This window comes from Polyergus mexicanus, unplaced genomic scaffold, assembly GCF_030449975.1.
Source record: "Polyergus mexicanus isolate NDT 795.1 unplaced genomic scaffold, iyPolMexi1.0 SCAF_4, whole genome shotgun sequence".
NCBI classification, from domain to species: domain Eukaryota; kingdom Metazoa; phylum Arthropoda; class Insecta; order Hymenoptera; family Formicidae; genus Polyergus; species Polyergus mexicanus.
The window spans coordinates 3,549,225-3,693,403 of NW_027223324.1; the positions used below are offsets into that span (position 1 = coordinate 3,549,225).

Here is a 144,179-nt window from a genome sequence, read left to right on the forward strand (position 1 = left end):
AAGTACGAGAAGGAAAAAGTATGCTGAAGATGCGCGCTGAATAGAAATAGTTCTTCAATATGATTTGATTAATGTTGTATCTAGGCGTTCGGCGCTTTCACAAAATTTGTAGTTTGACATTCGGCTACGGCTTTCGTACAATTGTTTGATTCCCTTGCATTTCTTCAATAACGTAGTCGCAATACGTGTGTTCCTGTGTATCACATCAATGCGATAATATATTAATTATTTTACAAATATAAATATTAAAACACTTTAGACACTTGACATAATAATCAGAGATAATTACATTGAATAAATTAGAGAGAAACAAGAAATTGTACTTTTCGTAATTACGTGTATTGTAATTACAATTACCGATAATTTTTAATGATATACGTTGTTTTATGGCGTAATGATATGATACGAACGGTATGCATGGTGCTGTTATGCGCTGCGCAAGGAATACGAATAGAAATGTTTGAACACACGTGTTCATTTCAAAGTTAGCGCTCCCATAAGTCAGAGATTGGAGCAAGTGCTATGTGCGTCACGCACTCTTAACTGCATCCTGTCCGTATATATACACCAATGTAATTCCATTACTTTCAAACAATGTCCTCCCGATAAGAGATCAAGATCTATACCGCGACTGTATGTACTTTGAGAGGGGAGAGGAATGGGGGGGTGGGGGGGGGCAATACTCTGAAATATTTTTATCGATAGGGATTAGCGAAAACAAACGGAACGCAATACGAAAATGATTCTTAAGCGAGAAGACAATGCATTCTCTCTCTTTCTTTCTCTTTCATTATGTCAGTGTACTATATAGTTGAAAACTGAGATATACCATGGTAGCTGAAGCGTATATCTGTCATAAGATTACGCGCGCGCACCAACCTTGATACGATAGTAAATAACTCGCATGTGCGTAACGCGCTCCTTGATATCATAGGCCCGGCGCGGCGCGGCGCGGCGATTCGCGCGAGAGCGCGCAGGCATTTCGCGTGGGCGATTAGATCCGCGACACGGGATAAAAATCGGCACAATGGCCCTTTGTGTGTCTTGTCCGTTCGCGAGACGGTTCGGCGATGGCGTCGCGCGACGCTGTGTCGGCATGTCGTCATTGTGAAACGAATTCCAAGCGTTTTTCCGGATCTGCGTAATGCGTAATCCGTCGCGGCTTGCGTAAGCGCCCACCTTCGAAGAAATGAACCGCTTTCCAAGGGTGGCCCGCCCGCGCCGTTGCGTCGCCGATCGGCTCTCTTCGTTCTAACATCGGGATATGCGTGATTGCGTATGTCCAGGATCGATGTACGTTATAATGCACAGTTAAATCTATCTCGCCGACTCGGGAATATTATCGCCTTATAACACCGGGTATTATATTTGTATTATTACCGGGAAAATGTGTTTCGTAACGCACCTTGTTACATGCTTTCCTGAGAAAGATGATGATTATTGTATATATGTGTGTGTGTGTGTGTGTGTGTGTGTGTGTGTGTGTGTGTGTGTGTGTGTGTGTGTGTGTGCGCGCGTATTACTCTTACATTTTTATGCCTTTTATCTCTTGTTATTTCTTATACTTTTTTTATTCTTATTATTTAGCACAAGGAAATGAAACTTATGACAACTATCGTTGGCAAAGAATTCATTTGACAAAAATATATTCGATAAGAAACTTATCGCGTTGTTTATATTAAAATTGTTAATTAGATAAATTAAATTAGATATATAAATTATATACATATTAAATTTTTTTAAGTATTCTTCATACATGAAAATATATGCAAAAATATATATTTTATATTTTTTCAACATTCATAGAAAGATTTTATATATATATATATATATATATATATATATATATATATATATATATGCATATATGTATATAATAAAATATAAAATAATGTAAAATCGGTGAATATCGTGAAAAATGAAAATGTTTCGCTATGGATGTTTATTATACGTATGGTAGATACGCATATTATCAAATTTCTCTCGGTCGACTCTTTTAATTTTGTAAAATTTATATTTAAAAAAAAAGAAAAATCTTTAGTAAATTATATAACAAACAGTTTATATACAAACAGCTCAATTTTTCACGTGTAATAACAATTGCAAAATAATTGCCATTTCCAAATTGTAATTTCGAAGATACTTATAACACAATCTTCTTCCGATCCTGTCCTTCTTCTTACCGTTATAGTCCGTGAAAGTTGCATCACGATATCTCAGAATTCCCATTATGCAATCGATCGCAATCGTCATGCAGGACCTACAAGATCATTCTCGCGCACATGCATCGTAATCTCGTTTCGTTCAATTCGTACTTTATGTGAGTAATACTTGAAATATATATAAAAAATATATATAATATATATGTATATATCCTCGCATATATTTGTACAAAGTATTTGATTTTTTTATCTTAAGCAGTCCGATTACGCGATCAATATTGACCACAAACGTACAGGTGTTCGCTATCGATCTATCTTTCGTCATTACGAAAAAAAATGCATATCCGGTTAAGAATTAGTTAGCTTTACTCCAGACAGTTGTTTCCAAATAGATGTGTTTTTTTAATGTGATTTATACATCATACATATAGGTATACATATATATATATATTAACATCGTCATAAATTTTATAATTTAATTTTATGTAATATTTAATATTATTCCTGTACATAATGTGAAAACGCATATTAATCGCAATATTCGAACGGCGACAATATGAAAGGCGTTTGCGTCATCACTGTGACGGAACTCGAGAGGAGAAAGCGCATTCACCCAAAAGAGTCTCGATTATGTTTTGTACATCCCCGAACATGGTAAAGGGAGAGGTTCTCTCGTGTGGGAAACGCGAAGGGCGGCAAAAACAATAATTCGCAGATCTCGCTAGACATGACGTCCGTTGGACCAACATCGTTCAGTTGAGAGAGAAAGAGAGAGAGAGAGAGAGAGAGAGAGAGAAAGGAAAAGAGAGAGCGAGAAAACGCGAAAAAAAGGAAGCAGGATTTACGTCGTAAAGGAAGAAAACAAGACTGTAAAAGTGCAATGACATTTTTATGCTCCTCCTACGCTAGCCTGTGAGAGCTAATTTGCATTTCCGTCGAGAAATTAATTCCAGAAAGAATTTCTGTAAATCTCTTCAATCAACTTAATTATAAATCATCATTAATTTGTAATAATTAAAACACGTGTAGTGTGTTGGTTGATTCTTTAAAAATGAACATCTTAAGAAATCTATTTATTTTTCTTTTAAGTCGCGAACGCACAAAATAATATTAATCAAAATTAAGATTTCTCTTATTTTTGCAAGAATTATATAAAACAAAAATAATAATAAAAAAGAAACATTGTACACACATAGTCATTAAAAATGTCATATAACAACATAATTACATATCTTTTTTTCGGAAATGGAAAACAATATGATATACTACTATTACTTTCTGATTATTATTTTAGCTTTAAATTAAAAGATCACAAAATTCAAATTTTTATAATTTTTCTGCTTTTAAAATTTAAATGATATAATATTTTCAAAAAATTCTTATATTCTTCGACAAATATATTTGTTCCGCTTCATACATCATAAAGCAATTATTCTATTGAACTTTCCATTCATTTTAATATTTTTATTGCTAAATTAAAATAATTATTTATTATTTTCTCATTACATTATTTCACATATTCTAATTTGAATTGGCGAGTTTATTTAATTTAATGAGCTCTCTTTAATAATCAGCAACAAGTTAATCCTGCGACTTATGCGGGAGAGGAAAATAATAGACCGCCACTAGGTCATTACCAAGGAATTTTCTTCGCGTGTTTCCGTCCGATCGGCAGAAAATCATTATTTTATCGCCGATGAGACATTATCTTCCGACAATCCAGATAATAATTGTCCACCGCGTAGCCGAAGACTCGGTCCCGAAGATATCCCATTGTTCGAAGGATCCTAGCCCGAGATAGCAGATATTTTTCATCGTCCCGCATCTCCGTAACGTTCGCGTATTGCGACCACCCCGTGGTATCTCGCATGAAGTCTCTGGAGCATACATTAGGCTTCATGCACACTGAGAAACGAGAGATCTTGTTTTCCAAACGAAACGCGATCCGTTTTGCGATATCATTTGCTCCAAACTTTTATTATTCCTCAATCCAAGAGTGTTAAGCGTCATCTATATACTCTCTTAAACTTAATCGGTAAAGAATTCACTGATTATAATGTTGGTGACACAAGATTTCACTGAAAAATCACTGATTGTAAAATCATCAATGAGACTATTTACTGCTTTTCAATAATAATATACTATTTAATAGAGTACTTGCGCGCAAATCTCGTAATTGATTAATCAAGTTGTCGTCTCGGTATATCATCAACAAGAAGAAAAATGGAGCTGTCCAACGAGCTATCTATAGTCACACGAGTGATCGCTCGAGATTTTTTTCCAACGTATTTTCTTGCGTTTCGTTATTTTTTCGAGATCATACTGTCGCAATGGGCAAATTTCTGTCGAGGATACGCGTTGCGCGAGTCTGGCGGCACGTAATTATGATATGCCGGTCATTATCTATCGTACGAATAGAGCATACGCTGCAGAGTTCTCGCGCAAAAGGCTACGACACGCCATCGCAACTCGTACATACATCTATATATATATACACACACATATATATGTATATATAATAGATATCGTAACCTTTGCGAGAGGTGCACCCGCGTCGTCATGTCGCAATCTCTCACAATACGCGGCGTTTGCCGCCGCGCGCGCCTGACGCTTTTATCGCACGAATTAATGGTGCGCGGCGTTTTTTAATAATCCAGCTGATTTATGGAACGCGCGCCGCACCGTTCACTGTTTTTTCTTTTCTCTTTCCTTTCTTTCGTTCATCCAATACCCAAGAACCTTCCTTCATACCGGGACGAATAATGAAGACCGCGTCGGGCTATGCGCGAGAGAATCCGCTCGCGAGAAGAAATTTCACGCCTATTCCACGTCGCGTCGCTTTATCACTCGTACTACTCCTCGAAAAAGAACATTACCTATCCGTGATAAAAGAAAAAAACTAAATTCCTTCCGTCCCCCTATCATAAAATATGACGCTAAAGCGGAGAATGCTACAAAACTATTAACTTATAACTTATTCTATTGTTACGTAAAAGTCGCCTGGTTTTAGATATCGCTAAATTATGAATATATGAAGATTTCTCCACTAAAAGATCATCTCTGTAATTTAACATTTATAATATTTTCCGATTTAGAAAGCAGCTTGTTAAATGAAGAAGGATAAAGTATTTGAATGATTTCCGTATATTTCGGTGAAATAATAAAACCGATTTGTCAATCTTTGCAAAATGTAAGAGCGCGAGAAAAAAGAGGAAAGGAATATAAAAATGTTCATATAAATATCTACGGGAGATAAAGATTTTTCTGATCCTCCTAGAAGAGGATTCTCTCCGCACGCGAATCGTTGTGAGCCGATCTTAACGCGATCGGCGCTTATTGAGAAGCAGCCGTGATATGAGATGGAAGAAGAGCGAGGTTTGATGGTGCTTGGTAAAGAAGAGGGTAAAGAGAAAAGGACGGGCCTCCACCTTCTCTTCAGGGTGATCTTACCGTGCGTAAATATAGGGCATACCACGTAGCGAGTGCACCGCGGAGGGTGACCCCGATGACCCAAGTGGTACCCGAAGGCAGCCAGCCTCGATGAAGAGGACGAGCCCGCGAGAGGAGCGTGAAGGGAGCGAGGGGAAAGGAAAGGGAAGACGCGAGGGAGGAACGAATCGTCGAGTCGGTCCAAATGGAGAAAAAAGGCAGATTCGCCAAAGAGAAAGAAGAGGAAGAAGAGAAGAAGGAGGAGAAGGTAGAGGAGAACGAAAAGAGAACGAGTAAAAAACAGAGAAAGAGAGAGAAAGAGAGAGGTGGTACGCTAAAGAGACGTACGTTCCCACACGAACCCCCAAGATGCGTCCTGCCATGCTCGGGCCTCTGGACCCCCGATGCCCAGAAGCTGATAAAAACAACTACAAAACTGCCTACCGGTGTTTTCTGCCTTTTGCTCCTGCATTACTCTTTATTGCCGTCTCTCTTCGACACCTTCTTCCCGCTCAATCGACTCTGTTCTCCGCTCTTCATTTAATCTACACATAGAAAAATGCATACTATATTCAAGTAAATATTTCTTTCAAATATTTTATAAATTTACATATCCGTATTGTATATAAATTTATATATAATATTTACATATTATCAAGAATCTTTTCGTTACAGATAATTATAATTTATACAAAGGAAAGCAAACTGAATAATTATTCTTTCAGCAGTAAAATGATATTTTTCTGTGTATAATAATCTCGAGGGCCAGATCGAAAAGATTTTTAAAATTTGATAATCACAACGCAAGATATCAATTTCTTAATGACAAAAGAGAAGCCTTTATTAATATAATTGTCTGTAACAAATATAGTTTTACATATAATCGATATATAATTATTAATATCTCTTTTTACGTGTTAGATATAATATAATTTTCGTTCGACGAAATAAACCGTAAAGTTTAAAAGAAAATTGGAACCATCACGAATATCGGGATATATTGTATTTGCAGGGGAGCACAGAGGGGTTTGTTGACATACTGGGGCGTGAAGCTTAAGCTCGCCGATGTCTGACGGCAAAATGCACGTATCTTTACGCTCCTCTTGAATCCACGTCCCCCGCTCATATCGGGATCACGGATTGCGACACAGATTTATCGTGGGAATCGCGCAACGATGGATCGCTTACGGTCGGCGCGCAATTCCACGATGGATGGCATCGTGTTGTTGTCTGTGAGTCATACATATGGGGCGCCGTTGCTACACTTTCTATGATTCAGTGTGGAAAGAGAGTCGAGAATACATACCAGAATTGCGAAACTATCGTCGAGATCGGCGGATTATTATTGGGAAGGTATACATACGTGCCGCGATTTTTACGCGCGAGGAAGGGAGAAGGGGGGCGGGGAGAGAGAGAGAGAGAGTGCAATCAGCTTGAAAAATGACGCGTGAAATTGCAATGGCGATAATTTCTACGCGCGTAAAGATACCGACGTACAACGGAAGTGACTAATGCGATTTTTAATTCACCACCGCGTCATATGCCACTCGTGACGTTGATCTCCCCCTTTTGCGCAAGCAACTGAATTTCTAAATCAGATCTATTGCCTTATTATCGATCCTTCAATATAGATAAGCTTCAGATTAAGAAAACGAAACATCGGTCATTAAAATTCAGAATCTAAAGATCTTACATGACGAGACGATATTTCATGTTCGCTGACGATTAACATTATTGCTAATACTAATTGAGAAATAAATATTCGACGAAATAAAAGTAGATTCGACTAAATCAATGCAATTAATTTTTTTTACAGTAATGAAAGAAAGATGAATGGATTAGCGTAAAATCGATAATTACTATTGTACCGTAAAACTGTAAGTTTGATTCTATAGATTTATTCACGCACAAAGTTGCCGTCTAGAGAAACTCATCTGACGTTACATAACATTGTCGTCAATTACACACATATTGATTATGCGCGTTTAAAAAATACGAGATGATCGTTGCTATTTATGAGTAATATGAAACGATCGATCATCTTGGAGAACATCGGCGACACTTAAAAAATTTCAAGATAATTGTATTTTCGCTTTGTTTTCCTTGAAAATGATTTTCGTTATACAATCATTTACAGCATCGAATTATCGCAAATTCGTATCGGGATCAGATCATGGAATCGCGTTCATTTAGAGTTGTGTGATTTAAAGATAAATGTCCGATATTTTGATTGACTTATTATAATTAAATATATCATTTTTTGATCTAATAAACTTTCCATGCATGTGTTTTCCAAAAAAGTTAATCTCCGTATCTTGTAAGTCTAGATTAAAATAAAAATAACTTTTAATTTTAATTCTATTTAATTACTAATTAATTGATTTTATATTTTATTGTAAATTTTGTTCTATGCTGAATGTGAAGAAAAAAGATTAATCTCGTTCTTGACTTAAATCAAATATTTAATTTTTGGTTTAATTTTCCGTTCTATATTAATTTAAAACAATCCGCGAGTCATTAGCGGAAGATGAAAATTACGATCATTAATAAGAATAGCCATTAATCGCTATTACTCGGCGCGCGGAATTTGTGTGTTCGGATACTCCTTTCTTTTCTTTAACTCGGTGAAAGTGCTGGATACGCTCGAGCTCCGTTAATTTATTTAAATTGCCATGGTCTCTCTTCGTGTGATTCCCAACGATTCGATTCGCCATTGTCGGTGAACTGTCGTTATTTATCGGTGCGTAATTTCGTTTCATAGTTAGATTTTTGTAGCATTGACGTCAGAATGAGTAAGAGGGAAAATGTATTAAGGTCGCGCTCTTTTCTCTTCTAATCAGAAATATATAACATTTGAATCGAATATAATTATTAAATTAGCAAACAAATGAACAAACAGATTAAAACACATAATATTTAGAATAAATTGATGTTAAATATACACAGGCAGATATTTACATAGATAGATTAACACAAATCGCGACATTATAAACGCAAGATCTTAAAATCAATAAATAAATTAATAAAGAAATTACCAAAAAATAACCATTAAAACTTTAAAATTAACTAAATTAAAATTGATATTAAAATATTTTTTATTATTCACCAAAAAACTGTCGGAATTAACATGTCTCATCACGTGATACAAATAGCTTGAACCATCAACAAATAAATAAATTAATCTCAAAATCGAAAGAGAGAGAGAGAGAGAGAGAGAGAGAGAGAGAGAGAGGCGAAATCTACAAGAAAACAACCGCAGAAACGAGGCAATTAAAGCCTTTTTTCGACGAACCTCAATTTATAATTCATCAACGTGTATTATATATGAACCATCCGAAAGTCTATTAATGATTTACACGTCCTTGCTTTTTGCACAGGAGGAAACCTCCCAACCTGTTTCTCGCGGTAAAAATAATGCGTAAATGCGCCAATATTAAAAATCATTTATCTCTGTTAATTCGATAGCTGGTACGGCGGGTGTGAGAGATCCGCGTCATTTTCCACTGTTCGATCATTTTACCATTCAAAATACGTCATTGCGAGTAATTAACGTTACAAAATCAAGCTATCGATTAATGTTTTTGCAATAACAGGAGGCGAAAAGCGGAACGAGTAACAGAAGTTGGTCACCACAGCTGCTGGTTGAAATCAACTGAAGACCAACTTCTTCAATTTCAAAATAAAAAATATATATACAAAAATTGTCCTTACCGGTGTTTTGCTGCTGCACAATCAGTTAATTATCACGCTTGGACACGCACTTGATTGATTATTAATCTCTATCTGGGGTTGAACAGCGACGCCACATTATCCTTTTCTTTTAATATACGCCATACGCCAATCTTCACTAATAGTACATGTAGCGACATCTAGTACCAAGGTAGAGTAGATTATAGCTTTAACTGTGCACTGTGCACTGCGGATAAAGGAAGGAAAACGAATGTGAAAATTTAAGGGTTATAAAAACACATTTCTGCCTATACGGAATTAAAAAAAGACCATACGTTTTAGTCACATGTAATATATAAAAAGAATCTTATGCACTTCCTTTTCGTACGTTCGGCCCGAGATATAGAAAAAAAAAACCCTGATAATGTCAGAAAATGAAAATGATATTTCTGATGCTGACTTCACAAATCTTTCATTATAATTATACAATATACAATATACTTTATATTGATATATATATATTTTTTGCATGTGAAAAATTTATTTAAAAAAAACGACGTATATGTTAATAAATTCAACATTGAGATAATTGTATGTCATAGTATCGTTAATATTGTATTTCTTATAACTAATATACATCCATTATAAAAATATTTTATTATGCATTCATTATCAAATGTACCTGTTAGGCAATGGGCGAGAAAAGACAGTGCATTTTTTTTTAATCTCCATACACAATAGTTAATAAATGTAACATTAAAATGATTGTGTATCAAGATATCAATATTTTATTTAATATTTTATCATGTAGGAATCACATCATTTAGCCGTCTGATGACAGTCACATATAAATTGAAGAACACTAAATATATATAAATCGTAATTTTTTTACAAGTTTTATTTAATGCTACAGTTACTACACACTTAGTACCATGTATTGATCGAGCAACACTTGTGTTTGTCTAGGATAGGATTCCTACAATAGTATGATAGTAAATTGCAGCAAAGTATAGGTATTTAGCTCCTATAAACATTCGTATTTAAAAGAAAGAAGTTTATATATAATATAAACCTTGAATTGATGAATTTTCGGACGATACTCCATTTACTTCACTAAGCCCATCTTCTTGGCTTCCACTTCATAAATCAGTAACCTCCACATTTTGACTACAAATACTTCCGCTTCTTCGTCTAATACCTGAAACACACAAGGTATGTATTTCGCACAAAAAATATAAAACGCGGCAGCAAGAAATATTTGATAATTACCATCTGTACATCGTCAAGTATTCCCTGAGGCGAACTACCCGCCATTACTTTGCTACAGATAAAATCCACTAAAGTAGGTTCTGGTTCGCCAATGTATTCGATAATCTTTTTATTGATCCAAGGTCTTATTCTCTTCTCCATCAATGTCTAAACAGGAAAAAACATGTAAAAACGTATAAAAACAGAATACATCGGTAAAAGCTAGTATTGCCGCCAAAAATAACAATATTCGCTACAATATAGACAAAGAAAGCAAATTTAACTGAAGATACAATTGTAATTAAACAATGTTAACATAACAAGAATAATTTGTTCGGAAAAGGACAAAAAATAAGTGACACTTACGTTATCGATGAGTGCCCAATCGAGTTGGTATCCAAATAACGCGTTCTTATCAGTGGGTATTTTGTCTATTAAAGATTTTATATGTTTTCGCTTTTCTTCTTGGCTTTTTGTACTTTCTTCCTTCCCTCCCTTCGCAGCGTCTTCAGTTTTCTTCTTCTTTTCGTCGCCATAATCTGCATAAATATAGACTATAAACATTCTAGTTTTCTTCATTGGACTTAATATCGAAGATGAAGGTGATTTACCTAAAGGTACAAGTTTACGTTTCTTCGCGTTATTAGCGGCATCGTCATCATCGTCGTTATTGAAAACATCTTTAACGTCGATACGGCCTTTTTTCCGCATTTGATTCGGTTGTTGTGAATTTGTATTAACAGCAGCATTAGGGCTGACCGGTGTTTTACCACCTATACCATGATCGCTAGCGCGATTGCCTCCGCTTCCCATAGCAAATGGAACAAAGTTACCTATAGAGGGGAGGGGGGAAAAAAAGGGGGTAAATAGAAGAGACGTTGACACACACAATATCTGTCAATTATTAAATCGCAACGAGGCAAATATTGTATCAAAAAGTGAATCAAACTTACTGCCGCTTGTTTTTTCCGGTTCACTGACAAGAGACATGCGTGAATCCTCATCCAGTGACGGTGGAATGGATTGAGCGGGCGTTGTGGCCGATTGATGTGCGGGTGACGGCCGTGCATCCTTTAGGCTCTCTCGATCCGCTTCCGCAAATCCTTCTTGATTCTCCTCACCATCGCGATGATGATTCTGATGATGTCTATGATGTCGACGATGATGATGGTGATGTCGCGGTGGCGTTCTGGATGGTGTTTCCGGTTGAGAGACTTCGTCAAATTGCACGCCATCATCACTATCGCTCTCTATTGGTTCGGTTTCTATTGGCGGCATTATTTCCTTCTCCTTCTTCGCCGCCTTGTCATCCTCTTCGTCGATTATAGTAATTACTGGTTTAGGCTTATACTGTTCCTCCCTTTCGGCTTTCAACTGATGAAAAAAAAATAAATCATACAAATAAATAAATTGTCAATAAAAATTGAGAAATTTGTTAATGTAATAGATATAATGAAAAATAAAGTTTTCTTGTAAAGTAGATTTATAATTTGTTATAAATAACAAAAATTTCGTTAAACATTTATTACTATCAATCTCAAATTTTTTAAATAAAGAGTTTAAATACAAACATGCAATGCATCTTCTTATGCTTAAAATATGAGGGATATAACTTACCCTTTCAAATTCTGCAGCAGGATCCGGGTTAGAAGCATCTGCGTATAGTTTATCGCGTAAACGCTGAAGCTCTTGGCGTTCCGCGCAACGATCTCGCGAATCCGCCTCAGCCTCCAGCGCTCGTTCTTCGAGCCGGCGAGACAGCTCTTTACCCTTATAATACTTGGCGTCGTCGCGATCGTCATCGTAATCCTCGAGAAATTCCTTCAGACGTTTCGCCTCCCTCTCTCTGGCGTCGCATTTCGCGCGACGCTTTTCAGCTTCCTTCTCGTATTCTTTCTGCTTACGCCGTTCGCGTGTCTCCCATGCCCTTAGACGCTCCTGATACGCCGCCTCTTTCTCCCTGGCTCGCCTCTCGTTCTTTTTCCTCTCCTTTGCCTCTTCCTCCTCCTCCCTTTCACGCATGATCTCCCTCTCGGTCTTCCTCACCTCTTCCCGCTCCCGTTCTCTTTCACGTTCCCGGTCTCTTTCCTTCTCTCTATCTCGCTCGCGTTCTCGTTCGCGTTCCCTCTCGCGATCCCGATCCCGCTCTCGTTCCCGCTCTCGATCTCTTTCACGGTCTCTGTCTCGATCCCGATCTCGGTCATTTCTCGATCGATCTCTGTCACGTTCTTTAGATCTGGAAAATTCAAAATCGTGGAACAGTTGTAAAAATTATACTGAAGCAATATATATAAGCTAAAAGAAAAAAATATTCAAGTCGAGTCACTTGTAAATGTTGAGGGATGGCACTCCATAGCAAGGCTCGCTCAAGTTCCTATACTGTAATCAAGGTGTGTTCATCACACGCATTTCTTACGTGTAAAAATATTTAATGTCGTACATTTTATACGTTATATATACATTGGGGTACACGGAATGCTCACCTAGATCTAGAACGACGTTTGTCCCTTCTACTGCTGCCTGTACTATCACTACGACCTTTATGAGACGTAGGACTACCAAGTTCTCCATCCTGATCCTCTTTGTTACAAATATCGTCGTCGCGTTTATCACGCCGCTCTTTTTCCCGCTTTTCACGCTCCTCCTTTTCGACGGCCTCCTTCTTTCGCTTCACCTGGGCCTTCTCCTCCTCCTGCTTCTATAAAATACAAGAACGCGGACGCGGGTGAGACAAAAAAGTTGAAACAAGAGTATCAGTCTGTGATTTTGATGGAACCAAGAAACTAGCAATCGTATCTTCTTTAAGCGCAAAGCACAAAAGAGATGAGAAAAAAAATTATTCATAAATATACTATATTATTATCAACAAATAGGAATATCATTAACGATCGTTATAAGAACAAGCAAGTTATGAAATAGCTTGCTTCGTAATGCATAGAGTGTTCAATGAAACTTCATCAAATTAAAAAATTCACGAATATCGCAATCTGTTTGAAATAAATTTTGTCAAAATGTTCGCCAATTATTAAAAACCATATGTCTGTTTATTTTCAAAAATTGCTGACTTTTAACATATGAGAGAAAATACATAAAGACAGAAAAAAAGAATTACGGTAGCTATGTTGTGATTCAGAATATATAGAACGATTACTAGTTGTATAAGCCTTAATCATCTGACATAACAAATGTAGAGAAATGTTCATTTCAATATGGTATACTCACTCCACTGGAACATGCTCGATCAGCAGCATCTTACACACGAAATCTCGTTTACATATCAATTACCTAAGTGCAGGTACAAATGTTTGGATACAGGCATAAGAGTTATCTTAGACTTCTAGCTTATATTTAAGTACCTTAATAGCTAAACAGATGCATCGCAGAGGCCACCCAATGTACTTACAACATTGCAAATGTGCCTGTAAAATTTTCGATAGTGTCTAAATCTAGTGATAAAATCTTTAGAGCTTGAAACGGTTCTTATTTTTTTTAGATTAAATTTAGAGACATTCTCTTGATCAATATTCAATAATTATTAGAAAGTATTATACCAATCGAAGGCGCAGTCGTCACGAAGAGAGGGTATCCCGCCAAAACATCTTTTCACATTTGCCAAGTAACTGTCTGATAACATTTGTTTTCTCCTGGATATGGTTACACGCATTATGGCAGCCGATGCAGCAAACTGTTGAATATCAAATGCACAATAGTTTGCCCACCGTTATCTTCCCCGTGTTATTAAACGCAACGTCTTAGAAGTAAATTAGTATGGTTCATCCTTATTCGTTACACTAGTATTCAAAAATGGGTTACTGTTTGGAATATTGATTTTGTTGCTAATTATTGTGCAATCCTTACACAACATTAAAATATGATCTGCGTAAAATGCTATTAATTATACTATTATGCAAATCATTTTTTCTTTTAATACTTCTTCGAATATATAAATATAAATTTATAAATATAAATCAAATACTTTCTTCAAATGTATATATGGAAATTTCATTATAATAGACATTGATAATGCTTGCTGCTACAATCGTAGATTTTTTTAAAAAATTCTCTTTATATTTTTTTTTCTTTTTATCATGTGACATATATCGTTAATCCTGTTTCATACAATTATCTAGTTCAACATCAAATGGAATATAACGGAATATATATATATATATATATATATATATATATATATATAAGCTCTCTCGTCCATACGGTAACCCATGGTTTTAAGCACTAACAAGGGTAAAATAACTCAGTGCATAAAAGTAGATGCACATTGTGAGGAGAGAATAAACTGCTGAAATATGAAACGTGGTCAAAAAGGTATTTTTCTCAGAAATGGGCAGTTCACTAGCAAAAAAAACTACAAGAACCGAATTGCTTGTGTTGGCTCATGGTTGTGGAGTTTACTCACGGTGTGAAGTTGACTTGGTCAGTCAGTGTGGTGGTACCGGAGAATGGAGGAGCGCGCACCTAGGTACTACATGTCTGATCGAGACGCTGACAGAAGCTGTTTACACAAAATAAAGACAACAACTGAACAGTCGCCATTGGTGATGGACAAAATCAGTTTCAATTGTGTGTACCGAGCAAAGTTCTCTCGACCCTATCAAATAGTATAGTCCGTATCGCAAAAAGTGTGCCAGCGCCAAACTGTGTTTTGCTCAAGATTATAATAATAATGTTTCAATCCTAAACTGTGCATAAAAGCAACCTGGACAACCGCTTACTTACGTTCGATATGCAAATACTAAACTGCTAGGTCTCTCTTATTGTAAGCACTCAATATCAATCAGTAACGTTTATCTACAAATAGCTCTTGCCGTTAGATAATTCAATTCGTTTTATTACTGCGTTTTTACATCGCCACCATGACTTATATAAAAAATTATGCAACATTGGATAATATAAATATTGCTTCAATATAAATATGATACATAATAGCGTAACATGATAATAAATCAAAAATAAAATATAAAAATTTCCCTCAGATTTAAAAAGATGTAATAAAAATATTCAGAATAAAGCAAATAATCTTAAAAATTAAACTCAAACATAGTCGACTCATTGTCAGATGTGTGTAATTAACTTTTTCTAATTCTATTAAATATAATATTAAGAAATATCGAAATTATTTCCAAAAATATATATCTCAAGATATATATCTCATGATTAAAAAATAAAAGGAAAAATATCTCTTTTTGCATAATGTTCAAGTCTTCTAAGTGATCTTATTCTGAACATTTTTTAACATCTTTGAATCAAAAGAAAATGTCTAATTCTGTTCTATTTCTAGTGATTTTTTTTGTACAAATAATATCCATTTCTCTATTGTAAAATATCATTGAATGCAATTATATATATTTTTATTTTAAATATACCTATATCTTAGTATCAATAATTCATAGTAATAGTTCTGTCAGATAAATCTTTTTGATTTTAAAAAATATTAATAATTACCACATCTTGATTTTAATAATGTATAACAGATAAGAAATTAAAAAAAAAATAGAACAGATATAAACAATTATTTGAACACATTTAACTATATGTAGAATGTATGATAGAAAAAACTCATTAATTCGACACATATTGAAATCTTTGATATTAATTGCTAGCAGTTTAGCATGACATATACAGAAGTAGATAAAGTTACTTTATTATCAAACAAAAATCGTATTCGTATCTATCTCTAAACGTCAAAAATATAACTGTCGCAATATGATATAGATCTATATTTGCGACGAATCAGTAAAACAGAATATACCAATAGAAACAAACCGATCAACTACATATCACCAACTTGTCGCGAAGAACTATGAGAGTCTCCTTCTTATAGCGCATTTCTTTCTTTTTCTTTTTTTGCTTTTTTTCATGTTTGGTTGTTTGGATTATACTCTTGACTTACCGACGAGCCTGCAGCCGCCTGCGAAAATACGAGGGATGTGCTGTGATTGACTCCCTTCAGAGCCAATGAGTGAGTGAAAGGGTGGTCCCCATACACAGCATTCCTAGGCGTGTGCGTTTGCTGTGTGCGACGCACGCTGCCTGTTATTATAATTATAGCAACGAGTCACGGCTCCAATTGTTCAGAGCTAACATAGCACACACGCACTTTACCACAAAATACTTAAAAGCTACGGCTTTCGAGAAATATATTCATAATCCTCTCTTGTATATCCAAATACTTCTTTTACATTTCAAATATATACAAAGAGAGTCTAATTATCAGTGCCTGCGATAGAATGTATATGCGATTGGACACTCTCACGATTGCAAAAGTTCTTATCAATTTACGACTCTGTATTATTGTTCAAATATTGAAAATGCGTGAATCTGTGTCCAATCGCGATATCTATATAAAGTATAGATATTAGCAGCAATTCATCGATAAACATTAAAAGATGAGTTCTTTTTTTCGTGTATAGCACGAATTCATAGATTTATGTCATTTTTATGCTGCTGTATATCTTTAATTTTATCTATATCAGCAAGACATAATGCAATAATATTTTTCTGTACATTCAATGTTATCAAGTTCCGCGAAAGTTTTACATACACACACTACATGTCCGATCAGTATCATTAACATATTCAAATATTATAAACTTATGAGTGAACCAATATATATGCAAAAGATATAAACATCATAAAAATAACAAATAAAATAATACAAAGTATTACAAACATATACTTGACATTCTGAAATAAAAAATAAAATTGTATTTTTCTTTATAAAATAATAAAGAAAAAGAGATACAAGAAGATAAAATGTAATAATAATATAAATATTCAGAAAGAATATAGATACATATTATTGCCAATATGTATTAATAAATATAATAATTAAGTCACAAATTATTTGATTTTAATTATTTTACCCATTTTGTTGCATCTGAAACGCATTATTTTATCTCGGCAAATTTCCACTAGTTTACAATAGGAAAAATTCTGTTCAATCGCGCGTAAGAAAATATGTTTATAATGCTTTGTAGGCCGAGTGTGTTATGCATAAACAATATTAATCCCGTCATGAATATCAATAAATTAATGAAAATTCTTTCAGCGTACTTGTTAAGAGAGATTAAAAAATTTGATCTTTTATCGTTTACGTAAGATCATAAAAAAACTTTTCATGATCATAAAAAGAAAAGAGAGAGACGTAGGATTTAAAGAAAAAAAAGAGATCTAGAAAAATACTCGTAATAATAATTACCTTCATGACTTCACGGAATTTGCCAATTTCTCGAGTAATCAAGTCTCTTTTACTCTCTTCTATCTCCGCGTCATCCAAATTTAAGGATTTAGCTACCATCTTTGTTTGATGTTCCTCTGTAATGAATTATAAAGTTAAATTTTGACACATCTCCCATACAATCAAGAGAAGAGATTTTGAAACTATGAAAATTACCTGGAGCAACCTGAGCCATTTCTAAATCTACAGCGTGTTCGGCAATGATCTGGCTAATACGAGCGAGCGCATCCGCATCAACCACTCTCATACCTTCATCCATATAATCTTCACCCTCTTCACCGTCGACTCCTTCACCAGATGTCTCGTCTTGTAGAGGTGACTGACCACCCCTGAGCTTCTTTCTTCGCTCAGCTATGAAGTAATGCATCGTATAATTCACATTATTTAAGTCTCTCCCCCCTTTTGTTTTTTATCTTTTAATCAGGAAATTTACCTTTAAATTGATCCAGGACTACCTTGGCTTTAGCGTCCACTTTGACAACAAGCTTCTTCGTGCCTATTTCCATGTCATGGAGTAATCGAACCGCTCTGAGACCCGCATCGGGACCTGCGTATTCGCAGAAGCCGAATGCCTGTACCCTTTTCCAAGAAAGAACGTGTCCACACGCACCCAGAATATGTCGTATCATCACATCGGGCGCTCTGTCCATTATGTTACCGATGAACACCGTAACAGGCGGACCGGATTCCCTCTCTCGTCTTCGATTATTGTCGTGGCGATTCTGATTGCGCGAGTAACGCACGGCCGGCGCGGATGTCTGCATCGCAGATACGGGTGTTGGAATCATCTATGTTTTGTAAATGGCAGGAGTCTTAATTATGCACATGTCTACTCATGCACTCTATTTTTCCCCTCCCTTTCTAATAGCGCGATTAATTTATTCTTATTTTAGCGAAGATCTCATTACTATAGAATATTAAATTATAACACATTCTGCTCTGTATATCATGCATCAAACAAATTTAAAGAAAATAACTGCATTAGATATTTTGCATTCAAAGCTATTTATAAAAATTTATTAAAAAGATGTTTGTTGTCGCAAACTTGGAACAAATTTTATTATACAACTTATATTACATATCACTCTATGTTAATAAAATGATGATGTATATTCTAACTTAATATATGAAAAGTAAAATGCAACACGATATATATATATATATATATATATATTAATGTGTGTGTGTGTGTGTGTGTGTGTGTGTGTGTGTGTGTGTGAATTTATTTTATAGATTATAACTCTAAAAAACTAATTTTCCAACAATAATAAAAGCAAAATTTATTACACATAAATTGAATTATTTAATTCATATATAAGTGAACATATGTATAAGTGAACATGTATTTTATGCAGATAGATATCAAAATTAAATTAAAACAATTATCGTGCAACAATCATTATCATGTGATAAATTTACTTACATGTGCCATAGGCATGACTCCTCCTATAATTGGCGGAGGTGCACCAACCATATATGGCATAGGGGGCATCCCTGGAATACCCATAGGTGGTTGACCAGGATAAGACATGACGATGGCAAATTGAAATTACAACAATGAACACTCTGCAAGAATAAATGACAACAATTAAATAAATCAAATAAAAATTTTGTTTTATTTTATATAAAGACAATTACACATACATAAATTTGTCTTATAAGCACAAAATTACATATGCATCATAATAACGCAACTATAGATAATAGATATTAGTTTTAGTATATAATGTCTAACACAAATTAATTTTTTTATAAATTTTTTTCAAACAAACAATACAAAGTCATATTTTAATATGTATATGTAAACAGTTAATTATGAAAAGAAAAGAATATTATTTGACATACTGTAAAATAACATCGTAATTTCGAAGGTAAGGCCGCTATCAAAATACAAAACTCTTAGTTAACACATTTGTAGAAAGTATGAGAAAGAGAGGCACGATTGACATTTTCTGCAATACACAATAGAAGAGACGATCATACTTGATTCTTATTATGCGATATTTATATCATTCGAATAAGATAACAACAAACTATATTATAGGTCATTATAAATGAGAGCAATCAATCCATGAATAACAGGAGGCGACGAAAAATTTCACGCGTGTAAAGCGCGGGTGATATGTAACAGCTCTTTACAAATGCCTCTCTCTCTCTCTCTCTCTCTCTCTCTCTCTCTCTCTGGTCTCTGTCTCTCTCTTTTTCTTTCTCCCTCTTTTCCTCTCTCCTTTTATAACTTAATCTATCTGTATGGTCCAATATGTGCACTGGTCTCAGTAAAATGAAACTAGTATCTCTCTTCCTCGAGAAAAAGATTGATACAATGGCAATTATTCTCGCGTCATGCATCGGCGTACTATTCGCAAACGCCCGATAAAGAGAAAGAGAAAGAGAAAGAGAAAGAGAGAGAGAGAGAGAGAGAGAGAGAGAGAGAGAGAGAGAGAGAGAGAGAGAGAGAGAGACGTCAATGCGGACGAATTTTAACCACTAAACGGAGAGATTGTCAAGATTATACTCACACGAGGAATCCAGGAATCGGATTTCAACTTATCGTACTAGAGTTCTACACGTCATCTCGATAAAAATTATCGTGCCGGACGTAAATTCTCGCGCTTGAATATCACAATACCACTCCGATCTTTAGCAACGATTTCGGTACAATACAATTGCGATATCATCAAGGTATAATCAAGTATTATAGTACGGCAACTCACCCGAGACCCGAGAGAGTATCCCTGAAACCTTGCGCATGCGCAAACAACCTACAACCAGGTGCAGCACTTATAAGTGATTCGTAAAGCCCGTATCAGACTACGCATTGAAAATTGAAGATTGAAAATTAAAGATTGGAATTTGACTAATCAGAACAAAATGGATTAAAATTTCTTTATTCTGATTGGTGAAATTTCAATCTTGAATCTTGAATCTCAATCTTCAATGCGTAGTCTGATACGAGCTTTAGCCAATCACATTTTCCGCTACGCTTTACCGTTTTTGGACAAGCGGGAGATGATTGGTCGCCGTCTATTTTGTTCCATAATGCATTCTATATTTTCGCGCATGCGCGGTGCGGCAAAATGTCTAATGTATGTGAAAAAATATATGAGCTACTTTTCAAATTTTGTTTGTTCTGTATAAATTATCTGTCTTTTCATGTATTTTCCAAATTTAAATATTAAAATATATTTAAATATATTACGGTTTTTTACTTATAAATATTATATATTATATATATGTAGAATATATATAATATTTATAAGTAACAAAATATAGTATTTAAATTTGTGAAATACATGAAAAGTTTAGGTAATTTTTACACACACTCACACACGCGCACGCACGCACGCACGCACACACATATATTATATATTTTATATATTATACTTCTATATATTATTTATTTTTTAAATAAATATATTTAGTTATCCGAATTTCTCTTCTCTCACCAAAGAATTTACTCGAATTTTCGTGCCTGTAAAATTTTCTCCAATAAACTAGATTAAAACGCTAGTGGTAACATTAATGACGCATGTATGATACGCATGCGTGACAAAATCTTTAAATTCCTATATTTGTTATTATTCATATTTGACAATTGCGTTGATTGTAATTTTGTTGTTCATTTAACCGATCAGCGAATTTCGATTGAAAAAAATGATTTATAGTGAAGAACATAAGATAGTCTTGCAAAATATTATGCATGAAGGTGCTTTACATGAAAATCGTGGAAAGAAATTAATTTCAAAGTTATTTGGTATGTAAGATCGATCATGAATAATATAAAATATACACAATATTTTACGTACAATTATGCGAAGTATTGTGCCAAAAATGAAATTAAACTTTATTGACTATCGACAAATTTTAGGCCACGAGAATACAACGCAAGTATTAAACGAAATAAATGCGAAACTACAACCATTATACATGATCATAAAGTGTATAAATTGCGAAGTTACCGGTCAGTCGTATTGGGTTTGGGCAAGTACAGTGCAAGATAAAACCGCGAGGTAATAACTATTTAAATATCTTAATCAAGGTGTGTTTCATAGTATTGTAGACTTTGCATACTCAATGTGTTTACTGTTTTACAGATTTCATCCTGAATTTTCACAAGCTGAATTAGCTCTATTGCGTAACGTATATTCTGAAATTGTTACTTCAAGCAATGGTCATGTATCAAGTACATGGTGCCTTAATTTATGTTCGACATTAAATGTAAAATTAACTAAAGCTAATGCCGAGGAATTTTTATACGAGATGGTTAATAAAAAATGGTTAGCATGCAAGGTAACAAATTTTTGTTGTATGATTTTAATAGTCTAGTTCTAAGAATTTCTATTATAAGGAAACATTTTCCAGAATGGTAAATATTATATGGGAGTAAGAAGCATAGTTGAACTACTACAATATTTCAAAGACACGTATCAAGATAGTCTTCATACTTGTAGTTTATGCAAAGAAGTACTTTTCTATGTAAGATGACTATGAACGTATACATACTGATACAAAACATATATTGCAATATTATTAGAACAATACTAATTATTCTCATTACACAGGGTGAGAAATGCGATCAATGTAATACTATAACGCACATTCATTGTTTGAAGAATTATGCAATGACTCGTGGTGGTTTGGAATGTCCTAATTGTCATTATCCTATATCGCAACATGATCATTCTAGTAATATTTTATCTCATTTTTTAATTTCATTTTCCATATTTGTGTATTTAACTAATAATCTGCCTGCATTTACTATATCAAGGTGTTTTCTCAACATATGTTTAGTACATTGCATGTTAAATAAAATATATATTGATTTTATTTATTTTTAAAAAGATCTGCTTTCTCTAGGTAACGGTACCAATTCTGCAATGGATGAGGTAGATATTGAAATGGATGAAGTGACACAGCCTAGTCTGAGAAGATCAAAGAGAAAAAGATTAATATAAGAGAGATATTTTTTAATTCATTACAAACACCTTACATTTTAATAAAATAAATGTTGCAGAGTATATAATTTCCCTCTCTAATATGTTTATCTTTTTATTATACAAGAATAAATACATTAAACAAATACTATAATACAAATTTTTACTACGTCCACTTACTGTGATTTTCCTCGAACTTTTCTCTCAAATATTTTAGACCAGCCATTATACTATCTTCATTTATATTTCGTGATACTGATCCTTCTTTACACGTGTGAATGGATTTATCATTTAAAATTAAAGATGAAGTACTTTCACCAGGAAGAGGAATATTTATATCATTTGGCAATTTATGTTGCTCAGATGTATATGCTCCAAGATAACCATACATATTTTGTGAATAATTGCTAGACAGATGAGATAATGGATATGAAACATTTGCTTGTCCCTGAGATAGCAATAGATTAGATAAATTTGTAGTAGGATTTAATGCTGATTCTGTTGTATATTTAGGCAACTCGTATCTAATGTTACTCTTACTTATTGTACTTATTGTACTATTATATTCTACTAAATTGTTTTTATCATTCTGATTTTTGCTATCAACATTTTTTGCAATGGAGACTGTCTCATTACTAAACTCATTATTGTCTTCATGATTCTGTAAATTGGTACTAGATTTTTTAACGAATTCTTGGAATTCACGAGCTTCTGTGTTATCAAGCTCTTTATCATGAGCTAATTGCTCGTCAATATTTTTAGAACTGTTGTAAAATCCAGCATTTGTAAAATTATTGTAAACTGGTCCAAATTCACCAATTCTTTGTTCTCTACATTTATGTATCCATTCCTCTTGTGACATTACATGCCAATGATTCTTTTTACCCAATAATTCTCCAAAGGCTCTTATTTTATCTTCATCATTATTCTTTTCTTCCTGATGAGTAGTTTCAGTTTCTGTAATGTTTGCAGATTTATGATCAGTTTCCACGCTAGACTTTTCATTATTGTTTTCTATAGATTTGTCATTATTTTTATTAGCTTCGTTAATATTATCAGTAGAATTAATTGACTTATTTTCCAATGCCAGTTCCTCTTCTGTAGGTTCTGCTGGCAAGCCTGCTCTGATTCGCTGTCTAATTTTTGCCGCCTTTAATCTGTTCTGTTCCATTCTCTCCTTCAATTCCTTGACCTCTTTCATTTCTTTCTGTCTATTCTCTGTTTCCTTCCTTAAATTTGCTAGATTCTCTTGCTGTTTCACTCTCTCCTCCTCATCTTGGGAAAATGCATAGTAACCAACACCATGCGTTCGCGCTTCATCGAATAATATATCTTGATAATGTATATCGACCTTATCTGCAAGCTTTTGCGTTTGTTCCTCCCATTTCCTTCTCATAATTTCTATCTCAGGTTCTTTTTCTTGAATAGGATATTGTCCTTTATTTTCTTCTTCTCCGTCTTCATTGATGCTTCTTTTCAATATTTCTCGCTTTATTAATTCATCCTTCTTTTGCATATGTGGCAAATCTTCTCGCAAACATTTTCTAGTACGACCAAAACAATCTTGATATTCGACCCAACTTTCTTCTGGCTCTATTGGATGTTGTTCATTAATCGTTTCATCGACAAATTCTTCGTCAGGTTCATCTAATTTGTTCTTGAAATCGACAAGAAATTTGTCATTATTATTTTTTGATTTCTGCAATCTTTCATACAATCTTGCTTTAGCTTCCAACATCAATTTTGATTTTTTATGGGCGATAATGTCCTCTGCGTCAATTGATTTTTTAGGATTCCTTACCATATCTTCTACAACAACTTTCTTGTTCCTTTTCTTGTTTAACCGCGGTAGCATATTAATGGACTCTGCTTTTAACTTCGCCTCATTTACTTCGGTTTGTTTTCTCAACAACTCTGCTTTCAAACCAACTAAGGATGAAAAATTGACATTGATTTTCTTGGTCATATTCATTATTGGACTATCGTGTCAATCTTAATAACTGTCAGTAAATATTCTATGTAAGAGAGCATTAATAAATACAAGTTTTCTGTGATTAGTACGATACGAAGATGTCGAGGATTAATATGATTTATGTTCTTCTTCCTAAAAAATAGAATATTGTTATATACTTGAATTATAAAAACATTCGGGAATTTATTATTCAATAGTATACTTATATATACGTACGATTTGTAGAAAACACATATCCTATCAAAATTATATGAGAATTATGCGAGAACATTTCACAACATCCACAATGAAAGAAATTGAAATATTATTATTTTTTTTTTAACAAGATCGTAATGTGCAATTCTCTCTTTTTCTTTAAAAATGACATATGACTTTGAGTTTTGAGCTGAGGCTATATTATATTTGTGAATGCGATTTTGGCCATAGAAAATATAGATAGATAGATATAGTAGATAGAGAAATTAACTCATAGAATATAAATCGTATAGTAAATTATGTGTAATATACATTGATCAATCAGAAGTAAAAGAACAAAGAGTTCTTTGTTCTAATTGGTCAATCAAACATTACACTACTCGATAAGTTTTTGAACACAACTTTGATATTGGACGTAGTAAAAAAAAACACTAAAATTGCGCTTTAACGATACAACATATCACGCCGCGCCTTGAAAATCGACCTTATATAGACAGCTCGAAGTCGCCGAGAAAGTACGAGAAGAAGAGTGTGTGATATTCATAAACGCAAATTTCGAAAAACGAAAGAATGGCGGCGATCAGTTTACTGAATCCGAAAGCCGAGTTTGCCCGGGCGGCTCAAGCACTGGCGGTGAACATTACTGCCGCGAAGGGGATTCAGGATGTGATGAAGACCAATTTAGGACCCAAGGGGACCATGAAGATGTATGTACCCGTAGATTCACACGTGCCGCGATTCCGTCTATATCGCTCTCATAATCAATTTTTTTGGTATTTCAAACTATTTGACGCTGAATGTTCCCGAGACAAAATATCTATCGCGTCCACTCTTTATTCCCAGTCGCGATTCCGAGGAATCCGTTTACGATTTCTTAACGACGTATTATTCTCCTTATTAGGACACGTTTTACGAATTGCGAATTAAGCGTTGACGTTTCATGCATATTATTTCTTAATAAAGCGTTTCTGTTTTTGTTTGTTTAATATATTAATATGTTATTTTGATACCTATCCTCGATATATAACAACAGCAAAAAGAAAATATTAATAAATTTTTTGAGAGTTTTAATTTAATTAATTATGGAAATATTATTTTTATATAATAGCGCGCGAACGTTAGTTTTGTACAAATCAAATTTCCAGGTTGGTTTCTGGAGCTGGAGATATAAAAATCACGAAGGATGGCAATGTACTTCTACATGAAATGCAAATTCAACATCCTACAGCATCCTTAATAGCAAGAGCGTCTACAGCTCAAGACGATATGACTGGTGACGGTACAACCAGCACTGTGCTAGTCATTGGTGAACTTTTGAAGCAAGCTGATCTATATATAACAGAGGGATTACATCCTAGAGTGATTGCCGATGGTTTTGACTTAGCTCGTGCTAAGGCATTAGAAATATTGGATACGTTGAAAATTTCGATCGAGCCTATTAAGACAAGCCTATTGGACATTGCAAGAACCTCGCTTAGGACAAAAGTTCATCATACTGTAGCCGACAAGTTAACTGAGATTTGTGTGGATGCTGTATTGGCTATTAAGCAAGAGGATAAAGAGATAGACTTGCATATGATTGAATTAATGGAGATGCAACATAGAACAGCAATTGATACTACTCTAATTCGTGGCATAGTCACTGATCATGGAGCCAGGCATCCGGACATGCCAAAGAGAGTTGAGAATGCTTATATTCTGACCTGTAATGTGAGCTTAGAATATGAAAAAAGTGAGGTAAATATATAATACTAGAAAGAATATATAAAATTAATTTGGCACAAGTATAGGAATACTAAAGATATAATTCTGTTTCGGATTCTAATTTTTAATAGGTGAACAGTGGATTCTTTTATAAATCAGCTGAGGAGCGCGAAAAATTGGTGGCCGCTGAACGCGTGTTTATCGATAATCGTGTGAAGAAAATAATCGAATTGAAAAAGAAATTGTGCGATGGAACGGATAAATCGTTCGTCGTGATAAATCAAAAAGGAATAGATCCACAATCCCTAGATATGCTCGCAAAGGAGAACATTGTCGCTTTGCGTAGAGCCAAGCGCAGAAACATGGAGCGTTTAGCGCTTGCATGTGGTGGTGTAGCCATGAATTCTGTAGATGATCTGAAAGAAGAACATTTGGGATGGGCTGGCCTTGTATATGAACATGTGCTGGTAAATTTCTATGTTTGACACAATATTGAGACAAGAACTATCGTAGTATAAATCAGGCTAAACATATTTTTTAATAATTTTTTTTAGGGGGAAAACAAGTACACTTTCATAGAAGAATGCAAAAAACCAAACTCTGTAACAATTTTATTAAAGGTAAAATTTATTGCATTTGATTATTTGTGCTCACATATGCATCGGAATACTTATAACATATTGATATTCCAGGGACCTAATAAATTTACAGTAGAACAATTAAAAGATGCTGTACGTGATGGACTTAGGGCAATAAAGAATGCTATCGACGATGGTGCAATTGTGCCTGGAGGCGGAGCTTTTGAGGTTGCAGCTAGCCAAGCTCTTCAACGGTATAAAGAACAAGTAAAGGGAAAGCAACGTTTGGGAGTACAAGCTTATGCGGAAGCTTTACTTGTCATTCCAAAAATTCTTGGTAAGCTGTATAATACTCATGAATCTCTAATTTTATCAACACTATTAGTATTGTCATTATTAACATCTGTTTCTACTTTTTTTAATTTTCAGCTGTTAATAGTGGATTTGATCCGCAAGATACAATTGTTAAATTATTAGAGGAGAGCACTGCTCTAGAAGAAGCTGTAGGGTTAGATTTGTCCACAGGAGAAGCTATAAAACCCGCGGATGCTGGCATTTATGATAATTACAATGTAAAGAAACAAATTATCAATTCTTGGTAAGATATTGCTATTGAAATATAATTTAAATTATTAGTAATTCATATGTGATGATAACTTACATGGATTTTTTCAGTACAATAATCGCCAGTAATCTTCTTCTGGTTGACGAAATAATGAGAGCAGGATTATCTTCGCTAAAGGGTTAATAACTCTTATGAGATACAAAATTTAAGAATTATTAACAATTTTTTTCACGAAATCAATTAAATTACTGAATTATTCTTTATATTATTCATATTGCATTATGTCTGTTAACTGAATTCGTCGCTTATATCGCTTCTAATGTGAATATTTAATATGATAATGAATTTTCACACTGAACTTAATAAAGTAATGCTTTTGTATAAAATATTCCATTTATTTAACCAAAATTTATAGCGTTGCAAATTTAAGATGAAAAATATAAAAAGCATCTCTGAAAGCATAAATTTATAAATATATAAATAATATAAATATATGCTATATTTTTAAGAAAAAGAAAAAAATATTAATAATTTTAACAAAGAAAAAGTTAGGGTATTAAATGCAAAAAACGGGAAAGAGGACATAAGTTAATCCTGTCAAAAGAGATAGATATATGATGTGATGCTCCCATTTTTTGTGCTAAAAAATAACTTAGTATTGTGCTCGATGATTAAAACAAAGTAATTATTCATATATATACCAATTTATAAAAATTAAAAATATTTATTTGAAGTATGGTACATATATTTACATCTCCTTAAGATATTTCCGTTACAATACATAGGACGCGTGTCAGTCTTGTTTTATTACAGAAAATCCTGCTTACTATTTTCTATCATCTCAAGATGATATCCGGGATGAAAGAAAAATTTGGTCACTGGAGATTACAATGTAATACGCTAACTTAAAACTTGATATCTTTATATTATTCCTGTATACACCAAACGTGATTGCTAAAATAGTGTATCGTAGGACTTTGAACTAAAGCTTATCTTTATTTTTTTGTAAAAATAAAAAAGCATGATAAAATATTTAAATAACAGATATTTACATAATACAAAAGAGAGAGAAAAAGGGGGAAGGGGGATATATATATATATATAATGATAATATCATTTCCTCTTACCTTATTTCATATTAAAACTGTCTTGCTATTTTGAGTGAAATAGATACAATGTTGAGTGATACAAAAATGACTAATGTGTAATTTTAGAAAGAATATTAAAAATAGTTTTTTATTTAACTTTTTTTCGATAATTAGCATGATGTAAGTTTGCAACGTAATTATAAATTTAACTAATTCGATTTCAACAGACCATATATGTTTCGTATTATATAAAAGTATCATATCTCTAACATATATTCGAGACATTTTTTAAAATAAAATATTCTACGAACTTTTTAATTGTACTAATCGTTTATATGATCTTTTTTCCTTTAATGCTATTTTTTAGTTGTGTATCATCACTTTTACTATATACATGTAGCATTCTATGAAACGAAGAAATCAAAAATAAAAAGATACAAACGACATTAATTGTTTTTCGTTTCTGATATCGTAAATAAGTTTTATACAAAAATTGTATTTAGGATTTTGTATTGTAAATCCACTCATTTATCAGTTTTCGCGGTGATTTGCTCAATCACTATTAATAATGAAAAATCCTGAATCTCGATATAATACAAAATTATGTATCTACCTACTTACCTGTATTATGTGAAAAAAATAAATATGACATTAGTCGGAGTTCGACAAGATCGCGGTATATCTAGGATCTTTCCTGATATCCTTCAACAGTATTTTTGGATTAATATTAATTAATGTAGACAGAGTGAGACAGGTTAACCTCATACTATGACCTCCGACTACCATATATGTGTTCAACTCAGCCAGATTAATTGGGCTGCTTGGTATTCCGTAATGGGAGGATGGTTCACTCTCCGTCTGTCCCACTTCTAATTTTGTCTTTATGCTGCGTGGCATCGACTGGTATGACATAAAAGCGCTCGACGGATATCTTGGCAACGGATTTGTAGATTTGCGAGCGACAGCCTTGAACACACGCGGACCCGGTCTCGCGTACGAGACGAGGGATCTAGTCGTAGACTTTCTCGCGACAGCCTGATGACCACCGCTAGCACTGCCACCTTTAAACATTGAAACGCTGGGAATATGGCTCTGGTTGCTCTTCATCGCAACATCACCGAAATCCAGACTCCGCTTAGCCTGATTCACTATCAAGTTCTCCACAACCGAGTTCAAATTGGGAATACTCTCGGTTTTCACTGCGGGACTTGAATATTTCGTAGAATTATACGCAGGGAGCCGTATCGGCGTCCTAAAATATAGACATTCGCGTTGTTTAATTAGGCATCTTTTTATAGAGGCGACAGCAGCGTACGAGGTATAATGCGATCTTACCCTTTCGACTGATCCTGCTTCTGTTGCTGTAGCTGCTCCTGCCATTTCTGTGGCAGATGAGAATGAAACATGTTCTGATGCGTCATTCTATCGCTGTCAGTCTCGCAAAATTCCTGGCACCACTGACAGACCCATCCGCGCCGTTGAACCACAATCGATGATAGGTTCTCTGATCGCTCCACGAAGTCACGAGGCGATTTTTTGACGACATTCTTGTTCGCACAATTCTTGGGTGATGACAATCTCGACAAAGGTATCTCCTTATATTTAAACGGTAGATTAATTTTTGCGTTGAAAGCGGTTTCCGGGCCTTTCGATTCCTTATGCACGTAACTCCAATGTCGCTTGACGGACGGCAATGAGTTGCTGCGAAAGATGCAATAGAAGCAACTGTAGATCACCGTCAACGTCGGTTTGCCGGGAGATATCGCAGGTTCTTCTTCCTCTTCTACCTCCTCCTCTTCTTCCTCTTCCTCCTCTTCCTCCTCTATATCGTCTAACGTGTCACATGTATCGATATCCTGTTTCTTAGGCATCGACGGCTTACTGATTGCCTCGCCATAGGAGGATCTGGCCGTCGACGATAATTCTTGGTACTTAAACTGCATCGTAGGGTGATTAAATTCCCAATGTTCCAGCAATTCGGCCTTGAAGGAGCAACTGTAAGTGCAATATAAGCACTTGAGATTGTGCTTGGGAGTGGCATGCGATCTCATGTGTGATTTCAGACCGGTGTAATTCATGGCCGTGAAGCCGCACACCTCGCACTTTTCTCGCATGTCCGCGCGATTGCCGGCAGTGGTATCGCTGGCATCCTCCGCGTTCAATTTCCTTTTTTTGGTTTTTAGCGGACAAACAATGCCATATTCCTTTTCCCAGAACTCGTTGGTCAGCTTCGCGTTTCCCCAAGCAGATGGATTGTGTATGATCTTCTCCGGATCCTTCGGATGCTTTGAGCGAATGTGTTGACGCATTATCAGCTCCGAATTGGTACTGCGGTCGCAGTAGGGACACAGGAAGCTGAGTCGTTTCAAATGCGAGTATTGAATGTGCAGCTTCAATCCGCGCGGACGATTGAAGATCATCTGACAGTGCTTGCAGACAAGTGGTTTTTCCGATATCTCCTCGTTTTTCTCGCAAACTGCGCGTAAAAATCGTATATGATATATTTCATTTTATATGGGAACGATTGAGATACAATAATTCTGAATATGATCTGTGTACTTACATTTATCATTTTTGGGCTTATTTTCGTTGTTCTTATTCTCGAGTGTTTCGTCTTCTTTCATATCGATAATAAGATCCTCGTTGTCTCTGCTGTTACCATCATCGGTATCTATGCTGCTCCTATTAGCATTTCGAACGATGTCGCTCTGTAGATTAGATATTGTAGGCGCGAGATTTACAGTTCTCTTGTTAGTTTGGGTTTTTTTAGGAGAAATTGCGTTATCAACTTCTCGACTTCCAGCAGATGTATTATCAGATATCTCGACACTTTTGTAGATAACATTGATGTTTTTAGCCGCCTTGATCATAATAGTCTGCTTCTTCAGTAAAGTCATTACCTGCATAAAATTTATATACGTGATTCTCGCTTGTCTGGCGTTTCTAACCTGATACAAAAAATTACAAATCTTGATAAGAACATACCCAATCCTCAATTGCATTGTCCGGGGAGAGTGGTTCATGTTCCGGAGATTCTCCATTATGACGTTTTCCAAAATGTTGTATTAACGCATTACGATTCACCGATAAATATCCGCAAGCTTTACAATGCCATCTAAAAATGAATACATATCTTTTTTAATAATATTTTCGCAAAAAAATGAGCAATTTTTAAAAATGTCATAATGCGCAGAATGCAATCTGAAGACAAATTGTTTGCATTCTAAGATTTAATATCACTTACCTCGCATAATTCAACTCCCTGTAAAGGTGATCTCTCATATCGTGTTTATACTTGGTTTTGAAATTATTACACAATGTACAGATGTATAGGTTGCCATCCGGCTTGCCGTAAGGTCCAAATCTTCCCACATCCGAGTCGTTCAAATCAGTCGCGCCCGTTTTAGAATCTTTAGTCGATTTGTTGACATCACGCGCTATATTACCTTTGCTCTGCTCATTTGCCTTTCTAATTCGTCCGTCGCCTTCCGCTTCTTCGGATAGTTTGTCGCACGAAAGCGATCTCTTCGATTTCTCTTTAAACTGTTTGTTATTATCATCGCCTGACTTTCCTGATCTCATCTTAGCTGACTTTGTCAAGATTTCCGTATCGTTCTTGCGTTTACCCAGAGATACCTTTGAAGGGGACGACAATCCTTCGCACGTCACGGGATCTTCGATCTCCTCTTCTAAAAGAATACCGCGAATATGTCGAATCCGCGGCACACTTCTTCTCCAAAGCGGCGTCGTGTCGAAGGGCTCATCCTGTCCACCTTGCTCCGTAGTTTCTACATTACGTTTATTGACCCCCTTTATCCTCTGATAGATCACAATATAATCGGCATTGGAATCGTACGCATGCTTGCCGCTTATATGTTGCTCGAGAACTATCTTTCCGCTCGTCTTGAATGAGCACAAGGTACATTTGTATTGACCACTCTCGCCATGAATGGTATCCGCGTGGACGGTTATATCGGCTTTGTAAACACACTTGAAGTCGCAGAGATTGCACTTCCAATGATTGCCGTCCGGATCAGGAACTTCTTCCTCCGTTTCCTCATTAATCGTTTGTTGAACGTTCTCCGTATTCTCGATTTCTCTAACTACTTTCACGAATGGTCTCTTTTCTGGATGCTTATCGGTAAGATGCCGTTCCACAACGTGTCTAGATGATATTTCAATACTATCAGAAAGCATAGAAAATGCACTCCCGCCACAAAAGAAAGATCTTAAAACATCTGACAAGTGTAACATTTTTTTCATATATCAATTTTTTTGATTGAATGAATAGTATTATATTTTATGATACCTGTTATTTCAATTATACAATAATATTAATGATTACTATTAATAGAGTAATACTTGTCATATGTTTTAAAATTGTAACATTATATATAAAACAGAAATTTTATTAAAAAATATGAAAATAATATAATCATATGCGCCACAGAGTTAAAAAATTATATAAATATATGCAAACCTGTGATAATGATGATGATTACAGTGGGAACATTTGTAGAGCCTTGTATCGTGCATTTTTAAGTGAACACCCATTTTATCAATCGCTATATTTTGGCTCTCTTGACCCGGTGGCGGTGAAGGACAATGCGGACAACGGAAATACGGTTCTTCCGAATGTAGAGCCTTCAAATGATACCTCAGCATCGCTTCATCCACCGTTAGATAATTACATTCGGCCACGCTGCACACATACCTATTCGCGAGAAAGTCAATAATTGTCGAAACTAAATGTCGTATAATATTTTGCAATCTCAAATCTGATATATACCTTTTATGTTCCGGTACAAACTTTGGTATACTATCGTCTTCTTTGCTTTCTTTAACAGTTTCTTTCGGCTTTCCACCCATTCGCCCGTTTTGGTGCGAGCTACTCGCCAGATTCACCATCTTATCGAACATCTTCTCCTTCTTATCTAAACAGGGAACGGGATTGACAGGTCCGCTCTCGGGCACAGTTTGGTCTTTCGCGTGTAATTGTAAATGTCGGATAATGTTTGTTCGAACTTTCGTTGTGTAAGGACACATGGCGCACTGGACTTCCCGATTATAAATCGCCTGACGCGGTAATTGCTCTATTTCATCAGGGCTGAACGATAACTTCTCGACATCTGTAGACTTTTCAGTTTCTTGTTCCACTCCGGATTTTGCACCTTTACGCTTCTTGGTTTTTCGTTCAGCGGATCCAAAAGGCTATAGAATTTATATACACGAGAGAATGATATAATATACGTTTTTTTTTTTAAAGAAATATATGTAATATTTATTTAAAATTTAATATGGATAATTATTAAAATGAAAGAGACTTACAGTTGCTTGCACAATAAAAAGGCCTTCGACTGATGGGTTTGTTGGATCTGCAGGGACTAATTTCGTGCTGAGATGTTTATGTTTCGTCTTCATATGTGCCGTAGCTTGATATGAGACCGCGTATCTATTCTTACACAGCGAACATCCGAAACGCTTCAATCCGTGAGCCTTCATATGTTCCAGAAGAAAACCGATTTTAATAAAACGTTTTTTACAATGCGGACAAAATAAATTTCTGACAGGTTCTCCAAAATTACACTTCTTAATGTGCGTCTTTAATAAAATTGCATTCGGCGCCGCGAAACTGCACTCTAGATAACCACATTTGTACAGTTCAAGTCCAGCACGGCCGGTATCTTTGATATCATCTAAGGTTAAAGGTTTTTCTGACTGCGCGTCTGCAGACGTATTCGTAGACGCCTTTAAGGATGTGCATTTATTTTCACTAGTATCGCATAATGCAGATTGTTCCTTTTTTTCAATCTTCAGCTTAATGGAAGACTTTAAATCCGTCGTTAAGCGATTTGCATTATCTTCAACATTCTTTTTCTCTGCAATTTTCTTTCTTTCAATATTCTCTAAAATCTCGATATCACTGTCTTCCGTTTTATCTGCAGATATTGCCGCATCATCATTAGAGAATGACGCGTTACTAGAATCAATAGCAAGAGTTTTCAAAAATTCTGGATTATCAAGATTAGTGTTGACAAATTCGTCAGTACAATCGAATTCACTCGACAGTTCTAACGGATCTATTGTACCAGAATCATTTATGCACGACAGCAGCTCAAATTCCTGTTCCTGAAGAATCTGATTTATAGTACTTAACTTGCCCTTCTCCGATTCTTGCAGGAAAGATTTATTTTTTAGAGGTTTTTTCTCAGTAGTGTTTTTACTCGCATTTTCAACGATACCATCAGCGAGAGACGCATCTATAGACTGTTTTTTTGAAATATTGGAAACATTGGCACAAGCTTTCATGTTGCTCATATTATTACAATTGCTTTCATCGGTAAAACTGGACATAGTAGAGTTGTTTGGTGCATTAGATTGTTCTGGATTTGAAGCAATTTCTATATTTGGTGAAGAAATCTGTTCATTTATTACATCTTTCATAGAAGTATCCTTTTTGGAATCGTTAACATTCAATTCGATATTTTTTTCGTCCACCTTTATAAGCTCGTTAAAAGTTCGCATAACGAGTTGTTGTATAACGTCCGCATTGCGTTCTATCTATAATACATGTTTTATATGTTAAATAGACAATTGATAATAAGCAAATCGTGATGTTGTAATGATCCCAAACAGATTTAAAATAAAAGTGATTTTAACATAATAATAATAATGTTTTTATTGCTGTTGTTTAATTAATTATAGCAATTATACCGTTGGAGGAAACGAGCGCTCAAGAGTTTGTGGTAATCGATTGTAATGAAAAGCGCTTAAATGTTGGTGCATCTCGGTTAAGATCTCAGTACCATATAAACAATATACACATTGATATTTGGAATATCCGTGCATCTTATAGTGCTATAAATATTAAAACATGAAATAAATAATACAATCATGTCCCATTTTCTAACGAGAATCAGTTGAAATTAATAGGAAGATACTTACAGATATTAGTGATTTTATCGTCTCTTGTATAGAGTTACACAAATGACACGTGAATTGAGAAGATTGATGTTTCGTCTTTAAGTGCATAACGAATGTTTCAAGTGTATAAAAAAACTGCCCACAATCTAAAATTAATTCATATTAATAATTATTTTAATAGAATGTTATGTATAATTTATTCTATTAATATATTTTTTTGTAATATATTAAAATATTGTATTACAATTGCAATACAAAATTATGCAAAAAAATTGTATTGAATTGTATAAAACATTATCATAATTATTGTAATGACATACCCTGTTTGCAAACAAATGGCTTTACATAATCTTGACGATTAATATCTTCCTGCTTTTGGACCGGTTTAAGCATTTTACCTACTAGAAAGTAAAACCTGCTGCCAGGATGGCAAGTTATCTAAAAAATTTAATTCATCAGTCACAGATATTATATATTATTTTCTTCATCTAAAACAATAGCTGAAATTAATTACTTGATGTTGTTGTACATAGGATGGCGTAATGGCCCGATAGAAGCAATAAACGCACTGATATCGACACAGACTATGTTTTTCCCATAAATGAGTTTTCATGCTGATCCAGTTGTTTAAAGACATGTAACAATAAGCGCACTTCTCATAATCATATGGTGGTATGCTGTTGTTCCGTTTACTAGTTTCATTGCAGTGTTGGAGATAATGCTCAGAATATAGTGAGATAGAGTCGGTCGTATAATGACAATCATGACCCATGCACTTAAAAAAATGAATCAGTTTCGTCTCTACCAACATCGCCGCGTATGCGTCCATGGATTTTAGCTTCATTGCTATAGACGAGAACGACATATCCTTGGACGATTTGACTAGCGGCACAGGCGTTCGTACTACCTTCAGTATCTTCAAATTGGACGGGTTTGCCGACGAAACTGTCATTTGTCGCATCTTTGGGGCAATGGGCACAAAATTCGTAGCCAAACGATGAGTGCCGATAGATTTTGCCGAGGATGTTGGCGGGCTCTTAACCGGAAACAACGTCACGTGCTCCGACGTAGTCGGTTGAATAACCTGAGCGTTCGCCAACGATTGCGGTATAATGTTCAACTTCTTCAATATTATAGCTTGATTGGGTTTCCTCAGGATAGTAGGTATCCCTTTATTCTTCGGAGAGATCTCTACTGCTTTTCTGATGTCATTTACCTGTGAGAATAATGTAATAACAAAATAAAAATGTAATGAAAATGATTTAATAAATTGAATATTTTGACAATATTTCAAAGATAAGAAAATATTGCGATATATATTCTCCACTTACGATAGAACTTTCATTCCCAGTATTGTCGGATCTGGGTGCGAGGCTAATCACGTTTTCAATCTTCAAAAATGAACACTCTTCCTCTGTGTCAGCCTGTGACATGTCTATTGCGCCGTCCGATTGAGTTCCATCTAACAATAAAATAATTTGATCTATTATAATTCATAAATACTTACATATATATATATATTTTTTTTTTTTATTAAATATGTTAATTGGCAAAACTCTCCAGAGATTCTTGATTAATATATTGAAATATCAAGAGCACTATCACAACGTGTAAATAATTGTAAATGCTCCTACCTGTACTGAAAACTCGTGTATCCTCTTGATTATCCGACGATTGTACCGGCACAGATAGCATGTCGCCGCTCAGTCGCCTTAACCTGATGAATTTCTTCGGTGGACTGATATCACCGCGTGGTACCGATGTTTCCGACAAATTTTCATCATTTGATTCTTTCGCCAACAGACGCTTGGCAGTGGCGATCGGTATGACATCCGGTGGATTCGGGATCGACGATATGGGCTCGCTCTTAATCTCCACTTTAATGTCAACTGTTGGCTCAGGCACAGGCTCCAACGGTTTGACATTCTGAAGCTGTGCAGCCAGCCTCTGAATTGTTGTCAGCATTGGATCTCGCGACGACAATGTGTTCATGCTCGACGTCTCCTTCAGGATCATGTTGACATCGGTTGGCGGCTCGGAATCCGATTGCTCGCTACTGGAATCCGATTCGAAGATCGGCGCCGAACGCTCATTGTCGCTGATTTCACCGTCGCTCTCATCGTCTTTCTTGCACGGATCCATGATTGCAAGAGGATCCCGGATCTTTATCCCATCCGCTTTGTCGTTCGTCATGTCCTTCATCTCTGATTTATCAGTAATCTGTTCTTCTATGGAAGAAGAATTTTCTTGATTATTTGGTTGACCCAGCACATCCTCCTTGATTATATTGTTCTCGGATTCTACGATAGAATTCGTGAGAAGCAATGAAGGATTTTCTCTTATCTCCGGAATATTCAGCGCTAATGAATCGCATTCAGGAACAGGACTAACAACCGCATCTGTGCGCATCTTGTCCTGTAGCTTGTCTATTATGGACAAATCTGGTTTAGAATAGTTCTTTAAAATACCGATATTGTGAGCAATTTCCTGCATCATCTTCTGCCGTTCCCGCTGTATTTCGTCCTCTTTGTTTTCTAACTCCGGCGGGCAAACAAATACGCTTAAATTACCAGTGCTCACCGGTCCTTCCGGTTGTTCTTGAGACACTCCTGATCTTTCTTCCGTTTCTTCTTCCTTGATGTCGATTGCTTCCTCCGTTTTTGGTTCATGTAGAATATATGCTTCGCCAGTATTATCATTGTTGTCTTGAGATACTTCTCTCACGATATTCATCTCCAGCACATCCATGTGTTCCACGTCTTCAAGTTCAGAAATTTTCGGCTTTGTTTCTATGACAAAAGATTCTTCTGCGTTGGTAGAAATCGGTTCTCGCAACATCTCATCGCTACTACTCGCGACATTCTCCACGCTCGTTGCAGACATATTAATTTTCAGGATCTCAGTACTCATCTTAGTATCTCGGTGCCAAAACGCAACGTGGGCCTCCACATTATGCCGCTTCAGCTGCACGTAATTGCAACTGCGACATAGGTAGCCGTAAACGGCGCCTTCCTGCGGCACATCATCCTCGGACGCAGACTCGTTGAATGTGTCGTTGTGCTTGCGACACATTTTATAATAGTGCATTCTCATAGATGCCTTGGCCACCGCTTGATAAGAACAACTGTTGCAATGGAATCTGTATTCACCTGTATGCGTGGTACAATGCTCGTAAAAAGCTTCGAGCGCCACGTCCGCCGCGCCTTCCGTGACATAGTAACAGAATCTGCAGCAGAACTTGCATACCTGGGTTGTCTCTGTCGCGGATGCTATAGTCGCGCTACTCTCCAGAATTGCAGTTTCGGCATTTGTCGGGTTGAGACGCGCAATTAGTACCTCTTGTCCGGGATGATTCATCTTATAATGGTGAACAATGTTTTTGCCCGTGAAAATGCACAACAGGCACTTGTACTTGTTCTGACCGGTCCATATATAGTCTATCAGTTGTTTAATCTCGATTTTGTGAAAAAGTCCCTCCATCTGCTCGTCGTAAATGATCTTTAATGTTTCTTTGTAAGATGTGTCCGTGGTAACAGTACACGGTGGCGCTATAATAACAGCATTTGTTGTACTTTTTGTTTCTTCCGTCTCGATCTTTATTGTAGGCTTATTTTCCTCAATGGAAATAAGCGACTCGTTCGAAAGTGCTTCCTTAATTGCATCCAAAGACTCTGTTAACGCCAAATTTAACTCGTTATAATCTATATCAAAACTATCGGTTTTTATAGATGGTTTAGTATCGTATTTTACTAAATAATCTACATTTACGTTGTCTACAATATGATTATGCTTAGGAGGTTTCTCTACCGCTACAGTTTTGTTATCTTCCGATATTGATCGATTATTTTCTACAGTATCCATTGAAACATTGAATTCAGTATTTGTTTCTTCGATATTTGTCTGAGCGGTTTTAGAGGAAGCGGTTTTCTTCTTCCTTTTCTTAGTAGACACTATTCCCATCTGCCAACTAGATTTTTTTTTCTTCTTCTTTGTCAAGGTCTTTTTCGCATTCGTCTCAGTGGTTGGTGGTTCGTTCGTCTCTTCATCGAGATCCGCTTCGCTACCTTTGTCGGTCATTGACGCGCTCTTCTCTGTCGTTGCCGGCACCAGTCCCACTAGGATATTGCTTAACAACTCCTCTCTAGTGGACGTTCTAGCTGCGCCACCGCTCGTTCTTTTTCCAGCAATTGTGCTACTCGACATGGAAATGTCCGATAGCGCGCTCTCCTCATCCGTAAAAGACATTCCGTCCTCGCTCTTGTCGTCGCTAAGCAAGGACGTCTTTTTCGATTTCGAATTTCGTTTACTCACGTTTTTGCCGGTTTGTCGTCGCTTCAAACTCACCAGCGTGTCCTCTGAATCCTGATCGGACTGCTTCTCCGGTCGAAGAGAGACATCCACCGCTGCAGCTAACTCGGATACATCTATGCCGAAACTCTCATCGGACGAACTATCAAACATAACTTTAGAGGAGTCTATCTTTGCGATATCCGCCTTCTCTACGACCACTCGTGGCTCCTTCACAACATCCTTATGCAAGATGCGTTTGGATCTACGAAGCGGATCATTGATTTCCTCGCCGCAATCTCCTTCTTGATTCGATGTCTTATTACCAGGACTGTTTAACCTCTCAGTTCGCAGAGCCAGCGGTTGATCCTCCTCACTATCAGAATTAGGAATAGATTCTTTAGAACGTAGATTACGAGTCTGTTTAATGTCCTTTTTATTCTTAACTTTCGGTTTATTCGACTCTCCAATATTACGAGATCTCAAAGCTTTCTTCGACTTGGTGTTGTTCGCTATCGCTTCGGTACTTGGCTCCGCGATCTTCTTCTCAATCGCGCTCGTTTCGTCCTTCCTAGAACTCGTTGACAGCGTGCCCGGACTCATTCCTGCAGTTGGCTGATCTTCCTTCAGTAATCGACACATACGATGACCTGTTGCTGTCACTACGCCTTCACTAATAAACATTTCTCTGATATCCTCTTGCAACATTTCCAGAGAATTTCTTCTCTTCGTTTTTATCTTCGGTTTATCTCCAGAAATTTCATTAGCTCGATCTGTAATGTTAGAAATAGGTTCCGCGCATTCTGTTTCATCTTTATCTTGATCCGACGGACGTTCTATGTTACTTTTATCCTTAGATTTTTCTATAGATATTTGATCGACCTTATCTTCAGCTTGTTTCTTCGCTTTATCATCATTTTTTAATCGACTATTTACTTGCTTATTGCTTTCTAATTGAACATCAGTCTTTTCATTACTATCTTTTAACCGATTTTTCTCCTTATTATTTTTTTTCTTCACACGTGTGTTTTTACTTTTATCATTGTCATATACTTGAACGTCACACTTTCCGTCACGATTTCCTGATGAGCTATTATTTTTCTTTGCAGTAACATCTTCAATTAGCTCTTTACTTACATTATCAGATACCGTTATTTCATTTTTCTCTTCTAAATTTTTAAGATCCGTTGTAGAAACTGGTGTTCTCTCTTCGCTCGCATCAAAACCGGCAGTTAAGACTTCGAGTCTCTCTGCAAGACACTCATCATCCGAGCTATCCGACACAATTACTCGTCTTTTCTTCTTGGTTGAAGTCTTCTTCGCTTCAATCTTAGCTTCATCTTTATCCGAGTTGCTTTCAGACTCAGACTCAATAATCTTCTTGATTTTTTTGAGCTTCTTCGTCTCCAACGCCTCCCCAAGCTTCTGTATTAGTTTGGCTTGTTCAAATAACTTTTTTCCTTCACCGGATTCGAAAGATTTCCTGATGAGCGCCTCGATCCATTCCTGTGTTACCTCTTCCTTCGGCTTTGACTCGTCCGTTTCTGACTCATTCTTCTTGTTTTTCTCTACATCATTAAACTTGGAATCGCTCGTCACCGAATCTGCTTCACCAATCTTCACCTCGTTCTTATTAGTTTCTTCGACAAGAGACGAGATAACTTCTCCTTGTTTTGCAGTATCATTTTGCTTGGACTGGAACAAATCCTCCGTTACACGATTGCTATCGCTACTGCTGCTTACTTCAGCACTTGCATCATCCCTGCTCATATTCTCAAAACGTGAATTTTTATTTTTTTTCTTATTATCGTTCTTTGTACGCGACAAGCCACGTGAAATGCTTTCGGTCTCTTTCGTTTTGTTGGACATGCGATTTGATTGCGGTGGTTCGGATCGCTTAATTTTGGGAATCTTAAACTTCTGCAAACCGGAATTTTTATTGGCTTTCGTGTCAATCACGCCATACAGACTCTCTAACGGCGACTGCATTCTGTCTTTCGGCAGCTTGTCTATCTTCTCTTTCACAGATTCTGGCTTTTGCGATTTAGTTTTTTCTTTCCTTGTTTTTATGATCGGTGGCCGTTTCCTAGGATCCTTCTCATTGTGAGTGGCATCTTTGGCTTTAGTTGGCGTATTCACGTGTTTATCTTTGGCAAGGCGTGGATCTCTAGCGGAACCGCCAGTTTCTTTGGTCTGATTCAAGTTCATCATATTATGGTCTGTACGAACGCGTGGATCTCGATTCGGAAAGCCGTCTCGCGGCCAATCGGGTCGACGATTAAAACCAGGCCTCATTTCTGTCCTATTCTTTTCATAATATCCGTCCCTCCCACGACCTCTGTTACATCTATCCCGTGTTCCCCAGGGATAGGGTGTGTTGGGCCGCGGATACAAAGTTCCTGTAGAATTTTCCTGAATTCCACAAGGGATCACATTTTCACCCACCCGGTTGGCGGACCCCTCCCAATTCGGTCTCACGTGGGGATACTCTGTTGATCTATCAACAGCAAAAGCTGGATCGTAAGATCCTTGATTCATTTGAAAACCTCTGTATTGCGATGCGACCGGAAACGCGGGGGAAGACATTAAAGGAGATATATCCTCCCGAATATTTTCTGGTCTTGCAGTCACGAGATTCATATCTTGCGGTCGTGCAGTAGGAGTTATTAATGGTCTGGGACCAGCAGGTAGAGTTGGACCAGCCGGAAACTGATTCGGCCTAAATTGTGGTTCCATCGAATGTTGATAAGGATGCTGAGGTTGCAAGGATGATTGAGCTATTCCGCCATATGCAGGAGGTGTCCACTGCGTGTTACCAAATGCATGATCGTTGGTGGCAATTGCGGAAGGTTGCCAATGCATTTGATTAACGTGCATGTTGTAGTAGTCGATACCTTCTATCACGAATTCGCTTTCCGATCTAGACGGAGCAGTGTCCTTCCGTGCTTCTGGTGGTAAGTTTGAACGTCTCTGATACAATGGAACGTTTCTCTCATCCGATTTGTTCGCAATATTATGATAAAGAATTGATATCTGCGGTGATGCTTCCTCAGGAATGTTGGAACCAGCAGTTAGCTTATCTTTCGCGTTTTCATGACCGTGAGAATCGCGTTGACGTGGATGCCTCTCGTAGTTATCCGCATAACGTGGCTCTTGGAATTTAGAATTCGAAAAAGATGTTTGCGGTACCGATCGATGATCGTTCAACTGATGAGATGGTCCTTTAATTTCATTCGACTTTACACTCGAGGTTCCCGCTGCATTCGATAAGCATTTTCTAGAAGTGATTTTAATTGTATGCTTGTCCACCTCCTCTGATCGCTTCTCGTTCTCTCTGTCTGACAAAGGACCTTTCGATACTTTGCCGTCTTTGGCTTCCTGTTTGCCTGAATCTTTTTTGTACTTCGCAGCGTTTTCATTCGCCTTATCATTCCTTTTCTCGCTATCGCTTTCATCGTTTAACAGTTCTGCCAAATCTTCCATGGACAGCGGAGGCTCACTCGAGAAAGGTGGTGGCGAGAATAAAAGCGGTATCGACGACGGTTTCGGCGGCAGCTTCGACGACGTATTGTGGTTATCTTTTGATCTGGGTGACATAATCGCAGGTTCCGCAAACAGTATCTCGGGATCAGGAGATTTGAGTCTCACATCTGGAACGTTGACGGGTGATTCCGGCCTAGAAGAATTATTGTCGGTTATTATGTCTAAATTCATCAGCTTGCTCTTCTCTAGAACTGATGTTAATCGCCTAGAGCCGCCGAGAGAAGGCACCGGAACAGTTGGTATGTCTTGCGAATCCAACGCATAATTTCTGCCGTCGTTAACTTTTTGCGGCAGATTGTTACTGATCAATTTTGCCGCGGTTGCTACGTCGTGACTAGAAGCGATTTGCGAAGACTGCCAATCATCTCTGCTCTTTGTAATAGTATGCCTCTCCGATTCTTCTAGCATATCCCACTCGGAGAAAGAAACATCCTCTGAATTAGAATCTGTTGGCGATGAGATGGTTATTTCTCTCCGATCCGTAAGCGTTATAACCGGTATTTTACGAAATTGTCGTCGTCTTTTGTTTTTGGACAAGTCCGTATTGCGCTCCGTAGGAATTATTACGGGTAGAATTTGGCAATCAGGACTGGAGGATCTGACTGTGTCCGGACTCGCCGGCGTTTCTTCGATTTCTACATCCTTTTCCGCGTCTTGTGGTTGTCCTGCCGCTTTCTTGTATTGATCTGATTTCGCATTCTCCAACGAACTAAAAGTCACAGAGAAATTCTTTCTTTATGTATATAATGCTTCTGGTATCTGGTATATTGCGGGTTTTAAGAATACTCTGAGCAAAAAATTTTGACTTAAAAGTTTTGTTCACGATTGTTTGCACTTTTTCTTTTTTTTGTAATTTTCATACGAATGTAACACTTACATCGAAGATTGCGGTGTAATGCCATCATTTTGCTTAGTTGGCAATTGCAAACCAGGCGTATTTCCCTGAAACTCGTGTCGAATTAGAATGATTAAAACACAAAAGTCAAACATGCACTACGGAAGCCTGAAAACATTTAAAAGTACAAGAAAATGATGCAAACAAATAATATTACAAATGTGAAGAACCAAGGATTGAGTACGAAGCAACTACAATTCTAGAGACCAAAAAGAGAGAAGAAACTTGTTCACAATTTTATGTTTTCATTATACATTATTATCTATAGTGTATGCAGTGCATTTAAAATCATATTACAATAAATGCGTACAAAATAAGTGCGAATTTCCGAAATCCTTCATAATATCTCGAACTGTACAGATTGATAGATATAGATATTGTATATAAAGATTTTCAGTTGAATGTCGTGATGAGAATACCGCGACATTCCTGAGATAAAACAGATCATTATACGATGTAAACGTGATGGAAATATTACGTTAAATTAGTATATATTATTTTATTCTATTTCGTATCTTCTATTAAGAAAAAGAAAAAAAAGTGCAAAAATAATACATATAAGATATGCTGTTCAAAACAAACAGATAATTTTCTCAACCGTACACATGCATGCATGTATGCACAACATGATAGAACTTTTTTATTTAAATTCTGTATAATTTTTTTAATGTATAAAATTTTAATGAATAAGCACAATTTCTTAATTCTCTTTCTCAACGATAATATCTAAATCTATGCACAAAATATTTAAAGAAATAATTCTTTATTAATTGTTTTGTGTGCAATGCATATAATAAAATATATGCGAAAATATAACAATATGTTTAACAATACACAAAATACAAAAGAATAAAGGCAAAATACATATAGACATGTACAGAGCGTTCTAAAGTTTATTTTTTTAATATTTAAGAACATAAATATAATCATAGACAAACTGATTAAAATTTTTAGAACACTCTATATAGGTCTAATGAGCTTATTCGTAAACATTAAATGAGATAAATTATCATGTATATGAATCCCAACTTAGTGTGCTTATATGTAACATGCATATGTCAGCATATCTACCTTTTCTACTCTATTGTGCAGTTTCTGCAAAACATCCTCGCATCGCTGCAAGGTCTCGATCTTCAACCTGTTCCGCCAATAACATTTTAGTTAAATAAAAAACGTCTACACTACAGTATTATATTTTTTCATGTAGTATCAATTTTTTACAATAATATAAATCCATAAAAAAATTTCAAAAAGATATCGATACAAAAAAATAAATCACAAATTATGCAAGCGAAATTCATATACTAAACTGTAATTATTAAATAATTATTTAATAAGTATAGCGGTTTTGTATAAATTTTCTATCCAACATACTTTCGCTTGCTATTTGACAAAATCCCGTGGAGACTTTGCATTTTCTGCAATTGAATTTCTCGATTGTCCTTGTCCTTAACGTTTTGCAGCCTCTCAATCATCGCTTCCAAAAATGGAATGTATTTTTGCATTTCTGCAAATTTCTTGTCGTATTCGTCCATCTTGTACCTTGTTTTTCGTCAACCTGCATTTAGACAGAAAAATTATGCTATTTTTTTATAACTATTATTGTATTTTTATTTAATTCTGTATATTCATTACACTTTACAAATAAAATTAAAAAAGCAACACAATATCAATATAAATTACAGAATTTTCTCGTATTACAAGAGCTGTGCTCAAACTTTACTTTTTAATGTGTGACGTTGTTTACTTTATAGGAATTGTCCCATAAATCTTGTCGGTGGCTCGTTTGAAGAAGAGTGAGACAAAAATAAGAGGAAGCGAGATAGAGCAACATTTTATGATTTTGACAAACCTTGAGCGCCCTCGATAATGCCGGTTCTCGACATTAGATAAAAGGCTCTTAAGAAACTTTCGCTTGTTCAAAAAATAAAGGGTATAACAATTTTCTAATCGAGTGCAAATCTTTCTTATAACAAAAGAACATCCTCTCTTTTCTCAAACAAATTCTATTTTTTCATAATACATACCGATCCAAAAATAGATTTAACATAGATTACGGTATTTTGAATAAGCGATGCATTTGTGGAATGATAAAGAAAAATCTCATTCCCCAAAAAAGGGGAACGCAAGATGCTAGTGAAGATTTCTTAAGAATTATTCTGTCACTATCTTTGACATTATATTCAACTAGTAAAAGCCTCATCCAAGGATGGGCAAAGCATGATCATTTATCTATCTACTTCTCTCCTCCCCCCCTCATTTATTCTATCTTTATCGAGGTGAGAACGGTAGTTGCGTTTTATTATATAAGATCTTTCACATGTGTGCGCATACAACACAACACACACATACACATACACAGTTCTCTTAATTCTGTATACAGTAATTCTCTTAAACATACTTACGTCGGCATAATTGCCATTGTGAAAAATGGTATGTAAAATCCTAATTATCGTAACTTGATGAAAACACATGGTCAAATAATTTTATTATTATTTAAATAGTAGTCTTTTTCATTCCTGTCGGATACGAAGGAATAAACTGTATATTCTTTAATATTAACGCAGTGTTGAGAATTGTAAAAATTTTTTACAAATCATTTCATAATCTTTTGCTGTCGCAGATCATCTCAAATAACTCCATCTTTAAGAGGCAATTATGCGATAAGTTCGACCGTTATAGCATGCTTCTTTGGTCATTTGCTCAATTTCAATCTTTCGAAAAATTGATAAATATTCAAACTGCATTGTTTTCATTTTTATCAACTAATTCGATTGTGTTAATCTATCTATTTATCATAGAACAGATACAATATAATATTCATTGATGATTCTCTTCATCTAATAATCCTCATGCGCTGTGATTTACTTAAAAATCTTCATTGAAGTAACGAAAGTATGACACATTTCACAATTTTATTCTTTAAAATGTTTGTGTCATTAAAATACAGCAAAGTAATGCGATTAATAAAATATATCGTAGGCACGGAGTAAAGCACGGAGATTATTATTCATTCTTAATATAGATCACACTCTCGGCGATACATAATTAAAGAGCTATTTTGCGACATTAGTACGCAATTGTGTTTTATGAATATACATATATCTCATAGCAATCAAGCTATTCAACTTGTGTAATACTTTTTTTTCCTTTTTCCAGTTCTCTCTTTTTCTAATTCATCTGGTTTGTTGTTAGCAACAGGATAACAGAATGTCTACGTGATTTCACACGATAATTGTGCAAACGTTATTCTATCCAAATATACAAGTTGCACACATACACACTTTCTCTCTCTCTCTCTCTCTCTTGAATATATTTTCTTAGAACTTCTATATATGCACAGAGTTGAAAGGCCGAGAACATCCTTCGGAACGAGCGTCCAATCTTCGTCAAAGGGCTGAATGACGATGCCGTACTTCGACCAACGCATACACTTCACTGACGATCGATTATTTTCCGACGATTCTCTGCGCTCTTTGTCACCACCGTTGTTCACAATATGTATAGGGTGAACCATAAATCATGCGCTACATTGGATTTTAAAAGAATGCAATTTCTTTTTTGTAAAATAAATAGATTAATTTTAAGTTTTGGTTGAATTTAATACTACAATAAATTTACAAGAATTCTTGTTCTCAATATTTACGATTTGTTATTCTCAAAACTTTCTCATTAAAACGATTTTGTAACTTAAATCATATACTTTTATAATTCGTATTACAATCGACGTTAAATTATTCACACAGGTTAAAATCGTCATTTATAATATAATCTAATCTGACGTGTAAGCAAAAAATACACGTGTCATTATTATATATAATTTCTTCTACAAAAATGTTATAGTCATATCCAAAATATTACATATGTTACAATTTGTAACTTGTAAAACACTGTGTATAGTAGCACACGCAGTCGCATTAGACTTACGCACTAACGTAAGTGTTACGATATCCCTAGTTTTGCTGTAATAAACGTAAACTTTTCCACCAAAGCTATAGGTAATCATGATGGTGTTACACGAGTAAGGAGACTGATATTGATCCAATCAACCCCTTCCGCACGCAGTCCTCTGAAGTATTTATTAAATAAAACCGATATTTCAGTGTTTAAAATAGCTGATAACACAACATACAACATTCTTTTTCCAAAATTAGAAGAATTCTCTTGGATATATTTATAGATTAATATGTGATGCTTTATAGCGGTATATTTATAACAAGCGAGCAATATATTAGGAAGATTCTTTTCAAATTATAAACCATAATCTGAAAAGAATTATTTGTTCAATTCAAATTGTGTGATATGTAGTATATTTTTTTTTAATTCGAGAGAAAGAGAGAGAGAGAAATAAAAGCAAAAATTATTATATTGTTATATACAAACGTTATTTGCGAATATCATTGAATAAGAAAAAATTGAAAAAATCATTTACTACTTATCCAAGTGATATTTATATACAATATGTCAAAGCATTTCAGAAGGAAAATACTATAAATCAACACATACCTAAACACACAGATTGAAAAAGTATTAAGATTTATTGAACACATGTGTACATATGTGCGCGTGTGATTACATGACATACACGATCTAAATAATTTAATTTTTATAAAAAATATAGCTCATAAGAGAAAATATATATATATATATATATATATATATATATATATATGTTTTTTTTTATATCGGGCTTTTATAAAGTTTATAAATTTAAAAAATTTTTTAATGTTTTAGAATATTCAACTTTTAAAAGACGTAAGGAAATGAAAAAAGAAATAATGTGACAACACACATACGCATTTTTCTTCATGTTAAGTGCGTATTATGACATATCATTTGCATGCGACTCGTTGCGGCCGCTTGTGGTGATAAAATATGTATGTATATGTGTCGGGCCGTATAATATATTCCGGAAAAATTATTTTAAACTTGCGCTGAATTGTGCAAGTTTGTAATGTCATATGTACAGTATATCATGTGCAGCATTGCGTAAAATGTTGTAATACACTTTCCGTTTTCAACAGTGTAGAATGTATTTGAAAATTGTTATATTTCTTAACATTTCAAATAAAAAATTTCTTCTTTTTTCAGCTTGAATGTATCCTTGGTATAAATTTCAAGATTCACAAATTCACAAAGATACTACAAGATATTCCATCTTGGGAAAGTTGACACCCAATTGCATTCTCAGCATTTACGAAAATTTGTGTATCCACCAGTTTTTGACCAATTTTGTCTATGTGAAATCACACAAGTTCCAGATATCAAAAGTTGATACTGAGACTACATTGTTTAAAAACTTATACTTTTGCACTCTTTTTTATGATAAACACATTTGTATCTTTGTTTAAAACATGCATTGTTCGCAGTAAATAAACAAAAATTTATTAATATAAACTAAGGACGTTGCATTTTACACAAACACACATCACAATCTGTAACAAATTTGTAAAATAAAAAGTTAAATTTAATGTTTTACACATATTTTGCAAAATATCACCATATCCCTAGAAATTTATAATAAAGTCATATAATTATTGTCAAGGACACTTAATACACATACACACCTAATACACTTTTTAGGACGAAACAAATGATTATCAATTTCGCTTATAGAAATAATATAGACATATAGAGATAAATTCGGCATCTGTAAGAAATAACCACTTAGAAGCACTTGCAGTTACTTCCCAAGTTTGTTCAGACATTTCAAGAGGCCATATTTGATCTCAAATCAAATACTTTGAAGTCGAAGAAAACTGTGTAGAAGAATCTTTATCACCAAAAATTAGAAAGATATTCGGTTTGAAAATCGAAGTACAAAAAATCGAAAAAGAAGCTAGTCATTCAAAGAGATTATTAGAATTTCGATTATCAGTTAACGAAACTAAAATTTGGCCGAAACAAAAAACCGAGCAAGTTGTGTAAACTTTGGAAACGTCAAGAAACACTTTCCGGAACTGCCGATCGGAATAAAAATGTGATATTCACCTAAAGCTGTACGTGGAAGATAAAATGAAACTTGTAAGAGCCACGTATTCACGTGATTTGTTGAAATCGTCAACAGACGGTTAGCTACACGAGGAACACATATTCACATACGTACCAATGTCTAAAACTTTATTTATCGAAATTATTCAACATCACTAATCGATCCATCAGCATACTTTATATTATATTCTATCCACATAGCACACCGTATATTACTGCATGTCTATTCTGCAGAATTTTACGATCCAGAAAAGTAGGAAGACGAAGACCAAATGTGAAATAGACGATAGCAGTTTAATTCTACCAGTAGACGGCGCAAATGTTCGCCATGGCGGCGCCACTTGATTGGGAAAAAAAAAAAAAACCTTTAGCTTTCTATTTGGAAATACATGCTAGCGAAAACAAGTCTCGTCAGTCGTCGCATGACTGTTCAAAAGTTCAACTAGAAAAAATACATCGTTAAGAAATACAAAAATATCCAATTAAAAAATATTATGAGTTATCAAAGTGCCTACAAAGATTTACCCAATATATGTAATTATAATAAAAGTTACTGTACAATTTTCATTTTCTGTGACCGAAATAATAAGAAAATCGAAGAAATATAAATATATTCGAGAATTTTGAAAAGCTCAAAAATATAACGGAAATATGCAAAGAATTAAATATTTTAATATTTAACAAATCTATCGTTAATGGATTCTTAATATATTGCTACTTGACACAAACAATTTGTATTAAATCGCATACATTTTATTTTGAGAATTGTTTAAAAATAGTAGAAATTTTGTTTTGAAAATGTTTTAAAATGTTCAAGAAATTTTCTATATAACATTTAATGTACCATGTAAAAGTTGTAAATACATTTTTTAATGTTAAAAAATAGAGCTTTTAAAAATATCTCAATATTTTCTTAGATTTTATGGAATATTGAAATACATGTAGCAAAAATATTTAACGCAGTTTGTTACATCCATGAAAATGATTATGATCGTCAACACGTCATTTGTTACGTAGTTACGTAAATCATATCATTAGTAAAACGTTAATAAAAGAATAAGTTACACATATGGAAATCGTTTCCTTCTCGTGCTAAAATTTCATGCAATGCACAATATGGCACAAGATAATAGAAATCATCATCTCTTTTATAATAAGAATATTGTAGAGCTATAAACCTTTCGTGTCGGAACTACGACACACTACGAGCCGTACTCGTGTAACACAATGGCGACTCCATTTGACAATTGCTTTTCTCTAAACAAGCAATATAAAAAAAATTCGACCAAAAATTATTTCATAATACACATTACGCGATAATCTTAAATCTTATTATAAAGTTATATTAAAAACATTGAAAATTGAAATGATAAAAACCTATTTTACGAAGAAATCTCGGTCCGGTTGTAACGCATATAAGAGAATCTCACAATGAAAAATTACAAAACTCCATCGCAATCGACACGATCGTCTGTTCAAATTATCACGATTGACAAATAACGAAGTAAAATCGTGAAGTGAATCCAAGCAATCCATAATCAAGATCCGATGTTAGTGCAATCGGTCCAAAGGACAAGCATCTAAAGAGATACAAGAAAGAGACGACTTCATTTTTGCGCACCTGATAAATCATTACACTCGAGGGAATCAGCCGACAATGCATCGATCGTCTCCTGCTTCTCGTTACAATCCTGCGTCCGCAATGCTCCAGCCTTCTCTCTCTCTCTCTCTCTCTCTCTTTGCTACCGCGACGACTGTGCAATTGCGACGTTTTATCGACACTCCCTTTTCGCTTTGGCATACAAAATTACACCGCGCACAATGTCGCAATTACTTTGCGGCACTAAATCCCCTCTGACGATTTCCTTTTTTCGAGCTTCTTGCAGCGCTCTCTACAGCCGTGTGCAACGCCGTGTGGGAAACTAGAGCGTCGACAAAGCAACAACGCAACGACGATGAACTCGTTCCGTGTCAGCGCCGAGACACTCGTTGCACGTCGATGAGAAGAATCGACGAAGATTATCCGTCGCCGTTACGATCTTCGATCGCGCTATTATAAGCGAACATTGGTCAGAATCAACCATGGTCAATATTCCTTCCAATATTCCATCAGTATTATAGGAGATAGTCAATCGTTATTCCAGGATTAGTGTGATTCAAATTGACGGTTTAACTTATTTCTCACGTGATGCCAAAATAACATTCTTGTACAGAGCAGTTTCGCTCTCTTTATCCGCTTTATCAACCTTTTAGAAGTCTGTTCTATTAAATAAAGTGTCACACGTGTTACCTCTATACTCTATACAATCTCTGTATATCATGCTTGTTTATTTTTGCATATACAATTTTTCCTCAGGTTATTTCGATTTACCTCAGGTCATTTTGCAAAAACAAAGCAGATATAATTGTAATCTCGATTCTTACATAAAAATTTCTCAATGAGTTGCACTTAAAGTTACACCCCTAGAGAGAAAAACACAGCAAAGCTCACGGAGAGGCGCGAGTTAGATTCCGAACGAGCGACGCAAATTCTTATCGATTCGCATTGCAAGGTTGACGCAACGACTTCCTGCGCACAGCTGACCAAGTTCCATTGACATTTCACCTGGAGCGTCTCGTTCCACGTTATCGCGGAGCTTGAAAAGTTATCATCGCTCGTGCTCGAAGCGCATTCGCAAAAGATACACAACACTACACACGATCAGACACCATCGTTAGACGCACAATTATTTTCGTATTTAATTGGATTTGTAATAAATAACAAATGTCTTTCATTACCGTTATCGCTGTCAATTGAACAAAATTCAGTCATGAGCAACGAGCAATTAGCTCTAAGCGCTGATTACCGCAATAAATATTCCGCTAAATACCGTTACATACGATGCCGTAGAAAGACATAGTTCAGATCCATTGTCCCGATCGCCATATCGTGCCAGATGTCGATCAGATACTACGATAACCTCTTCATATTCCGATGAATCGCAGATTGTTTCGTATGGGAATCATCTCAAACACGTTCTTGTTTCAGCTGCACGGATTATTCGTTCCTATCGCCCGTTTTAGGCTCGGTGTTTCGACGTGAGAACAAACTATATATATATATATATATATCGTCTCGCCTAAAATTGTTAGAAACCAATCAGCCATTGCTTTGCTATCAATCACTCGCTATGATGGTTCCTACATTATTCGCGTTCGCGACATATATTTATTCGGCATCGGATTCGAACGAGTACTCGGATATTCGAAAGAAGAGTAAGGATACTGAAATGACGAGTCGTCGAGTTTAACATTATCTTGTCACCTCACTACGCGCGTTGTTCTTGCGTCAAAAGCGTCGAGGTTCTCTTTGTGCCGAAAAAAAAAAAAAAAAGATATCGTTAGATTTTGGCGCAGTTATGCGATGACGTTTTCTCGACGATTCTTAGATTACGTCACAAACGCTAAAGCGATCGACCAAGCGTACAATTTCCAAGAGTTCGACGATCCGTTGGATTTCGCGCAAAGATCTCTTCCGCCGAGATCCCTCGCTATCACGGCGTACACTGTCGGAGAAAAAAAGGGCGTCGCGACCGCCAAGGACCGGTAACGGTAACAGCTGTATCGCACGCGAAGCACACTACGACCTGCCGTGTCGGAAGACGATTTATCATCATCGCGTATACGTATATACGCGCATCACGAAAAGCCAGCGCGACAACGTCACAAAAATCGTCTCTTTCGACACGATCTCGATCAAGTCGGTCTCCCCGTAGAATTCTCCTCGAAACGATAATTTATCTCCGTCCTCTGTCCCTTCGTTGATCGGGGCCGCCTTTCGCTCTCTTTCTCTTTTTCGTCGTCCGCGATCTAATCGCGACGGACGCGCGAGGGAGTTGATCGAAGGGCGCGGGATGCTTTACGCAATGGCCGCCGTATACATGGCGTTGCAACAAAATCATGTCTCGCGCCGTCCATCATCGTTCTCTCCTGCTCGCGGCTGCGATCACGCGAGTGATACGCGTTCTACGATCGCGACGTCAGATCGATTCTCAAATTCCTACTCGGACGATACCCCTCTTACCTCGCGACTCGTCGCATTTTCCCAATAACGAGAATATATAATTAGATTCTCCTCAGTCCTTCATCTCATATGATAGCGTACGCGACGTGCATTCTTATTTCTCGCGTATAGTGGTCGTTCGCTGCTAGCCGCCAGTCGAAGGGATCTGCGAGTTGAGAGATAAAAGGAAGGGCAGGTTCCATAGGATCTCGCAGAATCGTAAAATGTACGATTGTCCGGCGACAAACGAGAGCGCGGTACTTTAATCGCAACGGCGCTACGATTACTATAAAGTAATGGGAAACGCCTCGAACGTTACTCACCATTCAGACGCACAGCGTGACTCGCAACATGGAAACATGCGGATCGTCGCAAAGCGAAACTGCGATGCTGTGACTTCTAATACTGGGATAGCGAATGGCCGCGATATCGCGATAATTAATTCGAGAGAATGAAAAATTCGCTCGGAAGGAATAAGAGATAGAGATAGAGAGAGAGAGAGAAACGATTTCTCGCGAGTGAATTTGGCTACGAATGCGACAACGAGAAATCTATAAGGTAGAGAAAGGAAAGGAGAGATATTATTCTGTATAAATGATAATTTTTCAATTTCGTCAACTATGTTCGATTTGGTCGTTCGCGGAATCTAATCTGTCCGACGAATTTTCGTATCGCGAGACGTAATCGTAATCGTGTCTATCGCAATTCGAAGGCGTCTCGGCGCAAAATTCGCGGGACGAAACTCTCGCTCCGATTACGTCGTTGGCGTCTCGCGTGTCGCGCACACGACTTCTCGCACTTTGCATCGCGGACAATCGCGTTTCGCCGCGATTCGCAACACTATGCACACGGGACAAGATACGCGTCTATATACGTGGATCTTTTTCTCTAGGATCTTTGTGCGCTTCAGGCTGATCCGGGTCTGGGTTCGAGGAGGCGGGATGCAATACGAGGCTCTGCGTCTAAGGGTATGTCTCCGTGCGAAGTCCGCTGCGCTGCTGCGCCCAAATCGCGACGATCCATCATTTCTTGTATCTTGCGCCCTCTAGCGTGCAGATCCTCTAGCGCATGCGCGCGTTTCGTTTCGTAGGGAGATTAACGGCATTGCCTATATTAATACTAGATGCACCATATTTAGTCCTCTTTGATTAATTTCACGCGTTAATTTCTTTAGAATTATTTAGCGACTATATAACTGAATTCTATTTTGATTTAAAAAATCTCTAATTTAAAAATTTTATTTATAATCGAGAAATAAAAATTTTATTTTGTTGACATGCAATTGTGCAGATGTTTAAACGTATGACGTTTTTTAAATTTAGTTCTCTAATAGACGCGGGAATTTCAAATCATGATCTTATGATTTGTTATTTCCGCTGCTGCAATTGGTCAATTGTAATGATATATTCAATTATATGCAATTTTATTCAACTATAATTAAAATCAATTAGCAAAATAATACATCGCGCGATAAATAATTATATAATTCTATTGTATTTTCGAATTTAAGAAAAAGCGTTTATGTTGAATGTCAAAAATTTTTAAATAAATTATTAATTAACAAATACAAAATCAAATATTTTTCAATTTCCTGAACAAAGTCTTTAGATAAATGATTCAAAAGACTAGTCATTTCACAACGAGACGAACGAAATGACGAGAATGATAATTACAGTTCCCTGTATTTATTTGTGTGACATTTCTCTCTCTCTCTCTCTCTCTCTCTCTTCCTTTCGACTCTTCACATAATATAATATTCAGTAACTTTATTTACAAGTCATCGACCCAGTGCATGGACTAAACATACTTTAGTTTGCTCGGAGATCGATTTATTTACAAAAATGTATTTTCGAATTATGGAACAATCCAAGTCCGCAAATGCATGGGACACAGTATCTCGTTCATAAATTTCTTTCATTTAATGAAAGCAGAAATGTAATCATTGCTATTGTAATCACCTTATAAAAACATTCAGATTGAAAAATCCCTCGTGCGTCTTGCATAACAATTTCTCCTTTCGTTTTCCACACCAAATGATAAGTAATCTTCATCATCCTCAAAAATGAAACTGAATATAAATAAGAATATGCTTCAGAAACAGGACATCTTTCGTCTCAGCATCCGAAATCGGGAAAAGAAAGCATTATCGCTAAACCGATGAAACTTCACGCTTGATCTTGACTAGGAAATGCGAGATACATATATAGTACTTCGGAGAATAATATCTCCCAGATAAATTTTTAATTCAAAAGATATTTTTTTAACTTTGATTGCCAAAAAAAGTGTTTTATCAACATTCCCGAATAGCGCATGTTGGTTTCATAAACATTTTCTAAACGTATCTAAAATCATTATATATAAGTACATTTAGGAAACGTTTATGAAACCAATATATGCTATCTGGATTTATTTTCTATTTCTGTTGAGGAAAACTGATTGTTACAGAAAATATCTACTTTCTTACTTTGAATATATTCCCGCGCTTCCTTTCACACAATTGTCCTTTTACGAAGCAAAATTAGCATAATATAACACTTGCGGAAATTTCCTTCTCTATACATATACATATATATATAGGGTCAAAACATAAGATATTCTCCTAGTGATACTTATATAAAGACATCTCGTGCTTAGAATGATTAAAATTCTTTTTTTTTTTTACTCTTTGTTCTAATACACTTTGTACTTGTGGACAGTTGAAATGAAACTTACTGTGATGAATCAGTCCCGAATATAATTAAAATCTCCGTGCAAGAATGCAATCGCTCAAAATCTGACGATGAACGAAAATGCTATGAAACGAGATCCTTCCGTCGCCGATATACAATATTGTTTGCAACATATTTCCCTTAATTATCAACCAGCGCAACGAGTACAGATAGTTTTAGAGTCCCATAAGCCGTCTTGCATTTTTCGAATTTCGCGAATCTCGCATTGCAGTACAGACACGTTAATCAAATTCGAGAATATCATCGTGAATAATCAATATTGTGTGTATATATATATATCATGTACCTGCAAATTGCTTTGATACTTATCTTTTTTCTCTCATATTGATTGCTTAATATATATTTTAATAAGTTATTGAACATAAAATATTAAGAATGTTAAAAAGTACATAGTTTTGAATATGTATGTGTGTGTATGTATGTGTGTGTGTGTGTGTGTGTGTACATATGAGAGAGAAAAGCCATCTTCTACATAAAAATATTAAGTTATAAAAATTGTAACACATAATAAGCGTCATAAGAAATCATGATCCATATTCGTCTCTCTCACTTTTAGATAAACATAAGATCTAACAACAAGAGGTAATATATGAATATATATATATATATATATAGATTGATATGAGATAATCTGTTGGAAATATTTATGATATAAAGGTTTCTATCATATAATTGATTAAAAATTATCTGTGGTATTATCATGGCGTTTTTTCAAAATTATTCTTATATTATGCGCGCACAAAAAACACACACATACACACAAATAAATTTATAAATTTATATACCAACAACACAAAACAAATTATAAAGTTTAATTTTATATTATTTCTTTCTTTGTTTTTAAATATTTTACGTAAATTTATTTCGCGTTTCTTATACGATCCCACATACAATTATATACGATTATAAAAAAAGAATTATCGTATGCAAATAAAATACAAATGTAACGAATATTCATAAATTAGAATATATGTAATTTGTTTATATAAATGTTATGCAATTAATAATAAAAAAAGGTAGATAAATACTATTTTCCGATATACAGTACTAATGGTCTTTTTTTTCTTTTTTTTTTTTTTTGTAAGATATTTTGCCTTTTGAGATATAATTCTTAAAAGTATAATGGCATGCTTAATGAACTATTAGGAGAGAAAAATGCAATTATGCGCGCATGATGAGACTCTAAGGTATATATGTAGTAAAATAGTAATGACACTATTCTTCCAAAATATAAAAGCAAATGTAAACTTTTGGTAACCTTATCATTTTAAATTAAGCCCAATTCTCTTTGTAATCATACAGAAATTATAATCTCATACAAGATGTAAGCAATTAAATCGAAAGCAAACACACGTTAGCAACACAGTATTGATATCAATCAAAATTCGTAAAGGGATATCTTGTTTGAATTGATCCTCTATTGGCTGGTGTGGAATGTTTCCGTTTTCTTTAATTAATTATGCAAACGATTCTTCTATATATCTCCCGAGGTTTTTTATTAAAAGACATTTCAGTCTATCTACCACTTTCGATCAGGATAATGATATCGTACTCTCACGCGTTCTCTTCTACGAGAGAGAAGTATATATTATATTATATTTATTTTTATATAATATATGTATGTAACGTCATGTGTTCGTCATGTGTTATCTCGTACGCTTCTCGTATTATTAAAGTCGCATGGTTTGCAGCAATACAAATAGAATATTAAATGTTACCACCATTTTGTGTAAGTAATTGTAATCAGATAGTAGCCTGCAATTCTCACAATTTTAAGAAATCCGCGTATTATTTGCCTAAGGGATTTTGCAATTTTCCCATTGTAAATAAGCGACGTATTCTATAAACGACACTAAATTACAAGCATATCGACTATTTAAATCATATTCCTGCTGACGACAACGCCAAGTTTTTGTTGCACTAGATATATAGAGTATGTAGAAATATCTTTATATATATATATTGGCTAACGGTAGTAGTAAACAATATTCTTTTGTTTTGTCTCGTATTTAAGGAACACAATCTCCAGGTGTGCAACAGTGCTTTTAGTATTTGTGAATCATTGTAAAATACTGTCATAATATATCCTCATGTTCGTTACAATTGTCAATGAGAAAATGACAGATTGATGAAAATATGTTCTGAATAAAGACATATAAATTGCTTGAATCGCTAAATAATTCTCAGAATCTCCTCAACGAGACATAAAAGAAACTTGCAGTCCTATCTTAGGCAAATAGATCTTATCATGTTGTCATTTAAAAAGTACGCGTATCAAGCTCTAACAGCTTGTCATAATCAACAATAAAAATTTTCACATTTTTTTCAGTCTTATAAGCAATACATCGTTTTCATTTTAGAAAGCTATCCATTTTCGCGTTCTTCAAACGCGACCTGCTCCGCTCTCAATATTATACTATCCTGTACATTTGTAATTTCTAAACAACTTTTCGCAAAACTTGGAAAAATAGTTTCACAAACGATGTCAGCAATCCTTTCGACGAAGAAAAAAGAATCCTTCAAAAGAAAAGTACTGTCCAACCGAGTAATCGACTATTTCTAACCGAAATACATGACACGTTAATTCGATAAACTCCTCGTAGATACGAAGATTTGATAAAAAGATCTATATAGGCGAAAAAGATCTATATAGCACTGTTCTGTAATTTAATCGGCGTATGTATTCAGCATCCGTGCATCGAAGATGTTTCGGACGTAAAGATCTGTATCACGAATACTGATTGACTAACCAGTAGAATAATGTTATCGATGCGCTTGCAAAATTGAAACATAATCCAAATACGGTATAGTATATCACTTTAGTTATGCACTAAACTGGTTGATGCATGTTGAAGTCTCTCAAGCTCCTCCAATGACAGGACATTCGTTTGCACGAGCTCTGGCAACTTGCCGGCCCGAGCTTGAGCAAGAAGTTCGGGGCTGAACCATCGTGCAAGTTGGTTAGACGTTGGTGAAAGGTCACCTCCGTTACTACCCACGAATCCAAGGCCCGGTGAAGGTTGACGGCCGACTGTCATGTTTAATTGCTGCGATCGCATCGCTCGTCCATCTGTGCGCATAATTTATTCAATCATGTAACGAATTATCATTTAAATAACAAGAATAAATGTTATTGAAAAATGTATATGTGTGCAGAATAATTGTATACAATACTATATATAGTTTGCAATATTATTTATATAATCTGATAATATAAATGTTTCATTAATATTCTAGCACAAAGCATTCCAACAACATTAATGATTATTTACTTAATCCAAAGGTAAATGATGTCAGGACAGGATTAAATGTGGGAGAGCCAAGAATGGCTTGCTATTATTCCGATTTTTGAACACCGTTGCATGCAATTTGATTGAGGAAAGGAGAAACACCTGAAAATCAATGTAAACGGGATAAGGAAGGAATTTTTATAGTACAAATGTCAATTTTTATCAAATATGAAAATCGGGTTTGATATTGTTCGATTCGTTAAAAATTCCTTTTTAGTAGTATAGCACTCTAATCACTTTGTGCTTCATTGAATTACGTTACCTGTACGATTGGAATTGTAATTTTGGTTCATAACAAGTTGCATCGGTGTATTTACAGTCCGTTGCGGCGGTTGTTGTTGTTGTATGTTAGCGGTTCCATGCGGCGACTGTTGCATGTTAGCGAGATGCACGGAAACTTGCTGAGCCTTCATTTGGGTATTTATAGGATTTGATCTCGGATTCATAATTGAGTTCTGGACTACTGGATTATATTGCGGAACATTGTGATGTGGCAACGAAGTGGCCATTGTATGCTTGGATCGGGCTGGGTTGCCGTACACATTTGCGACCGTTCTATGTTGATGTTGTTGGAACTCCACGTTTCCTGTATTGTATTGGAATTGATTGCTGCTTGTGTTTCCGCTGTTGCCACCTTTCACTATAGGTCGACCTGAAATTAAAAAGAATTTCGTGGCGTTTAATATTACATTATTAAAATAGGCAATAGTCAATCAATATGTATTACAATGTTAATCATAATATAATAATAAATTCTTCCAAATAATATTTCATGATAGTCAATAATAAGACTAATATAATACAAAAATTTCTGTTAATATAATTTTATAAAAGTTAAAAAGCTAGACCTGGATGCTGTTTAAGCGATGTATTCGACCATGTCGATGGAACGGATTGTGGTCGCAACGCAGTATGTCTCGAGAGAGCTCCCTGTGTGAGTAGCTGAACTGCAGACTGCATTTGTTGCATCTGCGATGGTTGAGTTTGTGTAGACAATTTTGATGGGTCATTGCTGCCTCCTGTATTTAAACAAAAAAATTATTATATGAAAATTCAACCTAAATATTAATAACACAAAACACAAATGTTAATGCTTTCTTAATGTTAATGTTAATTTCTTTCTTTTCTCAAAAGATTTAGTTTAATATATGTAAAAAAATATAATAATTTAATTTATTATAGTATTTAAATTTTTAATGTATTTAAATACCTACGAAATGTTTTTGTCAAAATTAAAACTTCCAATTTACAATCTCATACAAATTTCATCAATTTCAATTTTATATACATACGTACATTATATATATAAGAACATATATATACACACACACACACACACACTATAAATTTGAAACACCAACACAATATACTTACTAAATATTATTCATTAAGATATTATCAGTCAAATTTTCAAATATATATATATATATAAGTACATAATTTATGTAAATTATTATATTATTTATATATTATCAAATTATTTATCTATATTATATCGTGTCATTATTAGTAATTGTTATCATAATGATATTATAAGAATAACAAATGCTGTTAATTGTGTATATTACATTTATTTCTATTTTTATTACTGCATGCAAATTTGGTAAGCATAAGAATTAAGCAAATGCGAATGAATTATAAAAAAAAAGGCGAAGATTGGAAGCTTATGTATTGGTGAAAAGTTTCAACACTAATAATAGGAGAAAATGTGAGCATGTAAAAGAAAAGTTAAAGCAGATGAGATAAATCGATACAAAGCCTTTTATTATTTAAAAAAAAAAACCTATTTCAACATATTATTAAGAAATGTAATAAATCTATGTTTTATTAAGAGTTTATTTTATAAAGTGCTCTTTTTGCATCTCACATATAAAATAAAAATAATATATTTTTAAATATCTGCCATATATTAAAAAGATGTAGCAAATATTTATCACACAAATATTTAGTTTTTAATGCCGATTCTCTTCCATAACCTTTCACATTTTCAAGCATCGCACTTCTGAAATGTCAAACGAAAAAACAAAACGGCAGCTTTTCGTTTTATAATTACAAAAATAATAAAAACAAAAGTATAGTTCTAAACATAGCAATCAAAAATTATTATTTTATAATATATTAATGTGCACTTTATGAAACTCTTCATCTGCTAGGAAACAGCACAATTAGATATTCTCACTGCGAATTACATGTATACTAGTATTTTAAGAATTAATATTTTCTATTCCATCTGATGCTGTAGATGCGGTCATTTGATTATTTTCATTTACCAGTGTTTCCAATTCGGATGACTTTTTTATTGCCTCATGAAACGAGACACAATTGTTATTATTGGTATCATTATCAACATCTGTTACAATAGACTCTGGTACTTTCGAATTATCGTTTGCATTTTCATTAACATCAAGGAAAATATTTTCCTTTGTTATGTTAATATCCGGATTATCTTTTATATCTTTTTCCGTTTGTAAAGAACTCAAATGTTTGGTTTTTAATGCCGATTCTTCCGTACAAGTATTGTTATTTATATGATTAGCTATAGCAGATTGCAGAAAGATCATTTTAAGAGTTTCATTTTGCACTTGATTGACTGAATTGGAACATTTAGATGAATCAACAAAAGGAACGGCGGTATGCACTTGATGGTTATTTTGATCTCGAGACATGCGAGAGTGATTAATATTTCCATTAATTGTGGGTATAATAGAAAAAGTCGTTTCTAATTTGCGGAATTGATTCGCACCATCGGGTTCCTTGTCAGCAGTCATTTTACGTAAAACGGAGGTTGGAGTGAAAGCGAGTGGGCTCGCTGTTTGTTTAGCTGGTGAGTTAATAACAGGACTCGACGTGCGCAGTTGCTGCTGCTGTACTTGTTGTTGTTGTTGTTGTTGCTGCTGTTGTTGTTGATCCTGCCGCTTGCGGAAATTCTCACGTTGTTCCTCCAATTTCTTCTTGATTAAAGCATTTTGCATTATAGTCTGAGTATGCATAACGATTTCCCGTGGCGATGGCACTCTATGCGGTATCACTGTTATAATAATAATAGTAATAATAATTTATATATCAAATTTTTTAACACAATTTTTCTTAATATTATTATTGATTAAGATTTGAACAAGTCTGATAAAAATTTATATCTGATTAACTTATCGAGTGATTTTACTACTGTGTCATCTTTCTTAAGTTAGAAATATTTTTGTACACAAGAAATGATACAACAAATTTCGAAAAATCCAAAAATCATTGTGTTTATTATACTACCTGGATGTTGTACTGTTAAAGTACTAGGACTAGCTGCTAAATTTGATGATATTATCGGAGGTGGACAATAAGCTGCATTCCAAACATAATACAAAATTGTTTAATTTAAATTTCCGCTTAAAAAAGGATGTTAAATGGGGAAAAACAAAAAAGGAGAATAGTTGTATGCATGTAAAATTTTACCATTATTCATCGGAGATGGAATCCTCTGTTGTTGCTGTTGAAACAGCATCTGTTGCAACATATGATCCTGAGGAGTAGCAGGAGTAGGATGAGGATGTGGACTTATGGTGCGAGGTGTAGTACCGCCGTACATTTTCAGAATGTTCACCAGCACTTCTCGATGACGATGCTGCATAGCGGGATTCTATCAGGGATACAATCAAGATTGAGAAAAATTTTTTTTATATCAATCTTCATATCAAGACTATATAACTATGTAACTATTATGCGCAATATGTGCATTACAAATAACTTACCTGCAATTGTTGTATCAGGTGTTGTCTGGTGATCTCTCCTTGCTGCAGACCTTGAATAATCGCTTGAGCTTCTGGTCGTTGTAAGAGTTCTTGGCTTGACGGGATATTATTTATCATCATTTGCATTTCCGCCGGTACCGGACTGACACCTAGCATTCGCTGATTTCCCATCATCATTGACAGCATATCGGAATGTCGTTGTTTTTGCTGTTGCTGTTGCTGCTATAATAATATATATAGAACGTTTACAAAAATCTTTCATTGCATACAGATAACTAGAGTGATATAGATATATCATACTTGTATTTGCAAGACTTTCATCAGATTCTCATGTTGCATTTGAGCTTGATGTGGATGCTGAGCAGGGCCAAGAGGACCGACATGATTAAACGTCGTAGTATGAATCGGTTCTGTAGGTGGTTGCTGATGCGGTATTGATGGCTGCTGCTGCGTTTTTAATTGTGAATTAAGTAGCTAAAAAATAAAAAGAATATATATATATACACATACACACACACACACATACACAATTAACATAACAAGAACAATTAAATACAAACTTACTTGCATTAATGTTACAGGTCGTTTTTGTGTGATAGGTCCGTTAGCTGCAGGCACAGCTTGTCCTCCATTCATTTGAGCAAGCTAAATCATTTTTTTCAATAAGTCTATATATAAAATTAAGTAAAATTATATTATTAAAAATTATATTTTATTATTATGAATGTACCAATTTTTTAAAAGCAGAGAGATCTTCTTCAGTCTTATTTACATGGGATGTATCAGTCGAAGTCACAGGTGGAGGAGCACCACCTCGCATACGTGCTTCCAATTCTTCCAAACTGTGCACAACTTTTCCACCAATTTCTAGAAAGAATATATATTTATGTTTCATGCGATTTGTTTAAATGACGAAACGATATTTATCCAAATATATGTGACTTACCCAGATCTTTAATAGAACAGTTTTTCAACATTGGGATAGCTGAATTAGATGCATCACCCTGGCCATTTTGACTCGGTTTATTACCGCGATGTAACATTTCGAGTAACTTTACACCATTTGTAGCCGAGTTGGTATTATTTGTCGTGTTAGCCGGAGAAATTGGAGCAAAATAGGTATTTGATTCCGTTACCGATGGTATTTGGATGTTTGGCTCGGTGATGTCGTTCAATAAATTGTTCAATAGTTCATCTTGTATGGAAGCCCTACGACTATCCGCCTGTTGAATTGGACTTTCCCTCTTGAACCACTGGCTAAATCGAGAACCAGTGCCACTACTCGAGCCAACTCCGTTCTGCAAACACAAACGAAAAATTTGTTCGAGTGATGCAAAAAAGTATAAGATTATTTCAGATATATTAAATGCAAAAATAAAAAAATAAAATATATAAAAATTAAAAAGATAATTCACTGTCAATAGTCCAGATACGCCAGCGAATGTATCAGATTTCAGGAACTCATCCAAATTAAAATCAGGATGAGAGTCCTCTTGATTCTGATTAGCATTGGAATTCTCTGCTGACTCGGATGTTGTCGGTTCGGTCACAGTACTCTCGCTAATGTCATTTTCTTTACTCTGAGTGATGGAGGACTGCTCAGTCTGTTCAGATATCGGAGAATGCGGCGCTGGTACAACGTTCAGGGGTTGATCCATGACAGTCGGAGTGCTACGTCCTTTAGGACACGCCGAATTTTCGTTCGATTTGTCATCCTTTTCCATAGCATTCTTCTTGTTTCGTTTTTTCTGCGCGGGAGTCTGTTTCTTGTTCTTGGAATTACCGCTACTGCTCACCGCTTTCTCCTCCGGGATATCCTCAAAGCCCCTTAACTCGATCGTATCGTGCTGAGATGTAGGTCCCGAACTGAACCATTCGGGCTCGTCCATTGAATCACGATTATCATTGTAAGTCCGTCGACGATCGTTGTATCTCTTTTCGCGTCCGCGATCTTTGTCGCGATCTGTCTGATGGTTGTTTCGCTCCGATCCTCCTCTGTCACCACGATCACGCTCTCTTTCGCCGCGATCACCGTAATCCCGGCCAAATGATCTCCGTTCAAATCTCTCGTCCCGCTCGCGCAGACTGTCACGGTCACGCTCCCTCTCGCGTATATCACGCTCTCTGTCACGCTCTTTTCCATCACGGTTATCTCTGTTATCACGATCACGCAGAGGACCACTAGCGGCAGTGCCTGATCTAAAAACATAATCCGCGCGTTCAGATTCAATCTTTTCATTTTCCGATCTAAAATCCCATATATCCCGCGCCAGAATCCTGCCACTACCGATTCGACGAACAGATTCACGATGACTGACCTGTAAAATATTTAATAATTGTAATTTTACAAGTAGAATACAGAAAAACGATACTAATGGAGGTAGATATGCAGCCGTGCGTATCTCAATGAAACAGAATCGATCGCGAATATAAATTTTATACCTCTGTTTTGCCGATCGGGCTTTCCGGACGTCGATTTGGTGGCTGATTCACATTAACAAAACATCCCGAGTTAAAACTTCTTCGTTGAGGACTCAAAACGATGCCGTCTTGCTCCTTACGTATTCGGTCCCGTGGATCACCATTACTACGTCGCTTACTATGATTCTCAGTGATTTGATCACTACGTCCGGTCCTTTCTTCCTTCGGGGGTGTATCGCTACGCTTTCTATCTGAATGCCAACGTTCGGGATCCCATACACCTCGTGAGCTGCGAGAAAAAAGTAATTAATGATTAGCAAAATAGATATTGATAAATCAAAAATACGATAAAAGACTATAAATCCTTGTAACATACTTGTTATAAGCATTGTTTAGGAATGCAGGCCTACGTTTAGATAATCGCAAATTCTTTATCAACATCAGTTCCTCCTAAAAGCAGAAAAAAATCTAAATACATGTATTGCAGGACTCAATGCGCGATTCACGCATACTTTAATGAATTTCATTAACATTTGCAAAGTGACATTTACTCGAGAATACTGAAACTGCGGTCTAGAACGGCCTACTTCCATGATCGAAGTGTCAGTCACCTCTCCAGCCACCGACATCGATATAATAGCTTCATCCCCTGTAAAATAACAAAAAATAAAATAACTGTTTAGTAACAATACACACACCGGCAAAACTAGAAATCGCTCTGATCTCGATGCCTAAAATCTAAATTGAAATTCGAAACAATAAGAACCTGCTGAAAATTTCACGATCGCATACAATTTTACAATCAACCGTTCAAACGTATTAGAACGGCTTGGCGAACGCGGTCGTACTTACGGAAGGTCACCCGCTTTAGAGGATTGACAGATTTGTTTTTCCGAAACCAATGGCAAGCTCTAGTCTGCATAACAAGGATGTCTAAGAAAGGAGAGCCGGTCGGACCGACCAGCGGTCGTTTCCGTGGTCGCCGGTACCAGTTCGAACCGACAAAGCGATTGACGGCGATGAATCTCATTGTATAAGTCGGTTGTCTTACTTCGAATAAATCGAATAGATGAGATAAGAAAGCCTTTCTTATCTGGCTATTCTGTTCTATCTCTAACTACCACTGTATTTCTTCGCGCAACCGTTGCCCTTTCGGCAATGTAAATAAACAGATGAAGGGCAAACAAATCGATAAATTCCCGAATCAAAGTCCCATCACGAATACGTTGATCCGAGAGTCATCAGAAAAAAAAAAAAGAAAAGAAAAGAATTCTCTCGCAAAAGGCTCGAGTAAAATAAAAAATAAAATAAAATAAAAACTCGAACGAGATCTAAATATCGGAATTTATCCGTTGGCTTTGAAGCTGGTGAAATAATTCTGAGAAGTCTCGTCCAGACTCTTCGTTCTTTGAAACAAAGCAATTTGGAAAACAATTTTTTTTTGTTTTTTGCGTTTTTTTCTCGTGGTAAGAAAAAATTGTTAAATGTCTAACTTTTTAAACACACCAAATTGCAGAAACTGTTGATTTCTATTATCAAAATGGCTATTTTATGTTAGAAATGGTCAATTTTACATATGTATTCACTGCCTATATATCACTCACGTGACTTTGGATACTGAAGAAATATATGTAAACATTTGTGAGCACAGTACAGTGCAGACTGACTAATTCAAACTGCTTTCAGGTAAGATAATACTTTGACAAGCCAATGAAAGCTTTCCTCAGAAGATCCTAGTCAAGAGGGCACTTGATTCGCTATAAAGATAATTTAAATATAACTGATTGTCATCCAGGAAGGTTTCTAGAAATCATTGTTGTCCTAAATATATGCGCACACAAAAATTAATGATACATATAATTATATCAAATAAAATATATATCACATTTTGGAATCTTTGCAAAATAATATTCTTTGCTCTTCAAAATCTAAAAGTGCATTTAATCTTTTACTTAATCTCTTACATAATATATTGGAAAGAACATGAGATTTTATTAATTTAATTAAATATTCAAAAATAATATAATAAAACGGCATTTTTATATATACATATAGATTAAAATGATTCAAATACTAATCTGGATGCAGGAGAAAGTATAATTAGATAAAAGTATTAATATATCAGCGTTATATGAGTCTTAAATATAAAAATATTCTATTAGAAGGTAACAAAGGAGAATAATTACTAACTATACCTTTAATTAATGTAAATACATCACTCATGTCTATGTATACTATATATACATTGAAAATAGAGTAGAAAAAAGATGAAAAAAGTAAATGAAATGAACAGAAAGCAAGTTTTGATTTATGTTGGTTCCCTATTGATCCTAATTACAATGGTCCATAGATAGACTGTAGAAATACTTTTACATAAACTTACTTTTATTTAAACACATTTTTTTTATACAAACCAGAATATTAATCATGCGTTTAAGAGATGTTAAAATTTAGAAATTTACAGAAAGTAGAGTTAGTCAATTTGGGTTCTAAGAGGCTCAATAAAAATATACATAAAAAGAATACACAAGTAAAAAGAGAACGTAAAAATGTGTCTGAATTATTTCAGCAAAATTGATAGAAATATCGGAGATCGCGTTTTCCTTTTTTCAAATTTGCATTAATTTCCATCCAACGATAGTCAGAGAGATATATCAGATGTTCTAGCTGCACTTTCTGTACTTTCTCTCACAATTCTCCCTTTTGCCTCTGGAACACTCAAATATCTATTTCGTTTTGCAAGAAAACATCTGTAATACATTTGTAATACCGCTAAAGAGAAACAAATAGACTTACTCTCATCGAAGAGAAAAACGAATAAATTCGTTCAGACTCAAAGGTTATTTCCCGACATTGCTCGTCGACGATGAGCGTCGCTTCGAAGATTCGATAATGAAGAAAGACGAGAAAAGAGAGAGAAAGAGGAGACATATGCGTGATCAATCGACTCGTACCTTCTTCCTTCTTGGTCGTCGCGGTCGTCGTCATTGTCGTCATCGCCGTTGTTGCCGTCGTCGCCGTCGCCGTCGCCGTTGCTGTCGTCGTCGCCGTCGCCGTCGCCATCATCGTCGTCGTCGTCGTCGTCGGCGGTGGCGGCGGTTGCTTGTCACTTGTCACGGACTCGACAGACATCGCGCCGCTGATTACGTCGACCTCGATCTGCTGGCGGAAGATACGTGTCCTGCGCGTTCCGTCTCTTCGATTTGAATTGGCCAAATTCCTTTCCAAGAGATCCTTTACACGATCTTTATCTACGTCTTTCCTCGTACACGAGCGATATACACATACACATACACACACACACACACACACACACACACACAACACGCGCGTACCAAGCGCACCTACAAAGTACACGCGACGCGCGCGATCGCTAGCTAACTCACACACACATATACACTCACGGGAGCGCGCGCACCTCACATTCGTACAAAGAGTTTACACTTCTATAGCTATATATATATGTTATATATATTGTTTAGTACTGCTTAGTATCACAGACTGATTTTCCTTTTCCTTTGTATATCTCTTTCTCTCTCGGCTCGTCGATAGACGAAGCCTCAGCCTCGATAGGGCGATGTGTACTTCTCCTGTTTCGACAGAGAGATAAACGAATAGTATAGAGTACAGATAGGAAGAAGGGTGATAGAGGAGGGGATGAGAAAAGGTGGAAAAGAGAATTCGAGAAGAGTGTGTTTATATATATATATATATATATATATATATAGGATATCAAGAGAAAGAGAGAGAGTGAGAGAGTTTACACGCGAAGCTGCGCAAATGGATGGATTTTTTTGACGGCTTGCGAGTGGCACAATCGCACGATTCTTCTGGCGTGTGTCGCCAAACAATCATCTCACGTCACGTCATGCAATGTCTCAATATGTTGCGAGCTCCCTGCCGATCGCCGTCAGTCCATCGATCTCTGTATCACACACAAGCCAAAAAAAAAAGCTCGTATACACAAACACGATACACTGGCTCTCACTCGCGGTGCTATATGCAAAAATAGAAAATGGCTGCACTCGATACTCGATCCCCACTTCGACTGCTACTGCTGCTGTTTCTCTGTTGCCTCTCCGCGATTTCTCAATTGCGACCCAAGGAGATTTTGTTAAACAAGAAGATGGGGTTTATGGCGCGAGTTTTCTCACAACAACGCGAAAAGAGAAGACAGAAGGGCGCTGTCATCGAAGACGATTCGATGGTCACTAGCATAAAAGCTCCATTGTCGGACATACCGATTGGCTGAATTGCAAGAAACTTTCGAAACCCTAGAAATTCTCTACTCGATAGCCAATCGGTACATCCGATAGGCTAAACTACGAATATAGACCTAAATCGGAATGTTAGTTTTTCAGAACGCATCCATTGACAAATTGTCAATTGCTAGTATCTTGTAGCTCGTGATATGAATTCATGTACGATTTTAAAAAATCAATAAAATATATTTAATATTTATTTTTAATGCATATATATGTTTAATATTTATAATAATACAATAAGAATTGTGTAGATCATGATTACAAGATATATTTATTGTAATGCTAATTCGATAGAATTATGTTGTAAGTGTAAAACATTTGGCTATATTTGAAAAGATATAAATAAATTATTTATTTTAAATATATTTTGTAGCAATAGAGAATATATATGATTATATCCTAAAATGTCATAAGAATTAAATTAAGATAAGTTATTTTGCAGTTCGCATGTATAAATCGAGTCTCGCGTTTGTTCCAAGATGCGATCCAACAAGAATAGAAGATGTAATAAGATTGAAGGAATTTATCGATAAACATCACCGTTTGTGCATATTAACCGGGGCAGGAATATCCACGGAAAGTGGTATTCCCGATTACAGATCGGCAGAAGTAGGTCTTTATGCGCGAAGCAATCATAAACCAGTTCTTTATAAAGAATTTTGCAACAGTGACGCAATAAGAAGACGATACTGGGCCAGAAACTACATTGGATGGTCGAGGTTTAATATTTTTGTGTAATTTATCGTTAGTCTTTTTCACTTATAAGAAAATAATAAATAAATGAAGGATACTTTTGCAGATTTTCTTCCCTAAAACCAAACGTTACACATAAGATACTAAAAGATTTGGAATATGTTGGAAAAGTAGGGTGTATTGTTACCCAGAATGTAGACAATTTACATTCAAAGGCAGGAAGTAAAGAAGTAATAGAGTTGCATGGTACGGCATTCAGAGTTATGTGTCTTAATTGCGATCATAAAATATGTAGATATGAACTTCAAGAGGTTTTTCAGAAACTCAATCCGTCTATGATTGCAATTACTCAAATGATAAGACCTGATGGAGATGTAGAATTATCACAGGTAAAATACAATATCTGTTCATATTTATATATATGTAGCTGCTGTGATATCGCATATTAACAATGAAATATTTAACAGGCACAAGTCGAAGACTTTAATGTTCCTGCTTGTGATAACTGTGGTGGTATTTTGAAACCAGATATTATATTTTTTGGAGACAATGTTCCACGCAATATAGTACAAAATGTGAAAAATAACGTTGAGAATTCGGATGCTTTGCTAATTCTCGGAACGACTCTTACCACATTCTCTGCATATAGAATTGTCCTGCAAGCAATTGAGGCCAACAAGCCAATCGCGATAGTAAATATTGGCAAAACTAGAGCTGATGAATTTGTGAATTTAAGAGTGGAGGGAAGATGTGGAGATATACTTTCAAAAGTTTGGCAACAGAACGTCTCAAACAATTCTATAAGATAACGATAAATGTGAATAGCTTTTAAATTTCAAATAATATATATACTATAACTTATTCAATATTAATAGGAATATTAATTACAATATACAATATAATGTAGTATTTTTTTTTTAATCAATGGATAATGCTCAAATCAAAAAGGTATAATGAATAAATAAACTCTTATTTGGAATATCATACATTTCTTCCATTTAATTTTACGCAAGTAAAACTTCTCAAGTATTATATATAAAAATTCATAATATATTAATTTTTTAATGGGAAGACTTTGCCTCCTTTGCGTTTTGTAGACTTTGAGTGATGTACAATTTTGCTAAGCTTTGAGAACAGAATTGCGAGATATGTTCACTATACGTATTAATTTGTCCAGCAACGATCATTGGATTTAACCTTGGTGGAACTGGTAAAGGCCTCATCAGTTTGTTAATATCATCATCAGGTAGTGGCGGTTCGTCCTTTGCAGCCCTAGCGGCATTTTCTTGAGCCCTCTTAGCTAAAAGCCTGTTCTTATCTTGCTGTTGTCGAACCACCAATTGTTGATATCTATTAAACTTCATAGCTTCTTGGTTTAATTCATCTACTCGATCCATCAAACATCTCAACTGGTTCTCCAATACTGTAGCTGTGCCAAGATCCAAATATTTTGTGCCTTGCTCCTCGGGAATCATTTCATCCAATTCTGACATCATAATGTTTGTCAAGTTACTGTTCTTTATAACTACTGGGATCTCGACAAAGAGACTCTCGTATCCAATCTTCAAGGTACGCAGAGCTTCTGGAGTAAATTCATTCTCCTTGTACATCTGTATCGCTTGCGGAGTGAGCCGGTATGCCTTAAGTGTCAAAAAACCTCTGGCAGATTTTGCTGTATCGTAAATAAGCACAACTGATTCTTCGATTGAAGTTTGATAGTGATACTGCGACTCCAGCAAGGATAGATTTAAAAAGTTGCCAACGTCCGCACTTTGATACCAACCGACGTGAAAATGATCGACGTTCACCCTATATATATATATATGATAAAAAAAATTAAACGATAATTCTCGCTTAATCGAGAAATAATATATTGAAATATCTCGATTCTCACCATCTCAGTCTTCGCATCATAGCAAGTTGGTACTCTTCTTCGTCCATAATCTCGTCATTTTTAGGAAACGGGAAGCAGTTGGTAATTTCTAAGCGATTTTGCACAACCAAGCCAAGTAGAGCTCCCTGCGCAACTTCCATGTTACTGGAAGACTCCTCGTGGCAATGTTTCACCATCTTCATCACCACGAGTCCGTCGCATTGTACGTAATCTATACGTGGCTCTACCTCGGGAATCCGTCTCGACGTTGTCCTCGAAACCATCTTCAACAGATTTGATTTTTCGTAGCGCTAAAGACTCAATTACACGAACTCGCTTGATCTTAATCTTAACCGCAGAAACAGTAGAAGCAAAGGTTATAATCTAAAAAGAACAATACGTCAGTGTGCGTTCGTAAAGCATTTCAATCGGTACCTAATCTCTTAAACCGACTTTATTTTTACTAGGAGCGCGTTCCACTTAACGACCGCAACTTGCGAGCATCATCTGTCTTTGTTTAACTTTCGGTAAACAACAAAGATGAAATAATACCGTGAGCGTTGCGGTCGTGAAGTGGAACGCGTCCTAGGGTATCAATTTTGTAATTCAAACGAGAGTGAACATTACAAAAATAAGCGAATTTACTAGATTTATCAATGAAATTATAAATTTTTTAATAGCCAAGTAGCTACTTCGCTCTGATTGGTCGACGATTCGTAATCCGAACCCAATCCGCGTCCGCAATGGCTGCGTTCAGAAGACACAATTGTTGAGTAGCAACTGGACGTGATTGGTTCTTACTTCTAGAACCAATAAATCAACGTCGAGTATTGACAAGACAATGCTCAACAGTTATGTTTCCTGAACGCATTTAATGCGTAGTGTGATACGAAGCTAAAGGCTGAAGCCCGTATCAGACTATGCATTGAGATTGAAATTTGACCAATCAGGACAAGGAAATTTTAGTTTCTTTTATCCTGATTGGTCAAACTTCAATCTTTAATGCGTAGTCTGATACGGACTTAAAATCGCGCCAATAAAGCGGGGAATATACACTTTTGCATAAGCGCATAATCATAAGCATAAGGAATCTGATTGGTCAATTTCCTTACGTATTAGGAAACGGACCAATTAATTTTCTTATGCTTATGATTATGCGTTTATACAAAAGTATGTGCTCCCCGCTTTACAGGCTATAGAATAGACCGTGGACGTAGTGTTGTTAGACTGGCAGGTTTCGTCGCGCATGCGCGACGATGAGGCGGCGAATACAGTGGTGTAGGAGAAACGGGCGCGTAAGTTTTGGCGGACTTGGCACAAGGATAGGCTAGGTTAAGATAAGAAATACTTATTTTAATATGGATATAAATGGAAAAGGAGCAATTAAGAAACGTAAGATTAGGAAATTCTTATCTTCATGACTAGATGAAAATGTTTTCAAAGGATCGAACTAAAAAAACTTCTTTTTATTTAGTAACGGGCACTTTACTGAAGTCATATTTGACGCGCATGCGCGAAGGAACCGGCCCATCTAACAACACTGCGTGGACGTGAGCGGCTTGGCTCTTGGCTTCGCCAACATCAAACGTGTCGCTGCAGACACAGAGTTACGGTACTGTATTGTACTGTGGTACTGTGGTAGTACTTGGTACTCTGTCACTCCGTCCTTCTTCTTCGGTGACCTTCGTCCCATAGTGGACGCGAAAATCCTATAAAAGAGAGTGCAGTATCCTCGGAAGGAAACGTCGAGTTATCGAGCTTGAGTCTTGTTACCGAAAATTCTCAAGTAAGTAATCCTTTCCTTAACTCGCACATGTGTTGCTTGTGTTCGTATTTCTGTGAGAATCCGCGCTAGAGGTTAACGATCCACCATGTTCGACATTATCACCGACCGTATTCTTTTTTGGTAAAAACAGGAATCCTCACGCGACACTCGACCTATTTTCAAAGATTCCTCACAAGGATATAAATATTAATGTTTTCGTCAATTTCTTTTGGTTTTTATAAATTTCTTTATCGCATCGAAGCCGAATATTTTTTAACGATCTTTCCTCTTTGTTGCAAATTATAAATAAAACCATGTGTAAAGATATATGACTACATACACAGAGCGTTCTGTTCATTGTTCGCGTATGTAGAGTAAAAAATTGTGTTTTTATGTGCATGAAAATGTGTTTTATATGTATATTAAAAGAAAAAAGGCATTGTTGCTTTTTTATATTAGATTGTACATCATGATACTATGAAAGTTTTGTATAGATCTGCATACATACTTTAGCAATAATTAATCTATATGTATATACGATATTTTTTCTATAACTAGTGCAAACATTCCACGCAAACTTATCAGACACATATAGTTATATTCGTTCCTGTATTCTAATATAGTTTTAGTTGTTCATATTTACAAATATTTCTTTTTTTTTTCTTTCTTTCTCTTGTTCTTTTAAAAGATACCTGTCGCTTTCACGCGGCACGCATTCTCTTTTTTTAACGTTAGTTTTTCGCATTCTATATATTTTCCTGTTTCTGTATAAAATCTTTAAAGAAGTTATCATGGCCGATGATCGTTTAATCAAGTTTAAATTATAGAAATTTTTTTACTTGTATTACTGTTACTGACAATAGAAAATTTGTAATTAATTAGAGATTTTTAAATTAAGGTTTCTTGTCTTTTATTACATATATTATATTGATCACGATACATATTGTATAGATCACGATGTTAGACGCGAGAATTTACGTAAAATTTTACTTGCCCTATATATCGAAATAAGTTAATTATAATGAAGATTTACAATTATTTATTAATGCACGAAAGCGAAAAAAAGAATCAGATATATATTATTAATCTATCTACATATAATATCACAAATATGAATGCTGATATGCGAAAAAAATTAATTTGATCCGATGTACGGATAATGTAAATAGAAACGTATTTATCGCTACTGTTAATTCAGCAGAGGTGCGGCGAAAAAAAAACCATAGAACACCCTTCACATGCTAACAGAACAGAAAAATGATATCATACTATCTTTCTAAGAATTTTAATAGAAGATATATACAAACAAAAATATCAGATCACATCTCTATGTTGAAGTTATGATAATATTCACTTTAGAGATTCTTAAATTAAAGTTTGGACATTATCCAACTTCTTATTGATTAGCTAAGATTTCTATTGCTCAAAAATGAGCATCATAATTAGTCTATGATGTAAATATCAAGGTATAACATTACACATATATCACGCGCAAATGTGATTAATTCATGATATCATGATTTATTCTACATATAGGCTGTATCTGTTCAATCTTAAATAGTCCTAATATTACTCGGCCAATAAAATGGTCATGCAACGTTTTAAGAGTCACATAAAATGCATTTCTGATTATTTATTGATCAAAATCGCAGCAGTGTTTAGGCTCATTAATAAATAATGATTCAATCAATGCTGATTACTCTTGGAAGAATATCCAAAAAGATGACGATGTTTAACAGTTTTTCGTCCTTGCATAATCTGTTCATTATGATATAGGTCGGTATTCATAGTCAGTTCTTATTTCAAAATCGTCTTAAGTAATGGGCGCATTTTCAGAAAATACAACTGTTGAGCATCGTCTTGTCAACACTCGACGTTGATTTGTTGGTTCTAGAAGTAAGAACCAATCACGTTCGATTGCTATTCAACGGTTGTGTCTCCTGAACGCATCCAATGTCTTATGCGGAGAGCACACACTTTTGCATAAGCGCATGATTATAAGTATAAGGAATTTGATTGATTAATTTCGTTATGCATAAGAAAATGGACCAATCAATTTTCTTATCCTTGTGATTATGCGTTTGTGTAAAAGTGTGTGCTCCCCGCTATAGAGTATTAGAGGGAACGCGATATTAATGTTCGTGAAATAATGAATGGAGGAGATCAAAATTATCGGGGTCAAAATTAAAAAGATTCTACTGTATTATATGTATACAGATATATATAGATAAATCTGTAAATACTACATATAGAATGTATTTCTGACTGGAAAAGATCACTTAAGACTACAGAGAATTATTAAGGCATTCGAAAATATACTCTTTGAGTATAGAGTTTGTTTGGCCAGGACGAAAAAAATCTTTATTCTTTTTATATCCTGTATGTGTGTGTATGATTAATCAATCGACACTATTTTAACATGTAGATTTTTCCAACATAACCAAGATACATCGTTTCACATCGTAAAATTTTCATGGATTGTTTTATTATTTTGTTTAAATATTAATCTAAAACTTCAGTGAGATTCTTTGTGATCATTATTTAATATTTTAAAATTAATTAATTTGTATATTAATTTGTATTGGTTATTTAGGTAAAACGCATATTCCATTCCAATACTCATTTAATAGATATATCGGAACATTGTTAATCACATTTAGAAATTTTGTAATAAATTTTATATATGTTTTCGTAAAAGTTATTTATATTCGAAAGTTTTTCTAGTTATTTTAAAATAAATATAGAATAAAACAGTACAACATTTGAACAGTAAATGAAATATCAAGTATATCATTTTACAGATTGCAAAAGACATACATATATTCAAGCAAAAATGGATGATAATAAAAAATCTGTTGGAAAAGGACGTGGTTCTCTACTATTGCAAATGATGAAGGAGAAAACACTAGCGGAACGTGCTCGGTCTGAAACACTGTCCCATTCTGTAGAGACACCTAGTTTTTCCTCTGGTGAACAGACCAGATCATTCGAGGCATCTCAAAGCTCATTTGCCTCAAGTGTTAGTATAGGTCGCGGACGTGCTCAATTACCTAGTTTGTTAAAATCAATGAGTATAAGTAAAGGATCGGAATCCAGAGGCCCTACACAAGCAATGGGACGAGCTTCTCTTTTAAGTTCTTTGACAAAGAGACAGGAGTAAGTGTGACAAGTTATATAATATCTGGATTATATTTATGAATGCAAATTTATTACTAAAACAACTATCCTCTTTTTAGCGAAACAACTGTACGAGCAAGTATGTCTGTTGAAAGGACAGATTCTGCAGGTGTTTTAGGAAAATTGTCTGATATTTCGGTATATGATAGTCCATCCACATTCGACGTACCTCCTTCCGAAGATACCGCACCAATATGTCGACAAGGCAAAAGTGGAACAAAGTAATTTATGATTTTTAATTTTTAGAATATGCATCTACATCATATATACACATACTTCTACATCTAACACATATCTTCGATCCACATAGAAAACTTTTGAAACAAATTTGAGTCAAATGTACGTTTTACACTAAATAGCCAAATTAAAAAAATTAATAACATGATCCTTATTTGGAATATTGATTTAATTTTTAATCATATTAATAAAATTGCATTGAGAAGCTATTATGTATATCGATAGATGGATATATTATTATAATTTAATAATAGCAACATTGATGGAAAAACTGTCTTTTTCAGAATAGAAATATTTGCCAATTATATAGACCTAAAATTAGATCCTGGAAAAGGACTGTTCCAGTATGAAGTTAAATATACTCCAGATATAGATTCGATAGGATTACGCCGGAAATTACTTGCTCAACATACCGCTAGTTTAGGACGAACAAAAACATTTGATGGGATGATACTTTACTTACCAACAAAACTGCCACAAGATGTGAGTTTAAATTTTAGATTAAAGTTATCTAATTTTATCTTATGATTAAAGTTATAAAATATAATATATCGCTTTATATTGTATAATGCATAATTGTCAAACTTTCAGGTCACAAACTATTATTCGGAACATCCAATGGATGGGTCTTGTGTAAATCTTGCAATAATTTTCAAAAAGAAACAGTCGATGAGTGAAAATGTACAGTTCTTCAACGTTTTGATCAACCGTATCATGCGTGCGCTTAGTTTAGTTCGTATTGGTCGACAAAATTTTAATCCGAATAGCGCGCAAAAACTAAATCAACATCGATTAGAAGTGTGGCCTGGTTATGTGACTGCCATAAATGAATACGAGGGTGGTTTAAAACTGTGTTTAGATTCTAAACATCGAGTAATGCGGACAGAAACTATTCGAGATTTAATGTGAGTTTCATATAATTCTTTCCAACATTGTTAAATCACATATATAAAGTCATAATTTAATAATTGACTAAATTTATTTTGTGCAATTATCTTGCAGAACTGAAATTGCTCGTAAAGGACAGCGCGATTACAAAGATGCTGTAGTAAACGAGATAGTTGGTACGAGCGTATTAACACGATACAATAATAAGACGTATCGTATAGATGATATTGCATGGGATAAAACACCAGAATATATATTCACCAGAAATGACCAGGAAATATCCCTAATCGATTATTATAGAATACATTGGAATATAGAAATTGAAGACAGAAAGCAACCGCTTTTAGTGCATCGTGGTACGATTAGAACATCGACTGGCGAGGTTCGTCATTTTATGCATTTTCACTGCTTGCTCTACTGTTGATATAATATCTACTGTTGATATGTCACTTGAACTTTGCCAAAAATCGTTTGAATACGATAGAAGCAGGAAAGAGTAATTCTTCTGGTGCCGGAACTGAGTTATGCTGCGGGTCTCACAGACAGTATCCGCTCCAACCATTATATAATGAGAGATTTGAGTGCAATTACGAAATCGTCGCCCGATCATCGTAGGAGTGTGATTAAGCGATTTATAGAAGAGGTAGAAAAAAATAAGTTTACCCATGAATTATTATCAGAATGGGGTTTACGTTTAAACAATGACATAGTTCAATTTACTGCGAGACGCCTTGATCCTGAATTGATACATTTTGGGCATAATAAAACATGCCAACTGACGAATGATAAACCCGCAGATTGGAGTTTTGCTGCAGTAAAAAATCCTGTATTACGTACTGTAAGTATATTGATGAAACAATGGAGAATTGAAAAATTAGAATATTTAGCAAACGATTTTGTAAGAACAAACATTTTGTGTTTCAGCCCAATTTGAACAATTGGCATATTATATATTTTACAAGAGATGATACTTGTGTAAAAGATTTCTTAGAGATGTTGAACAAGATTGTAGGAGCGATCGGGATGCGGATCAGCAATCCACGAAAGATTATTCTAAAAGACGATAGAACTGAAACCTATCTGCGAGAAATTCAAAATAGCATCAACGACGTTGTCGAGTTAGTAGTTGTCGTATTTCCGACCAATCGCACTGATCGATATTCTGCTGTCAAAAAGTAAGTCGATTGTTCTTTTATCTTTCTTTTTTATTACTTTAATGATTTTATTGCATTTTTATCGTTTTATGTGCAAATATACAATATTGTATATAAGATACTAGATGAGGAAACTGACAAATAAGAGCTGAGGCCCGCAAACTTTGTTGTTGTTTCATTTCACTAACAAATAGGCTGTAAATATGTATATTTTGGACTGTTTTTTGGTTAATGAAATTAAACAACAATTTGCGCACCAATTATAGCGCCTTGATTCTTATTTGCCAGTTTTCTCGTGTAATTTCATTAATATTCTGAGCCTATTTCTGTTATTATTGTATATATGAGTTTTATATTGTTAAACAAGAAATGATTGTATCTGTAGTATGTGCAAAGTGTATATATTGAAAATTTCATTTGCTTATGCAATGATTGAAAACAGTAAAGTTTAAAGGGGAAAAATATGTTTTATTAGTGTGTTATATTTACAGACTATGTTGTGTGCAAAGAGCCGTACCGTCGCAAGTTATCATCGGAAAAACAATTTCCAAGCCACCAAAATTGAAAAGTGTTACAGAAAAGATTGCGCTTCAAATCAATTGTAAACTGGGAGGCGCGCTTTGGACTGTAAATATGCCATTGGTATGTAAGAAAAACCTTGCTTTATCATACATTTTTATTTATGCAGCTATTTTTTTTGTTTGATTGTTAATGTTATTTGGAACAGAAAAATTGCATGGTGTGTGGTATAGATGTCTATCACGCTGGTGTAGGAGGAGGTGCGAAGAGGAGTGTTGCAGGTTTTGTTGCAAGTTTAGATACTCAATTAACCAAATGGCACAGTAGAATCTGTATGCAGGCTTCTAAGCAAGAGTTGGTGGATATGCTACAGGTGTGCCTTACCTCAGCACTCAATGCATATCAAAAGGTAATTATGTTAATTATGTATCTTCCGAATGTACTAAAGTCTTTCTATCATTGATTTGTTAAAATGATGAATGCGTTATGCAATGGTATTCAGCATAACGGGTGTAATCCGGAACGCATAATTATATATCGCGATGGAGTCGGTGATGGTGATTTAGATTATGTCGAAAAATATGAAGTGAAACAACTAATGATGACGTTCAACCGCATTGCACCGAATTATAAGCCTCAACTTAGTGTAATAATCGTTCAAAAACGTATCAATACACGATTGTTCATCAAAGATGTGAGTATTACCTTAATAACTTGATACAATCACGAAATATGTTGTACATTATAAGTTTAACAATTAATGTTTTGACGATTGACGCAAGTTGACATTCTTAATTTTTAGAGAGGCAATTCGCGGAGTTTAGACAACCCCGCAGCGGGTACCGTTGTCGATTCTTTTATAACTAGAAGAAACTATTACGATTTCTTTCTCGTGCCGCAAAGTGCACGACAGGGTACGGTAACACCCACTCATTACATTGTTATTCATGATTCATCCAACCTGGAGACTGATCATATGCAACGACTCACATATAAACTCTGTCACTTGTATTACAATTGGCCTGGTACGATTCGCGTACCCGCTCCTTGTCAATACGCGCACAAGCTCGTATACCTGGTCGGTCAAAATATTCAAGCTGAACCGCACCATTCCCTTTCAGATATCTTGTTCTACCTATAACTTTCTCGCCTATCTCTAATCTGATTATTTTTTCATTTGCTCTAAGTTTCTCTTTCTCTTTTGTTCCTCCTTAAATTGAGTACAAGCATATCTATAGGAGAATATTTAGGATAGAATGATAGAATGATAGAATGTTATATGAATTATTTGATTAGGTTCTTCTATACAAAAATTTATGTCGATCATCGATCGTGAATAACAATTTAGCCAAAGTATTGCGTACAAGATAAAGAGTAATTAAAGATTATGAGTGAAGAAACAATATAGGAGACTATTACCAAGTATATTATAAACAATGCACTTGGGACATATCTCTTCGTAGATATTTTATTTTCTTTTATACACAGTCAATTAGAGTACAACTAGTGTACAAGGTAACACTTGCATTTGTGTTAACCCGAAAAGTAATTTGTGCATTTGGCACTCGGGTAAATATCAATGCAAATTTTGCTGCTCGTAAGTAATATATAATTTATCCCTTTTACATTATTACATATATAGCTAATGTATATTTGAATTTCCAACTTTTGTTTATTTTTTTATATGCAAAGAGATTAAAATATGACCAAAAAGTATTCTATAAGTTATAAAATATTTATATTTATTTTTGTTGGGCTTCATACTTATATGTATAATACACTTTCATTCGATCGCAACATCACACATTACCACATTTATGTATGTGACCTATGAAATTATTTCATCCTTATTCAACCGAAAGTTAAATAAAAACAGGTGAGCTCGCAAGCGTTGCAATAGTCAAATGGAACATAGTTACAATACTCGCAAAATCTGGCTTTTTATTTTCTACTTATTTTCGTAGTCTTGTTAAAACTTTGCAAAATTATTATTGAAAAATTATCAGTATTAAAATAAAGACTGTAATAAATAATGACCTATATCTGTGAAAAAATTTAATTAACTGATTTAATCTTTTTCTTTTTATTTCTTAGATTATAAACTTTTTAAAGGATAAGATGTAGGGTCTCATAAATTAACAATACGATTATTGTTATCATTGCTACTATTGTTATTGTTTTATAATCTAAATGAATGTATATTTAATGTAATTTTCAAAGATTATTTTAAAATTGATTATATACATATTTTTCAGCATGCAAAAAACTTGAAAGTTATTATGTTTTTTTTATATAACTATAAAGAAAATTTTGCAATATTTATACTTAATTAGTGCGAAAATAATCTCTCTGTGAGATTGAAATAAATTTCTCTTCAACTAATAAAAACTAATTTTTTTTGTTTTTTTAAATATTCTTGTAAGAAGTATTAAATTTTTATTGAGAATTCAATATTTTGAATGTATTTTATGTGTACATACTTTTTAAAAGAACAATGTAACACATCTAACAATATATCTATGAAATACTGTCATGTAATATTAACATGACAATTTTATACATAAAAAAAAAAAGACTGTATTTTTCCCATATTTTCTATGTAATTAATTCTTTTATTATTCCTATGCTAGCATTATTTACTACTAATCTCCTCTACAAAATGATATATCTAACAACATTTTTTTGTTTTAGCATTAATTCTTTAATCATCATTTTTCAATTTTACCTACTGCTTTTAGTCTCATAAACAAAGAAACTTCTTATTTAGTTTTTAAATATATAATTTAAAAATGATAAAAAAAATTATTTTCAAGTGCAACAAGATTATTTATTCATGACACATGGATTAAATTGCTCTTTTGAAAAAGTATTAATAATAGAATGGAAAGTGTGTGGAATAGAATTTTTCATAGTTTGATGTGCGATTGTTGTGAAGTAGTGAAAAAAATAGAATTAACTTTATTAACATACAACGAAATTCATTTAAGGAAAAAGATAATAAGGCATATTCATATATATAATTCACATTGTATAATTTTCCATATAAGATATAATTTAATATTCTCATTTTTTTACATCCAATATTTGTATAAAAAATTTTATAATCATATATATTCTAATGAAATTAAATTTTTGAAATTTTGAAATTCGAGTACACATTTTAGTATAGAGAGAGAGAGAGAGATAAATATAAAGAGATTCGTTATACAATAAAAATATACCAAATACACATTTCATTACAGAAAAAATTTAAACTTTAGCTTTAAGAATCTGAGTTTTAAACGTTTTCTCAAATCGTGAAACTTTCTGTATATTTGTTGGTTGAAGTTTTTTTTATAACAGAGTGAATATTGCAAGATTGACATATTATGCATTATTCATCAATTGTTTAATTAAGCATTAGTTAAAGTTTAATATATCTTTTTCTAAAGAAATAGGAATAAAAATAGAATCTTAGTAAACAATATTTATGATAGTATTTTATGTTATGATAGTGTTTATTATAGTTACGTAAAATTTTTATGGAAAGGATAGAATTACATATGCATCAATAAACATTGAGAAAATTACATAATATATGTGTATATATATATCATGTGCCTGTTAAGATAAAATTTTATAAATAATAAGATGTGAAAATATATTTTGTCCGTAAATATCCCAATAGTTCATCTATACAATTCAATCGTTCGATCGTACGGCAGAGATCAAAGAACAATTCCTCGAATGCAGTATATTTTATAAACAAGTCTACTCCGAAGATATCGGATCGCACATTTCGGTATTTGTAGCATCTCGAATGTGTACTTTGATCGTGCGTTCTTCACACCGTATACCCTAATCCTTAAAAGTACCGTATGCGGGGGCACCCGACAGTCCCGACACACCAACATAAAACACATCGCCCCGATTCTCCTTTATCTCTTCGCGGGGGGATTGATACGCAGGCTGGAGTAGAACGTTGATCAACATCGTGCGCGCTCTCGGGGAATCGGAAGCCTTATTTCGGGTTCGCGAGACGCGCGTGTCATCGATGGACGAACCAATCGAGCCAATCGTTCGTCACGAGTTACGAGGAAAATCGTTTCGGATTTCGCGGCGCGCGTTCTCTCTCCGAGCCTTATCTGAAACGCGCGTGACGCGAGGACACGTCATAAGTCATGATCCCCCTCGCGCGCAAATTACGTAAAGAGGACGATGAATACCGAAGAGAGCGCCTGCCCACGGGGGAGGGGAAGAAGGTGGTTTTTACGTATATTTGCGTCCGGAGATCCTTCTGCATTGCGGCCCGCAGAGCGTCCGTTGAAGCGTCCGATAGCCGTTACGCCATTGCACGCGTCGCGCGCGCCGCCCGCTCCCGTATTTACAATCGTATAGAGTGGAGCGTATATGGTATATGTCGCGCGCGGATCGGATCGGACTCCTCGCCCTTACCGTCATTCGAGCGAGCGAGCGCGCGCGCGCGTGCTCGGCGCCTGCGTACATCTTGTTTACAACTGCGGAGCTCGCCGTACACATGACCTTTACAAGATAGACACGATCGTCTGTTCGGCTGGCAAGGCGTGAACTCGCGCGGATAGCAAAGGAGAGAGAGAGAGAGAGAGGAAAAGAGAAAAGTGTCGCGCGCGAGTGTGTGCTGTGTATCGTGGCCGAGACATCACCTTTTTGCTGGAATACCGTCCGCCACGTTCTTCGCGCGTGGGGACGTAAAATTCACGCGAGTCGAATTGCGTCGCGATCGCGAGAGAGCGACGACGACGTCGACGCGATCATCGCTCGCGCTGGAAGGTATATAAAACGTACAGTGTGCACGGTATCCCTGGTAAGTACGGGAACGATAAATCGACGCGCGCGCGTGGAACACCAGGCGTGGAGAAGAAGGAAAGAAGGAAGCAAGCAAGGTCCTCGTTTCCGCGTTCGACCGCCTCTCCGGATGTGATCTACGGCCGCGCATTTTCGAGCGAACGACGAAGAGATTCGAGACGGCCCAGCGGTGCGTCGTTAATCGCGCGTAATCTCCGAGTGTTTTCTTTCCCCGACGGGGAGAAAGACAGAAGCGGAAGCAGCAGCAGCTGCTGCGGAAAGAAGAGCCAGTCACAGCTCACGGCAGCGACGTAGCGGTGGGCGCGCGAGGCAAGGGGAGGGGGAGCCGCCGCGTCTCCCCGCATCGACCTGGAATGCCGACGCCGCCGCGGTTGTTTTGACGTCGGAGTCCCGCCGCCTATTGCGTATGAAAAAAGAGGTGTACGACGTACGAGCAAAGAGAGAGAGAGAGAGAGAGAGAGAGAAAAGAAGTCGCGCTGTCCTTGGCAGTAGCCTATTTATCGCGAGAACACGCGCGGGCCGATTAGAGACGAAATTTTCGGCCGAGACGCCCATCCACGCGCCACTGTCTGTCTGTCTGTCTGTCCGTCGCGGGTTTTTTCCTCGAAACGCCGTCGCGATCAGGACGCGCGCACGCGCTTGCTCACGATCGAGAGAGAGAACACGCCTCGTCGCGAATCCCTCTTTCCCCTCCCTCCTTCCTTCCTTTTCCTCCCTGCTACCAGCGGTGTCTCTTTTGCCCCTTCCCCTCCTGCCTGTCGTGAGCCGTGCACGCGCGCGCGCTAGACCGCGTATCGCGCTCTTCGTCCGTCTGACCGTCTGTCTGGTTCGCTAGCCATCCATCCATCCATCCATCTATCTATTCATCCATCCATCCATCCATCCATCAACTCTATCTCTGTCGTTCTGTATGCGCGCGCGAACGCGCGTGTATGCGTGTCCCGTATGTGTATGCGTGATGAGTACGCGCGCGCACTCTTGTGTATACACGTCACCGTCGTGGACCACGTAGTAAATCGTGTTATTGGAAGAGAGAGATAAACAGGTGCAGAGGAGACTCTCCGGTTTATCCGCTCGCGGCCGTACCTCCTGGCGGAGGATTCGGGTCGTTCGCATCGCAATTCCTCGAGCCGATCGGGCGAGATCAGTACCATTTGCGAATCGTACTGGCGAATTTTTAATCTAGCGCGTGGAACGCGTGCGAGGAAGCGATCACGTCCCGTTGAAGCCTCGGACGGTTGGTGCGCGCGGGCAGCTCCCTCGGCGCGTCGCGGCGGGCGAAATTAGACGAAACCGCGCGTGACAGGTGGATTCGAGGCGTGCCGAGACATAGAGAAAGAGAGAAAGAGAGTAACACAGACTAAGGGAGGGAGTGCCGTCGCGACATCTCGGAGTCATCGGGCGCGTTCGGCGCTGATCGCGGGATCTCCTCTACTTGGTTTCTCAACGTCGACGAAGGAAAGAAGGAAGAGAGAGAGAGAGAGAGAGAGAGAGATAGATAGAGAAGCGGGAAAGATCGAGCGTGTGTTGCGTTGTTCTCATCGCCGTTGCTCTCGCGTGGCACTCGCCGTTGTTATTATTATCGTTTCTCCTAACCTACCTACGAGACGGACGAGGTGGACGTCCGTACCGAAGGAAAGAGGAAAAAAAGGAAGAGAGAGAGAGAGAGAGAGAGAGTGAGAGAGGAGGCGGAGGAGCGCGAAACGACGCACGCTACCCGCCCCGCCGAAGCACGCCCTCAGGCGAACGTCGCCAAGTGCACATGCACCGACGGTGGTGCGACGACGGTGATGCTGTTGCTTGTTCGCATCGTTGCTTATTTACGTCCCGAAACGTGCTCGCGCTAAGTGCGAGAGTGTGAAAGCTGTTCCCGTCGTGACTATCCTTGTCATCGCGATGCGCAGTGGAGGACGAGAAGAGTAGGATCTTTCCCGTGTCGGCGGAGAGAGAAAAAAAACAACATCACTGTGGATTTGGCGCAGTTAAATCGCTGAAGGCGCTAACACGTTGACGGCCGGATAGTTGTTGTTTGCCCGCGAAAGTGCGCGTTGTGTCGCAGTAGCGTCCTATCGAAAGATATAGGACGTTTGGCGCGAATTCGTACTCCTCTCGAAATGAATCTCCGCGCGGTTTCTCCCTGAGATCGCGCACGTGTTTCTCGCTCTTTCTCGCGGTAAAAGAGCCCGCGCTCGCTCGCGCGACGCGACTCGCATGCACGAGGAGAAAGGACGTGGCAGCGAGAAGCTAGCGGGAACGATGCCATGTGAATGATAAACGAATACGAAGGATCCCCGGCTCGTCGTGTACCCGAGAAAGATCCCGTTGTAACCGACGACGATCATCATCGTCGCGCCGACCATGTACTCGGTCAAGGGCCCGGCGCCGCTTTCGGGCGGGCCTGTCATCCTCTGTGGCCACCTGAAGAAGCTCAAGACGATGAAGAAGAAGTATTTTGTCCTGCGCGGCGAGGCCCCCGGACATCTCGCCTGCCTCGAATACTACGATACCAAGAAGAAGTTTGACAACAAGCAGCCACCGAAGCGCAGTATACTGCTGCACAGCTGCTTCAACATCAACAAGCGCGGCGATACCAAGCACAAGCACGTGATCGCCTTATACACCAAGGACGAGTGTTTCTGCCTCATCCTCGACAGCGAGAAGGAACTGGACGAATGGCTCGAGGCGATGCTGAGGCTACAGAGCGGGGACGTGCCCGATGGGGAACAGCCACGGCCTACATTCGGTATGTTTCGCACGCATTTTTCCCGCAATTCCCGCCCGAATGAAAAATGCACGCGAAATCCGCGTGCGTACCAGCCGTCAGCCGTCAGCGAAATGTCACGTCGCGCTCGATTGTTATCGAGCCGATATGGGCCAATAATTGGGCGCATTCTCTAGGAGTTCTACGTAGAGGATATTTTTAGAAATAAATAAATATATTATATAAATCAATTTTTATTCGAGAGCGTACATTTTTAAATCGTATAAATGCGTATACAGATTTTTATGTAAAAATACGTTATGCGTGTTGGGAAAAGATACGAATCCGTTCTTGTTTGCCGCGGACGGTAATCAATTTTTAGCGGCGACGAGAGAGATTATTGCGCATTTACCTATATCGACCGGTGCAGAGACCTGTAGCGACGAGAATCGTAGCTATGTCAAGTCGCACGTGCGCGCGTTTGTTTGTTTACGTTCGACAGAGTGAATCGACGACTTTGGGTTTCTTGCTTGGTTCTATCTTTTCGATCGACGTGCTCGGGAATGCGAGTTTCTCTTTTAATTAACGTTTTTGAGGAGAATCTACACGTTTTGTTTATACATGTAATATTGAGGCTGCAGACAAGGTTGTGTAAACTTTCGTGAGAAATCTAAATTGCTATGAAAATGTACAGAGTACAATAAAGAAATGCTTTATTGTTTTCTCTGTTTACGACTTTCACATTTCGAACGAATTTTACAACCTTGGAACAAAAATAAAACTGGCAATTGTTTGTGTTGCGTTCTTAGTAAAGACAAAGAAGAGGGCAACAACGAGATTAAATACAAAATATATTTGTTTTACATTGCACTATTATTATATTACTATTATTATGTAACTTTAATTTTAGCATAAAATATTTATTCATTATTTTGATTATTATAGTATAGTTTTCTTGTCCCATAAATGTAAATTAAACTGAAATAATTTTATATTACTTTATATAGAGATATTTTTTTGAATATTATTTATTAAATATATTTATATAATATTGAACATTTGTTCATTGCAAAAAATACTTATTATGATTGTAAGATTAAAATATACTAAAGTTCATAAAGATTAAAGTATATTAAAGTTCATAAAGATGGCTCGTGCGGCTATCGATGACAATAAAAAAATGTAAAAAGAAAAAGAGTCTCGAGCGAGAATTGCAATAACATACACGAAATAAAAACGAAAGAATTTCTCTTTTGCTGCAAATATTAGTAATTTATTTCTGCGAATTTGACTCACAATCAGTTGTCCTGAAGATTCTTGTATGATAATAATTTGTAAGTGAAATTAAAAAGATAGATAAAATTGAAGTTTTATATGTATATCAATTAAAATTTCACACATATTACATATGTGTTAATTTATTAAAATAAAGTAATTGATATATCAAATCTACATGTTATTTGTATAATGTGACATTAAAACAGGATTGACTTATTTCTTTATGGTTTGTTGCAGAACACATATGGCAAGTTACAATGCAGAAGAAAGGTCTAGGGGCACGGAAGAACATTCATGGACCCTACAGATTATGCCTCACCGATCAAACTTTAAGCTTAGTGAAGATCGGAGCACAGGAGAATTCTGACTCTATCGAGATTTCTGTAAGTTAATACAAAATGATTATGGAGGAGTATATTATAAACGATTATTATAAACTAAGGCTTACATATACGACTATTATAGTCTCATGTCTTTGTTTCTTTGTTTCTTATATAAATTTTGCTATTTAAATTACAACAATAAATATCGATGAGGTTTTATCAATCGTAAGCTGTGTTATTATCGAAAGTGACTCTTAATATTTTTGCTCTTGTAAGTTGAATGTTGATAAAATTTGATGTTGAGATTAACGAAATTTTTGAATTAAAAATTTGTTTTCTTTATCCTTGCAGCTAAATTACATTAGACGATGTGGATTCGCGGATGATATATTTTACATAGAAGTTGGCCGATCCGCCGTAACCGGAGACGGTGAATTCTGGATGGCAGTCGAAGATAACAATATCGCGTTAAACATGAACGATGTAATAACGACCGCAATGAAGACTTCCAAGACAAGATGGAAGTTAAGGTTATTAGAAAACAAGAATAAGGATAACAAGGAGAAAGATAACAAGGATAAGGATAACGAGATGGAACCTCGTCAGAGAAGTTCCTCCGCCAATGAAGCCAGCAAGCCTATATCCGTTCTCCAACGACGGCATACGGGTCAGAAATTCGGTTATAGCTATTCACCTATGGGTAAGCTATGATTTTCTGTGAGTCCGTTTTTCTTGTACATATACTTTAATATCCAATATGATTTACGCGAGGATGTGTGGGTTATTGGTTATTATAAAGGGTTTCTCCTACTACTATTTATTTATATTTATCGTAATGTGATTTTTATGTATGCTTGAAAAATATCAATCATTATACGTCCATCTCTAAGTCAAACTTCATCAAAGAGATACTGGCTTTTAGTTTGTTTGAATGTACAAATTATTCGCATCTATCTATAAATCCGTTTTGCACATGTAAGTTTTCAAACGTTTTATTTCATACACAGTTCTTAACACATTGTTATTATCATAATGGTACATGCATATGTTAAATTATATAAAGAACCGAGTAAATAATCTTGTCGTGTTTAGAGTAACAAAGTGAGTTTACGGTGTTTATAGAGGACATACAAGGAGCAAGTGAAACCATTGCAAGAGCAGATCGCTACTTTTTATTTTCCTATACACTGTAATCAATCTCGGAATACCTTCTTCACCAATATAGTCACAGATCATTCATAGTAGCTATCTGCTTTTCTCCTTTCACGTTCTATGGAGTTTTGAGTGGCAAAGAAGATATATGTATAAGAGTAGCGTGTAAACATGTTTATTTTTCTTCGACTTTTTATTTCATTTCATGGAATATAGAACCAAAGACTTGATCATTGCATTTCTCACTTTATATAGTTTTGAGATACTAGATTTTGCATCTATATCGTATATATGGTTACAATATATACATAATCGATTGAAATTGTGAGATCACAATTGTTATATGATAAAATAATGAACGTAGGATTAAAAAAATTATTAAGTGTATAATATAAAAAAGATATTTTCTTAATAACTTTTATAATTAATATTGATATTAAATATATTTAAAACCGAGCAAATTTTTTTATCATGATTTGTAGACAGAGTTTTATATAAATTTTTATATAAATGCAATGATTAATCGTATTAAAAGGGAAAATCTGGGCCGACATACGCGATAATTATGCATCATCCAGAGTGTCAGTTTTATGATGTAAATAATATGACTAATACAGTCAATAAATTATCTGGAATTTATAAATTATTCGATGTATCAGATATCATAAATAATATAAATAATATAACAATTTGTTGAAACAATGAAGAAAGAAAGAAAGATAGGAAATTCAATCAGTACGCGCTTCATTATCATTTTTTGATGTTATCGATACGTGATTTATTGCAATTCAACATATTAAAGTTATTTAATTGAAAGATTTTTAAAATAGATTGCGTCATTGCGTAAAAGATTCATGCGCTTAACAGCACAATTAACATAAATCCGTGCCGCATTCATCGAGAGAGATGCGGCACGAGATGCGCGTAAGACAAAACAGGCAGTTGTGTGATAGTGAGAGATGTGTGGTTTGCAGCCGTTGCTGGTACCGGGGCTTGGACTACTGGGCACGCGACGACTAATGCCAACAGTGGCGGTACCACTAGACGTCGTCATTCGGTAGCGAGTCATCCTCATTCCGTCAATAATTCCCAATCCGCTCATGTCACAACAGCAGCAACAACAAACGCGATCACCACCACTGTCACTACCACCACCATCACCGCAACTACCACTACCATCACCACCACCACTATCAACACCACCATCACCATCACCGCAACGACCACAACCGCGACAATATCCCATCAGAGAACCCTGTCGCTGCCCTTAGCCGCTGTTATTATCAGTCAAACGCAACCATCTAAAAGATCCGTTTTACGGTGTATGTATTTCGTTCCGTCATATTTGTTTATAATCGAGACGAGTCTGTTTAAATTCCTCGATGTTCCTATAATATGCTTGTTATGCTTTTTTCGTTATCTCGATCCTTTTCCCGCAATATTTTCAAGGTGTATAAAATCCGATCGATCGATGTTAAATTTATTTAATATAAACTCGCAGTGATATTTACGAGTGGACAGTTTTGCTGTGGTGGCATGCTATTAAATGCACGATATATTTACGAAGCTTTGGTTTGCATTTTTTATTTGTTCACATTATCGGAATTTAAAAAGAATGGATACATTTTATATGGATGCGCAACATTGTTGATATTTGGGTGTCAATCGCCGCGGAAAATAATTACTATAATTTTTTTTGGTGTGCTCTTCACCTATTTATTTTCACATAACAGTTCTACGAATGCGGGATATTTAACGAGATGATCACCACGTGATCTCTATCGATTGCTTGATTCTCGAGAGAATACATATTATACTTAACAGCAAACAATCTTTCGATATGTTGTATGTCGTATAATAATTTATATATGTAAACATATGAAGAACTAACCACCACTGCTATGCTGGGACGATGAAACTTGGCTTCTTCTTTTTTTTTCTACTATACGTGCACGCGAGCGAGTTACCGCTAGGAGATATTGACGAATACATTTACAGGTAACACCGGGCGCGAACGATGCGACAGTTTGCCATCGAGAGCTCGCACCAATAGCGAGGGACAACCGATGGCCACGGTTACGGGATTGAACAATCTGCGAGGGACTCATGCCATTCCTCATGTTCCGCGACCACATTCCATGTGTGGACGTACATCGTACTCCCCGCCGGTCGCTTCGACCCCCATCAGTCCCGGTTCCGACGTGTGCTCATCGGACTCGGCCGGATCGTCACCCTCCATGGACGATTGCGGTGAGAATATCCTGGAAGAGGGCACCGTCTCGCGATACGGGCACTCCTTGACTCCCGACGAGCCCGTGATCCTGGATAAGAAGGGCGACGACTACATCTACTGGTCGACGTCGCATCCGCATTTGAAATACTCGCCAAACTTTAAATCTCATTCGCCCTCTCAGGTGAGCGTGTATTTGTACATAACCGCTTGTCAATCAAGTATAAATCGTTTTTTATTTTGTATAATTGCCACTGTGTAATAAAAATTGATTCTCTTTCGTGGTAAATTTTTTTATGATGAAATAATTATGAGAGATACACTAATAAATACAATTTTTATCTTTATCGGATTCGTATCATCTCTAAATAAAAAATCAAAATATTTCATTGAAATAAAATGGTTTTCATATCTTTGGATAAGTGGAGGTCAATGAGTGTATCGACGAATATCTCTAACTTATCGTCTTATTGCAGAGTTCCTATCAGAGTGAAATGTACAGTCCTTGTGGTTCGAGTCCTGGCCGCGGTGGCGCATACATGCCCATGAGTCCAGCAACGACAGTCCATTCGCATTCCCGTGGATCATCCCTCGTGGAGGAGAGCAACGTGGAAGGTTACGTGCCAATGGCGCCAGTTGGCGACGACGGTTACGTTGACATGGATCCTGTAAATAGTCATAATGGTCACTTCCCGGACGATATGTCGCAGAACGACGGCAGTAGCTGTTCCGTAACATCCGGCACTCCTAGCACGGACCTGCGATTTTCCGAATATCATTTGGACAAGGTGACCAGTTTTCTGACACCCGGAGAAGATCTGCAAGCCAGACCGACTAGAGCTTATTCTGTTGGGTCTAGACCAGAACAGGCGAACAGACATCGTAAAAACAGGTACGTACGAGTTTCACCTTTAAGATTTATATAACCGAGTACTGATTTAAAATATTTCAACTGTGTACGGTATACATTATTGACGCATTAGGTGAGACATCAAACGTTTTGAGAAATTTAATATAGAAATATATAATGATCTGAGAGAATGTATCGAGTGTTTAATAAAAGATAAACTTGTTAAATTTAAATTTAAAAAAATAAGTTTCAAATATTCTATAGATCTGCCATTGATTAGAAATATCGAGAAAAAATGTAACGCGTTATGTTTTTCTTTATATATAGATTGGATATCACTCCGCAAGACGCCAATAGAGTTCGAGCGTTTTCTGTAGGTAGTCGTTCCAAGAGGCCTGAGATTGGGAGATTGGCCAATATAATCACCGCGCCGTTACCAGCCGGTTCGGATAGCTCGAACTCGAAGTCGAGCTCCGCACCGTTGTTATCAAGCTCCTGGGGGCACAATTCACGAATGGAAGATCTCATGGAATTGGATTTTACGAAATCCAGTGCTCCAACCGCTCTCTCCTCGCCGCCGTCATCCTGTTCTCAGCCTCAGTCGCAGCCGCAATCGTACTCTACTGCCACTGATACTAGTTCCTATGTCGACATGTCACCCGGACAAGCTCCCGTATCGACCACTGCCCCATACGTCGATATGAGTGGCATAAATAAGGTATAATCTATACCAATATTTTTGTTTCGTCGATAAAATTATCGTATTTAGCTGTATGAAGTGATACAAACGTATCTTTTTTTTTTTTTTCAGATCAATCGCAATAACAATAATAATACAATCACTGCCAACCACAATCATAGCCACATGCATATATCATCGTTAGCTTTTGCTCATAAACCTATAATTACGACTTTAAAGCCAGTGGAGGAAGCGGAGGGACCTTATATGAAAATGGATGGTACGACAGAGGATTGGGCGCATTCGGACGCAAGTCCGAAGCAAGTGTCATCGCCTATACAAGAGGATGTCTATCATACAAATGGACCACCAGGTAAATCTACGTTATAAGTTTGATTTCTTCGTTACGAAATTTTACGAATTACGAAAAAGTTATTATTTATAACATCATATTATATATTGGAATAAAAGAAAGAGAAAAAAAAATAATTGTAAAAATTACGACGAATGTTTAGGTAGCACGAGAACAGCACCGGTAGATCTTCCGCAACCGAGGCGTCCTCCGGAGGGATACGTCGATATGTCTTTTAAAGCACGACCGATTCTAGATCAAGACTACATAAATATGAGCATGAGTGCAAACAATCGGAATAATCGTAAAACGAGGACGGGCAATCGTAAGGAGAAATCACGATCGCAACCGATCGCAATTCAGGCGGGTAGTAAGCCATCGAAAACTCCTAGCTTTTTACCCTTGAACGGAAGCCCGATGTCCGAAAGTGTGGCAAGCACACCGGCCTCACCGCCGCGAGCAACGCCGACGGGTTCATCGGCCACAATCTTTCCCTTTTCTCTGAATAGTCCTCAATCACCCGTGAAGCCTTTCACGAAGAAAAACGACGAGTTTACCACGGCGGACGTTTCTAAACAAAATAAGAATAATGACTATGCGGTGTTGGAATCCGCAAAGACGGTAAATTCTTCGATATCGCTTTCCACGTCATATTCTACTCCATCAATGGAGACATTGAAGTTGAATACCAATAACGAAAAGCCGCCTAGTTCTGTAGGAAAAAACGCTATACTAGCGCACACGGAATACGGTATGCTCGGTAATATAACGAAAAAACTCTCGAATCTAACGGTGTCGAAACCGCGTCTCGTTACGGCCTCGCCAAATACCAGTCCCACTTTGACAGGTTTCAAGCCGTCGACTGTGCAACAGCCGAAACCATCCTCGCCCAAGTTTATCGATGAGACTCCCACGCCTACGCCCACATCTACGCCTACGCCTACACCGAGTCCATTGGACAGCGAGGGATACGAGAAGCTTCAACCGGGCGCGACGATTCTACATTACGCTCGTCTTGATCTACCAGAGATTGGTAATCCGACGCCTGTATCGCCGGCGTCCACGCAGGAGAACTTCACTTACGCTGAGATTGATTTTGCAAAACTGAGACAGAGCTAAGATGCGGTTATCCTTTCACGCATGTTTTGCATGTATCGCACAAAGCGCGACGGAGTGGCTTGAATAACGCCTCTTGTGTTCCTCACAATAGCAACGAGTAGGCAGGGTATAATAGGTCGATTCTGGCGTTAGCGCGGTTGATCTAACGAACAAGTCGCCGAGGAGCCGTATAGAAACTGTATATATAATTCATCTCTTTTTCTCCAGAGCCTAATGCGACATTACACTGCTCGCCGATCTTTTTAGCGTACGGAGATTGGCAGCCTATTTTAAATCGTTTGAAAAAAAAGCATCGTTGGTACCTATAGTTCTGGTTGTACTGCATTAATATCGTATTTTATCGGAGTAATGTGAAATTTTTTAGTATAGGCAAGAAAATATATACTTTTATCGCTGATTTCGAAGAGAGAGAAAGAGAGTGAGAATTCTCAAAATCTATTCATATGTATGTTATTTCTGATATCAAAATGTCGGTAAAATATTAGTAGAAGAAAAGAGTAAATTATGGGAAAGTTATCTTTTATTCTCTCAATTAAATAATATATTCAATGAAATATATAATTGTATTTTTTTGTCAGAAAAAAATTTCTCGGTATTAGATATATTATCTTAATTAAGCGAGAATCGCGAGCTTGTGTAAAAATGTATAAACTTTTTAAATTTTAATTTTGTTGATATAGATTGCATGTTATCTCTCTATCAAAATTTATTCTGTTTTGTATTATATATTTCAGATGCTGACAAGCCAAATATGTATAGGAGTCAGTTCCTTTTTGCGATATATATAGTTTAACTAGTATTTATAATAATTTTTCCTAATATTATGTAACGACGAAATTTATTTATATTTATTGTTTTGGGGTTCTCTTAAATATAATATAAATTCTATCATTTCTCAGTACGTTTACAAATTTTAGCAGTGTGTTTTATTTGCTCATTGTTAATTCTATTAAATTCTCGATTTTTTGAAATCTATGTATTGTAATTTACAAGATATTCACACTTACTTATATTCTAACATTCTCTATTGGTCACAGACTGTCGAATACCGAATTCGTGAAGTGTTTTTAATTTAAAAAGTACTCATACATATGTGTAAACTCTCTCTTCCGTTTGCGCCTTCTGTGTGTGGTATAAAAAAAAATCTTCTATTTTAAATGTTTTATCTCTATCCGAAATCTTTGAACATTCAATAAAAATTAAATGACGGAATCTGCAAAGTTTCTAGACGTAAGAAAAAAAATCGTGAAAATATATCGTGGATTTGCAATTTTTATAAAATTCGAAAATTGTTCTAAGCCTCTATATTATTACGCAGATATATGCATAACTGGCGGAAATCGTTGGTCTTCTTTGCGAAGAGTAGGAAAAATTCATACACGACGCCAAACCTCCCGCCCCCTTTCTCCCCTTGCTTTTAGACGTTGCAATTAACCCGTCGATATCAGCTGCGCTAGTTGAAGACGTTTTAATAAAACTGAGTTATCGTAAGCTTTAGAAGAATAAATCGCATAGAATACGGTAGTGTGTAACAGTACACTACCAGAAACATAAGTACACACACATACACACACTGAAAGTGAAACGTGTGACGGAGTTGTCTTATGTAACGAAATTGCGAATTGGATGAGATTCCGCAGAGCGAGAGAGAGAGAGAGAGAGAGAAAGATATCGATCAACGAAGTGTTTAATCATCTCGTTGCTCGTCTCTTCTAGGCCGGATTTAATTCGACAGTTTACTCGTGAAGGAATGTTACTCGCCAATGTTAAATCGATATCTCATAGAATTCGTATTGCAGACAAAAATAGATGTTCCGTACACAATGCAGTATACATGTGTTATTACGCTTTTCATATAAATTATGAAGGGTCGGAGCGACCTTCTCTCGAAAGAAGGCCGATTCGATTGCGTACAGACATACATAAATACATACATACATACAGTCGCGCGTATACATATATGTATATTCGTCCTGCAGGATATTCTGTGAAAGACGGTACAACCGAGCGGTGTGCCGGAACGGTACAAAGAAAGATAATCTAGTAAGAAGAATGATGAAAAAAAAACTGATATAAAGATGCCTACATATGACGAATCAATTTCTATCGATAATACGGCTTATCTTGTTTGAGCTAATATACAATTCTTTGTATGTATCTTATTTAAACATATTGCGGTTGTATCGTAACGTACAGGGTGTCTTGTGTATATACACGCATGTCCCGACAAATTTTGAGTTGCGAGTGCGTGCGTGATGCGAGTCTTTTTATGCATGCATGTGAAGGTATACGTGTCGGATATGCGTGTATATATACATATATGTACACACACATACATATATGTTATAAATATATATTAAGTATAATAATATTAATAATTAATAAACTCGCAATATAAACTGTCGTTTCAATTTCCTGATACCTTATAGAGAATTATCTTGTAAGATTCGATTATTATTTCTAAAGAAATTTATGCAGATTGTAAATTTTTAATAATTTTAGTTTTAAATTACTTTATAATTATAATTAGAATAAATTTTTTAATAAAAAGAAAGATTTGAAGAGCAAATTGCGATTGGACTATATCAACACTTGTGAATTTATAAGACACTTGTTAAATTAAAGCGCGAGTTTTATAATTACTTTGCGCAAGAAAAATTTTATGTATATCTATTGATTAATAATGAATTTTTTAATTTTCCTCCGTTTATAAGAATTCTCTTACAACAATGGTTATTTCGTTTATAAGATGTATATAAATAATATTACAATTTATTGTAAAATATTACGAATGTGTTTTTCACAAAAAGTTTTTCAATATTTATACATTTTATTAATTTTTGTAAAAATGTATAATAAATACTCGATAGAGTAATTTAGATTAGTTTGTTCAATTATGACAGGTATTCATTTTTAAATAATTTGTGAACACTATAGTTTAAACAAGTGTATAATAAAAATATATCTGTACCTTTTCGATGATAAAACAGTGTTTAGACAATTAAAACATATTCGTTTAGTTATCTTCAGCGCATCTAAAACGCGGTCGGTAATACCGACCGTTCATTCTTCAATTATCTCAAATTCGTTCCGCTGTACGTTAACGCTCTTTCGGAAAATGTAACGGTCAAAGTAAGATATAATAAGCATAGTTGATAATTACAGAAATGCAATTACTCGAGATTATTACATCTGTAATATATATATATATATATATATATATATATATATATATATATATATATATATATATATATATATTTCATAAAGCGTCAATAGAAATTTTTTGAAATATTAATTATTTTCGGCTGTTACATTAAAATCTTCTATTTACATATATGTTACAGATCAACGCAGCATCATCCATGCCGTGAATTCTGATGCTGTTGCCGAGCGATGTCGATCGGTGAGTGACGAATCTTTTATTTTATCTTGAGATAACGAATTCGTAGATATTGCAGATATATTGTAGATGGTAGATTGACATTAATAGATGTTTTGCGAAGAGTTTTTTTAATAAGAATTTGTGTGTGGTTTGATCATTTTGGCGCGAATTGAATTAAAATACTTATCATATAAAAAAATAATCATGATATAAAGAATGTGAGTGAATACGTAGAATAGCAAAATATATTAATATCGAGATTTTATTTCGTGAAAGTGTATATGACGTGAGAATATGAAAAACTTATAATTTGAATATTGATTATATGTGTACGAAATTTGTTATCTCTTTCGGATCTTACATCATTATATATATAATTTTTGTGGTACAAACATTTAGAAATACTTTTATAGGCTTCTATATAAACGCTATATTATATTAAAATAAAATATTAGACACATTGAACATTAAAAAAAAATTATTAAATTTAAGAATTAAATACTTATTAAATTTGCTCGATAATTCGATCGTCGTATGTGAGAGTGAATATTTGTATTGTTCTGCAATAAGTAGGACTGATCGATGACAATAGAAAATGCAGATCTGTCCCTCTATTACGTGCCGCATTGACGAAGGACCAGATGAATGCGTGTGTTTACAAAGGTTGTTATGAGTCAGAATGTTTCAAATAGCCTTCCTGCAGTGTTTCCCTTATTTACTGACGAAGTTGATGGCGAGTGGTGGATGTTATTGAAGAATAAATCAAAAGTGCAGGTAAAACACTCTTTATCTTAAATCAAGTGATGACAAAGCAAAAGACATTTTTGTGTTGCTTGTAAAATGCTATTGTTACATCTATGTAGGGATACTTTCTGAATGGCCTCTGCAATAAAATTATATTTCTGTCTTATTCTATGTGTGTAACTTTAATAAAATATATTTATGAGAGAAATGCCGATAAAAAAAAATTTGCACTTGAAAAGCGATGTTCAATAAAACAGTAAATTATTAAATTGCTTTGAAATTAGAATCTAATGTTTTTGATAAGTTAATTTTTATTTTCGCGTAAAAAAAAACAGTTAGGTTTTTATCTTTTAAGCAATAGAAATCTGTATTTATTAGTTTCAGTCAAAGAGCGAAGAAACTTTACGCGATTGTTTATTTCATGAAAATATAAATCACATAATATAATAGAAGAATTATAAAAATTTCAAAATGTTCCTTTATCATTTATTCGCGATAATCTTATTATCTCGATTTTTTTTAAGAGTTACAAGTTTTAATAATATATTTAATTTTAGGAATAAAAATTTTACATATTGTATTAAAACTATTAATTTGTGATAAATTATATTAAAGTAATCCTATTCTTTTTTTTTATAATGTACATTTAACTTTTTTAAATTTTGTCAAAATTATCACGCGACAGAGTCCGATTTTGAAGATTCGAAATTCGAACTCAAAGAATTGTAGGGAATGATTATTTTTGTTTTCGAGTTTGAGAGGTTAAAAGATTCATTAATACTAATATAAACAAACGACAATATGATTTAAGATCGTCTACTTTTACGCATCTTACATTCCGATGACACTGCGTATATGCGCGTTATCAATTGCGTTTGTGACGACGGAATGTGCGCGGTAAACGGAGCTGCCTCCTGGTAAAATTCATCGGTGAGCGCGGGCGTAAATTCAGCCACGCTCTCGCAGCGGGCGTGCGTCTGCTAATTGCGGCCGGATTGATTACGGTGCGGGCCGTTTTACGATGTTTGGCGAACATGTCATCTCGCGAACCGTCTGGGTTGCGCATGTACGACGATAACGCGTGGGTGGGTGGAGCTCGTGAACGGGCGTCGCGATGTCGACGGTCCGGGCTTTCCGCGGGTCTCCAAACGGGGTCGGAGGGATCGATTAGGAAAGGAGATTCTCCAGGAAGCGCTTCATCCCGCTACATATGTCGAGGCAACAATTTCAATCGTCGTATATCGATATTTATCCAACCAATTTGATTAATATTTTATTATTTCACGCGTATACATGTATGCTTGTCTGATATGTTTGCTTATTATAGTTTAAACTGTTTTAAACTATTTTTGGCACAATATGTTATCCTACTAAAAATTGCATTTAATCCCAGTCACACATCATTCAAGCTATTTAATTTTATTTCAGCTTATACACAGTTGGAAAGTTTGGCTTAAATTTAACATATATGGCACGTCTTAAACGGTCCACATAAATGTTTATGTTAATTTAACATAACATGGATATGTTAAATGAATATGTTAACACTAATATTATGTTAATATTTCAATATAAAATAAATGCAAACTCTTCATAGTAATTTGAAATATATTTTGTGTAAAATCAACATATATTTTTAATGATGAAATTAACTTAGAAAAAAAGTTATTGACGGTCTGCAGTCATTGTCACTTCTGTTATAGAATAAAATTAAAATTTTTCTTTGTAAGTTTTAACAGATAAATCCTGTCAAATAATACGGAACATATCTCTATTGTGTAAAATTAAAAATATATGCGCATTCTATTATCTTTATTCTTTTTTTAAAAAATTGTTTTAATAATTTAACATTTGAGTTCAATTAACACAACAGTAATATGTTAAATTTATATATAAATATTTTAAATATTTAACATAAAAATTTTAACATAAATTTTCCAGCTTTGTAATCGCCGTTTATTAATTATTTCTGCGGACCACTTATTAAGAGAAATCACAATCGTGTATAATCGATAAGAATAAGGCACATAAATTTATCTAACTATCTTTCTTTGAGGATTATATATTCTTTACTTTAACAGTTAATAGAATAGAATAGCTTCCTTTTTTTTTTGGCATACTTGTTATTGAAAATAGAAAACGAATTGATTTGCTGCCGATAGAATTGCGCGCGTTCGTCGTCATCGGCGTAAAATGCGTCGCTTAATCCGCAAACGATATTTTCGTAACGCACTTTTGTACCTGTAATTAATGGAATATTTTCAGCCGACCGTGTTTGAGAGCGCGTGCCAATTTACCGTCGCAATCCTATATATGTTCATATGTACGTATTTGCGCGCATTCCAGATTCGACGCGAGAGCGACACACGTGGAACTTTGTCGGTGTCTGTGTCTCCCGCGCGTGTTCACCGGTAAATGAGAAGGGGTGCAGGACACCCCCGGGGGTCGGAGGCCAGGGGTTGAAGCCATTACCGTCACAAAGCTACCACCAGATTGCCGTCGGGGCTCGGGCTGCCTCTCTCGTGTCTGTCGTTTTCTCTCTCTCTCTCTCTCTCTCTCTTTCACTTCGCTTCCTCTTCCTTCTCTACGCCCGCTTCGTTCGTATTCATGATTTAAATCCAATTGCCTTTTATCTGCCATTCCGGAGTCGCTGATGATGGAATCGCCGAGATCAGAGGCGCCGGCGGCATCCTTGTCTCTCTACCTTTCCTTCGTGTATTCTCGTGTCTTCTTTCTTCGCTTTTACGAACGCATCTCGCGAGAGACTACTCTCGTTGAACTTCAATGGAGCAAATCCCTCCGCCGTCTCGTGCGCGATAAATCCTCGCGAAATCTACGCGTCTCTGACACTGTCAAATTTTAATTCATAAAGTGCCCTCTAAAATTGATGCCGTGCTTCGAAATGTTCAATCAAGACGAAAGAAGCAAGAATCTCTTTGTCCCGATCGATCGAACGCTTCGAAGATGTAAATGCTATAAATAGGATAGCTTATGGATTAAAATTTGAAGATCACCATTTACTCGTACCGTATTTAACGCCATGCTCTTATTATCATATTTTTGATTTATATAGATAGTACTATACACATTTATTAATTACAAGATGTTAAAAAAAAAAGAAAAAAAATTGCATGTTAAGATTTTTTTTGCTTCGTTTCATTATATTCGTTTCTTTTTGCTGTTTCTATGCAGTCTGTATAGTATCCGTTCTTATTTAGGGCTTAGGACAGTTTACATCCTTGATATGTTACACACAACTGGCTTCTCTATAGACGCCGAAAAATGGTCAGTTAGTTAAAATAAAGCTGCTAAACAGGAAGCTGTCTATTTTTTTCTTTTCTTGTTTTCAAGCGGCATTAATGCGCAATGCGAGATGTCGCAAGGACGTATCTATACATTTTCTCGGAAGTGAAAAATCTTAGCTCAGGGTCACTGGCACGTGCCATTGAAATATCGTTTTAATGCATACCCTGTGTCCGTCCTTGAATTTTTTTCGTGAGTAGATGTTCTCTAAATTAGGAAGCAACTACCGTAAATTTTCAGGTATTCCGTCAAAATGAATAACGCAATAAATGCTTTACTGTATTATCTCTTCCTTTAATTACTTTATTCGACTTTATTCGGGTCTCACTGACATCGAGCGAAGAGCTACTTTCCTTTCGAAGATTATTCTTCAAAAAATATCTATTATTATTTCATTATATTGTCATCCTTTTGCCAATGTTCGTGGCAAAAAAGTTCATATAAAACTTTCTATGTTTCCTAAGAAAAGATATTGCTGTCCAAGTAAGGAAATTCGTTGGGTTGAAAAAAGGTGAGAATGACTCGTAATTGTCATAAATTGAAGCGCAATATTGTTCATGAAGCAAAGTAATCGTATACTAAAAAATGGTTGCATGTATGATTGTTAGTGTAGATTGTTGTTTTTTAAAAGTAGTAAATTTGCGAATGGAAATAATAAAAAAAAGGAGGGTGACGGAGAAAAGAAATCATTTATAATTTTTACAAGTATATAATAATAAAATGTATATTTTCTAAAAAATGGGAGCGGATCTTCATTTTTAAATTAATTTTTGGATACTTTGAGCAAAACTTATCTAAAACTATAAAACAATCTTAAAGTTAAACAAAAAAAAAAAAAAACTCTGAACGAAAGGACGTCGGAAAGTTAACCTTCTGGTTTTTCAAAGCGTCTTCATTTCCATGGGGCAAATTCCACAAAGATAGTCTTACAAAACACGAACAAAAGTTCATAACAACGAACGGATTGAGTGCATCATATTGGAACCGTAGTGACTCTCATGCTATAGATTTGGCAATGGCATCAAACAAGATTAGACGGGCGAGGAAGATGAAGTGGCAGGATGGCCTTGCGGCCACGCGTCTCGAGATGGACGCTGAAAGATGTTTTATGGGCTTTGGTAATATGGGCTCCATACAGAATTCCAGGCTTTTTCTTCCGTGTTTTCGCACGTTATCTTTCGACGTTTTCCCTTTCTTCCCTTCCGTTTGCCGCGTTTTATTGTAGCGAGAAAAAAAGAACGAAAAAAGGGTAGAACTTTCGAAACTTTCTTATATGCGAGGTCAGTCTATGTTTCTTTACGACGGGATATAATTCCCCTGTTTGCGAGATTACTTATTTATTTTATTAAAACGATCGTGGTCCTAACGAATATTCATTGCCCAAAAAATAACTTCCAAGGTTCGGCGTAAGCGTGCCACTGTCACATTGTTGTCTTCCGCCGCTGATCTTTCGTCTTTTCCTCGTGCCGAGATCTTGCATTGGTCCTTTGACCGCAGAAAAGCGTAAGAAATGGAGGTCGGTCGTATTTCAGTAAAATCGTAAAGCAGAGTTTTTATATGTTACACGAAAAACTTTGAAAATATGTATGGTTCCCTTAAAAAAATAAATAACATTCATATAAATCAAATTATTTGTACGTACACAATTATATGTATATTAGATAATAGGGAAGAGTTGCCTATACATATATATCGTACTATTTAAAATATTTTATGTTATATTTCCTATTTGGCACTAATTTGTATCTAAGTTAATATTGAACATTTTACCTTGATGTTTTAGATACCTACTATTAGATGTTTAATCTTTCGTCAAGAACAAATTAATTTGTTATAAATCTTTTTATGGCGTAAACGGTACGATTTTAAGCAATCGGTCTTCTAAATCGTACCTGTCGGTTTATAAAATCATATTTTTTTTTTAAATGATAAACTCAAAAAATTGAATGCTTGTGAAGATAACTTTTTATCTTTTTTGTGTGTGTGTGTATGTGTGTCTTTGTTTGTGTATATGTGTGTATCCCTTTTCAACTTTATTACTCGTTAGATTTATCTAGCTGCCAAATAGATGAAAGTAATTATCCTCACGTTCACATAGATATATTTTGTCGAAAATCGCGCTGTAAATCCAAGTAAATTGCAGTTCAACTGCAGTTCGCGTCTCTCTATACGGTAAATACTTTGTCCTTCCATCTTACCAAACGATCGCGCGTGTGCGTGCAGCGCCGAGCGACATTACGCAGACACCGTGTAGAGCCGTGACCGCACAACCACCCACGCGCATAAAACTTTTAATGTGCGCTCGAGAGGGCTGCTCCTCCCATTACGAGTTACCGTCGACATTCGAACTGTCAGGGAGGTCCACGCAGACACCGTGGCGACTCGGAAAGAAACATATATTTCATGGAATATTTATCACGCCGAAACGTTTCGAGACTTACAGCAACTTGTCAGCCGAACCGGTCAGTGTCGTTAAGGGGTAAAGTGACACTCGAGTGAGACTCGACTCTTGAAAGAGAGAAGAAGAGACGCGTAAAGCGCGTTTTGCGTCTATATCTTCTTTTACGCGGAATGACAGTTTCTTTCCCACGTGAATAATATAAATAGATCGATTTTCGGCAAGCCGATGAAGTTTTTAAACCGAACAGTTTTAACAAGTTTTTAAACCGCGAATCATCCGGCATGCAAAGTCATACATTTGTACATATCTGTTTATTCTTCCGGAGTCTATCGCGCGTGAGAGATTTATAGCGATTATATAATATCGGATTTTATACGCGATCAATATTATAACATGTTTTGTACGTTTATATTCAATGGTCATACAAAAGCTTTGACATCAAAGGCTCATACATTATGGAAATGTTAAATTATTGCGACAATTGTTTCTCTGCGATGTATTATCTATTAACGGAGCCTCAATTAATGCAAATTTTAATTTTGCAAATTTATAAAACTGTAACATCGGTTTTATAAATTTCTGCAAAAAAACGATTATATATACAGGAAAAATTATAAAATTATTAAATAAATGTGGCATGTCAAACTTTAATAACTTTTAAACGGATGAATTATTTTAAAGAGAAGGCCACGACAATTTTTATTTATATATTTATAAGAATTTTCCCATAAAATGTGGACTTAACATAACAATCTTTTTATTCCAAGCATGAAAACTAAAGACAGATCAACAGATTAGTTTAACAGATTAGTTTAACAGATTAGTTTGACAGACTCTTTGTGACGACGATTATTCGATCAAAAGTAGCTATCGAGGAATTTTTTGCGATCAAATATGATAATTGAAAAATGCCAGATCGCGCCATGTTAGTTTATCATTTTGAACCATTATTTCGAATTTTGTGAATACTACGGAAAATTTCGTGTTCTGATAATTTTCAAAAGATTCGTCGACTCTATGTTAATATGTTGTTATAATATTAGTCTCTGTTGCGTTGAAGTAAACTCAAATCGATTTTATAAATTTCATTTTCGATATTCTCATTTTTTTGTTTGCATAATTAAAAGGATGTAATCCATTAATACGGCTTACACTTTTTCTAATTATGCAATCTTGTATCCAAAAATATTCGTACACTAACATATATCGTAGCATAAATTTTTTCCTTGGTTAACAAAGGGTATCATTGTGACGTAATCTCTCGTTCGATCAAAGTAAAACGTAACATAATTGTTTATTAAAGTCCGCTCACCGCGCGCGATCTTATTATCGATCGTTGAATGACGGGAAGCAGATCACCGGGTAAAGAGTGTCATCACGTATGGCAGCCGCCAACTGCCGTATAAACCTTTTAACACTATCACGCAATAGCGATGCTCTTTATCGGCCTTTGCCAGTTCCAAGTGTTACGCGATCTATAGCTACCGTTAACGTTTTTTTTTTTTTTTTTTCAAGGCGACCAGATTTTATTAAAGCGAAATGTCGACGTATTTTAGACTTGCGTAATACAGAATCTCCGATACAAAGAAAAAAATTACGATTTGAATGAATAAAATTTATATATATATATATATATATATATATATATATTTTATTTATATTTGCGTTTTTTTTTCATGTAAAGTCTAATAAATATATATTATATGTCTTTATACACACAACCGTTTCGTTATTATTTAGTGACGAAATCTATTGCTTAAACACAATACAGTTAATAATGTTTGATTTATTACGAATATAATTGAATATAATCTTTAACTTTACGTTATAATATTATCGCTATAAATTATAAACTTACATTTTTTGCTTCATGTAACCGAATTTATCCGAACGCGTCACGCTTATATTTACATTCTGTTGTCTATATTTGTCTATTATTTACGTTTCGTTTTTTTACATCAAATATTATATTCTCGAAGTATTGTCTGTTTCGCGTAGTCAGTCGACAACAAGTCGCGGTATAAATTAGACGTGTCGTTCTTTTGTGAAATATAATTGAATCATATATGTCATTCTCTTGTGTAATAGCGCTTCAGTGTATTTTTCCGAACCTATATACACTCCTACAAATTTTCTACTCATAGAAACAATCAAGGATCCTCTTCATTATATCAACTTTTTCTCTTTACTTGAACAGTTGTCGATAGATATTTTTCGTATTATCTTGACAGTACATAACTTTTAATTACAAAAGTATTATAATTTTTACGTAATAATTATTTATTACGCATCGGAGATTAAAGGATAATGAGAATTATCGTTATTCCATTTCGTTCTTTTTACATCCGTTATTTATACCCGGCCGCACAAAATGTATGATCGGCTCTTTGCGCGAAACATACAATATCTATCAAAATTTGATGTAATTTAACGATAATAGAAATACGATTATACACATGGGTTATTGCGTTAATCGCACGACGATGACTCTTTATGCCCGATATGCGTTCATATACATCATATTGTTGCATAATTATCTCGCGGAGATAATAAAGCGCCAAAAATGACGTGTGTCATTAAACGCGCTTCTGAATTCCACTTTTTGCTTCTTGAATCATCGCGACAAGCATAACTGAAGCTGAGAGAGGGAGAGGAGAAATGATATTAATGGGAGGAAATTGGTCAGATTAATTAAAATATTCTACTATGGAATTTTCGTTTGCATATAAAAAACACATTTATTTATATGTGTAAATATTATTTATATTAAAAAGAAAATTTTGTTTTCCTAGAAAGAATTAATTCTGCTATTGCAAAATGAGAGGATTCTTTTTGCAAGAAAATCAAAATTATGTGATTTCTATTTTCTTAATTCAATACAGTTTTAACGAAGAGCCGTAAATATCCGAATAGAGCGCTTTCTCTGTCGCTTTATGAGAGACACCTACGTCATTTGTGGGATTTGCAAAAGACTTGAGCAGGAATCATTTGGTATATATATATATATATATATATACCCGTGTAACCATACCATCGATTGCTTTAACACACCTTAGGGAAATAAAGGATCGTCGTGCGCGCGTTCGTCTTTTCGGGAGGTTTGTAAAGAGAAGCGGGGGCTTCTTAGAAACGGATTTCCCGCGATATCGGTGCCAGCGTGCAAATATCAAAGCACCGTGGAAGCACGCGATTGCCGGTCTTCGTGTCGCCTTTGCACAGTGATAAGATTTCCTCGATAGCGCAAACGAGGATTGTGATCGTAAACGCGAAGGCCCTCCCTCCTTCGCCTCTCCTCCTTTCTCGCTTCACTAAAAATTCTTTGTCGTTTGACAAGTCGGATACTCGATAGATGATGCTCGATCAAAGTATTAAAATGCGCTTATTTTTTTCCTCCTCTTTTTTTCTTTTTTAGATTATTCTCTCGTTAATTGTAAGATTTTTTTCTGTTACACAGTATATATATAATCATCTTAAAAATATATTCTTATATATATTTAAATTTACTTTTAGTATTAAATATTTAAATATTATATATTTCAATTTGTTTTTAAATTTGAATATATATATTTAAATTTGTTACTAGAGAAGATAATTGTGAGGACGATCGCATTACAAATGCGACACATAATTCATCGATCGTAGATATTTTTACTATGTCGTAAGCGTTATGATGGAATGACAAAACAATGATCAGAGATTGCAAAGTGTTTAATTCATTAACTTAAAAATTCGGATTTGTTAACTTAATCTATATTATACTTATATCATTGATGCGTTCATCAATCGATTGCGATTTACATTTATGTCATTTAGACCAGTGTTCGCGGTCGAGCTTATCCTACATAAATTCGTTGAAAAAAAGCGTAAAAATTTATATCTGACGATGTGATGTTATACACTCCGGCGTTGTGACAGGGCTGTGATGAGAAATTTTTTTAGCTCGAAACAAAATATCGAAAAATCATCCTTTCAACATGTTATCCGGTAAAATTTAAAAATAAACTTGTACGCTATACACACATTGTAGGATAATAAACGGAAAAGATTAATCAAGTGGCATAAAAATAGTACGAAAATGTTGTCTGTCAGATAGATTTATGCTACCATTTTTTTGAGAAATGAGATTTTACATTCGGAAAATATAATTAGACACAATATTGCGATTTTACTTCTTCCGAGTATACTTTAAAACTTTTCTCCCGTACTAACACTTTGACATTTCGGAGGAAATTTGATCACTTGACACTTTATACTTAAAAAAAAAAAAAAAAAAAAAAAACAGACTAGAGGTCTCTGTCAATACATATCGTACTTTTTTCTCACATGTGCGTATTGATAATTCGATTCTCGCAGAACCACCTTTTGTCCATAATCACGGTCCTGCTCCGAGAAAGTCGCGCGTGTGTATATAAACGCAGCGGACGCATGGCACATACACATCGTCGCGATGTGCGTAAGTACACACACGTGTGAACGCGCCACGCGAGCATAAAAACAGCTTTGCGCCGATAGCGGCTCCTTTGATGTGTACTTTCGCCCCCGACTACCTCCTCCGCCGTAAAATTCTGAAACACACTGACGCTACGTCGCAGCGAGAGAAATGATCTGTCTTTGACGAGCGAATCTCATCCATGACGAGATTGCTAATTTCCTCGATCGCGCTAAGCAGAGCGCCGTTTAAAGTATAGATTTATGAATAATATAAAAATTTTTTGATGAATTTCAACAGAGAGAGAGAGAGAGGAGAACGTATTTTGCGCGTAGCAAAGTGATAAGAAGAAGAGCGATCGGGATTGCTTCTTCTTTTCGTATATACGTTTATTCAGTTTCATTCTGTTATGCGAGAATGAAATTCGTATGTGTGCACCCATTGACATTAAAATAGAATTATTATCGGCACGGTAGCACGGTCGGCGAATGATGAATCAGCAAAGGCGAGATAACGGCCGATAAGAAAGCTACGCGATATCGATACTCGATTTAATGGAGTAGGTGTGGCCGAATGAAGAGAGCTGAATACAAGCTGCCGCCGAGGAGATACTTTATCGCCGATCGAAAACAATATATACATCTGTGCTGTCGACGAATAATTCGAAATGATAAGTTGTATATATTCTTCCGATCGCTACGCACATATCGGCGTCGCCTCGTCATATACACAAGCTGTCGTTCGCGCTGCAGATAATTTATGTAATATATACAGGAAGCGTTATAGAGAAATGCCTTCACTTCCGCTTTAAATATTTTCGATTCGAGCGCACGCATCGTGTTTAGATATTTATGTATCCTTACTGATGGATTTAAAAAAAAAATTAGCAGGATATATTAAGCTATTTGAGTTTCAGTTATTTTCTTTTTTATTTATTTAAGTTTATTTATTGGAGTTTATATGTGAAAGAGAGAGAGAGCTTATTAGAATTTAGCTTAGAATTTATTTAATCCTATTCTATTTAATTATATCGTGCTTACCTTTTGTTAACTTTATATTTTTTATCTTGATAGACCAGATAGTTGTCAAACTATTCATTATAAAATGCCGATTCATCTCATTGTGAGAACTAATAATCATCATACGTAAAGATCTGAACATGATGCGTCGGATTTGAAAATATTTGAACTAGAACTGAAGGCATTTCTGTGACGCCTTTTGTACTTTATTGGATAATGCGGAAAGAGAAAATGTTGCATGTTGATCGTGAAATATTTTTTTCACTCTATGACTCTAAAATTTAAAAAAGATAAAAATTGTGCAAATTAGAAACTGGCACATTGTTTCCCCATCATTTTATTTCGCTCGCAAAGCTTAAGCTCCTTAAAGCAAGCGAATTTTCTAATTTTGACTTCCTCGTGGAGAAGGATATCTTAAAGTTTGTGAAAATTACAGCGTGTACAGACATTTCTCAAAAAATTCAAATACCAACCATCTTTTTATTATACTCTATTCATTTTTAAAAATTTAACCCGATATCTCAAAAATTGCGAAAGTTAGAGATAGTATAATGTACATTCCGTACATATACATATATATATATATATATACAAACATTTTTTTAAAATATAATTTTTGGATATTTTGGAACATTCTCAACACATTGGCATAGAAAACTGGAAAAAAGTTTTGTCACGAAAATAAAGCTTTCTCTACGAGGAAGTAAAAGAAAAGTATCTTACGATTGAAAGATGGAGAAGAAGAGAGCAATGCATATTTATAGAAAAAATTATTTATATTTTTGAAAGGTGAAAAATTAAAGATTAACTTGAGATGTAATCCGTAAAATTAAGATATAACCATAAAGGATTTTAAATATAATTGTAAAAAATAGAGATAACGTTTCTCTCTTAAACTGTCAGCAAGAAATGTGCGTACAATTAAAAGGCGGTAAACTATATCAATATCGGATGAAAGAGCAATTAGCATTTATAATATAAACTGTTTGATAGTTTAGAAGGTGGATGAAAATATCTCTGTTTAAATTCGTACACCTCCACCAATATCGCGTATCGTTCCACACGTGGGAGTTAAGTACGTGACATCTTACGACGTAATCGCATAGATATTATCTCTGAACGAGGCATATGACACCCCGAGTTGAGAGTGGCTGGCAGAAGCGATGGGCGTCTGCTCGGCAATTGAGACTAAGCAGATGATATCGCCTGTAAACGATTTGAAACGTTAATAAAGAGAAAATATAAGCTGTGTTTGAAGGGAATAGACAAGAGCCGCTCGTCGTGCTTGATATTTGCAGAAATCATATTTTGTCCCCCGTTTGTACACCTTTTTTAAATATAAAATTTGATTATTAATTTGATTAAGTTGGTTTAATACAATTAATTTATACATATGTATATAATATAATTTTTGTATTATACACTAATAAAATTAACAGGTTTTTTTTTTCTATTCAAAACAGTTAGATTTTTGAAAATAACAGTCAATTAATTTTAACATAACTTTTAATTTGCCACTTTACCCAGATTAATTTGCGAACGCGATACATTAACAATAGAAGAAGAATACAAAAGATTCAATTAGTCTAACAACGATGTTTATTTCAACATTTGTCACTTTTCAAGTAGATCGTATACACTTTCTTTAATAGAAAAAGTTTCTGAAATTCTTTTTTCTTCGGACCAAACTACTTATTTTTAAAATATATTATCTTAAAGACGAAGCATATTAGCTTAAGGATAAAGCTAGCTAATCTATTATTTTCACCGAAAATTTAAAACTTTTTTTTTTTTTTTTTTTTTTTTTAATAACTTATACTGAACACATTCATATGAGTGTTTTCACAGTAACACTTTATAAAACGACCATAGTGCAATAAATACCCAAACATAGAATGTATATTTTCAATAGAATTATGCTTTTCTTCGTCTTATAAACCAGCGTAAAAAGCTACTAACAATAAGTCGAATTAAATTGTCATAGTTACTTTTACGATTTTTTCTAGCTATAACAGCAATTTTCGGCACAATATTAAAACGCATTTATTTTAGGACCCTAATTTCACTTCCTTCCATTGTAGCCATTCTTCTCCAAAATATATATTGGGTGGGTCAACTAAACTTTATACGATCTGGATAATTTGAATCTAAATGATTAAATATCTACAAGAGAGAGAGAGAGTATGACTAAAAGAGAATTAAGTTTTCTCTTTTGAATTATATTTCATATCTTCTTACATTAATTTTCTCTCTCATTAAGCTATAATCAAATATATAAAATATTTCACCATTTTAATCATATTGCATTTTATTAAATATAAAATTGTTATTTTTAATGTGTTAAAAGGTGATAATGAAAAAATTAAATTTTACAGAATATATAATTTTTATTATTATATAATATTTTGTATATATAACAATGCAAACGGTTATTTAGAACGCGGGAAATAATGAACGCGCGAAAGAAAGTTGAGAAATTACTTAATTGAAATTTTCTCAGGATTTTTGAAATATTTGCACCTAGACAAATTTGATTTTGCACGCTTTAATATTTAGTTTTTTTTTTTCACGCATTAACTTTGTTATTGAAAAAATTTAATATCTTTACGGTGATTGATTTTTCTCTATACTTACTGGATTAGCATTCCTTATTCGTGTTAACTCTTTTTCGACACGTTTGTTGTCGATTAAATGCTTTAAATAGTAGATAAATCACAATCTCTGAACAACAAAACACATATCATATGAATCAACGTTAGAAAGCATCGCAATTTTTCTTACAGGACACATGTTGAGAGTTTCATCCAAATCGTGTTTTATAAGTGCATTTAAAATATATTTGCAAGTTTCAAAGAATTATTTTGGTGAGCTTTAATTTTATTTATAAAATTGTTATTATTGATCATTTTATTAATTACGCTTCTATAAGATAATCCTAAGATACCCCCTCCCCCCCCCCCCCTTCTCCTAAGTTACTCTATAGTTTTCGTCATATATTTTTCATATATATATATATATATGTTTCTCAGGAAATAAATCTCTTGTTTTTTTCTGTTTATGTTCTCTAAATAATGCTTTAAATTTTGGCGTTTTATCTTCAGCATTGCGAACAAAAGGAAAGCAAATGTTCTTTTTTTTTTTTTTTTAATTCGTAGTTCAAACATCTTTGCAATTTCTGTGTTAATAGTGAAACAAATTCAAGGCTGGGCGTCCCGAAGATGGACAGACTTTAAGAGTAAAGTATGTGGAGAGATCTTTTTTCTTTTTCTCAGTTTCAGAACGTAACCTGAATACTTCAGTTTTCGACATATGTGATCGTGAACACGAAAGCGAGAAATCAGAAAACGGCTGTGTCTGTTTTTCAAGTGTCGGTGGTTTCGATATAGACTTCCAGAATGCCACTTGAATAGTGTCGAATTAAATACTATTTCACATCTTTTAAGAATACTGAAATATAGAACGATAACACTATTCGCGCAACGAAATGATCTTTAACAATTTTCAAGCGTTTTACTGATTCTTTTTATAGTTTTATCTTCCATCTTTGCTAATAAATAGGTTTTTTTTTAATTGGTCACAAAATAGGCTATTTAATCAACACGATATAAAGGATATATTTGTGAAAATTTAGATATAAAAATATGAAAATTAGATTAATTAATTACAATGTGCAAAGAGATCCATGTATAAATTAATTTAAAACCGATTAATTTAAATTTCTAAATTGTTGAAAAATAATATTAAAACAAAAAAAAAGTTATTTTGATATATCATTTCTTCATTATAAAATTTCTTGGTATATAGTAAGCAAATAATGAAATTTAAAGTGTTATAAATAAGTACTTCCAAAATAGTTATTAAATTATTTCAATGAAAATTATTTATCAATCCTTATTATTTTTTAATATATAAATTTTTGCTTTTGTTATATTTAATTCGATTTTGTTATATTTAATTCGATTCGTTGATTTTAAGATGGTACGTAGTGAATAATTATTTTTCAATAAATTAATTAATAGGCTTATTAATAATTAATAAAATAATATAATTAATAATTAATAAAGTAACGAATAAATTATTTTTGTCGTAATTTGATAATTGTTATTTGCGAATAATTAAAGCATTTTTTTCATTAAATGACATTCATCAAATAATTCGTTCCCACGATGAGAAAATTCAAGCTAACGTAGCTAGTTGGTATCTGTAACAATAAGTCGCAGTCGAAATCATGTTGTGAGAAACTTTTCACAGTTGTCCACGAAGGCAATTAATTTAGAAAGTCGTTCTGTAAACAAACTATTACCGTCTGGTCTCGTATATAACAGTGTCTTAAGTGTTATTCAGCTTCGAGAGGACCTGTAGATAATCTGTAAATGATACGAAGAGACAGAAAGATGTATATGTACTTAGAAGAAAAATTAAAGAAAAGAAATGAAAAACACTCTGCAAGATGCCACTTTTGTATGTATCTCTTTTGTTGTATTGTGTGTTAAAATATAATAGAAGAATTAGACTTCTTTATATTATAATCGATTATAAATAGAATGATACTTTCGATATATTTGTTTTATTTTCTTTTGCTCATAGATACAAAAATTTTGCCTTTAAGTAAGTTAAGTATGGCGTATTCCCCCCTGAATTACCGTATAAGTATGTGTATATATGCGTATGGATGTATGTCTCTGTGTGTGTATTAATATATATAACAATTATTATATAAATATTAGTTAACATTATATAAATATTAATTAACATAAATAGGACGTTTCCCCAAAAGAAATAATTTGGAGTTTCTTACTATTTTCCTATTAAAACCAACAAGAAAGGAAAAAGTTTGGAACGTATATAAACTCCCGCTCTAACGGGATTTTAATTTGACGTATTAGCGTATATTCTAGCAAGTACATATTCCATTTGGTAGTTCCGGTACCTGCCTGCATAGTTTTGCAAAGGGTGGCAGAACGCAGAGAGAAATAGAGATAGAGAGAGAGAGAGAGAGAGAGAGAGAGAGAGAGAAAGTGTGAGAGAGGAGAAAGAGGGGGGAAACGAGTGAGATAGATGGATGACGGCGACGTACAAAGACGCTTCGGGGGTGACGAGAGTGTGCGAAGGGGGCGAGGGGATCCGCCTGCCTGATGGAGCTTGAAACTGAATTAACCATCCCCGCCCGGGGCTCGTGATCTCGTCGCAACCTCATCTCGGCGACCATTATATTTGTCTTTGTATGCTAAACATTTTGTGGAATTATACGAGACAGGTTTCGAAGAGTCGTCTCTCCCTCTACTTCCCCCTCCCACCCACCCCCCTCTCTCTCTCTCTCTCTCTCTCTCGCTCACTCTTCCTTTTACCCTCAATTCACCCTTCATCCTATCTCTATAGCGTGATCGAGAAACGATAACGATTACGAGATATTACTCTTTTGTGCAAGATGACGTTCCAAGCGAAAAGCGATCGGTAAAATATCGCGTGCATTTTCTTTTTTTTTCATGCGCATAGAAAAAATTTACGGGCAACGAGAATAGAATTGAAATCACGTCCGAATATCTCAGAAATATCTTTTGGTTAAAGATAAACGTGCGTTTAAGAGCATACTATCGAGGTTGTCTCGTGTGCCACTTTCATGTACTGATTCGTGAAAGGGCGATTCTTCATTTCGCGATTCGCGAATAGAAAATTAATCTTCCAATGTGTATATAAAAATGAAGCTGTAATATCATATGCAGAGTTTATTTTCCGCTAATCTAAAAATGTTTTTTCTAATTTTCCTTCAACGATTATAAACTCATATACGGGCGATTCATGTCGAAGAAAAAATCCGACCTTAAATTATCGAGGAATGTACAAGTGGATAAAGTATGTCGGTAGATGTAAAACATAAATACTATAAATAATGCGCGTCGATCAATCAAAATCTTTCTCAATTCGCGTTTCTCCGACGGTGTCGCGCTGTCTACGCTGTCGTAAATCGATAAATCGATAAGATAATCTTTACCACGTATTGTTACCGATATAATGTCTACGGTATCTCGCCTCGCGCTATAATCATCGACTTTCTCTATCGATTACCCCGAAATCACTTTTTTTTTTTTTTAACCAACCATCGTTCGAGTAAGTCTTTATACTGGAGACAAAACTTTTTTTTTTTTTAATTAATAATAAGCTTTTAATGTTGCGTGTAAAATATGTATTCTTTATATCTAATATATATATATATTTCATCTAATTTTGAGTTTTATTTGTCTCGTATAATGATATAATATTATCTATCACTAAGAGACATTCAGACATTTATAATTCTAACTGTTAGACATATGGACAGATTTAAAAAAAAAAATGAAAGCGATATAAATTTAGTAAATGTTATCTCGATATTGTTATCTTTTAATAAGAATTTCTCGAACTTCAACGTCGCTCCGATAATTTTTGAAGGCGATGATGACGACAACGCTGCAAATATCGTAAAGATTAACCGTTTACCAAACGAGCTCCATCGGTTTGTTCTCATTAATACTGCTTAATATAAAGATTTATCTTCCTCGACATTGATGTAAATTTGTGGTGAATGTATCGGTAGCATCGATATCCTAAATATCATGCTGCGCCACATCGTTAACGTATAATGAGATTACCGGACCGTTCGTTGGAAAGAATATCGGGAGAGGAGGAAGAAGATGGATTGTGGGCCGTTAAGAGCAAAACGAATGCTTGTCCCAATTAGCGGTCTTGTATACTGTACGACGAAATAATGTAGTCGCACGCGTCTAAACACTTCCCGAGAAAAAATGGAGAGATAATAAGATCATGTATTGGCTATATATAATTATATCCGAAATTTGCCGCGCGATTATATATATCCATATATGTATATATGATCCTGTATAATTATATAAGTTTATTTTTTCTCGAGTTAAACAGTTACTATATTGCTAACTGATTCTTTCAATGATATTTCACTGATTTGCAGTGAAATTTATGTACTTATAAATGAGATTATGACTATTCATTGTGTGCTTTTCAGTAATAATACACTCTGATTCCATTTAAGAAATTATAAAATTAATGTGAGATTTTTTTGGAGTGGGGAGGGAATAGAGAAATAAATTTTTACTTCGATTAAAAAACATGATACCAGTGACGCTATATTGTTTATAATAATATATGGTCCATGATATATATATGTAATATCTCTCTATCTTCTCTACGGTAGGGATGGTTTCGCGCCCGTTAACCCTGTGGTTGGCTTGCATGAAAATTTGCGTGAGTCGATTACTCGATACACCATCCTGGAAATATGTTCGTTCGTTCATTGCAATGGAGTTTGTAATAGCGGAATTACCTCGATTTTCGCGTATATATTGAGGGTCATATACGGCAACGCGTAACTTTATCTGCGTGTAGAATTTGACGCGATAAAGATTGTCATCGGTCCATTAAGGATATTTTGGCTATACAATAGTAGCAAAAAGCTGTCAAAAATAAATAAAAAAACAAACATATTTCTAACATCTATACTGTTTGGAAAATCGAATAAATCAATCTCTGGATTATAAAAAGAATTAAAGTATCGAAAAATAATATGATTTTTAACGTCTTCGTAAAAGAAAATAGTTTTAATTATAATATTTTTCCTAATTTATGAGAAAAAGTTTTTGTCGCAAATATTGTACTTCCTGAAATCAACTGCAAGAAACAAAAAAAATGAATTATTTACAGGAAGATTTTGAATTACTATATGTATTTTGCTTTATTTTAGTAAATAATTTTTAAATGAATAAGTGGATTTAAATCAAGTTTTGCGCAAATGTTTATTAGTTTTGTTAATATACGTGAAAATTTTTATTGCGAATGGTAATGTTTTTTTCTTGTCAAAATTGTCAATAAGTGCTACACAATACGCGATACGCGATTTTCCAGAATCAATACAAACTTTAAACTCAAATTATTTTTTGAAATATAGTTAATGATATAGAATATATTTTGTTATGAAAAAAAAATGTCTTTTATTTTTTTCAAAAATATTTTCTCTTTCTTTTTTTCTGTCCGTTTAGTACAGAACTTTATATACATATATTTAATTTTGCTATTTTTTCGATATACTTTTTTAAATGGAATCGGTAAATTATTACTGATAGCAGTCTCAGTTAAAAGTATAACTCAGTAAATATTCACTGCAAACAGTGAAATTTTATTGACAATGAGAGAAGAATTAGTTAACGGTGACAGCTGATTTTTCAGTGAAATCTTACTGTCAAAAGTGAAACATAAGACGGAGGAGCAAGATGTGAATGTTTTCACTGAAAGTCTTGTCGTTACTTTAGTCAGTGACAGTTTCACTGATTCAGTTTAAGAGAAGAGATGACCTATCGTCATCTAAAATATGGAATTCGGGATACAATCGATCTTTCAGGGAAAATTGCTTACGACCATTTACAACGCGTAGTAATCGTTTGACGCTCATTCAATCACGCGTGAACCGACACACCGACGACGCGTGTACAAATGTACATACGCATTTATTCATGCGTGTCGTGTCTTTCAGCCTGATTGCTCCGAGTTTATACCCGGTATCCCCCGTCTTATGCGACGACGGCGTGACGAGACGGCAGCGGGAGACTGTAGTTTTGGTCCACTGGGAGATATAGCGTCGGGACGCCCCGAGTCACCGTGACCCGGAAGCTCCGCCCCTGTGGAAGTCGAGCCGCCAACCGACGGGTATCCAAGAGGTAGGAGGAGCCACCGTGTTGGCGGCGGCGTCGTTGTCGACGCCAGGTGAACGGCGACTCTCGGGGAACCCGATTGAGTCTTAGTATTGCTCAGACTCTCGTATCAATATCTCGTTGCTCTCTTTTTTCTTTTTCTTTTCTTTTCAAATCTCTGCCGCTTCTCTCTCGTGCGACGCTCCTCGAGCTTGTTCTCCATCCGAAGTTCATCGATCTTATGTGTCTCGACGCGAGCGAGGCGTCAATTCATCGTTCCCGAAGTGACGATTTTTCCCCAGTGCCGATTGTAGCCTTCTTGATCGTTTTATCATTCGAGAGTAGGGGGGAATCCATCTGTTTCGTGACAGATGGAGACGAAGACGGAACCGCTGACGCCACCGCAGACGCCTCCGATCGTTGACAGATCGATGCATCATCATCATCATCAACAGCAGCAACAGCAACAGCAGCAGCAGCAACAGCACCACCACCACCACCAACAGCAGCAGCAGCAGCAGCAGCAACAGCAGCAACAGCAGCAGCAGCATGTACCATTTTCAAGATGGAACAGGTCTCAGCATTTCGCTACCGGCAGATATCTCCAGCACCAACAACATGTCCAAGCAACGCATCAAAACGTCGGTGGTTATCAGGCCGCTTTGCTGGACAATTGGCTCAGAGGTGCGGCTCTATTGGCCGCTAGGGGTTGCTGTCCTCAAACTCGTCCGCACCTTTATTATCATCAGCCTCATCAGAGTCTGATTCCGGTGCCGCCACCGCCACCGTCGTTCCTCGCACGAAGATCACCGGGTCAAAGACCCAAGAAACAGTTCATCTGCAAATTTTGCAATCGACAGTTCACCAAGAGCTATAATCTGCTTATCCACGAAAGGACGCACACCGACGAGCGACCATACTCGTGCGACATATGCGGGAAGGCCTTTCGCAGGCAGGATCATCTGAGGGACCACCGGCAAGTATTTCCAAAATTTATGTTTCTAGCTCTTTAGTGACGGTATCACATGTCAAAAAAAAAAAAAGTTTACGAGACTGGAGCTAATTTAAGTAAGCGAAAAAATACAAATCATAGAAAAATTATATAATGCTATAGTAATCGGTGGCTTATCGACTTAAATTCTGTGATAATGCCGTGACAAAAATGTCACATAAAATTTCATCTTATTTCATCTATTTTAGTTTATTGAAAAGTCTATTGAAAAGAAGAGAATTAAATGTGAGAGAGAGAGAGAGAGAGAGAGAGAATTAAATCATCAAATCATTAGATTTTATAGAATGTAAGAATAAGTAAAATTATATGTATATACAATCAAAATTATAAACAACGTGGAAATCTGTTTATTATTATTGTGTCAATAAAATAAATGCCACGCGTTACACGGTATTTGAGAAAATTCCAAAAAGCTCTCTAACTGTTCTCTTGAAGTTTATTGTGGAAATTGGAAACTCGCTATTGAAAATGTCTTCGGATAACGTCCCGTTAGGATCTTTCCAAGTTCGTTTCTTTTTTTTACATGTATTCTCGTGACCTCCATTAAATACATTATACGGATCTTTACAATCTTCCTTACATATTTCGAAAATTGTGCGTCGAATGACAGCAGACGTTTCAACGAAAAACTCCCGTTGACGACTAAGCGTATCATCTGGAGAAATTTCACGAGTAATGAATTTATATAATTACGCGTAAATGATATATATATATTTTGAGATGTAAGAAAAATCCATACACATCGAAATTTTCATGAAACAGAGCATGTATTTTTATATTTTTACAAGTTTATAAAAGCTTTCTGAAAAAAAATGTTTCTGAAGTGAAGAAATATATTTGATTTTGCTCATCGAATAGGTAAGCATTTTTTTTTCTTTTGTAATCATTGTCTAACATCTGGCTATTACTCATAAATTGAATTTTTATTTTTTCATTATTATGAATATATGGCCTATGAACCAAATCTAATGATCAATGGAGCTATTAGGAGTAGTATCGAGATAAATTGCGCAAATGAGGAGATATCGGAAAAGGATCCTGTTTTAATTTTGAAACATGTCGCAACGATAGACATATTCGGTACATTTTTTTCGAGACTAATATCTCTCCGAGACCTTTATTTTTTTGCATAAATTACAAAACGCGGAACAAATGTTAAAAGCATAAATCAATGATCGAATTTATTTGTCTTATAAATTTGACAAGTAAAATCAAATATAAAAATGTAATCATATTTTTTTTTTTTACTGAATATTGTTTAATTTATTCTGTTTGAAATAAAATTCTGGATTACACATATATTGCTGGTGATTTTTTGTTAATCGTAAGCGAAATTTTTATACAAATGGAAGCCAAGTTTCTTTGTCGGCAGTCAGTTCGTATCGACAATGTTATTTTTGAGAACTTTTAATTAGATTCTCTGCATTTATAAGAATTTTGTAAAGATATCAATACACAGATGATATGCATTATTTATCAATATCGACGCGCTTTGTATCATTCGCATTCGTGAGAACAGGAAATTTCAATTTGCTTCTATCATCAATAACTCATCGCGATTCGCGCGTAAACAGTCTGGAAAAATTGATATTAATCACAATTATCGAGGAGATAATATCGGAATCATCAAGCATTATAAAAGAGAACAGTTTTCGAATTAAAATAAAAGAGCAATGATATTTATGAAATTAATGCTTGGCGAAGACTCTTTTGTAACTTATTTATTGAACGGACATGAGAATTGAGAGATGTGAAAACTCGCGTATCGTACACTGTAAAAAATTTTCTAAAAATACAGCCAAAAATATGTCTGAATTTTTAGATCTGGTTGTCTAAAAGAAATTTCAAACAATCTGTCTTCAGAATCATCAGAATCGTTTTGTTTAAAGTTCAGAAGTGTTTGTCTGAAAATTAAAATGTATTTGAAAATTCAGACAGGATTCTGCAAAAGAGCTACAGACATTTCGTCTGAAGTTTCAGTTAAATTTTTTTACAGTGTATCGGTCTGATTAATTTTTAAACTCTATCACAAAACAATACATATGGATATCTCAGCTCGGATCTGCAACTATGGCTCAAAGATGTTTTTAATTTTAGATATATACATAGCAAGGAAAAGCCGTTCAAGTGCAACGAGTGCGGGAAAGGATTCTGCCAGAGTAGGACTTTGGCGGTGCACAAGATCCTGCACATGGAAGAGTCGCCGCACAAATGCTCCATCTGCGGGCGCAGCTTCAATCAAAGGAGTAATCTGAAGACGCATCTTTTGACGCACTCGGAGGTTCCACAGGATCTCAGGGTCGAGGCGTCGGTGTCCTCGGATTCGAGAATCATATCCACAGAGGTCAGACAGATGACGGAGCGGATGAGTAGCCTCCTGCCGATTCAAAGGAGCGGCACAATCGCGCCGAAACTCGGCTTTAGTATAGAGGACATCATGAGACGTTAAGACATTAATTTTATCCCAAATTGTAATTTACATGCTTCCTCGACGCAAGGTCTTCTCCTCCTCGTGCAACGGATGTTCCTGGTTCGAGATCATTTCTACAAATTGAGACTAAAAAATTAGCTTTACCAAATTGTACTTTGAATAATCCTTTGCGCTCCCGTAGTACCAATGAAATCTGCTTTAAGAATTTTAGAATTCTATAATAATTTATTTTTATTATTTATTATAATTATAATATTATAATTTACAATTTATTATAATATATTTCTATTTATTATAATATTAAGTAGAGACAAATAATTGCAATATTGAATAAATTAGTGTATAAAAGATAATTTTAATTATAAATATAAATAAGAGAGAGTAATGTAGAATTGACATATAACGTATGAAGAATACTTGCGTATGAATCAATATTTAACGGAGTGCAAAGGATTATTTTCTATTTTATTTGAGAAAGACAGATGAAACGAATGAGTTAAACAATCGATTAACTCCAGGTAAAATTTGTAGATACACAGTTAGGAACCGAAACTTATCAAAATCGATGTAATTTCCATGCTGTAACGCATACGAAATTGATCTCAAAGTCACAATCGATATTGTCGTCGCTTTCGATTCCTGCAGCTCTCTTTTGTAGCGTCTTATTCGTCGATCATTCCTTCCTTACGAGCAGAGGAAGCGTTATTTCATCTACTCATGTCACAAGAACAGACAGAGTGCTCGTTGACGAGTTGAATTTCTCGGAATTGTATTCTCGGGATTGATTGGATATATGACGAAACGTAATTACGGTTATACGATAGAAAATATAGAAGAATGAAATTATACAGCTTTGAATCGTCAACGGAATGCAAGTTGCAACGAAAATAGCTAGCTCTATTGACGCTACTAATGACGCAAGATTAGCGGAGGTAGGTTCCGAGTTCTTGAATTTTCACGCGCATGTATTATATATATATTATATATATATATAAAGTATATTTATAAATAGAGACTTTGCCATCGTAAGTACGATTAAAAATTATTAACTTGGAACAATTTATCTGCTCTTACGAGAGTTTGAAAATTTGCGAAAATTGTCTCCTTTCTCGCCTTGTATTATATCTGTTTTGTGTTTTTTTATAGAGTAGAGATTATAGTGAACGGAACGCTGTGCTTCATCGAGAGAATTCTTAGTGAGACGTAAATGCAAATTGTCATTGCGCAAGAAGCACGCGCGTAGATTATCGTGTAACATACAATCTCTTTCTTTTGTGTAAATATGTTTATTCCAGATATTTATATGAATGTTCGCGTATGAGCACTGTGAATATATACATATATATATAATATATTCCTGAGACAGAGAGAGGCGCATGCGTTTGTATATATGTTCCTAGATGTATGTATATATATATTCTCTTCGGGATCCTGTAATTTATGATTCACAACAGTATTCCCAGCACGTCGAATCAAACTTATCGCGCATTCCAACTAGTTTCTTCTTGAAAACTCATTCTAATACATTCCAACTTTTCGGTTTAAACACATTGTAACATACAAGAATATACAAATCAGTATTGTACAGACTTGGCGTTAGAATCCGTAACAATCGAGAAAATCATACTCTCGATTTAATATTTATGAATATAATTAATTTTTGTCGCATACCAGGGAAAATGTGAGAAGTATTATCTTATATTTGTTACACGCGAGCGCTGCGCAAAATTTTAATCGATTATCGTTAATTGGGAAACAAGTTCAATTGTGATTTACACGATGTGTTCATAAATTGGGGTATTTATGCATAAGTAATTTGCGTCGCGTGTCTTAGAATTAAACGATATTAAATTGGTGCGTGTAAAATGTCGAATTTTCGCAGACTGGAAATATTCGTATCACTGCTTCAGTCTTTATTGCTTTGCGTTGCATAAAGTTGCATATAATTTGATCGTTTTGCTTCTACAAAGCTTTCTTGAAAAGTTTGTTTTAATTCTTTCAAGATGTAAGCATATTGCAATTTAGACAAAGCGATTGTAGAGAGAACGATACACGTTAACGAAAACACAAGTACAACATTGACTTCAATAATTTTGTTTTTTTGACGACTCACGTTGTTGACAATGGTGTGTGGGAATATGACAGAAGTAATTAGATATTCATTTTTATATCGGTCAGAGCTATTATAATAGCAGAAAACTATCGTTAGCACATTGGAGAAATGAAAATACAGCATAAAATATTAATTGATTCTTATGGGCCTACATTTCTCACCGATAATGCTCGATTACAGCGATGACAAAGTTAAAAAAACATTTCCACGATTCTAAAAATCTAAACTTATTCCAAAAAGGCATTTTCTACAAGATAAAAAAAAATAAAAAAATATTGATGGAGTTTATATTTGAATTAAATACTCATTATTTTCATAAAAGATGACGTTTAAAATAATTCTTAAAAAAATCTGACATTTTTATATGCACCAAAATCTAATATAATGAAATTGAAAGAGAGAGAGAGAGAGAGAGTGAGAAAGGGGGGAGGAGAAAGAGGGAGATGGATTTTTTTTTAACTCTACGCGTAAATCACAATCGCTCTACGCGAGATGAATATCTCCTTTCGTTTCGTCTCCTTAGTTTTCCAGATTTTAAAAGCGCACGTAAATTCCTGAAGTGTGTATTCACGGTTATACGATTCACAAGGCGTCGAGATAATTGATCGTTCCTCGACGACGACAACGATCTACGTTGAGAAGGTGCGACGTTACCGTTGCCACGTCGCGTGTATCGAGCGTGTTAATCGAGTTTCTCCGGACCCGCTGGAGATACCTCTCCGTTTCCCGTAAAATTAAAAGTTTAGATCCAGATAAGCGCCGGGAGACGGGTGGACATTTCCTGGCGGTCAGCCGCGTGGCAGCACCTTTTCCCTCGGTGCCACCGCAAGAGACCTGCGCGAATGGTCCTAAAGATATTTTTTTTCCCTTTTAATCTAGGAAAAGATACAGCGCGCTGGCCCGCATAGGCCACCCACGTCTCACGTATAAAGCGTGTACAGAATTCCGGCATTCTTCTCTTATATACAAATTTTTCGATGTCGAGTCTTCATTATGTGAGAAAAACTTGACGGAAGGAGTACAATTACTTTTCATCGATATAACTAATAATTTTTTTAATTTGGATAAATTTAGCTCCTTCATGAATGACATATAGACATTAATAGACTCTCGAGATTACATAATGTATTAATGTGTAATATCAAAGATTTAAGAAAATTTCTAGAATAATGTGTCTAATTGAATTTAAAAAAAAAAAGAGAGAACTGAATTCCAAATTGGAAAGCTATGATTGAGAAGAGATGTTTGACTTTTGAGACATCCTGTATGCGTGTTCGATTTGTTTCCCGGCTTTCGCTTAACGCGTATATTTCGAATCGTTCATTATGTTACCGCTAATTTAAAATCGTTGTAAATATATATGCGTGTAGATAGTCCGTTCTCGTAGGTGTGATTTTTGTCTTTTTCGGTCGTGTAGATTGTCGCCGTCGTTCTTCGACCCCGACCCGATCCGATCCCGCTCGCGTTCTTATCGATGCGTTATAAAAGGCGCGTTTATATATGTATAAAAGTGTTCGCGGTTCGGGAATATCGTCGGGGATTCTGGTGCGGCTGTGTCTGTCACTGTACGATCATACCAAATAGAATCGGAGGAACAAACGGATACCTCACCCTAGTCGGTCGCAATTGTATATTTAAATGTTGTTGTTATCGATTGAAAATAAACAATAATCCAAACGAAATGGCTCGTGGACGTTCCTTCTCATGTATGGTATATGTTCGCCATTTTTGCAATTTTCAATTCGATGCGTTTCGAGAAATGGATCCCCTGGATCTTCACGATTCAAAGTGCAAAATACGATTGTTACCCAGATTAACATATATAATGCAAAAAAAAATAACGCGGGGAACCAAAAACCATCCATTTCCCGCGAGAAAATTACGTTTCAATGATACGTTCTCGCTCGTTGCGCGCGCTCGCTTCACGATTAAAGATACGATCGATGTGGATCAATTTCTTGAGCGTGCGAACGTGCGAGATGCGGCGCGTTCGATCGGGCTCAATCTCGTCGGAGAGTAAACAAGAAATAGTTGGCCTCTCTCTCGACGATGATCTTCCCTTCGACGCAAGTCATTACGTAGTATCCACGAGAAACGAGGCTGACCATCATCTCGTTCCCGCTTTCCCGACAATAGCCGGCAGTTAACGCGCTTGCCGGTCAGTTAGTACTGTTTAACTTTAATTAATTCCGGCACCTTTCACGAAGTGGGGGGGGGGAGAAGGAGGAGTAGAAGAGGGGTTGGGTGAGGGAGAGGGGGGAGAGGGGAGGGGGACAATAAAGCGTGATGAAACGCCGAACAAACAAGTTTTCTCCCTTCGCTCCTTCATCATCGGACTAATTCCGGACTTTACCATCACGTTGTTTATATTTGTGTCCCAACTATGACGCGATGTACACATCTCTCTTTTGCACGTAAATGAATTAAATTAGCGGGAATATTGCTAAATCTGACGACGGATACAATATGATAATGATAGTTAGAGAGATGCGATTTATATCAATTATGCGAATTGCAGTATTCATCATATATATATATATATATGTAGTTTTCGGATATTCTTATTTTAAATTTACAATGAATATAATTTTTTTTTATCTTTGATAGCAATATATATATATATATATATATATATATATATATATATATATATATATATATACGCATTTGTCTTTTAAATAAATATGAAATTAAATCTTTTCTATCATATGATATCGAACGTTTTCACATTTCCGTTTAATTCGTTTGCGTCGTTCTTGTTTCACAAGACCATGAAACGAGCATACGGTTGTAAATTTCAGCAATCGCCCTATATCGTCCTCGTCTCTCCGTCTGCGATTTGAGGATCGGGAGGGATTAATCGCGTTGGTCAGGTGCGAAAAATAATCGCGCGAGACCGTCGTAATCGTCGATAAGATTGTTACGGTCTGGAGGAGGGATACAAAGAGACGATGCGCGCGTTTCAGGTAGCCGGGAGTGCCAAAGGAGCTGCGGCGAGAGACGTGAGGAGGAACAGGACGATGAGTGGAAATGAATTTCGAGGAAGGGTGGAAGACGGATGGAAGCGAACGGAGATGAAGAAAAGGACCCCCGTCTCCGGCTGCGCGCGTATCCTTTAACGCGTTCTTTCCTCCTCCCTTCCTCACCCTACTTCTCCCCGGAGGGACGATTTAATTACAATAATCACAATGTTACGGTTCCTGGTATTCTGCCCGGGGCGCGCAGCGACTTGTGTCCCACGGAAGAGAGGCTAATCGTTTCCCTAAATCGAGGACAGTGTGTTTCGCATAGCGCCCCGGTGCTATTTTTACGATCGTATCTTGTGTGGGTGATCTTTTTTATTTTTTTTTTTTATTTTGCTCCCCCGTAAAAAATACAGAGTATCGCTTAGCGAGAGTCCGCTCGCAATCGGATAGCTATCGGATCTAGTGTGTGATTCTACCTGTCTCGCATTTCTCGTTCCAATCTCCTATGAGATAAGTATTCGTAGTAACAGTTATCGCAACACGATTCAATCACATTTCGATATGTACTTTAATTTTAATATTAGATCTGTTTTTTTTTTTTTTTTTTTTTTTTTAAATACGTAGGTATATATCAACGTGATATTGCAAAATATATTTTTAGCATATATTTTAATGTGAATTGTACGTAAATGTAGTTATTATTTTACCGTTCGTATATATATATATATATATATATATATATAAATGTGTTTGTAAAATTATTAAATTAAATACTAAAGTTCATTACGTTTCGAATATCGAAATGTGAAGAAAACTCGGATATACGCGAAAGGGAAGAGATGAAAATTTCCGTGACGCGCGATTTCCGATCTCGCGAAATTGTGAGAGTGAGCACGGCGGAATGTCATGGAGCCTCCCTGCGGATCCCACCCTCGGCGCCCTAAAACGTTAACCGCAGATTACCCGGCGGATTAGATCGCTCAGCCGGGCGAGACCTCGAGCTACACGATTGCCGGGCAAAAAGAAAGACGGGCAGAAGAAGGAAGAGAAGCTCTGCCACCCAGTCCCCTTTGCCACGGTACCCCGCGCCGTGTATGTGTACCCTCTTATTAGGGCGTGAGCCTTATCTAAAGGGTCACAGGGCCCCGGCGACCTCGTAGGTCCCACAGGGACCGCGAGGATCGGTCCAGAATTCCAGGAGTTGCCGCGATCGCTCTACGCAGACGAGCGGATGAGCTCGTGAGCGTTCAGGCTCCTTCGGGCTTCTGAACACTAATCTCGGTCACCTTTGGGTAATGATGATGAGGATGAACATCAAGTGAAGTAATTACTGTGACGAGGAAGGGTGCACGATTACAGTCGCAAATTGTTACGGTAAATTTTTTTTCCTATTTAGCTTCTTCCCCGTATCTTAATTATATTTACATCGCGATACATTTTTGTAACATATCTATCTCTCGGTTGACAGGGGAAGAAATTGTAGGGCTTGGAAAGTAGTAATTTGGGAGAAGTGTCACTCAGTTTCACGCTTTCCACATAATTTCGAGAACGTAGTTGTATCCTGACTTTCCCTCTCGCGGGAAGGGGAAAGATAGGGTGGAGAGAAGAGGGAGGGCGAGCGATTAAAAGTCGAACGATAAATTTTCGGAAAATTAAGAACCCCGCTGCCGACCGGACGAAACCGGTACGCAAGACGTATTTGGGAAGGCGCGGACTGAAGAGCCGGCCTGAGCGAGATCGCGGGTCCGGGGCCTGTGGTTAGGGCGGGTACGGCCGGCCGCTCCTTTTTCAGGCCCCCGACGATTAGGTAAACTGTCTGCGTGCGTTGTGTGTGCCCACATTGTCCGAGACGCGCGGCTCTATGCTATTAGTTAGTAGTATAGTTTAAACTCTCTCCGCGTCGTCGCCGAAAACGTCGAAGCGGGCGCCGGTTCTCCACCCTTTCGAACTTTCGTCGCTAATTCGCGACGCGCCCCGTCCGTCGAGGCAGCCCCTCTTCTCTCGAGGGGCGCAAAAAAATGACGGGGAACAACGGCAGTGGATCTTATCACCCTACCGTCCGAAAAAAAAAAGAAAAAAAAGATTCTGGATTTCTTCCGCGATAATCGACGTTTATTCCCTCCCGCGTGTCTCTCGCGCAAATGTTCTTTTTCTTTTCTTTTCCTCCGATGAGAGGGAGTCCAGGTCTTTCCTCAGGTCATACGCGCCCACGAAAGCCTACCGCGTTTGGTACCGATGCACGGTCCGTTATCGACGGCGGCGACCCAACATAAGACCTCTCCGTTCGGTTTCCCGACTTTGCTCGCCTGTGTCACCCGCGCGCGGATGCAAACGCGCGCCCCGCTTTCCAGGGGGTGAAGAGGGAAAGGGGGGCTCTCCTTGCCTTCCGATTGGTGCGCATTTGACGCTTTGTAATTCACCGCCGTCGACGAGAGCATCCACCAGCTGCTACCCTCTGACGGGAAGCTGTCTAACGACCGGTTGTCTTTAACTTTACAATGAGCTCGCGTTACGGAGATATCCGTTAAAATTTTGTTCAAAAACTAACATTGATGGTAGATGATTGATGAAGAATTATAAATTAAAATTTTCTGTCGGAATGATGGAATGCGCATCTGCGTATGAAGATTAATTATATTTTAATTTTAATTTAATTCTGTGCATTCATATTTCATATCTAGCGCTATTTGATATTTTGATTTTGAATATGAAGATCATTTTTGCCATTTTAAAATTTCTTATTTTGTAAAAAACATTTAATATTAGATTTAGAACTTGTATAAAATAATTTTGTTCATAAATATTTGTCAGTCTTTTAACATTATTCTTTTAAACTGAATCAATGAAAATTGATTAAAGTAATGACAAAATTTTTCCGAAGATCAATGCTGTATATATTTATAACTGAAACCTGTTTATCACAGATATAATACATTGATTTCATTCAAGAGAGAGTATACATATCGCATGTAAACATCTATAAAATATTATTTTTTTACCCATCTGGAATGAATCAAAGTTTCGTTTCGCTTTTGAGAATTTGATAATTCACTCTGCGAATCTTCGTCCCCCGTGTGATCTGCTCGCGATGAAATATTGCCGTTGTTTCATTTATATGTATACATTCCGATGGATTAAAGATAAAGATGGATAAAAGTCTATAAAAATGTTGGAATATAAAAAAATGAGAATAAAATAATAATTTTTCGCGGTATATGCAAAGTTTGAATCTATACGTGTGAGCAGAAATTAGATGTATTTACGTAAAGAAATTATTGTTAAAAAAATTGATTGAAACTTCAGACAAAGTGTCTGCAGCTCTTTTGCAGATGAATTTTCCGTAAATTTGAATTTTTCCCGTCTGAATTTTCAGATACATTTCAATTTTTAGACTCTTCTGAACTTTCAGAAAAAAACGACTCTGATGATTAAGATACGGATTGTGTGAAATTTCTTTCAGACATCCAGATCTGAAAATTCAGACAAAAATGTATCTGAATGTTTAAAAAATTTTTTACAGTATAGAATCCGAATGCGTGGAGATCGCTCTCGAAACCACGATTCGATGGAAGTTGGGATCGAGTTGGAAGAAGTCCGCGGTGAGACGATAAAAGGTGTAAATCCCATTCGTGTCGCGCGTTCGCGGCAACCGTGGATTATCGGTTCATAATTCACGACCGACCCGGACAGTGATTGTCAGTCCGCCCCGCCGTTCGAGTCCGCGTAATGGATCATTACACGTCGAGCGATAATCAATTTTCCAAGCGGCCAGGGTGCGCCGGTGAACGACGCCGAACGGTGTCGGCGCGATGCAAGAATCGCGGCGAGAGAGACGTACATATAACCGTAACTCAACTTTCCTGTCCGCATTGCACGCTTCTGGTTACAATTGAATCGATTATGCTCGAAAGGTCGCGAGTCGAGGAAAGTGTATTTTTCGAAACGAGTAGCATTTATAAGCTTTACTCGTTTCGTCATTGTTCCCTCTATTCCGAAGCCTTTCTTTATGTACAATTGATATAAATCTCCTTTAATTTGCCTTTTATTACTGTAATGTATTGTCGAGGATAATTGGAGTCTCACTTGGAGCTAAACTTCGAGATAGATCGACGTATAAAAAAATCTTCATAACGGCGTACGTATATATTTCTTCCATAAAGCTAGATTTTGACGTGCAGAGACTCTCCAAATATGTTATGCAATCTAACAATAAATGATAGAAAAACCCACATCACAGAAGTTGAAATTTTTCTGCTGCTTTCGATCTTAATTTTCAATCTAACATCTAGTTTGATACTTTAATCGCAATCAGATTATCCTTTCTTGAAACTATTTAATTTATAATTATATCGAAAACTCCTCCTTTTTAAATCTATAAATGAGGGAAGGTTCGTTTATTGTCTATTTTAAATGCAAAAATTTAATAATAAACTTATCTTGAAATATTTTAGAAGCCATATAAACATGAGAAAATAAAAGCAAAATTTCTCGAGTTGATTTGTATTTCAGATAATTAAATTGCCGTTACTTTGACGGCAATATTTACGAATCGTTTATAGCGATAATTGATGAATTACGCAAATTGATAAATTATAAGAAATAATTGTTTTCTCCCATCACGCGAAAATTAATAATATGATGAAAAATTTAATAAACTGTTTATTAAAAATTTATTAAGAATTATTTTTTTCTCTTATAATAATCAACTTTGGTATCATTTATATAGAAAATTCTTCCGTTTGCGATAAAATATTTATGGGTTGATCTCATGCCATTTTTATTTATAGTTTTAATTAAAATAATAATAAAGTTATAGATGAATACGGATGGACAGACTAAGAGAAACTAGAATAAAATTGGCGCGTTAAAATATTATAGATACGATTAGTTATTATGACGTATTTTATTAAATAAATTGGTTGAAGAAATATCTTGTTTCGATTCTCATCCTCTGTAAATAGTCAACGGAACCGCAAAAATGTTAATATATTATTATTATAGTATTCTATCACAAAAATTAATGTTTTGAATGAAACAAGGAAACAAATTAGTATATGTAGATATCGTTAAGAGAACGAAATCATCCGGACGCGTGATTCGGTAGCGAAGATGGCAGGAATATCCTTCTGGCCGCGCATATACGCGAGGATGACTATAGTGTTCGCAAGCAAGGAAGAATCGGGAGGATGGACCTCGTGCGGCAGCGATGGAAGCAAGGGGAGGAGATCGTGGAACGTAGAGGTGGACATAGGCAAAATAACAGACGAGAGGAAGGAGAAGGAGAGGAAGAAGGGAGGTAGCGGAAGATGAATACGGCGATGGGTGGGTGGGTGGGTGGATTGTGGAAAGGATGGAAGGAATGCGTTGGAGAACACGAGGAGGAAGCACGGAGGGTGAATGGAGGTCCGAGGTACAAGGAAGGAGGTAAGAGGAGAATGGCGGAGAGAGGGAGAAGAGGGGTGCTTTCTCTCTCTCTTTCTGTCCCTCTCACGAACGAGGGAAGAGAGGAGAGGAGAGGAGAGGCAAGAGAGAAAGAGAAATATAATAAGGGAGGGTTTGGTGGCGAGACATTGTACGGCGAAGGGGGTTAGTTAGGCGCGTGGGGCCACGTGCGTTCCCACGGTTTCGAAGAGAGCCGCATATCGCGCCAGCCCTCTTCCGCGCGAGGTCTCGGCTTCTCTCTCCTTTTCGCGAGCGTATATATATCCCTTCTCTCCCCCCCCCACCCCTCTGTCCGCGCTAGCGAGAACAATTCTCGATGGCTCGTACAACGTTGTGCTTGCTCGAGTGTATGCACATGGCTTCGCGTAGAGGTACCGATGGTTCGCGCATGTATAAATGTGTGTGTACATTAAAAAAAAAATACATACATATATATACAATATATATATATATATATACATATTTTCCCGCACGTCCCGGTCGTCGCCGCCGCCGCCGCCACCACGTCGTCCTTCCTCCTCGCTAGCGTTGGCGGCGCGCCGACCTCTGACCTCCCATTACCGGCTCGACCGACCGGCGACTCGACTCCTTCGCGCATGCAGACTCGCGTACCGGTATCTCTCTATCGATGTAGACGTGTACGGTATGGGCTTCTCCCCTTTTCCCCTTCCCTCCCCCGCGAATATAATCCAGGGATTGCGGCTGCGGTAAACCCTCCCATGTATTTGACTACCATTCGTGAAAAAGCGGTCGAGTCAAAGAATTCGGGGCCCTCGAAATTCCTCTCTCGATATCATGAAACGATATTTTTCGCGATGAAAGAGAAGTATGTGATATTTTTTCTTCCCGAAATATCAGAAAAGCACATCGCACACGCGATTATCCATATATATTATTTCTCTCTTTCTTTTCTTTTTTTAAATCGACGACTCAAGCGTCATTGCTATGAATACACACATACATACATACATACATACATATATTCTTCGCGAAATTAAACGAGAACGTGCAACATTTCAGACCAATTATGTACTTTATGCGATGCCGACGAATAGGAGCCGTAAATATTCTCGACCGGCTGCGAACGATCATTCCTGAAACGATCGCTTTAGAGATTCTCGGATATAAGTGAGATATTATAAAGTGAGCACGCGAAACACGTGGAAAACGTTTAACAATCACTTAAGTAATGACAGCGCGAGATAGTATCTACGGGATTTACCGCGGTGGCATTCCACCGCCGTCCAGATTCATTCGCGCTCATTCGCCGTCATTAGGTCTGCAACCGGCCGCGCGCGTCTTCTTTTCTCTCTCGTTCCTGGGGCAATTTGAAGTAGGCCGGCGAAACCATTAGGAGCATTTCTCGGAGGCGAAAGGGGCGTTAAACGGAGGGACCGGCGACGTCGTCGAAGGATCGTATCTTGGCGTTAACGACACGCAGCTTCCACTTTTTCGCCATTTCCTGAAACGCCGGTGCGTTTCGGATCTATCCATGTTTCAATCAACGTATGGAACCGTCAATTCGTATAAGTATCCCTGAATACATCCAGTTCTTTCCAATCAATCATAAACGAAAATTTAAAATCACACGGATAGAAGATAGATTATAATATTAATATACGATATATTTCAAATAATTATTTTTCATCAAATATTATTACATTGTTCTATATTCTATATTATATAGAGGTGACGATTGTATTTAAAACTTGTCCTCTTAAAAGCAAAGAAATTAGAAAACGCAATTTTTCGCAACGTTATTTGCCTAATAACGTTGTTGCAACAATTTTTTAAGAGGCGCGTTTATTTTCCCGCAACAGAAGTGAGCCTGCGAGAAGCTGCGTGCGTCGGGGGGTCCATCTCGGCACCCGCGCCGCCAAAGAGAAGACACGGCGCGCAGATATTCCCAAGAGCGAAAGCCCGCAACCGAGGTCACTCCTCCTCGTGGGAGGGCCCCCGGGCGCCGCGTAGCCTCTCCCGGTCGGTTCACCCGGGAACGAAAAACAACGACTTTACCGGGGCTGCGGCATCTCTCGACGCGCGAGGCGCGGTTGCATCCAGAACCGGCGCGCTCAAGGCTAACGAAAATCGTGCCGCGAATGGCACGATATGGCACGCCCGACTGTCAAAGAACGAGAGATTAATTTGCGTTCCGCTGTTAACCAAGTTTCGACATTGAAATTATTCGATATTATTTTTATTTAATGGCGATAAAGAAAAGAGATGTTGCGCCGAGAATTAAATCTAAGCGACGAGAAATGAATTTTAAATTACTGATGCAAGAAAATATGTCACGTGCGTTTTATAATTTATATCAGTAAATTATTTTTTTTTTTTTGTATTAATAATATTTATGCTCGTACGTATGCATCGATACAATATTATATATTAAGATATATTGCTTATATGAAAATTTTATTTAAAATTTAAAAAGTATTAGTTTTTAAATTCTATGAAATAAAATATAAGTAAAATATTATTTTTTTAATATTATTAAAAAATTATTTTTCACGATATTATTCTTGTAGTATTTGTATTGATAGAAACTTCTTCAAATAAATATTAAAAATATATTTATATATATATATATATATATATATATATATATATATATATATATATAAAAAATTACTATCTATTTAATTTAAGGCGAAGCTTATTTGACATATATGGATTTTAAAATACGCGATAAAAATCATTCCAATTTCCTATCGTTGTAGTATTTCAAATTGCCTGACGCGGATGTTATTTCGCGCGTGTCGGCGATAAGTTTAAGCCTAGTCAAAGTACGACCGCGCTGGAAATACATTGGCGTCGTAATTTACATTATTCCCAAGCACACTGCTGTACGCCTCCGGTGTACACTGCTGATCGTAATAATCGCACTAACTCGCGCGTTACACGGTGCTAACAAGAAACAGAGAGCCACGGCGAGCAAAAAGCGGAAACGACGAGAGAACAAGACGAGAGACGGATGAGGAAAGCGAGAGTAAAGGAAAGAAAGAGAAAGAGAGAAAAAGAGAGACTCGAGCCAATTAGTTGCTTTACGATCAGCGACTAACATTTAACTTGCTCAAGTTTGATCGAGAAGGAAAAACGAGAAAAGTTCGTATTCGATGTAAGATGTAAGTCGGTTGTGTCTACGATTAAAGAATTATGTTACAGATGGATTTTATACGAACAATTATATATAAATATACGTCTGTATTTAAATTACAATCTTATTAGTCGTTCAATTTTATTATTCATCTAGGTACGATTTTTATTTGACGGATGAAGAAGAGACTCGATCTGTGGGCACGAACATTGTTTAGCAAGCATATTAATAATATTTACGTTTTATCGTCAGAATAAATTATGTAAATTCTTTACATTGTGGCATCATAAATTAGATTAGATAATATAATGAATCTAAAAATATACATATGTGCATTTTATTTCATTATCAAATATCAACAATATTATTCATGTAAGTGCAACAAAAAATAATTTGTTTTCGAATGCAAGAAAGAATCATTTCCCCAATTTTTTTAGTAGTTGAATACAATCACAATTTTTCAAAATTCCTCTAACACGTCATGATTTTGAAAAATTTGCAATTAAAGTTGAAAAATAATGTTAATATATTTTATTACGTTATTGGTATACGATATGTGACGTGTTAAAAAATTTTATATCTTACGCAATTAAAATTATATATCTTGTCAGGACTTTTAGTTCTCAAAAGGAATTTATCGTATTGATTATATAATTAATAGGATGTTTTGGTGAAGAAGAAAGGCTTCTGCCATTGCCGTGCTTAATCTATCAAATATCTTAAAATAAAGTGAGAATAAAAATCGTTCTTCGCAGCTTAGAGAAACGTAAGTGGTGAGTTACAAGCGAATACATATCTCATTAACCGGACTATAGCCGCGAGAACGAGATAATTAACGCGCGTCACGTCACATTATCGGACGTCTTTAATTACTTGTACCCACGCGTTATCGCCATCCTATCTCTGACTAAAAGTTGCACAAAAGTGCACAAAAGTTTTCGCGGAAAAAAATGTATTTGCGATCGTGTAAAGTAGCGCGTGTGTGTAATCATGACAGAGGATTTCATCCATGAAATACCATAAAAAAATTCTTTAGTTTTTAAACTCACTTCATTTTGCGCTACAATCTTAATTTTTATTCAATCAGCTATATTAAAAAATTCTCGATAAATACTTGTTACAGCGCTAATAAAAAAAGTATAAGAAAGGCTCAAGCTCGTTTTATCCTCCAGATGAGATAAATAACCGATTTAGCAATCTCCCTATGGCGCCGACACCACAGGGAGCTGAATTCGAATTGCTTACGTAACTCTTATTTTTTAGTGAATCTGCCTCATATTTATATAGCGAAGATGCATAGTATTCTTCTCTCTTCATTAATACGAAAACAATGATTTTTCTTCAATAAGTCATTGCCATCATTAAATATCAATATAGTTGCATCACTGTAACCTTGATCTAGAATCTACATTATTACAATACAAATGCAATATATTGCGATTGTCTTATATTACTGATGATTAACGATGCAATTCGCGCTAAAGATTTACCTTCGTGAGAATATAGTATTGGTTATTATAATCGCGTACACCTTGACAACACGATACTTTATCCTAGAAAAAATTATGGAAACACGTTTTGCTCATGATTGTTTTTTTTTACGGATTTGTAGGGAAAAGAAATAACATCGCGAAAGTGCCAACAGGTAGTCTCAAAGCTACTGCATTAAGTATAAGCTTCTATTATATCCCTTTGTTGTCTTCAAAAGAAGCAGGTGTCACTTTTAACTTATCCTTAGATAGAATAAGATTTTGTACAAAAGAGGAACAAAAGGAATTCCACGAAACTGCTTTTTGAAAAGTAGGGAAAGAGAAAACAATACACAGGACGGGTTTTTCCCAGAGAATCGTTTTGACATCCAAAGTTCGAGAAGCAAAATCATTTCTGATACAAATTCCATGTAGCTATACTTGTGTATATAAATGAAAAAATATATATTTTATAAAATATTCTTCTGGTTCGCAGCAGTGCACAAAGTAAAAAAAAAAAGTACTTTTATAAAATATTTCCTTCTGAAAAACTGAATTTTTATCCACAAGTGTAAAAAAATTAAAATTTTTGTCCACAAGTGTAAAAAAATTAAAATTTTTATTTATACACTTTGTATATCGTTAATATTAATACCGATATCGATCAAAACTTTATCGCCCAAAGGACACCTTTTCTTTACAAACAAAGAACAATTTATTAAAAAAAAAAAAAAAAATTTATTGCACCCACAAACTGCAATAACGTTCGATTTCTCGAATTCACTCCTTTTCTGCACAAGTGAAATCAGAGGGACAAAATTAATTTGCTTTAAATTAATTTGTTTCGATCATTATTTTTTTCATTTTTATCTTCTCGCTGCAACATACGTATACGACTAGCTGTCACACATTGTGAAATATGTCATATTCATGATCGTATATTGGATACGATCCTTTTCTCTTTGACTTTTCATATTTTAAATCGCGAAATGAGGTGCGCGATTTTATCGATATCGTAACGCCATCGACGATCGCCATGTCGGTCTCTCATGTATTTTAATAAATAATTCGACACGTTATTCGTCAAGCGAAATGGAAATCGGCCGGCAAAGAAGCGGGGGCTCCAAATCGAAGAGGAGGGAATCGCGAGAGAGATGCGTCTCGTCCTCTCCGAGGGTCCCACGCAGAGACGATGATTAAAATTGTAAATATCTGCGGTCGACCCCCGGTGTTACGACCTTTGCGCGCCTTTGGCACCCCCTACCGCCTCACCCCATATATTAAAGAATATTAGATTATGGTAAGCGGCGCGCATTAACGAACGCGGATTCGCGCGCGCGCTTCTCTCTCTCTCTTTCTCGCTCCCTCTGTATGGCCATCTTACGCTCCCTGTCTAGCGCCATTTTTCACGCACTCGGTGCACCTTCGTACGGATTCGATCGGCGATTTCTCTTCGGGAGCCGCGGCCCTTTGTGTCGGCAAACGAAGCCAATGAGTCTTCGCCGATATCCACGGTCAATAACGGCGGCAGTTGTGCATTATGTATCGCGCTGCATTCTATAAGATGCTTGAAATTAATAATTGCCTGTGAAACGGAATAATTACGTCTCTCTTACTTTCGCAAAAATTCCTTTCTCCTACGTAAAATTTCGTACTTTGTTACTGGCACGAAAAAAATTGTTCGGAATATTCACAAGCAACACTTCGTACAAGAGAGAATCTTTAGTAATATCTATCTTAAAATTCCATAACATTCAAGACAAGACAATATTCTGGGTAGGAAATATCTCACCTTGTATCGTCTTATCTCGATTTTATTTATAAACAATTATCAATAATATGGTATATTTGTCCTTGGTGACGTATAGCACTCTATCGTTTACATGTTACGGCCTTGTTATTATTCGGCGACGCTTGAATAATATTGTAGTGGTGGGAGACGTTTCGTCAAATTCTTGTCCTACTTTTTATCATTCGCATGGCACACTCGGCACAAGTAGCAGCGAAACGCTTCGTATATTGTCGAATTCTTGTTTTAAACGCGATCGCGACAAGTAATGAAACACATAATTCGCTGAATATTATAATTAACAAGTAATTAATTTTTAAAAGTAAGATGAAACTATGTTACGATGATAAACTCATATCGAAGAGCGTATTACGTGCGATTATTTATTATTGCGAGTAAAATCGGAGCGACAGGGATAAAAATTATAAATCATCGTTTCGTTGCGATCCTTCGATTATCGATTTTTAGGATAATAATTATGTCTCTAACAATGTTTAGAGAGTTAAATATATTTCAATAAGAAAATTGAAATTTTCCTAAAAATGCAAGTATATACAGATTATTAATTAAACGATTGCTTTATCAAAATTTCATCATTTTTTTTTATCTTACGATTTATGTTTTATTTTACGATTTATATTTTATATTATACAGTATATTATATCAGTAATAAAGATAATATTGTGCTACAATATAACGAGTAGCACATGATTTTGACCAGATCGTGTAAACGTTAAGCACTATACTTTTCGTGTTTATTTTTCTTATGATATAATAAAATATCTCCTATGATTGTTCCGCGATCGGCAGTGTCGTCCAAAGTGTCTCGCGATTGTTACGTATACGACTAATTAAATAATTAATTGTGTTTTCGCGAGTGAACGTGAGTGCCACAAAGAAACAGCAAGGGATGAACAAGAGAGGAAGAGAAGGTCTGGAAAAGCATCGACCGAGGAGACGGAGCAACGATATGCGATAAGTAAATTATAAATTGATTATCATTTATATTATCTTTAAAATAGACATATTTTTCGTTCTAAATTATCGTATATAAATATAACGCATATAATAGAAAAATCACAATTTTTCATACATCGTATAAAGATATATCCAAGTATTGGGAGGGATAGATTTTATGCTTAATTATCCAGAATAAATTTTGTCGATTATTAAATGTTGAAGCAGCTGTTTTTATAAAAGTACATTTAAGCCCCTTCTTACCGGATACTCGATATTAATATCGATCATTCCTTGAGGAAACATTGAACGCGGAACGCGATCAACGAACATCGAAACGACGAACGCGCGCGCGCGCGGGAGGAAGAGGAACCGAACGGAAAGAGAAGCGAAGCGGCAGGAAGAGGGAAGGGGGAGAGGGGAGAGAAAAGATTCCGAAGGCGCGCGCACGATTATCCTCTCGTAGCTATCCACGAGGTGCAATAAAGCACTCCTTCTCCGTGGGTCTCGATATTCCCTTTGCGCCGGCACAATCGTCGTACCGACGATCGCGTCCCCCCCCCCCCTCCTCCTCCTCCTCTCTCCTCTCGCGGGGCCCGTTGCCTCGCGGACAGCGTGGGTGTATCGACGGGGACAAGATGAACGTTAGAACACGAACTAGTCCTCCTTCGCCGGCGTTCCAGCGGTAATGCATGGGTTTCGTGTCGCGGCGGGCGGCACACTTTGTAACGACCGCGGCCTTTTGACTCGATTAATCATCGATATATGTACGTACGTGCGCGCGCGCGTACATACGGGGTGTTCGAGAACTCGCGAGATACTCGCCGTCCGGGTGAGGCGAAAGCGTTGCGAAGCGAGATGTCGCGAGATAAATGAGCCTCTCTCTCTCTCTCTCACTCTCTTCCTCCCTCTCTCGCGACCGGAATATAATGGTATCTGTCGCGGTGGGTAAAAAGCAATGATGATGTCTGTTCGAGTAAGCATTTCTTGAGAGAAATATCGGCCCGACAGAAAAATATTCTGATAAAAAAGTTACCACGATAAAGAAAATTCGATTCAATTGTTAGATTTTGAATTAATCATCGATTGTACCGAAACCTGAATCATGCCAATCTAAGAATTAAAAATGATTTTTTTTCACGATCTACCGGAGGAGATTCGCGTGCATTTTATCGACGATATCTCGATTCACCTTAAGCGCTACGGTGAAGGATGATCGGAGCGCGCGCGCGCGCGCCGCAAACGATGTACCCCTCGATTTACATAACATTGAGATCTCTCCGATGCGGACGGATTCCAGGAAATCGTCGGCGATTCCTTGGAATCGATCCGTTGGGCGGATCGCCCGACGAAATTCGTCTTCGTCGATTTCCGTTGTCATCGTGTCCGCCGTCTATCCTCCAATCCTGCGCGGCTATGCGTGAGGCTGCGATTTCTCGCAAGGGCCGAGAAGGGGGCGTAAGAGAAGGCCCCTCGGAAGGCCCCGGAGCCGGCTCATTACCAGCAATTGTGACCGAACGGCACCCCGTGGCGTGGTACACGGCTGCACCAGCCCCCGCCGGCCCCGGCGACGCGACGGTCGGAGCTCCGTGCGTGCCCCTGTCCGCCGCATGACAACGGGATTTAATTGCTCGATCAATCATTATTTTCGTAGTTCCCGACGTTGACTCACCGATACCGATAGACCAGCTGGTGATGTTCTAATTTTTTATTACTTTATCGGGATGTTAAGTACGAAAGATATCGCGCAAGTGTATAGATTTAATTATAATATGATTAGAAGATGACGAGAGAAAATCATCGGAATTTTATTTGCCCGAATTATCGTTTTTGCAATCCGCTGTTTTTGCCTCTTTTGATTTCTATGATTTTCGATTATTCCGTTTTATGTATACGATTGAAACTATCGAAGGAGAGAAATATATTTCACATAATTAAAATTTATAAAATTAAACTTTTTAAATATATATTTCAATATCTGGAAAATTCTTTTTTTTCTTTCTCTCTCTCTCTCTCTCTCTCTCTCTCTCTCTCTCTTTTCTCTTTGTATTTTTCATCAGTTTTCTCATGATGATTGATTATTTTTCCACGATACACAGGCTGTCAAAATGAGAGATTATTGTCAAGAAATTTAAGAATGATATCGATTTCATAGTTCAGAGAGAAAAAGAGCGACGGTAAAATCG

General features: G+C 35.9%; 11 protein-coding genes and 1 long non-coding RNA gene across 31 annotated transcripts; 7 read left to right on the top strand and 5 right to left on the bottom strand.

Moving 5' to 3' along the window:
- Positions 1 to 5,947: 5,947 nt before the first annotated feature.
- On the bottom strand, positions 5,948 to 20,452 carry LOC138932806 (RNA-binding protein 25). 4 transcript variants are annotated; one of them, XR_011446841.1, is made up of 14 exons: positions 20,283 to 20,451; positions 19,187 to 19,329; positions 18,197 to 18,551; positions 17,920 to 18,114; positions 17,725 to 17,840; positions 12,992 to 13,206; positions 12,126 to 12,744; positions 11,462 to 11,882; positions 11,120 to 11,341; positions 10,875 to 11,047; positions 10,530 to 10,676; positions 10,333 to 10,458; positions 9,303 to 9,460; positions 5,948 to 6,136 (listed from the first exon to the last, which is right to left on the bottom strand). XR_011446841.1 is itself a non-coding variant. In XM_070294989.1 (13 exons), the coding sequence occupies exons 2-12, from the start codon at positions 19,292 to 19,294 to the stop codon at positions 10,366 to 10,368; spliced, it is 2,664 nt and encodes an 887-aa protein (XP_070151090.1). In that variant the 5' UTR covers positions 19,295 to 19,329; positions 20,283 to 20,451; the 3' UTR covers positions 9,943 to 10,236; positions 10,333 to 10,365. The 4 variants fall into 4 exon arrangements, 3 of the variants coding, with proteins under 3 accessions (XP_070151091.1, XP_070151088.1, XP_070151090.1); XM_070294989.1 differs by lacking the exons at positions 5,948 to 6,136; positions 9,303 to 9,460 and adding an exon at positions 9,943 to 10,236; XM_070294990.1 differs by lacking the exons at positions 5,948 to 6,136; positions 9,303 to 9,460 and having other exon boundaries at positions 9,941 to 10,458; positions 18,197 to 18,521; positions 20,283 to 20,452.
- Positions 20,453 to 21,340: 888 nt separating this feature from the next.
- Nse1 (Non-SMC element 1) lies at positions 21,341 to 22,845 on the top strand. 2 transcript variants are annotated; one of them, XM_070294486.1, is made up of 6 exons: positions 21,341 to 21,517; positions 21,632 to 21,773; positions 21,858 to 22,053; positions 22,126 to 22,239; positions 22,326 to 22,449; positions 22,606 to 22,845. In XM_070294486.1, exons 1-6 carry the CDS (start codon positions 21,418 to 21,420, stop codon positions 22,716 to 22,718), a joined length of 789 nt encoding a protein of 262 aa, XP_070150587.1. In that variant the 5' UTR covers positions 21,341 to 21,417; the 3' UTR covers positions 22,719 to 22,845. The 2 variants fall into 2 exon arrangements, with proteins under 2 accessions (XP_070150587.1, XP_070150588.1); XM_070294487.1 differs by having other exon boundaries at positions 21,404 to 21,517; positions 22,621 to 22,842.
- Positions 22,246 to 25,051, bottom strand: LOC138932558 (coiled-coil domain-containing protein 174). The gene is made up of 3 exons (XM_070294485.1): positions 24,886 to 25,051; positions 22,878 to 24,801; positions 22,246 to 22,685 (listed from the first exon to the last, which is right to left on the bottom strand). Exons 2-3 carry the CDS (start codon positions 24,667 to 24,669, stop codon positions 22,681 to 22,683), a joined length of 1,797 nt encoding a protein of 598 aa, XP_070150586.1. The 5' UTR covers positions 24,670 to 24,801; positions 24,886 to 25,051; the 3' UTR covers positions 22,246 to 22,680.
- A 268-nt stretch (positions 25,052 to 25,319) lies between these two features.
- Positions 25,320 to 28,774, top strand: Cct6 (chaperonin containing TCP1 subunit 6). Its single transcript, XM_070295134.1, has 7 exons — positions 25,320 to 25,571; positions 26,010 to 26,601; positions 26,700 to 27,035; positions 27,123 to 27,188; positions 27,261 to 27,483; positions 27,576 to 27,744; positions 27,822 to 28,774. Exons 1-7 carry the CDS (start codon positions 25,435 to 25,437, stop codon positions 27,892 to 27,894), a joined length of 1,596 nt encoding a protein of 531 aa, XP_070151235.1. The 5' UTR covers positions 25,320 to 25,434; the 3' UTR covers positions 27,895 to 28,774.
- Positions 28,435 to 55,426, bottom strand: LOC138932880 (uncharacterized). Of its 7 annotated transcripts, none has more exons than XM_070295127.1 (18): positions 54,805 to 55,426; positions 45,823 to 46,006; positions 45,520 to 45,586; positions 44,431 to 44,501; positions 37,358 to 44,262; positions 37,055 to 37,185; positions 36,238 to 36,939; positions 36,044 to 36,161; positions 35,745 to 35,869; positions 35,514 to 35,657; positions 34,128 to 35,360; positions 33,589 to 34,010; positions 33,280 to 33,513; positions 32,044 to 32,982; positions 31,785 to 31,914; positions 31,363 to 31,699; positions 30,135 to 31,275; positions 28,435 to 30,051 (listed from the first exon to the last, which is right to left on the bottom strand). In XM_070295127.1, exons 2-18 carry the CDS (start codon positions 45,981 to 45,983, stop codon positions 29,451 to 29,453), a joined length of 13,461 nt encoding a protein of 4,486 aa, XP_070151228.1. In that variant the 5' UTR covers positions 45,984 to 46,006; positions 54,805 to 55,426; the 3' UTR covers positions 28,435 to 29,450. The 7 variants fall into 7 exon arrangements, with proteins under 7 accessions (XP_070151228.1, XP_070151229.1, XP_070151233.1 ...); XM_070295128.1 differs by lacking the exon at positions 54,805 to 55,426 and adding an exon at positions 53,310 to 53,558; XM_070295132.1 differs by lacking the exon at positions 54,805 to 55,426 and adding an exon at positions 52,061 to 53,278 and having other exon boundaries at positions 44,431 to 44,495.
- Positions 55,427 to 56,009: 583 nt separating this feature from the next.
- LOC138932882 (eukaryotic translation initiation factor 4E transporter) lies at positions 56,010 to 70,833 on the bottom strand. Of its 5 annotated transcripts, XM_070295137.1 has the most exons (17): positions 70,426 to 70,833; positions 69,616 to 70,251; positions 67,213 to 67,310; positions 67,038 to 67,111; positions 66,683 to 66,950; positions 65,656 to 66,558; positions 65,187 to 65,538; positions 64,971 to 65,107; positions 64,805 to 64,885; positions 64,541 to 64,714; positions 64,241 to 64,462; positions 63,945 to 64,128; positions 63,762 to 63,833; positions 63,244 to 63,528; positions 61,349 to 61,519; positions 60,763 to 61,152; positions 56,012 to 60,280 (listed from the first exon to the last, which is right to left on the bottom strand). In XM_070295137.1, exons 2-17 carry the CDS (start codon positions 69,791 to 69,793, stop codon positions 60,030 to 60,032), a joined length of 3,840 nt encoding a protein of 1,279 aa, XP_070151238.1. In that variant the 5' UTR covers positions 69,794 to 70,251; positions 70,426 to 70,833; the 3' UTR covers positions 56,012 to 60,029. The 5 variants fall into 5 exon arrangements, with proteins under 5 accessions (XP_070151239.1, XP_070151241.1, XP_070151238.1 ...); XM_070295138.1 differs by lacking the exons at positions 69,616 to 70,251; positions 70,426 to 70,833 and adding an exon at positions 67,514 to 67,706 and having other exon boundaries at positions 56,010 to 60,280; XM_070295136.1 differs by having other exon boundaries at positions 69,616 to 70,833.
- LOC138932884 (NAD-dependent protein deacylase Sirt4) lies at positions 70,365 to 72,586 on the top strand. Of its 4 annotated transcripts, XM_070295146.1 has the most exons (5): positions 70,365 to 71,229; positions 71,369 to 71,645; positions 71,726 to 71,849; positions 71,940 to 72,008; positions 72,087 to 72,585. In XM_070295146.1, exons 1-5 carry the CDS (start codon positions 71,181 to 71,183, stop codon positions 72,426 to 72,428), a joined length of 861 nt encoding a protein of 286 aa, XP_070151247.1. In that variant the 5' UTR covers positions 70,365 to 71,180; the 3' UTR covers positions 72,429 to 72,585. The 4 variants fall into 4 exon arrangements, with proteins under 4 accessions (XP_070151247.1, XP_070151243.1, XP_070151245.1 ...); XM_070295142.1 differs by having other exon boundaries at positions 71,726 to 72,008; positions 72,087 to 72,586; XM_070295144.1 differs by having other exon boundaries at positions 71,406 to 71,645; positions 71,726 to 72,008; positions 72,087 to 72,586.
- Positions 72,578 to 73,901, bottom strand: Eif3h (eukaryotic translation initiation factor 3 subunit h). The gene is made up of 2 exons (XM_070295141.1): positions 73,514 to 73,901; positions 72,578 to 73,428 (listed from the first exon to the last, which is right to left on the bottom strand). The coding sequence occupies exons 1-2, from the start codon at positions 73,774 to 73,776 to the stop codon at positions 72,681 to 72,683; spliced, it is 1,011 nt and encodes a 336-aa protein (XP_070151242.1). The 5' UTR covers positions 73,777 to 73,901; the 3' UTR covers positions 72,578 to 72,680.
- Positions 73,902 to 75,073: 1,172 nt separating this feature from the next.
- Ago3 (Argonaute 3) lies at positions 75,074 to 84,426 on the top strand. 2 transcript variants are annotated; one of them, XM_070294376.1, is made up of 12 exons: positions 75,074 to 75,278; positions 78,059 to 78,413; positions 78,494 to 78,655; positions 78,956 to 79,154; positions 79,263 to 79,576; positions 79,674 to 79,941; positions 80,044 to 80,397; positions 80,484 to 80,734; positions 81,205 to 81,355; positions 81,441 to 81,641; positions 81,735 to 81,926; positions 82,035 to 84,425. In XM_070294376.1, the coding sequence occupies exons 2-12, from the start codon at positions 78,091 to 78,093 to the stop codon at positions 82,371 to 82,373; spliced, it is 2,754 nt and encodes a 917-aa protein (XP_070150477.1). In that variant the 5' UTR covers positions 75,074 to 75,278; positions 78,059 to 78,090; the 3' UTR covers positions 82,374 to 84,425. The 2 variants fall into 2 exon arrangements, with proteins under 2 accessions (XP_070150477.1, XP_070150478.1); XM_070294377.1 differs by lacking the exon at positions 75,074 to 75,278 and adding an exon at positions 77,294 to 77,636 and having other exon boundaries at positions 82,035 to 84,426.
- A 1,087-nt stretch (positions 84,427 to 85,513) lies between these two features.
- Chico (insulin receptor substrate 1 chico) lies at positions 85,514 to 99,324 on the top strand. Of its 2 annotated transcripts, XM_070295236.1 has the most exons (9): positions 85,514 to 88,799; positions 90,273 to 90,418; positions 90,710 to 91,058; positions 92,485 to 92,832; positions 93,509 to 93,924; positions 94,217 to 94,632; positions 94,918 to 95,308; positions 95,402 to 95,642; positions 95,785 to 99,324. In XM_070295236.1, exons 1-9 carry the CDS (start codon positions 88,415 to 88,417, stop codon positions 96,738 to 96,740), a joined length of 3,648 nt encoding a protein of 1,215 aa, XP_070151337.1. In that variant the 5' UTR covers positions 85,514 to 88,414; the 3' UTR covers positions 96,741 to 99,324. The 2 variants fall into 2 exon arrangements, with proteins under 2 accessions (XP_070151337.1, XP_070151338.1); XM_070295237.1 differs by lacking the exon at positions 92,485 to 92,832 and having other exon boundaries at positions 85,518 to 88,799.
- Positions 99,325 to 100,059: 735 nt separating this feature from the next.
- On the top strand, positions 100,060 to 103,926 carry LOC138932605 (uncharacterized). Its single transcript, XR_011446798.1, has 3 exons — positions 100,060 to 100,146; positions 100,696 to 100,899; positions 103,216 to 103,926. It is a non-coding gene; the product is annotated as an uncharacterized lncRNA (long non-coding RNA).
- Positions 103,927 to 120,353: 16,427 nt separating this feature from the next.
- On the top strand, positions 120,354 to 124,335 carry Odd (odd skipped). The gene is made up of 2 exons (XM_070294304.1): positions 120,354 to 121,693; positions 123,827 to 124,335. The coding sequence occupies exons 1-2, from the start codon at positions 121,089 to 121,091 to the stop codon at positions 124,176 to 124,178; spliced, it is 957 nt and encodes a 318-aa protein (XP_070150405.1). The 5' UTR covers positions 120,354 to 121,088; the 3' UTR covers positions 124,179 to 124,335.
- Positions 124,336 to 144,179: the final 19,844 nt, after the last annotated feature.

Bases quoted from the DNA above. Each gene is read 5' to 3' on its own strand.
- LOC138932806 (XM_070294987.1), bottom strand. From the start codon at position 19,294: ATGTCTTATCCTGGTCAACCACCTATGGGTATTCCAGGGATGCCCCCT. The intron at 18,552-19,186 runs GTAAGTAAATTT...TACAAAACATAG, and splicing joins GAGTCATGCCTATGGCACAT to ATGATTCCAACACCCGTATC. The intron at 13,207-17,724 runs GTAATTATTATT...TGTATTTTATAG, and splicing joins AATTCCGTGAAGTCATGAAG to AAGCAGGAGGAGGAGAAGGC.
- Nse1 (XM_070294486.1), top strand. From the start codon at position 21,418: ATGATTTATAGTGAAGAACATAAGATAGTCTTGCAAAATATTATGCAT. The intron at 22,240-22,325 runs GTAAGATGACTA...CTCATTACACAG, and splicing joins GCAAAGAAGTACTTTTCTAT to GGTGAGAAATGCGATCAATG. The intron at 22,450-22,605 runs GTAATATTTTAT...ATTTTTAAAAAG, and splicing joins ATCGCAACATGATCATTCTA to ATCTGCTTTCTCTAGGTAAC.
- LOC138932558 (XM_070294485.1), bottom strand. From the start codon at position 24,669: ATGAATATGACCAAGAAAATCAATGTCAATTTTTCATCCTTAGTTGGT.
- Cct6 (XM_070295134.1), top strand. From the start codon at position 25,435: ATGGCGGCGATCAGTTTACTGAATCCGAAAGCCGAGTTTGCCCGGGCG. The intron at 27,189-27,260 runs GTAAAATTTATT...TTGATATTCCAG, and splicing joins CTGTAACAATTTTATTAAAG to GGACCTAATAAATTTACAGT. The intron at 27,745-27,821 runs GTAAGATATTGC...GGATTTTTTCAG, and splicing joins AAACAAATTATCAATTCTTG to TACAATAATCGCCAGTAATC.
- LOC138932880 (XM_070295127.1), bottom strand. From the start codon at position 45,983: ATGGACGAATACGACAAGAAATTTGCAGAAATGCAAAAATACATTCCA. The intron at 35,361-35,513 runs GTATAATTGCTA...CATGTATTATAG, and splicing joins AGCGCTCGTTTCCTCCAACG to ATAGAACGCAATGCGGACGT. The intron at 34,011-34,127 runs GTAAGTCTCTTT...TAAATTCTATAG, and splicing joins TTTTTATTGTGCAAGCAACT to CCTTTTGGATCCGCTGAACG.
- LOC138932882 (XM_070295138.1), bottom strand. From the start codon at position 67,691: ATGAGATTCATCGCCGTCAATCGCTTTGTCGGTTCGAACTGGTACCGG. The intron at 66,559-66,682 runs GTATAAAATTTA...AATATTTTACAG, and splicing joins GCCCGATCGGCAAAACAGAG to GTCAGTCATCGTGAATCTGT. The intron at 64,463-64,540 runs GTATGATATATC...ATATTATTATAG, and splicing joins TGAAAGTCTTGCAAATACAA to CAGCAACAGCAACAGCAAAA.
- LOC138932884 (XM_070295142.1), top strand. From the start codon at position 71,181: ATGATTACAAGATATATTTATTGTAATGCTAATTCGATAGAATTATGT. The intron at 71,646-71,725 runs GTTTAATATTTT...ATACTTTTGCAG, and splicing joins AACTACATTGGATGGTCGAG to ATTTTCTTCCCTAAAACCAA. The intron at 72,009-72,086 runs GTAAAATACAAT...AATATTTAACAG, and splicing joins GAGATGTAGAATTATCACAG to GCACAAGTCGAAGACTTTAA.
- Eif3h (XM_070295141.1), bottom strand. From the start codon at position 73,776: ATGGTTTCGAGGACAACGTCGAGACGGATTCCCGAGGTAGAGCCACGT. The intron at 73,429-73,513 runs GTGAGAATCGAG...ATATATATATAG, and splicing joins ATGATGCGAAGACTGAGATG to GGTGAACGTCGATCATTTTC.
- Ago3 (XM_070294376.1), top strand. From the start codon at position 78,091: ATGGATGATAATAAAAAATCTGTTGGAAAAGGACGTGGTTCTCTACTA. The intron at 79,155-79,262 runs GTGAGTTTAAAT...TCAAACTTTCAG, and splicing joins CAACAAAACTGCCACAAGAT to GTCACAAACTATTATTCGGA. The intron at 81,356-81,440 runs GTATGTAAGAAA...TATTTGGAACAG, and splicing joins GGACTGTAAATATGCCATTG to AAAAATTGCATGGTGTGTGG.
- Chico (XM_070295236.1), top strand. From the start codon at position 88,415: ATGTACTCGGTCAAGGGCCCGGCGCCGCTTTCGGGCGGGCCTGTCATC. The intron at 94,633-94,917 runs GTACGTACGAGT...CTTTATATATAG, and splicing joins AACAGACATCGTAAAAACAG to ATTGGATATCACTCCGCAAG. The intron at 95,309-95,401 runs GTATAATCTATA...TTTTTTTTTCAG, and splicing joins ATATGAGTGGCATAAATAAG to ATCAATCGCAATAACAATAA.
- Odd (XM_070294304.1), top strand. From the start codon at position 121,089: ATGGAGACGAAGACGGAACCGCTGACGCCACCGCAGACGCCTCCGATC. The intron at 121,694-123,826 runs GCAAGTATTTCC...TTTTAATTTTAG, and splicing joins GATCATCTGAGGGACCACCG to ATATATACATAGCAAGGAAA.